This window comes from Lagopus leucura, unplaced genomic scaffold, assembly GCF_019238085.1.
Source record: "Lagopus leucura isolate 7727_CA_CO unplaced genomic scaffold, USGS_WTPT01 Super-Scaffold_100002, whole genome shotgun sequence".
NCBI lineage: Eukaryota > Metazoa > Chordata > Aves > Galliformes > Phasianidae > Lagopus > Lagopus leucura.
Window position 1 is genome coordinate 21,988,638 of NW_024962263.1, and position 144,179 is coordinate 22,132,816.

Sequence of the window (144,179 nt, forward strand, 5' to 3'; positions counted from 1 at the left end):
AATCTTGTCATTGAAAGATGACATACAATCTAATGCTGTCGTATTGTACCATTTGAACCATCATAATCTTAAAATATTAAAATTCCCCAGTGTTTATTTAAGCAGATCTTTATCTGAACTACTAGTGTCAGGATCCTTAGAGGAACATCTCACATTTTTCATTGAAAACATTGAAAATAATGTCCATACATCACAGGAATCAGATTTACCAACCTATAAGGGACAGGTCTTGCAATAATTAACAGAGAATTGTTGGGTTTATCACCAGGCAGACTCCAAACAGAAAGTTGAAGTGCATATGTGATACTACATACAATGGTAGAAAACAAAACAGTCTTGTATCACTTCATTTGTGTACTGATGATAACTTTACCAAATATGTTTATAAACATTTTTTCACTGTTTACAAAATATAGAACATGCATGCTATTAAAAGTCTCTTGTCTCTGTGGCAGAATTTTGCTTCTAGCGATACTGTACCTACATGTAATATCCTTACTTTAGTATTTTATGTTCAACACACAGCCCTTTCCAGTTGAAAAAATCTTAAGGTAGACTTCAAAGATCTTGAAAGTCCACATCTGAAATGGGCAATATAACATACATTCGTTATTGTGATCCACGTACGCTGTTGCAGTTATAATACTATGTCCTGGCATCAGACAGATTGCTATCCAGTATAAAATAGGATGGGTTTTGGCCCAGCCTCAGAATAGGCTACCACATGCAATGAGGCTCCCTTTTTTCAGGAGTCTGATAGAGATGCCATTTCATACTGTTGTCACTTAACTTACAGTGTGACACAGAGAGTCAGACCTCTGCGTACCTCTGAGGCTAAGTGTTATCCTTGGAAAACTTTGTTAAATTATATGGGAATTTCAGATAAGAGGAAGCAGAGCAACTATAGCTACATGCAATGTCTTTTGCTACCCTTATCGATAGTCACGTCAGAGGAACCAGGAAAATTTCAATAGGGTATCGTAGTCAGTTTGCAAGATTACAGTTAGCTATAGTTGACAGAGCTCAGATAGTCTATAAATGAAGGATAATACTGCATTACTGTTTTCGTGGTTAAATTACTCAAAGTCCTTGTTTGGCCTTCATTATTCTTTTATTTTAATCCTAAAAAAAATATGTTATGTTATTCATCCCCATAGCCCAGAGTAAAGGATTATTTTCCGTGCTGACGAACTGAAGCATAGAAAGGCCAAAAATCAATTTAAGCATCTAATTCTAAATGCTTAAAAGCCTCTAAAATTTTGCTCTTATACATGGACTGATTCTTTTTTAGGAATGCTCACACACTTGAATAAGATCCAGAAACATATTCAGTCACTCAACGGCTGCCTTTTTCTATTCTTACTGCCTTATAGTTACCATGCTCGGAAGCATGGATTTGCCCCATGCCCACCAGCAGTCTCTGAGACAGGTGAACCAGAGGCAATACGGACACAACCATATCAAACCCATTTGGCCAGCGCTCTCCTTCAATGATACTGCAGGCAACCATGTAATCTCAAAAGTTTTTATACGCTGTCATGCCATATCCTAATGTATGCAACATATACCTTCTATTTTGCTTTATTTCATTGCTGTATACAAGACATACAGCAATGACAGGGCTCTATTAAAGCTCTTTCATTGTTTCAGACCCAGAAACATATTTACATCTTCATGGAGGAGCAAGTTGTTATCTAGTGGGTTCACTTGAGTCTACAAAGTTCAGTGCACAGAATGCTCCTTTGTCTTGTTTAGGCTATTGGTAGAAACATAGTTATTGTGCCTGAGTAGTCAGACATTTCTCTCTGAATATAATATGGATCCTTATGGTAAGTGTACTTCAGCCAGTTATGCTAAGAGATACGGTCCAGAAGGAATGGTCTCTCCTGTTCCTTTCTATTGCGATAACCAACTGTTCAAAGTTGAGAATATTCTCCTAGAAAACCTCTTTTGTGCATTTGAATCTTCCTCAAGCACAGGAGGAAGAGGGATGTTTGATTTCCATTTCGTAGTGAGAGCTCCCAGTCATGTAACTGAGTACCTCAATCTAAATAGCTCTGACATCTAGCATTATGATGCAAACCTAATTCTCTTTGGAGAATTATTCTTAAGTGACTTGCTTAAGGCCATCTCAGATACCATACTCAGAGACGAGACTCCTATATGCATATGTCATCCACCTAGCTACTATTCCTTCTTATCAAACTTGTACTCCACTTCTATTCTGCTCTAATTCTCATTCATTAATTTCCAATAAACTATGAAGAGCATGTCTCACCAAAATTGTGTGAATACTGCTTTCACGACCTCCTCCTAAAGCCTGTCATCCTTGAAATTCTTTTTTTAATCAGTGAAAGACATACCATTTGTATCACCTAGGGATTAGTGCCATCAAAATCTGAGTAGTGCAACTGGAAGCTTCTGCTCTATTCACTACATATAAGATCCAAATACCAAGGCATATATATAGCAGGAAATGTCATGACAGAAAAAAAAAATTTGGCAAGATCTGAGGACCAAGACAGAGTATTTAGTGCAGGCTGGAATCAGGTAAGCCAATTACTATTAGGAACTTCCTGAAGTAAAATGTATTAACTAACCAACTACTTTGCTAGATAATAACTATTTAGCAAAGTAATTCAAGAGCAATAGGCCCATTTAAATTTTCACAATTTAAGTTAATTGGATACTTAATTAAGTACTGTAAGACTCAAGCTAAGTTAAAAATGCAGATGGTCAATGTTTCTTCAAATGCTCTCTGAAGATAGAGGAGTCCCTGAAGTACTGTAAATGTTAGTTACTAAGGGGTGATTAAGCAAGACAAGGAAATATTTGGGTAAAGACACCCTAAATCATGGGTGTCCAACATTTTGGCTTGCCTGGGCCACATAGAGTAAAGAGGAATTGTCTTATGCCACATTTAAAATACATAATATATATAATAATATATATAAGTAACAAGACCTACTTTTTGTCTTAGAATACTTAAAACACCTGGCAACAAAGACATAAAACTAGCTGGATATTTGAATGTTTTTTGAAACTAATGCATAAGGGAAAGTGGTTGCAACTCCTCATGAGCTCTCAAGGTGTTTGTCAGATACTGTTGATCTAATTTTACTCTTCCTGTGCTTCATCCATGAAAGTAGTGGTTCACAAATGTATGTACTGCCAAAAGCAATTACATGAACAAGGTATGACAAGTGAGAGCTAACATTCTCTGGTAAAAGAGGTCTTATAAAAGACCCACCAACTTCCATCATGACTTTGCTACCCATCCCAATTGCACTGCAGCATGTGCTCCATCCCCTCCACCTGAGCAGACAGCTGTGGGGCCGGAGATGAGGGTGAGGTTGGGCAGCCTCCTGCCACAGGAGTAGGCGGCACTGTTCAGGGAGCAGCGCAGCATCCTCAACCCCGTGCTGGTGTCCCTGCACCAGAAGCTCTCTGCCATCCACAGGATCCACAGGTGGCAGCCACCTCTCCACAGAGAACCCTCACACTCAGCTCTGTGCCGTCCAGCATCTTCACAGCTCTGAACCCCAGCACATCCAGTGTGCTCCCTCACAGGGGCACAGGTGAGCCCTGGGGAGTGGGAGCAGCCCCATAAGGAGCCGGGGTAGGAGGCAGCAGGGCCTAGTGCCCAGGGCTGCAGCCACAGCCACTCCACTCCTGGACAGGGCAGGAAGTGCTGCTCTGGGGGGCAGAGCTGGTGCTGCCATGTGCATACGGCTGCTCCCTGGAAGTACTTCAAAGATGTGTAGATGTGGCACTTCAGGACATGATTTAGTGGTACACTTGTAAGTGCTTGGATAACATTTGAACTTGGTGACCTTAGAGATCTTTTCCAACCCAAATGATCCTATGATTCTGTATACCAACAGAACACAGATATATCTGAATCTACTGTGTGCACTGGCAGAAAGCAATGACATGAATAAGGTGTGATTGTGAAGCGAGGGCTATTTTTCTTTGGTAAGCAGAGGTATTATAAAAGCCTGGTAAAGAGACATGATCAGATTTTTCTTTGAGTTGAATACCTGCTTGCAACTCTGCATTCCATTTGAAACTTGACAGATAATTTATGTCAACTGAAATATATGAAATGTATGAAAATGTCTAAAACATGAGAATAGAATCAGAAGTGTATCTAAAAACTGATGTTTTTTTTCAGCAGTTTTGAAATCTATTCTCAGTTTTTTGTATCAAGATGGAAAACATGCCTGCATATTGTTTTGTTGCTCATAGAACAGCGTTTACTCAATATATCAAATTGCACACAATTATTTGCCATCACTTGAGTCAGCGTTGCACTGCACCTCATGCCCTGGTTTCAGCTCAGAGGCAATATCACGGCAATGTGTTGTTACTGCTGAGCACTGGATGCATGCTGACAGCCAGGCCAGGCTGTTCTGCAGAGCAGAGCCACTGCCATGGAGGACATGAGGCAGAGGGCGGCAGCAGGACAGGCTGAACCAGGCCACATGCGGCCTGTGGGTTGGACATGCCTGACCTAAGTAAATGCAATGTCTGAGGCATGATGAGAGATTTTGCACAGAAAGGCAGCTATTGCCAATCATTTTCAGAGGGGCTTGTGACTCTCCTATTATATGAGCCCTCTAACTGTGGGCTTCCTCACTCAGACCTGGCCACTAGTACAGGTGCTGCAGCCTTCTCTGAGGGGAATAAGCAATCTTAGTCCAGTAAGCATCAGGTGACACTGAGCTGTGCATGGATGGGAAAAGAAAAGGGTAAATTAAGCCAGGCAAAAGAGGACAGCCAACTGTTAAACTGGACACAGCTGACCAACACAAATCCACGTTGTTTCATGGCCACAGAGACACAATAAAATTTACAGTCAACTATATGTGGTAAAGTGAAAAACTGTGAGATTCACATAGAAGCGCAAATCCTGGCAAAGATTTTAGAAAAACGGGTAGGATTGTAGTGTTAACTTGAGCAACACCTCTGTACCATGTTCTTGTTCTGCCCTCTTAGACAAAGCAGCCTCCTCTTTCCAGCCGGAGTACCAGGAAGCTCTCACTCATCTAGATGAGTCACCCCTGCAGTGATGCTGTGAGGCAGTCAGCCTGCTTCAGCTATCTCTCATCAGTCTATTGGAGGCTCTGATGGGTAATTGCTTTTCAGGTCCTTTCTTTGGAAAGCTTCCTACCAAAATCCGTGTGCACCTCTGATGCACTTATGGATTTTCTCTGACTTACAACGGAAGAGCTGCATTTAAATTTATTTAAATATTTAGCATCTGTCTTTCACAGAATGAATAGTAACATTCCCCAAGCTTGCTTAGTGATGTACCTGTAGGAGTACTTTTAGACTCTCCCCTGTTGCTGTCAGTTAAACCTGAGAAAAGTGGATTACTGGGAGCAAGCATGGGAGCTTTACCTTCTGACTTGTGAACGTCAAACATAATTCTTCAGTGCACATTGCTCTACCTGACCCCTTCCTTCTCCTAAATGATATTGAAACTATTATCACTGGCTCTGTCTCCCCTTCCCTATTGTTCCTTTCTTTCTAAGCTCTTCATTTTTCCTGACACTTCAATTTTCTGAGCTTCTGCTGTATAATTTTAATCCTCCCTGTGGTTCTTGTCTTCTAGAATTTTCTTCAAAGGTCCTAAGGTCCTTTCTTACAGACTCTTCCTGCTGTAAGAGAGAGAGTTCCCTAGGCTTATCTAATTAATTTGATTTGCATACGTTAGTAGCAATATAGACAAAATGAATGAAAATTTGTGTTAAATTACAAGAGCTCAGGGATCTTCTGACTCTTTATTAGAGAAACTGACAGTTTGAAGAAATATCAAATGCCTCAGTGTTGCTGACCGCACAGTAGAGTTTTAATCTCCAGACTTACATCTATCCATGGAATTTCTTTTGCTTCTCCATTCTGCTTTTATCCAGAGGTATTGAAGGATTTTGCAAATATTTACTAGTTTTACATCCATACGTTTCTGAGATATGAGTAAATGCAGACATGCTTTCCGTAAAGCCAATTTACCTGGGAAGCTGAGAGGGAAAGTGAAATAGCTCTGTAACAGGGCACCAACTATCACAGTTACCCTGGCCAGAAGAGCACACCACCAAGCACATCTTACCATTTTGCTAATGAGGGGGGACATGTATCCTTTAGATGCAGGTGATGACATGCCCACCATCTGGCCAATGGGCTGACCAATGCCTCTGACTGGTAAATATGAACCATGGGACATGATAGACACAAACAGGCAAGAAAATCTCAAAAATCTCTCTGGCACACATCAGCTACCTCTGCCACTCTGAGAATGAAGTAGGATTCGTGTTGTTTATGTGGCTAGAGACAGTTTCTTTGCTTTATGCTTCCCCTGTGACCAGAACAAGATTTGCTGGGACCATATACAATTTTCCAGGAATCATGAAACCAAAGCAATCCAAAGTAACAGATCTGACTCCCAGTTTCCACTATGTGTATTTTCAGTGTATGAAAGCCAGATACAAAAGACTGGTCTGGGCTTTTATTTTTCAATTTTGTTTTCTCTCTTTTATTCTGGAATGCATTTCGACCTCTGAGGAATTGTTAACTTGGATATTAGCTGTTTCCCCAGCTGTTGTGCTTAGGAAGTTTGTAAAATACAGACTGTGCCTTGTAAGGCATTTGAAAAAGCATGTGAAATTCCACAGCAGTGAAGAAAATACAAAATACCTGTTGAGCCACAGAAGCTCTGCAAGTCATCGTAGCAGGTTTTCACAAAACTAAGCTCTGCTTCAAGCAAGGAAGTGCTACGATATTTCATTCAGTGGCAGACTAAGGAAACCTACCTGGCTGGCTAACATCTGTCTCCCTCTTTCATTATTCTACTTCTCATTTTGTCAGGAAAAAAAAAAAAAAAAAAAAAAAAAAAAAAAAAAAAAAAATTGGTAAAAAGAATTGAAAGAGCTGCTAAAACAGGAAATAATATTTCAGACATATGATTCTCTCAGCTCTCCCCAGCACCAGCATCTTAGGCAATGGCTCATCACATAACATTTGCTTTATTTTCTCTTTAACAGTAGGATATTTCCAAATTTGTGCATTCCATCTGTATCCATTTTCACAATGACTGAACAAATGCAATTAGCCTGCAGTCAGCCATGTAATGGTCTCCTACTACTACCACTATGTATTTTTAGTCCATGGATTCTCTTATTTCTCAGCTATGCCTCTTTCCTCTCCTAGCTTACATTTATTATCTGAGCTGCTTCACTGCCATTCTCTGTCACGGAAGACATATATGCTTCATTCTTTCATATTTCTCTCATGATTACCACCATTAGTACATACAGACTGTTGAAAAATCAGAATATTTTTCAGGAAATTATTGCAAGATTTGCCCATTGTTTCTTCTCAAGCTCTGAACTTTTTGTTTTTCCTAATCTACCTACCCAGACTGCCTTCCATTGATTATTACACTTTTACAAAGATGTATGACTTCTGGAGAACATAAGCCTGAAGATCACCTTATTGACCAAGAAGTTGCATTTCCTTTTCCCACAACAGATTATCAATGAGTCTTTCACCTCGCAGCAGGAAGTAACATGGATTTTTCTAAATCCAGATAGCATTTCTATTACATGCTGAGCAGAGAAGGAAGGAGCATATCTCTATGTATGCTCTTCTTTGCCCATAAGATGGCAACTTAGCAGCCTTTCTTACTGCTTTAATACATCAAAAACAACAACGTCTTAATCTTTCTTCATCTTTTCCATGTTAAACATGTTCTCTGAATTGGTCATTGGCTTTCTTTATCAAGCTGTAGGTCATATATTTATGTGTATTGATGATCATCGCTTTCTTTAATGCTACTTGTTGAATGGCCCTTTCTGTCCTTCAGACTGCCTTCTATTACAGATTCATAGAATCACAGAATAGTTTAGGTTGGAAGGGACCTTTAGGATCATCTAGTTCCAACCCTCTGCTATAGGCAGAGATACCTCCCACTAGACCAGGTTGCTCAAAACCCCCATCCAGCCTGGCCTTGCGTGCTTCCAGGGAGGGGGCATCCACAATTTGTCTGATTTCATGCTGTGTATGTGGAATTTCCTGTTTGTTTGTTTTCCATCAGTCAACCTTCCTTAATTCTTGCTTCTTTTCTGAGGTACTTCTGTGAAAAATGATGATTCCCCAGTTGCAACCTCTTCACTGTGAAGTACTTTGTTGTTCTTGTATCGGATTTGTCTTTACTGTGCACAGCGCATGCGTTTATAGCCTTGTTTATAACCAAAAAAATCCCAATTTACTTTAAACCAAGTTTTAAACCAATTTCACTCAACTAATTCAATCTCTGATGATGAGTTTCTTACTTGGTATTTTGAAAATAAACTGAATTTTAAAAAAATAAATTAAAAAGGAGAGCTCAGTTGAATGCCTGAGCTATTTATTTGAAAGTGCATTCTAAATAAATTGGTGTAACTTTCTTATATAGAAAAAAACTTTGAAATACAAACAATAAGATAAAAAAAGTTCATACGATCCGCTATAGCATTTTTTCTTCTACGCTTTCAGTTCCCTGTCTTTTCCACACTTCTCTCTGATTGCTAGTACATTTTTTTCAGTTGTTCCCAAAACAGAAACATGCATAAAATTCACTGCAGCTTCTGGGGACTTTTCTAATCTCCAGAAATGTTCTTGTGCTCAAACCAGTGGCTCTTTCCCCCTTCACCCTGTTTTTTTTCCACACCATCTCTGTGGATTTCACTGGCTCTGGTGCATTTTTGAACATTTAGTTTACAGTACCTATCTTCAAAAATATAACCAACTTCCGACTGGTAAAAATGATAGGAATATCTTCCAACTATATATATAGGGAGACATATGTATGTATACTTACATGTATAAATGTACATATATATACATTCCTTTTATACATATCTTTTAGTTGAGAAAGAACCATTAAAAGAAATATACTAACGGTGAATAGAAAATGAAATGGATTTCTACCTCTGGGTTTGCCTCAGTTATACTCAGAGGCAGGATATACTGTAGAAGTTAAATAAATACAGCAAGCCTGAATCTTTCATTACCTATGTAATGAAAGATAGAGAATAGCCAAGCATAGCAGCAGTGATTTTATCTTTTAAGTCCAAAATCTTCAGCTTGGAAATACTTTCTCTGCTTTCTTTTGAACAGGCTCAGAAATCTTTTCTGCCTTCATCTCTCTTTTTTCTCAGGAAAAAAAAAAAAAAAGAAAGAAAAAAAAGAAAAAAAGAAAAAAAATTATTCTGGTTTCTCAGTCAGCCTATTTTCAATAAGTATTTCAGTTTGTACCTCAGCTCAGGTTCATATGTATGAAGCACGTATTCACACACGATTGAATGTTACCGTTGTTGGTTTTTTGTTTTTTTTTCCCCTTTTGCATAGACATATTTACTATTACATCTCTTTCCCTTTGATATCAGATTAGTGAGGCTACATTAATTATTCATTCTTCTAGGCGACAAATGCTCTGTGTTCAATAGTTGACTGGCCTGGTTCTTTAAGCTCAATAGAGATGTTAGTTTTAGCTATTTCAGGGAGGACAAAGGAAAAAAAAAAACACCTCTGCAAGAGTTCAAATATTTATAACAGATCATTTTCCCACTGCTTCTCATAGTGCTGCATGCCTTTCATTTTATGAAAGTTGACGTTTAAAAAATCCTTTTATTCAGCGTTAGGCAATATTCTCACACTCAAATTGGCAGAATTCTTAGGTTAAGCAATCTCACCCCTATTCTTCCGCTTCCCTCACTTGCACCAGAAAATTCTTCTTCCACTTATACCTCTATTGTACAGGCTCCAGGTAGCAAAAATGTGTTGGGATTTGGGTATTGCAAGAATATTCCAGGAAACTGGTTCCAAAAATAGCTGCACTTATGGAATTAAGTGTAGAATTAAGTGTGGTTATTTACCACAAAAGCATCCTTAAATCAAGCCAACAAGCAGCAAAGGAATGAAAAATGTTTGTCTGAAATTTTAAATAGGTGGTTGCAGAATTTTGTGAAGTCAAGCAAAAAAGGAAGTGGAAGATGCATGCAGAGAAGATGCATGATCTTTGGTCATTATTTATGTTGCCTTTAAAGTTTCTTCTTATACATTACAGTGCAGCTGAGAGACTGTTAAAAATTCAGACCCTCTTGGCTGAGGACCCAGACTTGAAATAGAAGAGGATTTTTACTCAGGGAAGAATGTTGCCCTTTATACTAAGTTCCATCAAAATGCATTTTAAGAATGCATTCAAAATCAAGTTTCTATTGCTACAAAATTTTGAACCTTAACCTCTTAGGTGAAAAGTGATTCTTCACTTTGGATCTTCCTTTGACTATTAATCACTCTTGCCTCTTTGAAAACCATGGCTTTTATTTGGCAAAACATAGGCAACACTTTGGCTTGAGGTTTAGCAAACTGTTATCAGCTAACTCGTATAACACTTTTCCTACCTGATCAAAACCAAAATACTTCTGAAAATCATTGTTAAGTATCTCTTTTGTCAGAAGCTTTTGTTTCCCATAAGGTTTCACCCATGATTTATACAAGCATAACAATTGACTATGCCACATCTGGCTATCAGATGCAATTACACACATGCAACTGAGCTCTACATGGGATGTCTGAAGAGTAGCCCCAGCTGACTACTACATTTGCAGCATGGTGTTTGATTCATTTTTGGTCCATGATCCAGCTAACTGGAGGGTACAGATTCTCACCCAGCACTTGTCAGGCATCACAGTAGCAGCCCAGGTGCATTGGTACAGAGATGCTCTCCAGGCACAGGCTCCATTTGCTACAGTTCCAGTGTTTAACAAGGAGATGTTTGGCATAAAGCCCCATTTATCTGAGAGGACAGCAAAGATGACCAGATGGGACAAGGGATGTGGGTAGCAGGCCACAAGAGAACACTCCATCAGATGGTGTGGAAGCACTCATGGACTATGTGAGATTTTTTTGTTTGGGATTTTTCATTTTGCTTTTTTCCCTACTGGCTGGGGTGTCATGAGGCATGAGAAGGTCCCATGAAACTAAAAAACATCTAGATTTTTTCCATATAAATTTCATTAGCTGAGGGAAGATTGATACTGCAGGACTTTCTTCCAGGGTTGTTTCTGAAGGATGAGTAGTGGATTATGTGTGCAAAAGGCAGGCAAAATGACAAGTATTCAACTGATGTATGGAACTGAGCAGAGTAAAGCAATGGCACATTTTTTCCAGAACAGTCTGTTGGTGGAGGGATTTCCATCACACATTCAGAGCTAGTAGCAATATGAAGGACTGGCTAATCTTCTAGAAAGACAACATTTGGAACAGGAACATATAGAGCTATTTTCATTGCTGCATCACGAAAAGATAGCAACAAAGCAGAGAAAGGATAAACCACAGCTAACAGAAAATGTTACATACACAAGAGGCAGGCCAGATAGTCTTCTGAAGGATGGGCTTTTAACATGTGATTGAGTTTAGACAAGAATTAACTGCTGACAAGAGGACAGAATAGTGAAGTGTGACTTGTGGCTGTTGATAATGACAACAAAAGGGACAGATCAGCAGGTTTCAGACAATAAGTCTGTATTGACAAGTAAGGAGGAAAGGTATAAAGGGAAGCTTCTTTATGCCTTTCTCTTTTGATGTAGAACACTGTCTTTTTGACAGCTTATAAACGTTTGTGCTGCCATGTGAGATGCGGGTTTGGAAACTACAGCTACATCTGTGCCAAGGAAAAGGACAAGAAGAACAATAAGGAACAGATGAAAAGGGCAAGGAAAGAACACTACTCCTTGGGCAGAAAGAGAAGGTTGTGTAGGGAGCCAGAACTTTTCCAGTTAATCTGCTCAGTTTAAGGATGACCATATGAGACAATATTTCTAGCAGAGTTGTCCTTGAGGGGGAATCAGGAATACTGCAGCAGCCAAGAATTTAAAATCAGTGAAGAAATGGCCTATCAAGAAATAATAAATGAGGTGGCTGCAAGGAGGATTATGAGTCCCTTTACTCCTCTGGGACAGGTATTGACAAAAGGATGTGATGAATTCAGAATGGTCCATTCAACCCCCCTCTCTTCTCCTTGCACAGTCCATAAATGATGGTAGTGACCCTCGATTAGTTCTTTGACATACATTTTCTTTGACCTAACAGCATCAGTCATTCTTTCCCATAGCCTTGTAACACAACTTGCAAATTGTGACACAAAATTGGTACTTCAGCTACTACCAGTTCACCATCACAGCTTCAATTTGCAGGGATTCAAGATCCAGAGACAATATTTCTTCAAGAAGGCAATGTCAATAGGCTACTCTGTGGTCAGTGCAGTTTCTCATAATTCATCAAAAAGCAGCATAAGCAGTGAAATGGGAAGCTGAATGCCTCTGGTAGCTTACTGTCCTGAGGACATTGCTGGAAAGGAAGGAAAGGACAAACAACAGTCCACAACTATATGGTGGCAGATTATGGTAGTAGGAAGGCAAGGAGTCCTATGGATATGTAAGAAGATAAAGGATTTCTGTGTAGAAGCTGCCATGAGGAGGCAAACAAGGCAGAAACCTATACAGGAGCAACTCCTCCCCAAAGAGGAGAGGATGAAAATCAGAAAGGTAAGAGTTGAGAAGGATCGAGTGTTCCTGGGAGACACTTAGATCTTGCATGCATAGTGGTGGCAATTGCACAATAGCACTGTGCACTAAACACTGCAGAACTCAATGTCTGTATATGAAAGAGATGCATCTGTTAATGAGCAACATGATTTGCCACAGCACATTAACTTGGAGGGAGTTTGTTGTGCAGTGCTGATTACATTACATTTTATTCCAAATGAAGACATTGCAGGCCTGAGTAAATGAATCTGAGACAATTAATTTCAATTTGAGGACAACAGGTTGGTTTAGGAAACCATCTCCTCAGGCAGCCAATTGCTCAGGGCAATGCTTTTTTGCTGTGGATCCTGAGTATAGTCAAGAGAAGGCAGACCAATTTTCTATCAGAGATACTGAGGGCCTATAAAAGCACACTCTGATGAGTTTTTGAGGTTCTCAGGAAAGGTAAATCTGGAGAAAAATGTCCTCTGCAATGCTTATAGTCAGCACAACATGGGTTTCCTCACTGAGTAGGACCTGGCAACATCCACTAAAGAAGTCACTTGGTAGCTGCTGCTCTGAATACAGAGTTGATGGATTTCATGTATACAGTGGGAGTCCCACCTCGGGCTGAGACTGAGGTGGTCAAACTTAGGTTTCTTGGAAACAACTGGAGAATACATGCCTAGCTATGGACGTTTATAGAGTGTCACTGATTAGGCTGCACAATTTTGTCTTCAGATATGGCTATTATGCATTATGTGATGCACACTGAAGTGTATGTATCTTATTATTATTTTGGTGTTTTGAGAAGAAACTGAAGTGATCCTGATACGACATCACAACTGGTCTATCCATACCTGCAATAAATGTAGCAAACATATATCTACAAATTCTAGTTTTTTGATATATTAAAATGTGTTTACAAGCAGTCTGATGACAGATATCATCACACTATGTGTCAGACTCTGCATTTAGCAGCTTACAGAATTTTTGTATCAACTTACTGTTAGATTAAACAGAGACTTTATGGAGAAATTCCTCTTAGTGGAAGGCATAATCCCAAACAATTCTCTTTCTTCTTTTCCTGAGCTCTTATTGCTGGTCAGAACATCATGGGACATCCTTTTATGCTGTTCAGCCCAAATGCCCTGGCTGTGTCCACTCACAACCACTTGCCTACCCCCAGCCTACTTGCTACAGGGAGTAGAGTGAAAAAAAGAGAAAGCCTCTATGCTGTGCAAGCACTGCTCAGCAACAGCTAAAATATTGGTGTGTTAATTATAATCTTTTGGTCACAAATCCAAAACAGCACCATAGGAAGAGAATTAACTCAATTCCTAACAGACCCAAGACAAGCATGAAACAATAAAATCCTTTTTATATTTTGATTAATGCTCCAGATAAGAGAACTGCTGAATGTCAAACTAGACTTCTGTGATCAGTATAAAAATTGTAATAATAGCAACAAAAATAATTTATATTATGTAGTTGGAGCAACTGGAAAAAATCGAAAATTAATAAACAAAATGAATCTTTATGCAAAGAAAAATGAAATATAAATGCATACATTAAACATTTAATCCTTCCCTTCCGCCATTGTTCAAACACTGCAGTTTCCTGCAGAGAGGTTGTAAGACTTTGCAGCCCTAAAGAAATGTGATACTTTGCATTCTTTTCATGTAAGAAGAAAAAGAACCAGAAAGATAACAGGAGAAAGAATGTGTTAGTCTCATACCCTTGAGCTGTGATGAAATACCAGTCTACTTACATTTAATTATGTTCAGGTTATAACAAAGTATTCAGCAGAAAACATCAATAAGAATGTTGACATACTCAGACTCCTTCTAATAAGAATGAAGTATAATTATGGCTGGAAATCTAGCATCTAGGATTTAACTGAAAAGGAAAATTTTGCTGTTTATCAGTTTGTTCTCTCTATAAGGTTAACTAGTGTTTCTAAAGGAAAATTATTGGCTTGTTTAACAACCAAGTTATGTGTTAAGATCTGTTTAAGGATTAAAAAAAAAAAAAAGCAGTACATTTCTCTAGAGAAAGACACGCTGGGACTAAATATATACTCCAATATATTATCTGTTGCTGTCTATTAGTTAATGTTCTCTGGAAGGAACGGAAATAAATATTGCATGGAGCGAAGACACAAACTTTGCAACTGATAAATTTGCTGCAGAGTTAACAGAAATCTTAGGTCAACTCCCAGGAGTCTGAAACTAAGGCTCTTCCAGGAGGTAAAGGGTTTTTCAGAACGGGACTATCTCTTGGATTAATGGAGTGGAGCTGGATAAAGCCAATGGCAGGTCTTGTGGGAAGAAGCCAAATTTCTCTAATACCCCTTAGGAGTGGCTGTTTATGCCAAAGCTCCAGTAGGGTCAGACACTAAAAGTCAGCACCTCTTGACCTACGATGACTTGGTGTTAATGGCACCTCTAACAGTCAAAATAGAGTTTAGAACACTGCAGTCTTAAATGGTTATTTCCTAGAAGCAAAACCTGACAGTTCATAGTTGGGTACACACAAAACTCCCTCTGACACCAAGAACAATTGCTATGAAAGAATGGAAAGAACCTGAAGATACTAAAATAAATGAAGTTTGGTGTTATTTATTGTGGATGTGGCATATGATGCTAAACATGACATATGGACATTAAGCAACTGTCACTTCTCTAGTGAGTGTTTATTTCAAGGCTTTCAGTCAGGATTCTCAGTTTTAACATAGACACAGAAAAAAAATCCGATGTTAACTTCATAGAAATCAAACATAGGAAAACAGCAACAACAAAATACCAACTCCAGTGAGCTTTGAAAAAGTAAGAATTTAAATTAATTTGACCTTTTTTTCATTTTTACTTTTGAATCAACATGAATTCTTTCCTTTATTGAAATAGCATTGCTTTCTCAGGTTGAAGATTCCAATTCCATTGCAAACTTAGAAAGACAACTCAAATGAAAACAGAAGAATACATAGATATTCACACGCAGCATTGAGTAGAAGCCTAATTCTCTTGAGTCTCGTTTGGGAACCATCCCAGTAGCTCACACTCCCCATTTCCACTGGCAGCGGTGCTTTCATGTGACTCAGAAAACCTAGAGGTTGTGCTCACTCACACTTGTTATCCACAGAGCTTGAGCAGCAAGGCCCTCTAGCTGGGTGGGTACTAATGTACCCATTACCTGTAATGACAACATATTGCAATTTCTTTAATAGGCCCAAGACCATGAGACAATGGAGAGAGAACTGTGCCCCCTGGATTCCATTTTCATCTTTGCTGCTACTCTGAAGTTTGGCTTTGGCTACTTATTTTGACCACCTTATACTTGCATTTACCCATTGTAAGGTAGGGGATAATAAAAATGATGGCCTTTTTCCAGAAGATCTTTGGATTAAGACTCCAGAGGAAAGCTTTTACTTTCTTTGTTGTATTGAACATCTTTCTTTCTCTCTCTCTTCTCCTTCCTACTCTACTTTTTTTCTCCTTGCCTTCCTTGCCTTGCCTTCTCTTCCCTCCCTTTCCTCTTTCTTCTTTCAATTTCCACTCTTCCTCTCTTTCCCCTTTCCTATCCCTACCCTTTCCCTTCTTTTTGTCTTCATTTTTCTCCCTCTCTTTCCCTTGTTCTCTCTCCTCCCTTTTTCCCTTTGTCCCTTTTCCCTCCTTCTACCATTCCTTACATTGAGTCTGTAAATTGCTGTATCAATCTTAAACATCACAACACTTTTGTAGTATTATCACTGTTAGTGTGCTATGGTAGAACTGAATTGCACTGAATTGGAGAAAGAATGAACAGTGCAATTTTACAGTGCAACATCTGTGGAAACCTACAGAGCTTTATTCTCTTTATTTTGCCTTATTTTCTCTTCAGTATGTATTGGTAGAGAAGTTTATAAAGATTTCAATGAACAGCACTATCTTTTAGCTTAATGTGAGGCTACATTGTGATAGTGGTTTCCACTTGGGTTTAAATTAAAGGCACAATTCTCCCATGAGGTCAAAACAAATTTCTACTTCAGTAAGACACAACCTGAAACTGGTCTTGAAGGAAAAGAAGCATTATTATGCCACTCTAGCATACACTGTGTCGAAAACTTAACAGAATGATATCATAAAAAACAGTGAGGAGAAGCAAATGTAAAAAGTAGCAATTACATCTAACACGTGGTTGTCCAAACCTTTAGCTTTCCTGGGCCACGTTGAGTGAAGAGGAATTGTCTTGGGCTATTCTGTCAGACAGCCCCTCTGCTGCCATCTGTCACACAGCAACAAATGTAACTGAATATTGGCAGGAAGGTTCCAACTCTACTGCCATACCACCAACAGCCACCTCTGACATCATGGGCCAACATCATGAAACAGGAGACATTTCTTTAGGAACAGCTCTCATAAAATATATAATACAGATAATGTATATACGTAACAAAACATTTTAATTTTTAATATATTTTATTAAAAGATAAGAAAAAAAAAAGCAACAAAACCATAGAAGTAGTGGGATATACGACCTTACTTTTTGAAACTAACACACCAGACTGGTTTGGTGGCAGTGGTTGCAATTCTTAGTGAGCTCTCAAGGTGTTCGTCAGAGATTAAATTTTTCTGTACTTCATTGTTGAAAAGAGTTGCTCGCAAATGTGCGTACTGCCAAAAGCGATGAGGCGAATAAGGCATGACTGTGAAGCAAGGGATATTCTCTGGTAAGAGGTCTTACAAAAATCTGGTAAAGAGACATGATGATGAGACTTTTCTTTAAGCTGAATGCCTGACTGCAACTCAGTACATTCCAGATGAAAATGTGCAGGTTGTGTATTTATGTTGACTGAAAATGGAATTGCAAATAGACGAAAAGATTATGATTTATTTTTTTCAATCTTGAAACGTGTTCTCAAATTCCTTGACCAAAACAGAAAGCATGGTTACATATTTTTTCTGTTCACAGGACTGTGTTTAGCCAACGTATCAAAATCCATAAACGTATTTGCCGTAACTTGAGTTAATATTGCACTGCAACCTGTGCCCTGGTTTCGTCTCAGATAGGGTCAACATTGCATTGGTATTTAGTCGTTGGGAAGCGATAGGTGCTCTCCCCTGGCCAGGATGCTTGGTGGGAGGAGTTGCTGTCATGATAGAACACGGCAGGGTCAGCCACAGTGCAAGCTGTGCCAGGCTGCATGCAGATTATGGGCTGCTGCTTGTACATGCATCATTCTAAGATAATTACTTACAGAAAAACAGAATGCTTATGTGAAAAATGCATACAAAACAATTTCTTCACTTGCTAGAAATCCAAATTTAACTGGCATCTCAGCAGTAATCCATCACACAGAGAAATGACTTTTTGTGCTGATTTCATGTTTGATAACAGCATAGAAGTCTGAACATTTTGACAATATAACAAAAGAGCAACTGCATTAGGCTGCAGTGTTCCTTTATGAAAACATTATTCCACATTTCTGATGAGATAGACTGCTGTACACATTTTAGCAAAAACATTTCCAAGAAAATCTAATAAAAAAAAGTAAGATAAAAGAGAGTTTGAGTTTTTCAATTACGTTATGGTTCAGTTTAGTAACTTATACTACTTACAAATGTCTATGTTTGCCCCAGTGGGGACCTATTCTAACTCTAAAGAAAAAGAAATATATAGGCTTCCTTGGAAAACTGAGTTAGTAAATCCAGCAAACAAATAAATTTGTGCTTCTTGTCACAGTAGCAGTGTAGCTGGAGTAACAACATGGAATCAATGATACCATCAAGGTAAGGAGAAAACAGTGAACAGTGGCATCACAAGGGTTTTTTTTGTTGTTTTTTTTTTGTTGTTGTTGTTGTTGTCTGTTTGTTTGTTTGTTTTTCCATTTATCAGAAATTATCATGCTATCCTGAAAGTATCATAGAAGATTAGAACTACATGGAGAACTAATATTTTGATTAACTGACTGAATGAAAGAGAAAAACCAGTAAATTTCTCAGAGGTCTTTAATCTTTAAAAAAATAGCAAATTCTTAAAACATCAAAATGAAATAGTTCAGCTTTCAAAACAGCTGCTTTCAGGTGAAACTACTTTGAATGTATATCAAATTCAGCTAGTTATTTTCACTGACCTTATACTTATCCAGGAATAGGCAAAAGCCTGTTCAATAAAGAGTCTTGCCCATCCTATAAGTGAAAGCAATTTATCATGCTCATCAGGGTTTACAGCATACAAGTGCATATGTGTGCTGGAGATGATGGTTCAGAGGGTTCTAGCAAAGTATTTAGCTACCTTTTGAGCACTGAGTGACTCTAGATTGCACTGCTGTGATTTTCCATTGACCCAAACCCAGTAAAGGCTTTTTTACATGTTTTAACATTTTCAGAAAGAACATGAAGCATTGCTGCAGGCCCAAGTGAAAGCACAACAATTTGTATCCATCTCTAAGTGCTGTGGACTAGTTTCAAAACAGACATAAATGGTGTTCTAATCACAGTTCAACAGACTGCCTATTTTTAAAATAGATTTCTGAACATACGTTGGGCTATAGGGCACACAAATAAGAACCTACTATTATTGTCAGAAGTCTTGTGAAGGGCCAAGTGGAACTGAAAATAGCATCTGTAAGCATGCCTTAACATGCTCTCCCATCCAATTTCTTCATGTGTTGTTTTTGTTTTAAACTCAGCCTTTAAAATCTGTAAAGGGCTTTTTCCTATTTTTCAATTATTTTTTTAAATGTGGGATGGAACATGGAAAGCTAGGGTTTTGCCTCTACCATCACCAGAAGAGAAATAGCTTGTTTCTGCTTATTTTAGCTAAAATTAGTAGTAGCTGAAAAATGCTCTTTCTTGGCTGCCTGAATATTGCTGCAGATGCTTGAGATTTCTTTTAGAAACTCTTATCAATGAATTGAAGAGGTGTCCTGTGGAACCTTTCACCGAAATGCTCTTATTCTAAAAGAAATGCTGGTCTTCAGAACAGCTCTTACATATTCTAAACAGTCTGATTTATATACTCTTCCGTCACAGTGCCTTTGCACTTCAGTGCCATGTCCTGTGATGCTCTCATTTACTGGTTTTCCAGTTGAGACTTGCCTTTGTTACAGTTTCTAAGATCTAGATGTCAACACCAGGTATGGTGGACTTCGTGAGGGAAGCTGCCCACATTTTGTAAATGCTTTGCCTGTTTTCCTCTGCAGTTGCCCACAGATGTCATACTGTATGCGTTCTGGTAGAAGTAACAAGGCTGTTAGGAATGACAACGACTGACCACTCCCATCTTTTTAATGTCTACTGCTAACCTCTATATATGCATGTCGGCATAATCAAGAAGGATGCTGTTGCTAATATTAGGGCAACATCTCTAGCAGAAGGAATGCCCACGACCTTAGATTTCGCAAGAAATCAATTGCTCTGCCTGGGTCCCATCCAGCCTGGCCTTGAACACCTCCAGTGACAGGGCATCCACAACTTCTCTGGGCAGCCTGTTCCAGCACCTCACCACCCTCCCAGAGAAAAATTTCCCCAACATCAAATCTAAATCTCCCTTCTTTTTGTTTAAAACTATTTCCCCTTGTCCTATCAGTACCTATCTGTATTACTGATTGTCAGAGGAAACAAACAAACAAACAAACAAAAAACACATTACTTCAAACTGCTTTTTTTTTTGTTGTTGTTATCTTGAATTCCCATTCTATAATAGCTGGTTTATATTAAACCTTCAAAAGCAAAGATTCATACTGACTGCTGTAAGCAGCAGAGGGAATTTCAAGCCAAGCATACCTGGGAAAACCAAGAATAACCAAAATGTAATCTTTTCATTCGAATCAATAGAAAAGTAGACAAGGAAACCTTATAATCTCAATTTAGGAGATAATTCTACTCTAGAAAATAAAGAAAATCTGAATAGACTTTGACAGAGACTGGAAGGTGAACTGGAGTTAACTCATATTAAGCTACACAGAAGGTGGCAGAACTGAAAACGTAATCTGAGACTTCAAAGTGCTGTACATGTAAGAAAATAAAATTACCCAGTAGCAAAATTCAACAACTTATTTACATCATTTTGACAGCATTTGTTCATTCAGACTGTTAAGGACACTGTGTTGTGATTATATTTTGATCTGTTGCCAAAAAAGCCCATGCCATTACCCATTACATATATTTTGGCAATAGTAATATTTGTTAGAAAGATTGACTGCAAGTAAGTAGAGTATGCTATGTCACATAGCTACATTAATTTCCCTGTAACATAACTGGGATGGAGTACTGCTACAGCACTCTTGGGAGGTTCAACCGCAGCCATCATAAGCTCAGTTTCTGGGAACTCACATTCAGCTCTACAGGCTTGGGGCACAGTGGCTGGCAAACTGCACAGAGGAAAAGGATCTGTGGGTGTTAGTTGATGGCCATCCGAACATGAGCCAGCAGTGTACCCACGTGGCCAAGAAGGCCAATGGCATCCTGGCTTTTATCAGAAACAGTGTAGTCAGCAGGACCAGGGAGGTTACCATCCCTCTATACTCAGCACCGGTGAGGCTGCGTGTTGAGTCCTGTGTTCAGTTTTGGGCCTCTCACTACAAGACATCAAGGCCCTGGAATGTATCCAGAGATGGGCAATGAAGCTGGTGAGGGGTCTGGAGCACAAGTCTTATATGGAGCAGCTGAGGGAGCTGGGACTGTTCAGACTGGATGGAGGGTTGGGGAGACCTGATCACTCTCTACGACTGCCTGAAGGGAAGGTTGGCCTCTTTTCCCAGGCAGCCAGTGACAGGACAAGACGGAGTGTCCTTCAGTTGTGCAAAAGGAGACTGAAGTTGGGTATTAGGAAAAAAAATCTCGGATAGCATGGTGTGGCAATGGCACAAGGAGATGGAGTCACTCCCCCTGCAGGTGTTCAAGATATGTGTAGATGTGGCTCTGAGGGACATGGTTAGGCGCATGGGCGGTGGGTTGATGGATTGCCTGGATGACCTTAGTGGTCTTCTCCAAACTTAATGATTCTATGCTTCTGTTCCTTATCTCAGATTATGAAAGAGAACCAAACCAGCACAGAGCGTTTGCACTATGCTGGTAATGCAGTTGATTACTACAATTCTTAAAGGCAGCCTGTTGCTGGCACCAGTTGCATAGAACGCCTTCATACTGCTTAGGGGAGAAGAAAAAAAACAAAACAACAACGGGCCGACTTCAGCGCGGCGGTGGTTTGGCAACAAGCTCCATGCCGAGGTGCGGAACTTAAAACCGGGCTATACGCCGTGCTGCGGGTGGAAATCCAGGCTTCGCGCCACTTCTGTTCCGGGCCGCGCCCCGCGGCCACAGCAGACGGGGCGGACCCGCAGCCGCCCCCACCCTCTCTGGGCGCGTCCTGGCGGCGGCGGGCGGCCACGTTGACAGGGAGGGCGGCAGGCGGTGCTGGCTGCGGGAGAGGGGTGTGGGCGCGCTCGTGCGGGCGCTGTCAGGGTAAACATGTCTTCGCCTCCCAAAGAGAAAGCCGAGACCCGGGCCGGACACCCTCCTGCTGGTACTGCCGCCGGGTCCCGTCTCTCAGCTCTTTTTCTTATGGCCTTCGGGGAGGGCCTCGGGGAGGGCCGGGGCGGCGGCGGTGGAAGAACGGAGAGGCCCCGAGGGGCGCGCCGCGCCCGGCAATGGGGCAACACCCGCCTGGGGCTGGGCACAGGTGGCCTCTCCAGTGCCTCGGCCCAGTGGGTTCTCCGCGGCAGGGGTGGGGGGGTGGGAGGGAGGCGGCTGCTCGGCCCGCCGCGAAGGGCTCCGGCGCCACGTAGCCGCGTAGCGAAGTCCGCAAGCAGGAGGTTCAAGGCTGAACCTGTTGGCGCTCTGTGTTTGCCTATGGAGAAGGTCGCCAGCTTGCCGGCCTCCGGCCCCTGCTGTGCCCTAGGACGTGGAAGCGTGTGTGTGCCCTATCCAGGTCTCAGACAGCAGCTTGCCATCCCTCCCCGAGCCGTTCGCTGGCTTTCTGGCAGCTTTCCTTCCTCAGCGACAGAGGCTGCTGTTCCCCTATGCCTTCCTCTTATTCATTCTTGCCCAAAAAGCTCTTCTGCTTGCACATGCTTTCAGGCCTGGTTGCTGCTGCTTTTGACACTTTTGGGTTCTGACCTGGGTGCTCATCTGTGAGTGTGTGTTGTCCTTGAAAGGTGAAGAAGATCTGAGAGCAGCCCCAGGGCTGACAGAGGTGCCCTGCCTGCACGGGGGGGGGGAACAAGCAGCCTGAGATAATAACAGCATGCCCTGCCATCTGCATGGTCCTGCATGCCAAGTGGAAACACAAACCAGGAGCTCAGTTTGCTCCTTATGTCCTTTTTTTTTTTGTGTGTGTGTACAGTGATTCTGGTACTGCGTTAGTTTGAGGGGATTGAAGCCACGCAGTAGTGAGCTTTAGTTCTAGGGATGAGTAGGGAAGGAGGCAGAACAAGACACTGGCTGAGGCTGTTCTGGCAGTTTCCACCCAGTGCTGCTTGCTCAGTGCGGAGCAGTGGTGGGGCACAGGCTGAGCTGAGTCATAGCTTTGGTGTTGCATAGATCCGTCATCAGCCATGGACGGGAGCTCCTGTGTGCAGTGGGGGCCCATTTCTCATAGTGTTGTTCTTTCACACACTGCTCATTTTTCTTCTTGATCACAATATTTTTAAAACGCGAATTTCAGTCATTGCTCCACAGGCTTTTCTTACGTCTTCCAATGTTTCCTAGTGGAATAGTTTTTCAGGTGTTTCAGTCAAAAATGCTGAAATTCATCAGAGTTCACAGAATGATAGAAAGGTGTGGGGTGGAAGGAACCTTAAAGCTCATCCTGCCCTAGCTCCCTGCTGGGGGCACAGTTTATATCCACCAGATCAGGCTGTCCAGGGTCCCATCCAACCTGGCCTTGAACACCTCCATGGCTAGTTAGATCTCATGGTGAGCTCCTTCAGGCAACAGAAGCCATTGCTCTTGAAATTTGGTCTCCTTGAGGTGATGTAAATGAATGTTTGCTTCAGGATAAAAGAAATACGGAGATGTTAGATTGGTGCAACAAGAAGACACACCTAACCAATCAGCAAAAAGGGGAGAAAGGAAGAGTGGTAGACATTTCCAGCTAGCTGCCTTGTAGTTATACTTTTTTATATTGTTGCTTATTTGATGGTTTTGTTTCAAAGCCTGTGTTCTCAACCAATGGTTTGTTATTTAAAAAATCTCCATAGGCCTGCTTAAAAATGAACGATGCACAATGCAAAACCGTAATTGGAATACAACAGGTTTTCCTTGCTGTCAGAGTGTTTCAGTATTTTCTCCCTTTGTAAGATGTGCATCCACATATGAGCTGAAGGACTTGTTCAGCTGTTTACCGTTTAAGATCTTCAGCAACCCTGAGGGTGTCCTGTGAGTGTGCACCAATTCAGCTTTGGAAGGGGAATGCCAAGTCTGTCTATGAGATGAGGGAAACGGATGTTTTACAGAATCTTCGAGTCATCCCAGGAAGGGGATGGTTCTGAACTAATTGTCAGAGGAGAGTGCTTCTGATGTGTTGTCCTTTGAATGCTTTGAAAATCCACGATGAACATGCTGACTAATGGCAGTTTATATTTACTATGAAGGCTGAAGCTAGGTTTTAATCCTCTATCCCAAGCTGTTTTAGATCCTTGAATAATAATGTGATGCCATCTGTTTGCACAGAGGTTTTAATAAGTCAGGAATTCTTCAAAAATAAAAAATAAAAATGAAAGAATAACCTGTAGGCAGTTTGAATAGTGTTCTTAAATAGGCTAGTTCTTAGCCAAGCAAAGCTGTAAATATGAGAACTTCATTGACTAACAGCTTGAAAGCTGTGGGTTTGCTGCCTATGGTTGTATCTATAATCAATACCATTGAGTATGAATCACATGGATAAAAGTTAGGAAAGATTTGGATCATGAAATTGAAGCTGAATTGACAAACTGATTATATTTCATGTGCACTGAGAGCCCTCGCTGACTGCACGCAGTCTGTTAGCTTCCTCTCTGCATTGATCTTTTCCCATAGGTAAAACAAAAAAGACAAGAAAAACACTTGAAAAAAGAAAGGATAATGAAATAGAAACCTTAAGACCTCAGGTTGGTAACAGGGTATACAAAGTGGCTTTGAACTCCTTTCTGAAACTTAATAAAGCTTAAGTTGAGGCCCTCATATATATCTGTCAGTAAGATCAATGTGTCTGTAATACAATGCTGTGTAGGTTTGTATGGCTTGCAGCAGCTGAAAAAAGGGTGTAATTACGCTTTTAGCTGTTCATTTCTTCCAGTAACTACTCTGGATGAGTAAAGCAAGGTGATTGTGGTAATAGTTTATTTATGAAGCTTTACAGTGGATTCATGAAAATAGTGATGTGCTTTAGTTCGGCAGTAGAACAAATAGCTCTAAGTCAGGATTTCTATGAAATGAGGGCATACAATAACTCTTACTTCCACTGTTTTGTCAGATGCTAATGTTTGTTCCCTTAAGCATGCAAAAGGGCTTGTTTAAGGTTTCTCTTGGTCTTGGGTTTTCATACATCTTACAGTAACAGCTTCCATTATACTTGATGTGGTTCATGAGAAACAAATTACTAGTATTTAGCGCTACACTCAAGGTGAACAGGAAGGAGCTGAAGATCTTGGCTAAGCTGTTGATTTCTAGAGGCTCTGAATGGGATTATTTCACCTGAACCAGAAGGTGTGCCCAGGGAGGGCTGCCCTAGGCCATGAAGCTACACTCTGCCTGTCTGAATGAGCTGTGGTCAGAGCAGTCATTCAGTTGCAATGTTTCTGCAGGTGCCTGGTGCTTTCTGTTCTGGTGTGATTTATTTTGGAAGTCGGGAGTGCGGCAGTGGGAGGGAAGGTTAAATAAGAATGCTTACTGATTCCAGGTCACCTTGAATATGAAGCAGGTTGCTTAGTGCATTTCTGGGAGTAGCTGTACCCATAAGAAGAACGCAGGCTTCATTCATAGGATAAACAAGGCAGTCCTGTCTGCAGCTCAGAGCAAACCAACTAATAACTAAAAACTCTCTCTTATCCAGTAACTGGACAAACAGACCTTTCTGCTGTTGTTCCCAGAGTTTGCTGGGAGGTGAGCCCCTCTTCATTTCACGCTGTGGAAGATGATGGTACCTCATCAGCTCGACAGCAGCCATTCCCTAGTCCCCTGCCCTCACAGGGCCCAATGCCAGCAGCACTGCAGACTGAGGTTTGCAGAATTACCCGTCTCAGTACGGGAAGTGTTTTGTTCCTGATCCCAGGGCAATTGCTGGTACCTTCCTGTTTGGGGCATGTATTCTTAGCAATGTTCTGGAAGGTGGTTTCTCAGTTATTTAAGTCCTTTTTCTGGTCTATGAAGAATCTGAGCTCATATTCTCTTAAGAATAGTTTTTAACTGACAAAATCATTGTAGAAAGTGTTTGACCAGCCATTGTATTAAAGTCTAGGCAAGTAGGAAATAGAATGAATCCTCTTAATCCAAGAAAATCTCCCAAATGGAGTATTTTTCCTTCAAGTTGGGGCATATAATCATTTCTTCTCTGTTCACACTGCTGTGTTGCTGGGTTGAAATCTTTTGAAAAGGGAGATGAATTGTGGTGTGAAGATATTCTTTCTCAAGTCTTTTGAAACTAGTTTAGGCATTACTGTGTTGTATCATGGCTGGCATAGATGTAGCTCAGCTGTATGTACAGGAGGCTGGGGTCAGTGTTTCACTTTTGCTTTCAGAAATTCAAATTATAACTACCTGCAGAAGGATCTGAATATGTTAGCTGTATATCCTTGCCAATGTCAGCTAAAAGAAAACAAGTGGCTGCCAGACTGATGATATATAATGGAAGAGGAGAGGTGTTTTAGACCAGCTAAATCCTTGGGTATTGTTTCACCTGGTTCTCTATTAGATGGTGAAAAGTTGCAGTGTGGGAACATTGTCCAGAAATGCTGTTTGTGACCTGGCAAATGGGTGATAGTATCCTCTACAAAAAAGAATTTGAAATGGAGTTAAGAGGGTCTGATTATGCAGTGAGACTAGGTTTAAAAGTTACTGTTAAAAAATAATGGAGATAAAGCAAAATGCTGCAAGTAAGGATTTTAGGCTTTCAGAAATGCCGTGGTGTCAGCAATTTAGCTGGTGGGTCTTGCGCTTATTCTAGCTTGTAGACTTTGATTAACTAAGTTAAATCAAGATGTTAGAGCAAGATAATGCTTGGTAACACTCAGTGTTTACTTTTATGAGTAGACTTGAGTTTGTAAGGAGATTGCATCTAGAAAAAATCCAGAGGATTTTTTATTTCTGTTCCATATTTAACACTATGTGTATTTGTTACCTAATCTTTCTGTCTCACATGTTAAAATATTTTAGTTTTATTCTGGAGACAGCACAAAAATGGTGAATATGCTGTGTATTTTGTTATTTCATTATAATGGACATAGTTTTGAAGGTTTGTAAAAAGTACTTTCTTCTTTAATTTTCTGTTGGTTGCTAGTCTTTAATATCATTTATCAAATCAAAGTCTTTCAAATATTACATGAAACTTAGAGATCTATTTAACAAATCTGAGGACCTAACATGCACATTTTCTTGGGGGTGGTTACTCTCTTTGCCTTCCCCAGAGTAGGCTGTAAAACTTAAACGCAGCAGTGTGTTTCATTGCTGCTCTGAAGATCTAAGTCAAGAGCTTGCCCTGTTCCTAGTCTTCAGAGATTTGCACTGAGCCTTAGTCTCTGTGAGGTGGGTAGCAAGGGGCTTCAGAAGTCCCAGCCTGCCCTAGCCATGGCAGCAAGCTGCTTCAGTTCCCTTCAAGTCACCCACACATGTGCCCTGGCACTGCTCGCACGGTGTGCCATCTCTGAAGCTGCCTATGGACCTTCCACTTGTGTAAACAAGGAGCACAAACTAGCCTCTCCGTAGATTTTTGTTGTTGTTGTTGTTGTTGTTGTTGTTGACTGCTGTAGTGCTTTTCTGATGTGGTTACTGATTGGAATGGAACTCTTCCAGTTTGTTGTGATGCATCCTCTTATGTCCAAGCAAAGATACAGGTTGGGCAGAGAATGGCTTGAGAGCAACCCTGTGGAGAAGGATTGGGGCTGTCAGTTGATGAAAGGTTCAGCATGAGCCAGCACTGTGCGCTTGCAGCCCAGAAGGCCAACTGTATCCTGGGTTACATCAAGGGAGGTGTGACCAGCAGGTCAGGGGAGGCGATTCTGCCCTTTTGCTCTGCTCTCATCAGACACCACCTGGAGTACTGTGTCCAGTTCTGGAGACACCAGCGCAAGAAGGACATGGAGCTGCTGGAGTAGTTCCAGAGAAGGGCCACAAAGCTGATCAGAGGTGCTGTCGCACCTCCCCTGCAGGGATGGGCTGGGAGAGCTGGGGCTCTTCAGAAGAGAAGGCCCTGAGAGACCTTACAGGGGCTTTCCAGTTCCTGAAGGGAACTATAGGAAAGCTGAGGAGAGATTTTTTGTAAGAGCACGTAGCAAAAGGATGAGGGGAAATGATTTTAAACTGGAAGAGGGTAGATTTATACTAGATATCAGGAAGAAATTCTTTACTGTGAGGGTAGTGAGTCACTGGAACAGGTTGCCCAGTGAGGTAGTGGATGCCCCCTCCCTGGAAGTACTCAAGGCCTGAATGGGGCTTTGAGCAACCTGGTCTAGAGGGAAGTGTCCCTGCCTATAGCAGGAGGTTGGGAGCTAGATGATCTCAAAGGTTCCTTCCAACCTACAGTATTAAAACAGAAAGTCCATCAGAAGAACCCAGCCTGTTGCTCTCCTTAGTTGCTGTAGTGTTACAGTCTGGATTTAGATCTTATTTCATATTTCACATGGTAGGAGAGGATGTGAATGTAACTGGATTTGCTTTCACTTCTCGATCCGTATTTCAAAAGGATGCATTTCATGATTATGTCATTTCTAAAACATGGCAAGGATTTGAAATGTGGTAATGATGGTCTTACAAAGTAAAAAGCTCTATTTTTAATGCAAATTGAGTCTTCCTAAAACTTGCTTTTTACTATACTGTTTATGATATTTTAATAAATATTACCACTATAATATTTGTGTTGTGTTTCTCACTTAAAGTGACAAATGAGGTTCTTCTGCCCATCTTGTTTTGTGGGAGCATTTAAAGTTTGTGGCCTTTTGGATACTATTATGCAAGCCATTGCCTCAATTTCTTCTGAGTACTACAAGTTAAGAGGTAGGAGAAGAGTTAAAACAGACTTGAATATTCTGAAACAGTCTTGGAAGCAGGTGGTGAAATGAAATGCGCTTCTCAGGATGAGCAAAGATGGCATGATGTGAATGAGAATGACAGATGTAGAAGTAGATGTTTCTCAGATTTGCTGCTATTAAAGAGTTTGGGCCCCTTTTTCAGACAGTGGTTGTTATGTTACTCTGCAAAATACTGTGTGTGGAGAGGTCATCAATAAAGCATTTGTACTTGTGCTGATTTAAGTGAGGTTTTGTCTTTCTCATTTCTGTTCCAGTTAAAGCGGGTGGGATGCGGATTGTGCAGAAACACCCACACAGTTCTGATACCAAAGAAGAAAAAGATAAGGATGACCAAGACTGGGAAACCAGCAGGTGAGTGTTCTGGTTTTGTGAATAAGCTGAGCTAATTTCCATTGCCTTGAACGTTATCAGCAGTTTGTTTTACTTGTAGATAGCAAAGCAATGGTACAGTTGTTTTTGTATTATAAAATTGATTTTAAGCAAGCAAGTTATGTGCTCTGTGAAGGGAATTGGAAATTCTGGCATTTTTTCCACACTGAGCCTCCATTAAATGAGCAGGTAAGAGAAGGTTAGAGGGAAATAAAACACAGCAGTTTAAGTAAGATATCATCTTTCCTAAAAGTCTCTGAACATCATTTCAGGCTGTGCAGAAACAGAAGCTGGGCACATTTGGACGCAAGCTTTAGTTGTCAGTCTCCATATGAGATTGTCTTGCTGTGTGCTAGTGGAGTCCTTTTGCTGTTCAATTTTTACTTCTTTCTCTGTAAAGCATTTGGCAATATGGTGTCAAGGCAAGTAAGAATGAAGTTATTAACATGAGCCACTTTAGGTGGGCGTTCTGCTGTTTTCGTGGTGGAGGATACCAAGACAGACAGCTGTTATGTGATAAATCTGCTTAAAATGCTAAGTGACTGCTGTGTAGAAATGAAAGCAGGAGAGGTTCAGTGAACTAAGCTGTATGTTCAGAATATTCATACAAATGCTTCCTAATTTTTTTGCTGCTTTCTTTGGCTTGCTCTTTTTTTGTTTTTTGTAGCCAGCACTGTATTTACCTAGAACTCTTACGTACTAGTTATAATTGCATTGCTTTGTCCTTACAATTTGCTCGTAGTAAAAAATAAAATGAGAGTGCTATTCTTGTACTTTAGTGAGACTGACTTAAGTAATGTTTATTTAACATCTAAAACAATGCTAAGAAAAAATAAGCCTTGCAAAAGTGTCTGAATAAAAACTGACTACTGTTGGAAAACTGTTCCGAGTCACACTTTGCATTGGAAAGAAGCAGTGCTCTTATGAGGAGAGTGATTTTAACTGATGTATTCAAATGAAAGGGTGGAAAACTAAAGTTTCTGCTATTTCTTTTCTAACCAAATTAGTCACCTTGTTCTTCTTTTTAATGGAGCATAAGTTGGAGCAGAGTCTGTATTGCAGTTAAATTTTGTCCAAAGGAAGGAATCACGTTTTGTGGCTAATTTAAACTTTGCTTGGGCTTACATGCTTTTGTTTATCCTGTGTGTTATACCTGCTGTTTCTTCTATTTCCTTGGCATGCCAGCATCACAGTGTAGAAATCTCAATAGGGTCCAAATGACACGGCTTTTATTACTTATTCACTGATCTAAACCTCTGGTATAGTTTAGTTATCTGCTTTATTTGTTTCTTTATACAGGATTGTCATTTTCCCCTGTGAGTCAAATAGTGTAGGGAGAAGTTTAAGTTTTACCTTGGTATTTGTGGCTATGTCTGCTTCAGCAAGTATCATGGCATGATAGGAGAAAATCTGTAGGTGGAAACATTGCTGAAGTCTTAATGTTCACACTGTGTGTGCGTTCTGGAGACTAGATTGTTTGGTACTTTAGACTGAATGACCAATAAAAGCTGGCATGTGTTAGGTGTGTCCTTGAAGTAAATATTCCAGTTTAGTTTTGTCTGTGAAGAGTCCAAGTTGGGCGCCCGTAGATAATCCACAATGCGAAGAAAAGTAGAATGATTAGCGGGTTGGGAGGGCAGATCACCTCCTGATCTTAGTTAAGATGCTAACGTTGATTACGTTAATATTGTAAAGCAGATGCAGGATCAATTTTTACTCTTAAAGAAGAGTAGAAAGTGTGATATCTTCTGTACCTACTTCATTAACTCGAATTTAGTTAGCCGTTGCACCTCATGAAATCCATTGCCTTAGCAACTTGATCAATTTATTGTCAAAATATGCACTTAGAGCCTGCTCTTTGCTTTGCTTTTGTTTTAGACCATCTGTTATCTGTCTTTCAGGCTCTTGTGCATACTTATTCTTGAACATGTTTTTTAATACAAATAACATTGGTTGGAATTTCTTTTAAGTCTTCCTGTGAAGGAAAGTGGCAGGATGATTATAAGGAGCATACCTAGGTGGAAACCAGCATGGATTATAGCATTTTAAGTTTCCTAGCGGAACTGGGAAACCTCTCTCTAAGAGGGTAAAGAGTTTAATGTGCCTATTTTAGGTTCCTGCAGGAATACATCTGCAGCTGATGGCTGTACATTCTGTAAATGTGAGCAAGAGGTTATTTAACTATAGACAGGATAAGCAAGTTCCACAGGTCGTAGTACATAAAGCTGTCAGAATTAAATGAACGTGCCTTGCAGCATAACTGCTTTCCTTCTGGAAGGTGCGGTCCTTAATTCTGTGCCTCTGCATCCGGTGGTCCGTTGTGACCTTCCAAAATGTTTGTATTTCTAATGCCAATGGAGAGAGGTTTATCAGCTGTGGTAGAAGAAGCCACTAATGTTCTGTTGTGGTTGCTCTGGCATCCGTATCGTTTTTGTCAAGAGACGTGAAAGTGTTTCTTCACTAAAAAGATGTTTTTAACTTTCTATTGTTAAATTTTCAGTCCTTGCCATTTTAAGACAGCCATTTTAAGGCAGTATTGTTGATATGATGCAATCTCTACTCCGTGTTGCATTCAGAGTCAAAAAAAAAAAAAAACAAAGCACAAAAAACAAACATGTTGAAGCAGTTCTTAGCAGGTGTTACCAGCAGCTCACAATGATGTAAGAGAAAATAATAAAACAAAGAATAATAGTGTGTATGCTCACAGGGAGGCTACAGTGATCTTAGCAGTTATTTTAATCTCATTGTAGGTTTACTTAGGACAGACTAGTGGAACTGGCAGTAAGTTGTGGCAGGGGATTTCAAGTTCTCTTAGAATACCCTGGGAGCTTTTGAGAATGTGCCCTTTCCAAGACTGCACATCAGCATGGAAGTCTAAATGGTTGTTTAACAAAAATAAAACCAAAAATACATTGAGCTAGAGTTTGTAGAAGTGCTTGTGGCTTTGCAGAGGTTAACATTGTTTTTGTAGTGTGCTTGAAGGATAAGGCATTAGGTTAGTATTTCTAGAGTTAGTGTAAATGAAGCTGATAGAGGTAACTGAGGTAATTAATGGTACAGTGACAAAACTACCTATAGAATGACATTCACCAGGTGTATTTTTGATATTTCTTTTACTTAGTTCAATACCTTGCATTCCAATTACTGTAATTTAGTTTCCAAAATATTTTATTCAGTCCTGCTTCCTACAGTAACAGTAGGAAGCATTCATATTTATTATTTTGGACTTAAATTCACAGTTAGGAGGACAGCTTCTTAAGTGCTACATTCTTCTCTTTTATGTAAGTGATATTTTTCTTAACACATTTTCCCACCCCATTTTTCATCTTCTGTCTTAATCTTTCGCACAGAGCATTTATGATTAACAGATGCTCAAGCCTAATAAAGTTGAGCTGCGCATAATTTAATTACATAAACAAAAGTAGTATTAGCAGTTTTCAAGCAACTGTTTCTGGAGAATAACTTTTCCTGATGACCAGTCATGCAGAGAAGTAACAAGATAACGCTGTGACCTGTGTTGAACCTTATCAAATGCATATATTGTTACAGATTTAGCTGTAACTACCTGCCAACAGTTTATGGGTGGCTTTGTGAGGGGGCCCACGAACCCATGAGCTGGGAAAAGGGAAAGGGGGAAAAGGTTAGGAAGATGGGCCTAAAAACAAAACAGTGGCAGTGATCTGAGGAGAAACAAACTCATTTACTAGAGAAGATAAAAGGAATGCAAGATAACACACTGTAACACACTATAATTGGAATTGAAGCTAATAAATAAAATGAGTGTCCAAAAACCAAAGGCTTTACTCTAGTGCTGAAGGTGAGATGTTCAGCCAGAATGAGCAGAAAGGTGAAAAAGAAGGACCTCTCATGATGTGCAAATAGTTCTGTCTTTCCATCTGAGCAGAAAATGGAAACAGAACATGTAAAGTCCACTGGAGCATGTAGTATGTAGTTCTTCTCTTCTGAGAACCGGGAACCTGGAACTATGGACAATGCACAGAACTAGAGCGTTAACTCTTTAACTCCCAGTGCACTGCATGATGTTATGATGTGAAATACCAATAACAAAAAACCATAAAACAATGACACTATCTAAAATAGTGTATGTAATACTGATTTTTAAATGCAGAACTTCTGTAAAGCAGGAAAAGTGTTTGTGAATATCTTTAAGTGAAAACATCAGTATGTGAATAGAAAGGAAGAGAAGCTAGACAAGATTATTGATGATACATTCTCATGCAGGAAGATGCTTCCAGTATTCCTCAATGCTTGAAAGTGTAAGTCGATAAAACCATCAAAGTGCTTCTTATTTTGTTGTATAGGTAACTCTTTTTGTATTCCAAGTATTCTGTGCATGTTGAAAAGAACTAAGAAAAGATCTGATATTCCACCCCTCAAAGTGAATAGTAGATATACCATCCGCCTCAGTGAGAACCTTGTTCAGTCTCAAAGAAACATATGTTGTCTTAAGAAATTCACTGGAATGCTGAGTTGATTTGTCAGCCAAGCTGGTGTAAGAAGAAGTTTGTAAAAGAATGAGTCTGTGTGATATATTCATATGTATTCTGTGTGGTGAAGGAAGTGAGAAAGCTTAGTCATATGTGAGAGTAAAATGAATGTGAAGGGAAGTAGTATCTGGAGTGACAGAGTTCATGTAGCATGACATTCTGTGTCTGTACAAAATGTAAGATCTAAGATAATAGCTTCAGCAGTTATTTTGCATTGTATTTTTCTCTTGGTATCCTAATGCAGTGCATGCGATAAAGGTCCCTGTGCTAGCTTGAAGGTAGAAAATAGCGCTGAAAGAGGGTGTTACGTGGGTGTTATAATGCATAAAAATCTCCAAATCCAAACAGTATAATCGAATGATTTTCGTTATGCCAACTAAGCCCAAATTGTTATTACTTAAGTATTCAGCAACTCTGAGATCCTTTCTAAAGCTAACAATCTGAATTCCTATTAGAAAAAGCTGCCAAAGAACCAGATGCTACTCATTTATTTAGAATCAAAAACCTGTGTTTGAAGTGAAGCCACCATGAGCTAAAAATGAGTAGGAGGTGTGTGAGATTGATACCACGTGTGCCTAGAGGGGATCTAGTTTTCTCAAGTAGCACCTTCATTTCCCTTGTTGTTGTTGTTGTTGTTGTTGTTGTTGTTGTTGTTGTTGTTGTTGTTGTTGTTGTTTTCAGCCTCAACTGTGTTAGGGTCTGAAGCAGCTTAGTATGAAACTAAACTGTAGAATTATCTTTTTTTTGAATTGTCTTTGGGACAAACAGGAAGGGATTTCATGCAGCTGGTCCCAGACCCTTGTGGTAGAAATTAGAGACACGTGAAAAACAAAGACAACACTAAAACATTTGTTACGTTATTATCAGAGTTTTATTTAGTCTGCTGTAGCGGTTGGGAGAGCTGTTCCATTGTAGCAGATTACTTGCTTAGAAAGCATTCAGTGCAGTAGATTTGCTGCCCTCTGATTTATTGTAACATTTCAGTGATTGCAGCTTGGTTGAAGGCATCCTGTTAAATAAACTGCAATTAGCAAAAAAAAAAAAAAAAAAAAAAAAAAAAACCAACTTCAGCAAGAGTTGCACAAATCTCAGTTCTGATGGGTTTGGGTTTCTCTGGGACTTCCTGGGAATTCCTTAGAATGTGTTTAACACTGTGTATGTATAGGGCTGGGGCTGCTAATGCATTCATGTAGGAGCTGCTTTTCTTGCTGCAGCATACAACGAAATGCCAGGGTTTACATGCTGGGAGTTTTCTTTAACATGAAATAGGATATAATTTTTTTTTCCTTCTTAGACTTCTTTAGCTTTAATTACCAAGGATTGCTTCCTGGAGATCAGTTTTGGCATAGCAATATTTGGTTTAGTACATTAAATCTCCTATTTAGATTTGCTTCCATTACCTTTAATCTGCAGCATAAATTTTGTAATTCAGTGTTCTTCAGGCTACAGTCACCTGCATAAGTGCAAACTGAGCTTCTGTAGCAGATAAGAGTGAAAATAGTCATTGAAGCAAAGAGAAGAAGGACTTGATTGACATGTTATTTCCTTTTTTTTTTTTTTTGTTTTAAGATATGAGTTGCACTGTTAGTTGATGATTCATGATCTGCCAAATCCAACTTGGCTTAAAAAGCAAAAAAAAAAAAATCCAATACTATGTTTTAGCTTTCAAAATATGTAAAGGGAAGGAAATGTAAGAGCGGCTGGAGCAAAAAAGGGTACCTCGAGTCTGGCATGGATTTTGTACAGATCTTTATCTTTTTCTCTCCCAGGTGAAGAGTGAGGAAAGCAACCTGGTAAATACAGATTAAAGACTTAGTTACATGTTAGTCTAACAAGCATAGTCTTTGCAAATAAATCCTGCGGTGAAACTGGTCAGTTTATTGTGAATAAAAGGATGTTTCTGATTTAGAAGCTTTATTTGCTTCTGTTTATCCTTCATGTACTTTGTCTTTCTTAATGTAAATTATTGGAATAGATGAATAGCAATGTATACAAAGAAACCTGAAAATCTTTATGAAGAAAACAGTGCTGTGATTCAGTGTCTGGTACTTGATGTTCATGACTTTTCCTACTCAGTAGTGAGCTTCTCTTTCCCCCTTACTGCACTCCTGGTGCGATAATTCCTATTTAGGATGCAAGTCTGTGGTCTATCTGCTGCTAAGCTGGGGGTTAGGGAAATGTTCTTCACCGGTGGGTGATTGGGGAAGAGATACTTGAAAGCACTTAAAAATTGATAGGTCAGGGTGCAGCAAGGTGATGGCACTTGGAACAGAAGATCAGACCAGTCACTTTCATGTTCCTTGCAATCTTAATTGTTCTGTAATACTACAAAATAAAAGTGATATCATAGAGATTATCAGTAAATCAGGTAGAGGGGAGATGTGAGATGCTTTTATTTTCTCTCTTTTGTAACGTAAGACTGGAATATCCAGTGAAAATACAAGGTAATAGAAGGAAATATTGAACATGTGGCCTTTCTTAGATGAGCCAGTGGCTCTCTGAACAATGGCTCTCTTGATTTGTGTGTGTAGAGAATTTTTTATGATCATATATCACAGCAGTGTGAAAATCTAATAAGGATTCCTTTAATTGCACTGTAGACTGTATTGCCTCACACACTGAAACGCTTCCGAGAGGCTGGCAGTCTGGCTGCTGTCTGAAATATTCATGTGGTTCTTGGCCATCTTTGCTAGATTCCTGTCTCTGGCATGATAGTAAGGTTGAGTTAGAAACTATGCTGCGAACAGAGTAAGACAACTGGTAAAATGCTTAAATCTCTCCTGTAGCAATAGCTCTGATACTGTTAGAAGCTTCGCCATGGAGCCCTGCTCATAAGCTAACACAGTTTAGTGCTAGCTGACAGATAAAATGAATCAAATGTAGGCTACAGCCAGAATGTGAATTAACCTCTTTCTCTTCCGCAAGCAAGGAAGTTGTTACCGATGTTATTGGAATAGAGTTTGAGCCCTGTGTTTACTCTCCAGGACAACAGGGGAGCTGGTCTAAGTCTTCTGAAATCACAAATTATAGAATGGTTTGGGTTAGAAGAGTCAAGGTTCAAGGATTGTCAGGTTCCAACACCCCTGCCACAGGCAAGGATGCTGGCCATTTGATCAAGTACAAAATGTAGTACAGATGATAATAGTAACCCTCCAAGTCTAGCTTATAACTTTCTTGAGGAGAAAAGCTTTGAGTCTTAGGACAGGGCAAAGCTGACTGTTTTCCTTCTCTCATGTTTCCGATGTGAATAATCCTTTTTCTCTGAGCCTGATGGTAAGTTAGAAACTGCAACAGCTGTGTTAATTTATGGTCTCATAACAGTAAACAAAAGCTGTATATATGCTTAGTTCTATCAGCAGCCTCTGAAAAACAATTGTCATGAGATACTGTTGGATTGCGTTCCCACATGTCTGGTCATTAAAGCATTACTTGCAATTGTTCTTCTGCCTCAAGGGCCATTTTATATTTTAGTCACAGGTATCTGCAGTAACTGCTGTTCTGTGTAATTTATTAACATGTTCCATGAAGGGCTAAGCCTCGTGTTAAGCACAGTAAGCTATCTTCAACTAGGCCTGGTGAAAGGAGATCCCTACCCTACAAGGCAGTCAGAATGATGTTATGGGTAGGCTGAGGTGCAGAGGTCCTAGTTCAGATTATTCTCTTCCTCTCTATATCTGGCTTTAAACTTAGGATCATTGCTCCCCAGTGCAGGGTTATCACTGCGGAGGTACAAATGTCTCTCCTTTGCTGCTGTGTGCTCCATAAGGGACCATGGGGAAGTTGAATCCAGTGCAGAGCTGTACAACTTATTTAGGAAATAAACTTCTCTATCTTCAATACAGCAGTGTTCAGTGCAGATCTCTGGTAGTTCTTCATTAAGTTCATGAACCAGATGCGGGTTTTTGGTTTTCATCGCCAAGTTGTGAATAGTTTTATTGTTAATTTAATAGTTTTATTGTATTTCTGGCACGCAGAAAGCATAGCTGCTGAACTTGAGATTCCTGTATAAAATGTCCTCTAAGAGCGCTTTGAGGAAGTTGTGACAATCTCTGATGTATGCTATGTCTGTTAAATAGAGAAAGATCAACTTTGCAAGATACTCTGAAACTTTCTGTCTAAGAGCATACGAACTGAGCTAAGGTTGATTATATCTACAAGGAGTACTTTAATTATGTTGTTTTCTAATAGGTGTGGAAAAATTTCAGGCAACTGGATAGCTTAAAATATTTTTAAATGACCAAGCAAAAAACTGTGTGATATCAGCACATTTGACTCAGAAACTTGATGTCATTGCAAGCAAGAACTTTGCAGGGTTTAAAAATCTTACAATAGCAGTACATAGATAGTATCATTTATCTGTCAGCTGACTTCTTAAAAATAAATAAATAAAAGCGCTTCCATCTGATGCAGGAAAAAGAAACTTCCTTATCAGATTCTTGTATAATTTGCTTGCTGTTGTATATCTGACACCTTTTCCTGAGGCGAGATGAGTTTGTGAATATGAGGGAATGCTGGCTGATACTGAATTAAAAAGAAGAAATCTTCAAGGCTAATTTTGTTGGCATTTCCTTTTGGGTTTTTTTTTTTTTTTTTCTTCCTTTCTCCTTTAGATATGTAAAGACTTCTGTCCTTGAATGTCCTCTGTTTCTGGTAGCTAAAGAGACCCTGCCCTCACAGTGTTACTTTGGTTATTGTTCTTTTCCATTGCAGCTCCTTTGTAGACCTCATTTGCAAAAGAGATGAGGGCATGGACAGATGAAGAATCTGAGGATAAGCAGTGAAGTATAGAGGATACTGTGTTTATTAAATATCAGTTCCTCAGAGTATACTGTCATCCTCGTTTAGCAGAAGAATGTAAGAGGGGTTCAATATTCAATATGTGTTCTTATACCTTATTAGCTGCTACATTAGTGAATGATAGAAATACTTATGTCAAGATCTTGTGTTTTCTTCTTTAGGGAAGGAGGGAAGTCTTCATTCTGTGTACTGACAGAGGATAAGGTAGAGGTTTGCTGTGTTCATAGTAAGAATGACAGGAGGAACAGAATCACCTAGCAAGCAGGAAGAGGCTATTGCAAAAACCGTGCACTGGATGAAGGAGGTGTTTTGAAAGAGATGTGTTTTAGTTAACACATGTTCTTTCATCAAGAAACTGCCTGTCAGGTTTAATTTGAAATGAATTTAATTGTTAGTCTGACAGCTTGATGTTCTGGGAAATGCAATAAGGATATTGGTACTAAAATTATTTTCAGCTCTATTCTCTAGCCATTGTTGGACTTAATGAGAAAAGAAGAGCTAAAACATGCATGTTTTTAGGAACTAGTTGTTATAAATTATGCTTGTGTAGAAGAAATGTACAATTTTGTGCTCTTTTAATCAAATACTTTAAAAGCTGTTTCATAATCTTTACTAACACAGGCATACAAAGATACTGCTAGTTCTGGTGACTTGTTAGTATGTTTATTCCTATGTTTTTGGTCCGGTTGATATTTTCTTTCCCTCTGTGGTGTATCTGGGACAGCAAGCAATCTGAATTCCCTGAACTATCAATATTTAGAACTAAAGCATTAATTTGCATTTTTGGTCATAAGAGATTTCATTTGAATCACTTGAACTTTAAAGAACTAATTGCAGTTGGATTTAAAAGGACAGCAAGGTCATTTTCTCTGATCAAAGCAAAGGCTGCAAAGAACTGTTTGGCAACTGGCACAGTTAAAATTGGAACCAATTGTCTGAATGATCAAAGTTGTATTGTTACTATTTCACACTAGCCCAGTTCAGCAGTACCTTTCAGGCAGTCACAGCACGCACTTAGTTCTGTCCAAAAAGAAAAGAAGCTTGCCAAACACTGCTATGAGACTAGCTTTGTACTTAGAAATACAGTGCTTTCTGGGAAAGGTAAGACTTCTGCATTAAGCACTGTCTTTATAGACAGCTGCTTTTACTTTTGCCACCACTTTTTCATCTTTGCTTTGTTCCAGCACGATAGATTTTCTGAAGAAGTGTTATACTCTTATCAACTGTTGCCTTGTGATAGTGGGCAAAACTGTACAACAGTACCAGAAAGATTTCTAGCAAAACTTTAAAGTTATCATATTTAAAGTAGGCATTTCTTTCTTCTTGAATAATTATTTTTTCCTCTTCACAATCTGCCAACAGAGTGGTACTAGTTATTGGCAGCAGAGAAACATGCCGTTTCCTGAAGATCCGTTTTGATTCTACAGCAAGAATTAAATAAGTAAAAGATCCTGGCTGCAGAAATACATAGCGAGTAGTGTCTCTAAGCAGTAATTTATCAGTACTGTTTAATAAGGAGAAGAATTAAAGGTCCTGAGGGGATGAGTATCTTTCTAGGACAGAAGTGAGATTCAGGGTATGTGGAAGAAGAGATTGTAATTGTCTGAAAAGATAATGGGAAGGCAGAGCTGTGCATGTATAAGAGACCTGAACTGCACTAGGTAAGACAGAGAATGAAGTAAGAGGCCTGCTGAGATTTATATGGAACTAGATAGAAAGAAGGAACTGAAGGAGGATTTAAAGCAGAGTGGCAGAAGAATTCAAACCTGAAGAACAGAAAGGAGCAGAGAAAGGCATGTTTGCTTGTGATTGTGTTGTTGCTTTGTGGCCAGGAATAAGATACAAAATACTAGCAGTGCCCTTATCTCATACACTTGCTGGCCAGAGCAAAGAATGACAGCTTATTGCTACTATCACTTTCCCTTCTGGTGAATTTAAAAATCTAAAAATGCTCATCATTGTGACGGTGTCGTGTGATCAAATCTGTTTTTACCAGTTTTCTTCTTACTTGGAGAAAACTTGGAGAAAATTCATTTCATACAAACGTACCATCTAAAGACCTGTACTCAACCTTCCAGCCCTGTGAAAGGTAAACTGTAGCAAATTACAAATACAAGCCAGAGTCTGGATCATGCAGTAATTCAGGTTCAAGAAGTCCTCAAGATCTCTAGAATAGCCTCAGAGCAGAGTCAACTGTAATGACCAGAATACTCAGGCCTTTATCTTGGTCTTGAAATCCTCCAAAGATGGAGGCCACAGAATTGGTTGTCCTCTAGGTAAGAATATTTCTCCTAATAGCTAGGGTCAACCGTCCTTGTTCCAGTTTATGCTTATTTTCTCTTATCTTGCCACCATATACCACTGTTTAGAGCCTGACTTCATCTAAGATGTCAGAAGACAGCCTCCTTTGTGGGTAGTGGCAGGCTCTTGGCCCAAAGCCGTCTTTCCTGCAGTCTGAACAAAACCAGTTAGCTCGTGCCTTTTCTCACAGGTTGAGTGGTCTGGCACCCTGATCATCTAGGTGGTTCCACTAAGTTCACTCCACTGTATTGATGTCCTGTGTGGGAGGCACAGAACTGGATGCCATATTACAGATGTGATCCAGTCAGCACTCAGCAGAGGAAGATAATTTCCCACACAGTCTGCACATCCTTGTGTACTGCTAGGGAACTCTACTGGTTCACGTTCAGTTTGCTGTTCACCAGGACTCTGGGAGGAAAAATATAGGATATTAGCTATAAAACTTTGATTTCTTCTTCATTAAGTACAACCTGCATTTCATCACTTGGTGTGCTCTGTTTTAGGTTTCTCTCCAGTTTAGCTTCAGGTGTCTTTTCCTCTCTTACAAATCCCAGACTTTTTTTTTGTTTGTGTTTTGTTTTGTTTTCATCTGTTCCTGCCTGACCTGTCAAGTTCATATTTTCTGCACTTAGACCTCTTGGGATTTGTCTCTGTAAGGGTATATAGTAGAGACATCACAGAGAAGCAGTGATAATAAAGCGTGACTGGTGTATTATGTTGTTTTGGGAGGATATTGCAGTCTGTTGAAGATGTAGGAAGTCCCATTTAGCCCATGAAGTTTTGAGGACTCCTGTACAGGGTGAACTGTATTTGCTGTGCCTTAGTGCGTGCCTAGTAGATACATGCAAGCACAGATGAAATATCTCATTGGTTGCTCACTTAGCACTGGGAAATTTAGATGAGTTTTTGAGCTCCTCACCTTTTTTGGGGCTTGAAATATTCAGACTTGTCACACGCCTGAAAATTCTTCCTAGTCTTGCTTTGTCTGTGTCCTTTGTCCATCATGGGACAGATGTTATCGGCTGTCACCTTCAGGACCCCTCACGTGTTTTTGCCTCCTCAAAACACTGAAGGGAAAATTCTTGACAAAGGAGCATTAGCTGAGGCTCTCTTCTAAGCAGGGCTACATCTTTTTTTTTTTTTTTTTTTTTTTTTTAAATCATCTTCTCCTGTGAGAAGGATTCTACCTACAAGAGGGCAGGTAGCCTTTTGCTGTGTAGGAAGTCGAGCCCTGGTGGGAACTGTCTCAGTTCTTCTGTCAGTCATGCATGAATATTTCAGGAAGCATCAGGATGAATTTTTTAAAACTAAGAGGTAATATGCTCTGACTTCTGTACAGCTAGAGGTGTTCCAGTGAGTAATTTCATGTGAATCCCACTGTGTGACTGTTGTGCACTTCAAGGTCCTTACCTTTTTATCTTTTGCTTTCCATTACTTGATGAATTCCAAGAACCATGTGTTTGCAGAAAACAATCCTCAGCTGAATTTGTACTGATTTTGAAATATTTGGAAAAAAAACAGAGGTAGTTTATAATGTGTGAGTTGTTTTGTTTTAAATTAAATTTGGAGTGTAGTTAACATTGAGAATGTAAGATTATCATCTCACTGTTGCAACTAAACAGTTGGGCGGCTTAGAGAACATTTCCTGCAATGGTTAAGGGATTCATCTCACTGACAAAGGCATCATCTTGGAAGATGTTCTCAAAGAGAAAGTTGGGTGCACTGAGTGACCTTATTGTGCTGAGCAGCAGTGTGGAAATACGTGGCCAGGGAGTCTGGGTTTTGTACGTGAAGATTGAACCAAGAGGAATGAGGCTGGTCCCTGAATAGCATTTTGATTCTTCAGAGTTGATAACTGATCTTTTAGTACTGATAAACAGCCTAGTTCTGAGAAACGAGGAAATAAATGATCTCTTAAGGCTGACCTGTGTGTGTAGTATTCTTGCCAACTTCTCCTCTGCATCCCAGTAGGAAGCAGTTTACACTTTTAAAATATTAGTGGACGGAGGGACTGTGATTTACAGGCTTCATTACTGTCACTTAAGATTGTATAATGCCTTCCAGTGACATTTGTGTAGGTGAGCTTTCCATACAGCTGTTAACATGATCAAAATGATTCTTGATTGAAACAACTAATAATTTTAGATACTATGAGGAAAATACAATAGTTGATTTTGTTGTACAGCCTGTCATTTGATCTTCTTAGGGTCTGCAGACATATCTCAAGACTGATACAGAGTTTGAATGTTGTGGTGCTGTTTTTTGTTGTGGTTTTATTTTTTTAAATTCCTTATTGGTTTAACTTTTCAATTCTTGCTACGCTCTTTCCCCACTGGGAAAGAATATCCTTCACAAGTACATACTGGCAGGACAGTCAGTCCCAGGCTGAACCTTACCTGATGATCAGGCTAGTGTTGGTCAATCTATGAAACTTAACAGAGGCAGTGGGAAACTTAACATAGGCAGTTCTGTCTAAACATTGGGAGGTATTTCTTTGTTGTTCAGGTGACATAGCAGTGGCACAGGTTTCCCAAGAGCAGCTGTGAGGTCTCCTCTTTTTAGATCTTCAAAAGCTGCCTAGATACAATCCTGGACAAGCAGCTCTGAGTTGTCCCTGCTTGAGCAGCAGTTTGGACTAGATGGCCTCTAGAGGTCCTTTCCAACTTCATTCCTTCTGCAATTCTGTAATTGATTCCTCTGTAGTTACAACTCTGTAATTTTGTTTTTATTCTTTCAGCATTGTTTGCCTCTCAGATTTGGTGGCTCTTCTAGCTCTCAAAAATAGGCAGAATCATTGAAGACAGTTTTACTTTATGAACTGTGTAAATAGTATGTATGCTTATATCATTTTAAAGGGATAATATAATCCAAGAGAGCAGTTTTAAAGCAATCCAAAGTGTGGTGAACTTTAGTAAGAGTGATCTGAGAAGAAGCACTTTCCCTCTTTTTTGTTGTCTAGGAGGAGACACCTAAGCAGCAACCTGTTGGTCAGGGTGGCCCTGCAGAGTTGCGTAGCCTTTTCAGGGTGAAACCTTGTGTACGCATCCCCAGAATGTCCTTGATTAGGCTACTGGGACCATTAGAAGCCACTTGTTGATTATCTCCACAACCATGCTGGTCTGAATTGTCTGATTTAATTTCTGATCAACAGGAGTGCTGGTGTAAATGGGTGTGTTCACAAAATAGATGTGTGTGCAGTGACGTGCTCCTAAAAGCAAGTAAAATGCAGTGATCTTCCAAGTGAAGCTGCAAATTGCCATGGGCATTTGAACCTCCAGAGATGTTCTGCCCTGAGCACTGAACCGTGCAACTCTGTAGTGATGGGTCTGTTATCTGTAACTTGCTATCTATTGGCATAGCTGGCAGAGCCACAGCTGACAGTGAGGCAAGGCACTAGGGAAGATGGGAGAAGGGGTGAGGTCGCGTGAACACTAGAGTATGAGTTGGCCTCTGCTTTTGTTGTCCATTCTGTACTTAAGGTTGTGATCTCTTGGGCTTTCAAGTCTGTATTTTGCACAGTGGTGCATTTCCTTATCGCAGCCAAATTATTCATAGAAAAGTAATGTTTAGCAGTAGCAAAACAGCTTACATGGACTAGAAACAAAACCAAGGTCAAGTACATAGTTGTGGACAATCAGCTCTTTTGCTTTGCTGTCGTTAATCTGCGCGTTCTTGCACAACTTCTGTTCATGTTGTTCTCAAGGGTTATGTGCTTCTCTGATAGTGGTTATTCAGGCTAAGTTGCACATTCTACTGAAAATTCAGAAGTGGTTTCTTGGGGGCAAGTACCCTACTTGATTGAGATCCTTCACAGTTTTCAGAGGTAGTGTTTCTATTTAAATTAAGTGAAATTGTGAATACCTAATCCATTTGGAAACTATGGCAGGTTGTAGTAATGCAGTAAACCCAGATTCCAAGTCCAAGTTTAGAAACTGCTTTTGAAACTGCCACATTGTGTGTGCACTGAGATATTGAATAGGTAAGTATTCACTAAATATTCCAGGATACTTAAATACTGCTAATTTACAGCTTTACATTGCTACATTAGTATATTGATCTTGTACAAAACCCAACCTACCTGAAATAGTTGAGTCTTGTCATCATGAAGCGAAGTCTTCCAGAAGTTCTCAGTATGCATGTTGGCTGAAAGATAAGAAATAGTCACACCTGCCAGCCTGGTGCAAGTTCTTAATTGATTTGTTCCTCAAGATTACCATACCTAAAAGAAATGGTATTAACAGGTGGTCAAATTGCTTGATATGTCAAATGTTAATGAAATAGCATTAAGTGAAATCAATATGAGAGTCTTTGAGCATTGATCAGTTGCTGAGAAGGTTATCAGAGCTGCTTGCTCTCATATATGAGATATTACCTTGCAGAAGGATCTGAACTTGTGCCCAGGTGAATTTTCCAAATGACTGAGGCTAAAGGTAGATTGAACGTCCTGCTTTCGTGTTCCTGGCAGAAATAGCATCAAATATGTATTTGTTCCCTTGTATATTGGCGAATACGGCACTGGATTTTAATGTGCTGTGTGTACCTGGCTATGAGGCACTGGTTGGCTTCCCTTCTGTCACTTGCTAACGGACAGGGTTGTTGGAATGAACTTCTTTTTTGATGTTGTCCTCTGCTATCCTTGTAAGAGATCTCTGCGACCTATCTGGAGGTAAGGCAGTTTAATTATTACCTGTGGGATGCTAGTCCTCGCTTCTTACATTTAGGATTTCCAGTCTATTGTTGCAGAGCTCACCAATCCTGTTATTTTGCTTCAGTGATCCTGTTGCAATCAGTTGTGCTCTGCAACAGCAGCCTGTTAACTGGCTTCCCAGTTGTTTCCTAACAGAGGCACATATGAGCCTGCAGGTTTCAGGTGTTGTAACAAAATCTGCTTTCTGTGAATATTTCTTCCTGCCTTGTCACTTACGTTGTAACAGGCACTTATCCTTCCACCACTTCCTAAAAAATTATTTTTGATACTTTTTCAGCACTACTCCAAAGAATATGACTTTCCCACCTGTCTCACCACTTTTTTTTTTTCCTTTTATTCCTTTCCCTTTTCCCCAGTTTGCTTCTCTCTTCTTGCCTCTACAGTTGCCTATTCTGTACTAATACCCACTGCTTTATAAATAAACAATATGAGCTATCTGGTCTTTGGGAAGAATGGGCTTGGCTCTTTTTATTTCTACCCACAAACAGTGAGCACTTTTCTGAGCTGTGGATTGTGCTTGTATCCCCTTAGTATTGCACTGTTCAATGCTGTTCTTTGCAGCTGAGTTTCATCAGTAAAGGAAGAAAAAAAAAAAAAAGCAAAACAACTTTCTTTTCTTGCTTAAAGCTCTTTTATAGTTTTTTACTTCCCTTGATGTGTTACAGTAATGAATGAGAATCACTGCTGTAAGATTTGTGGATATTTCTTTCTTTGCAACTGGGAGTATCTAGACGAGATCTCTCTGATAGACAAAAACAAAATTAAGCTTCAGTTTGCAGCTGGCCATTATGTAGCAGCAATAGCACTGCTGTCATCTAGGTGCCTAGGGTATGTCTCAATGGACTCCTTCTCTATGAAGACTTTAAATAGATACGACAGGAGCCCAATACCCTCCTGTCAATTTTAATGTCATAGCAGCAAGAATTCAGAGCAAGTATGCACAAGAGAGGTCTGTCATCTCTTTTGAATGTGTGGGTTAATAATAGGAATGCCACATTGGTTAATAGACAATTTTGCCATAAATACTGGCATTGAATATTAGAAAGTGATTTGGTCTTTTGTTAAATTAAGGATTTTCTCTTTACACCTGGTCTTTTTGCTTTTTTTTTTTTGTGACGGTAAAGTCACAATGAATGTGTGGGTATTTGACATGAAGTGTGCAAACTTGTTTGCAGGTTGAAAGCAGTTTATAAAATGTAATCTCAGGAAAGAACGCTAAAGGATTATAAGTGGATAAAAGACAAGCCATAAAGCTATCAGCTATTATTGTGGCGGCTTTTCTTCGCTCTTATTTTCAGTTCATAAACATAGCTATCATATTTTGACTAAAACCTGTAGTAATCCACGTTACTGGTTTTTTGATTTTTTGGTTTTGTTTTTTTAAGATTGACATTAGTATATGGCATTATAAATTACCAACCCAGAATTTAGAGTGTTAATGGGAGGTGAGACCTTCCTCAGGTGTATGTATTTCCCTCCATTTGATTTCTACTGTGTGTTTCTCTCTTAGTGTTCACATTCTTTCATAGTCTGCTTTCCTGATGCAGGCAAGTTAACCATTTGAATACTTTCATGGTGTTCTTTGACTTAGCCGTCTCAGGGCAGTACATCTATCATTTTGTCCCTGAGTTTTTGATTAAGAAGAAGAAAGCTAAGATCCAAAATTGTCCAGTTCCTCTAAAGTACTTTAAGACTTCTCTTTTCCAAGGTTTTCAGCTATTTCTATAATGATCCGAATTCAGAAGCGTTCAGCTGAATCGGGCAGTGCCTCATCTTACACTCCATCCTGCAGCTAAATTTGGTTGCTAGAAATTCCAAATTCCTGTATTTTTTTTCTATTTACACATGAAGTGATTATGCTGTGAGTCAGAGGTGTTTTTTTCATGATTGTACCAGGCTTGGATCAATGTTATTTAAAGTCATCACTCTTTTGAAAATAAAGAGTATTTGATAATTTACTTGCTATTGTGCATAGTTAATGTGTTAACGTTCAAAACAAGCAAAATGTACTATTTTTGGGAGCTAGCCCTTGGGATCTAGACTATCAGAGGTAGTTGGAGGTGAAGGTGATGGAGAAGACCTTCTACCAAAATACCATTAAAAATGTCCTGTGGTTCCTGCTTCTGCAGATGTTGTGCTCCTCTAAGCACTTGCTTTTGTAATGAAAACTAAATAGAGATGTTTCATATGAAATTCTTAAAATAGAGCCAGCATTACTATACAGTTGTTTTAACTGTAAATCACAATAGCCTGAAGAGTCTGAGTGGTGGAAAGGATGTAAGAAAATGTAACAGAGCTAAGAGGTAACAAGTATATTTTTGCAGTAGAAGTATGTAAATTTAGAAAATATTTCTTCAGAATGTGAAAACTGAAAAGAATAAACTGTCGGTCATGGCACATTATGAAAAGTTCTGCACTATAGTATTTACAAAGGGGCACACATGGTTGCCTGGATAGTAGAAGGTGCACTTACTCTGATAATCACTATTTTGGCTTTTTAATTATTTGGAAATCTCATTCTGGTGTCATACACTTTCATTAATTTTCACACTGATGTCCTGGGACTCCATTACTCTGTTGACCTGTACGGAGTAAAAATGGCATTCTGATTCATGAGAGACCTCTGCCTTTGGTTATTGATGGATTTCTATAAAAGCTATCTCCTGTCTCATTAGCAAGTGAAACTATAAAATGTCTACATGTCCAATTAGATACAGTATAATAGAAGTGACCCTTTGAAGTCTACAGAAATGTCAAGAGATCTTCTGAATTTTTTTTGCAAATTTAATCTATATTGATGCTTAGGTAAGTGCAGTTTATTTTTTAAATAAGTACTTAGGTCAATTGTCCCTGATTTCAAAGGTGAAGAAGCTAATAACTTATTTAGTCAGGTCCCATTATTATATTGTCACTTTTTAGACTATGCATACAGTAGCCAGAGGTACTCTTACCACTAGGCTGGTGTTTTGGATAAGCTGTGTTCTTGGCTGTGGACACCCTTCAGCTACAGTTGCAGAAACACAACTGCAGACAGTGCTCTGGCCAGAACTGTGCTGCCAGGTAGTGGATAAGGTAGGCATCATTTTTACAGTGTTTTTATTTCTCCTGTCCTCTGCGTGAAAAACTGTTTGTTCGAGCAGCATAAAATACTATTACAAACTACTAGTATGAAGTACCAACATTATTGCTGTTGTTTAATAAGTGTAAATTCACCTGAGACTGTGGATGCTTGTTTTGTTTTCTTTCCTCAAACTGATCTATTTGTTCTGTAAAAAGCAGGCTGAAGAAGCAGAGCTGTGTGTGCATCACAAACAGAAGAAGATGTGATCTAACTATGTTATAATGGCTGTTTAATAATGTATGTAGAAACCAATGGAGCCAAGTGTTTATCTGCTATCTTACAGCTTCTGTAATACTTGTTTGAAGAATTGAACTGGCTTAGCTATTTTAGTTGAAGCAATTAAATGCCATTCAAACGTGTGGAGCACCAGGGTGTGACAGACCTAAGAGACTAAACTAGAAAAAGAGCACTCATTTTTGTTAGATTAACAGAAAAATTGCTGGTAGTACTGACATTTGGGAGATTTTAGTTACTTTATGGTTTGTACATTCCATTTAAATGAATGAGTACTAGTACAGAACTATATTCAGATTAAACAGCACGTTGACCCGTTTGTACTGTCACAGATTTTATTATCATTTAAAAAGTGAAACATCTATTTTGTGCTGAGTGGAAGTTTACCATCTAAGAACTACTTTTGAAATCAGACTGCAGTGCTTTAAATCCCATTGATATTGATTTCTTCGGGGTCATTTCCTGTCTTTCCTCAGTATGAAGTTCCAGTCTTGTTGACATTAGTAGAACATTTGCAGTTTATTTTAGTAATATCGAATGTTGACCTTCTAGATTAAACCCTTAAGATAAACACAGAAGGAAGAAACAATCTGTTCTGTGTTCAGGTGACTGGATGTTTCTAGATGAGAAATGAAGATTCTGCCTTACCAACTACTGCAGCTCAGAGCAGGCATAGTAATGGTAGTAGAGGAGCAAGGCGATTGCTTCCTGGCAGGTCAGTGGAGGTCGCTTGATCTGGAGAGATTCAATTTCTCAAAGTTCACTTACACAGAGATATGCTCTTGTCTGAATCAGAGGGCTGGAGCACCTCTCCTATGAGGAAAGGTTGAGGGAACTAGGATTGTTTAGCTTGGCGAAGGCTCCAGGGAGACCTCACTGTGGCCTTTCAGTACTTGAAGGGAGTGTATAAACAGGAGGGGGAATGACTGTTTACAAGGGTAGATAGTGATAGGACAAGGGGGAATGATTTTAAACTGAGACAGGGAAGTTAAGGTTAGTTTTTAGGAAGTTTTCTGCACAGAGGGTGGTGACACACTGGAACAGGTTGCCCAAGGAGGATGTGGATGCCCCATCCCTGGAGGCATTTAAAGCCAGGCTGGATGTGGCTCTGGGCAGCCTGGTCTGGTGGTTGGCAACCCTGCACATAGCAGGGGGTTGAAACTCATGATCATTGTGGTCTTTTTCAATCCAGGCCATTCTGTGATTTCTTTCTAGAGAACTTTGTTCCTTGTCTTTTGTCATACTAAAGCTTTCACTGTGCTAAGTGAATAGGGTGTTGGGTTGGTTTTGGTTTTCGCTTGTTTTACTGTTAGATGTACGCTATTATGATGAAAGCATGTTTGAATTCAGATTTCTGATGCTCCTTTATGAGCTTTAAATGCAAGATCAGGTTTGTTTGTTTGTTTTTGCCTTCTATGGCTGAACTAAGAGAAGTTTCAGATTCTGAGATCTGCTAGTTTCTTATTCTTATGGTGAGATGTATTCCTCTAGAATTTTCACTTGCCTCTGGAGTGCAAAGAGAATTGTGTAAACAACTTCGGAAGGATTTGAACTAAAGTGAGATCCTGGCCAATACACGCAGCTCACACAGGCTTCAGCATGGAATCTAATACTGTAAGAGCGTATTTGTAACCTTGCAAAATGCCCTTGTTTATGCTGGGAGCTTTTCCAGATAAGGAAATGCACAGAAAATTTGTCATGATCTGCTGCTGCGTGGGGATTTTCATCTGTGTTTGCTTTGGAGAGCTTCATGCAACAGTGGGGTACAACTGCAGAATGTGAGGTGTAAAGCGGTGTTAAGACAGCTTCTTGTAATAGTGCCATGGATGTGGAAGAGGATGTGTTTATACAAATGGAGACACGTGCATGTATCTGTTGTGTAGTTTGGATTAATAAGAAATGGTATTGCAATTGTTGAAACAGGAAAGTGAAACATGAATGTCTACTGAAGTGGTTAATGGCCTGAGATATAGGAAGACAAGAGTCAGGTATAGATTTCAGTAGCAATAGCTGAAACATTCTAAGGCACCACTGTGTGTCTGAGACAAACAGAGATTCACCAGAGAGATTTTAGCCTTCTTATTAGCTTCTAATCTCTACATCTTCTTCATTGCACTGACATCATGTATTCCTAATACAGTGTAACAGTGTTTCTATTTCTAATTCCACTCCATCTTTCATGTGTTGGGAGGAGGAGGAGAAGCTACAGCAGTGCCACAGGTTGATAGTGTGTCCCAGAATCTGAGGCAATGCAGTGCAGGCCCATGCTCATCATATTCTTAGTGTGGAAGCATGTTACTGTCATGGGAACATACAGTGAAGCGCACTTCAGCATTTGTCTATTGCAGAAGACTTGATCCTCTCCTCTGCACTACCAGAGTAGCCTTTGGCCATTTTGCAAATGCTCACAGTCGACTCTACGTAGTTCTTTGTTTTAGAGTTTCCTTACAGTTATGCCACTATTGAAACTTGCTTTATGTCAGTTTCCACAGCTTTCATTTTTCCAGCAAAAGGGCTACAGGTACGAAGTGGGCTAATGCTGCAGTTACTGCCTGTGTGAAGTTTGTCACTGATGTTCACTAGTACATCACTTGGTACATTCACGAGGTAGTTATTGGGATGACAGGTTTGAACCCTAATAAATGAACCAACAGCTGGGGAATTGTGGTCTATTTTTAAATCCTTGGGTCTGTAGGAAAGCTGAAACGCTTAGATCTTCATTCTGTGGTCAGAAGAAGGCAAGAAAGAGAAATGTACTCTCTGTACAGCCTGTGTAACAATGCAGATTAGAGAAGGGAGATAGCTTTCTTAAATAATTTTCTTCTGTCACTAATGCATGCACTAAAAACAAAGATGAATGAGATGCTGGTGAGATTAATCAGGCCATGTGCTGCAGCGAGTTGACAGTGAATGTAAGAACAATGAAAGTCAATCAGTCTCTATTAAATGTAATGAATAGTGATTTGCTATCTCATTAAAAGATCAGGACACCCAATTTGCTTGTATATGAATGGCGAAACAAGTAGTCATTAAAATGCCCTCATAGGGTATTAAGAGCTACCTTAAAACTTGCTTTCATTTGCCTGTGTGGGAAGAGCAACCATTTAGCAGAGTGAAAGCTGTCTCACGGAATATATTGGAACACAGACTACTACATGGAGAGGAGGAAGTTATTTTTTGAAGGTAGTGTCTGTATGTATATTCTTCATTTCATCAAGAGGAAGAAGTGTTGCTTCTACTTGTTCTAGTATTTGCCACAGCACATGGATTTTTTCTTTTTTTTTTTTTGAGGTTCTGTCCTTACTGTACATACACATTAAGCAGAGGTTCAACAGTGCCATCCTGTGGGTGATCCTAAAGGTTTGAAAGTTATGGCAGATAAATAAATGACCTCAGCAGGATAAATTATCATAGAATATCAGATACTGCATGTCCCAGTGCAATCAACTAGCATATTTCCCTCTGGTAGTCAGTCAGGCTAATTATTACTTTTCTGTCCAGAAAATTAATAACCTAAATGCATAATAACCAATTGGAAAGTATCTCAGGCAAGCTGATGAGCAGTGTGCTTGTTAGTCTTTCTCTGTTGCTGAGAAATGTGTTTTTAATCATCTCAGTGTCTTTTTAATCATCTCAGACTTCATTTTCACCAACAATGCCAAAATTAAAGGCAACCATGTAAATTCAGATAAGCTCTGCTATGAAGAAGTATCTGAACATGTTTTAAAAGGAATTGAACTGAAACTAAGAACAGTTACCTTTTAATGTTTTGTATTCAGAATATATGAATCCGTAAGTAACCTTCAAGATTAAGCCGGATGGTTTGAGCAGCTCGCCAAAATTTTTTCAACTCCAGAAAAAAAAGGGTAGGATTAAAGGCAAACATTTTATTGTTTGAAAATGATTAGAATTTGGAGAAATTTCTGTTCATAGAGCAACCGCTTTGGTGGGACAAGATGTGAAAAAGCAAAATTTGTCTCTAATGAGGGAACAATTGGGGTGGATCATCCTATTTCATGTTTTTCACTTTGCTTGCCTAAACAACTTGCTAATTAGAGTGTATGATATGTTTTACTTGGAATCTTTTTTTAAACCCAGGAAAGTCATCTTAGCCTAGCAAAAGACTAGTATCTGTATGGCTCTATCCTTTTTAAGGCAGGCTGGCCTGTTCAAGTGTTTCCATATTGGGAATCTTGTTGCTGTGCTCGTACTCTGATTTATAGTTCTCAGATAAATTGCGGATGAATCAGATGTATCAGGAAAATAATTTCTTGTGCTATTTCATTGAGGGCAGGAAGGAAAATGAATTACAGAAGTTTAACCTCTGCACAGAAGAGGTTTTCTTTGCTGACCTTGTCACTGTGAGGTTAACTTCAAGCATAGAGCATCAGCATTTGTCTAACTTCTACATGTTTCTATCCTGATGTGAATGTATGTAAGTCACAGAAATACCTAATTCTGATGTTGAATCTTCCTAAATTCTTGATCTTAACACTGCTTTGTTTTCAGGAGGTTCTGTCTTTCATTCTGTGGTGTTTTAAAGGTGTCTACTGTTACAGGCTTTAAATGTAATCTATGTGTATTTTCTGTAGGCTGTAGGAGATTTTGCTATAATTCTAATGTCATTGTGTTTGTTTTTACAACATTTCTGTCAGACTTGGGCTTAGCCAATCCCTCTAAGGTGAAGACGTAAGATTCTAGTATTATTAATGCCTCATTTCATCTAGTTAATGATCTTTTCAAGTATTCCATCTTCTTTTTGTGATTTACTTGCAATGTCAAATAAAGGTCTTACTTAAGCTTAAAATGAAATAATAAAAATCTTTATTTGAATACAGTCAAGACAAATGACTCTAGTTGAGATTCTGATGTTAAACAGGTACAGTTCTTAACAGCATCGCATATAAAATCTGGATAAGTTCTTTGAACACTGAAATCTTGACAGATGTGTTCCTTTCCTCTCTGTGTTACAATAAAACAACTAACAACTCGGAAAGTATTGACAGATAATAAGCTGTGTTGGCAAGTCTACTGTTTTATTCCTTGTCCAATATCAGCTGTGGCTATTATTAAACTATAAATGAATGTGTGCATTAAATGTGTTCAAAACCTATATGTTTATAAACAAACACATTTTCTGTCCCAAAGTGATGTTTTCTTGCTTTCTTGTGTACTGATGCCTAGATAGGGCATTCCTTTATCTTCAAAACAACATCTGTCAAACTGATTTTCATCAGATTAAGTAGATCCTCAAAGCAACCACTGCAGCTTATGAAATAATAAAAATGTAGGTTGTGCTTTATTTATAACGCCAACAGAATTTGAAGTACTTAATAATATTTTACAAATGTGACAATAATAGCCTGTGCACATTCTCTATCCTCATATCTATTTTTGGTAGGCTGTTTGGAGTGATAGTGAGTGATGTTGAAATTCCACAACTGCAATAGATGTCCTGGAGTGTGATTATGAAATTATGGTCCTGGCAGCTAATCTGTGTCTGACAAAGCCAATGATTTGAGGCTCTGGCAGTAGAGATTGAATTTATTGCAAAGAAGTTCATCTGTAAAAAGATTTCCCTCATTAAAAATGAAATTGAAGCTCGAATCAGTGACTGATTATCCAGGCCGTTCTTTGATCAGTTGGATTCCTCATTAGTATAGATGTGTGATGAGATATGCTGTGGTCTGATTCTGGTTCTGTGAATCATCCAAGATAATCAATAATATTAAAATTTTAAAGATTTTTCTGAGACACTGTAATCTAATTGAAATAAGAAAATGCCAGTGGCCTTAACGTAGAACATAAATAGAGATATGCTCAATCATTGATGTTTCTGGCCTGCCTGGTGTCTTTTTAGCTGCTAGGGGATAATTAAGATATGAAAATGAATGTAATGGTCAGATGATGTTTATTCCGGAGGAGTGAAGTGTTCACCTGTTTGCCTTTGTGATCCTCTCAGAGAGGATGCCTCATTACAGTATTCATTGAGCATGGTTACTCGGGTCAACCAGAAAAGAAAAACAGAAATGCTTGAAGTGGAAGTCTAACATTCTTCAGTCTGAAAGCTGCAGACCCAGCAAGAATCTGATCAGAAAGCCAGGAAGAGGACAAACAAGGGTGGAAATTGTAGAAAGGCTTGGGTTGGAAGGGACTTCAGGGGTCATCAAATTTCACCCATCTTGCTACAGCCAGGGTTGCCAGCCACTAGGTCAAGTACTTGATCAGATTGCCCAGGGTCTCATCTAACCCAGCCTTAAACACTTCCAGGGATGGGGCATCCACAGTCTCTCTAGCAACCTGTTCCAGCATTTCAGCACTCAGTAAAAAAACTTCCCCATTGTCCTGTCACTATCTACCGTGTCAAAAGCTGATTGCCTTCTGTTCATAAACTCCCTTTAAATATTTGGAGTGAGTCTCCCTTCAGCCCTCTCTTTTTCCGTCTGAACAACTCCAGTTCCTTCAGCCTGTCTTGATACGGGAGGTGCTCCAGCCCTTGGATCATCTTCGTGGCCCTCCTCAGGACCTTCTGCAACAGCTCCACATCTTTCCTGTGTTGGAGACCCCAGAGCTGGATATACTCCAGCTAGGACCTCACGAGGGCAGAGGAGAGGGGGATAAGCACTTCCCTGACCCTGCTGACCACCCCTCTTCTGATGGAACTCAGGGCGCCACTGGCTATCCGAATTGAAGAGCACACTGCTGGCTCACGTTAAGTTCTTCATCAACCAGAATCACCTAACTCCTTTTCAGGAGTTCTTCTCCCAGTTTGTATACGTATCTGGGATTGCCTTGACCCAAGTGCAAAACCTTGCACTGTACTTTGTTGAACCTCATTAGGAAATGAAGGTCAAATTTGCTCCAGGCAAATCTGGATGTAGATACTCTGGTTTCCAAGTAGGTTGATTATACCCTTTTTGTCAGCATATTGCCCTGTGCTGTCCTGAAACGTTCTGTGTTAACTCTGGGACAAGTTTAGTGTGAGGCATTTTGGTGGATCTGCTTACTATCTTATAAGAGAATGCAATTAAAGACAGTCCTGGAATCAATTGTATACAAACATGTTTAAATAGGTTAGGGTTAAATATGGTAGAGTTCTAGTTAAATTCTTCATATCTAAGGAAAATAGTTTTTACCAGGAAAATGGCATTACTGATTTTTGTCATCTTTATAGAGATATGCCAACTACATCTGCTGTAGTACCTGAAACATAGAACTCTGACAGGCTTTTATTTGTACTTACAATGAAAATGATCCCTAAAGGGCCTTCAGCCTTGTGCCTTAGACAAAAGAATATACAAGTAAGTGAAAAATATGTGCAGAAACACACCAGGTATTCTAACTCTATCCAACTTACTGCATACCCAGGGAACTTACCACTTGTAAGCTCAGGTCCTTTGATTAATAACAACTTGGCATTTCTAAATAGGAGACCAAAGTTCCTGAGAAGACTTAATATTTGCAGTGGGAAAAGTTCCTTGAAAAACCCTTTTTGCTACAGCCGTTACACTTCTAGGTTTTATTTTTGGCCAAAAGCATGGAACATTTAATTCGTATGGAACTTAGAGCAGATAATACAGCGTGGTGGTAGACAGACAAGCCATAACACATTCCGCATACACAGGCTTCTTTGTTATTTTTAGGAAACGTTGATTTGAATTTCAGGCAGCACACAGGCATAGTGAGCGCTGCACTATTATTGTAAGAACATAGGAAAAATCCATCTGATCTGAATTTCTCACTATCCCATATTGTTAATAATGCGATGCCAAACTAATAACTATTCCTCTGAGTGTGATTAAAGCCAGATCCCACGTATAATTGAAGAACAACTTGCTACTTGTTTTTTCTCCATTTCTTGTTCATTTCCTATATTATATCATTGTGTTAGTTTATGAATGGAACCAGCAGCCACTGCAGTACATCTGTATTTTCTCAGAGTTGTTTCTTTCAGTTTATTATTTACTTTACATCCAGACTGTAATGTACTAATTGGCTCAGCAAAATCGGGATAAAATGAAAGCATTTTGCTATTGATCTTTGCTGGTTAATAGTTTATACTGGCAGAAAATGAGATCAAACAAGTGCTAATACAGCTATCAAAATACTTTTTCTCATCACAGGAAATACTACTTAAATGGAAGTATTTTAAAGCAGAAATTCCTTCCTGTTTTCTCTCCTTCTAATCACTTCTTGCTAACTTTCTAAAATTTGAAGAGGAGCAATGATTATTAAAGAAGTAGGCTGTTCAGAATCTCTGGCAGCGCCATGACTTAATCAGGAGACCTATAGGCCAGAGAATCTAATTCCATGCGTTGCCCAAGCTTCAGAATCAAATTCTACTGTTGAATATGGTTCTGTTGATGCAAATGGAGGTCTGCAAATGAAAAAGTGGGGCAGACTTTTTTCTTTTTTTTTTTTTTTTTTTAACATTTGCTTTATTACAGACATTGTTCTTCTTCTGTGTAAGAGAGTAGATAAATATCTGCATCAAAGTCTGCAATTTAAAGTACTGGGTTTTGGTTTTTTTAATAAGACTTGGAATCCTATTTCATTTTCCATGACAGCAGTAGGTTTACTCCAGCTACAGTTTTCATTGTTTCTTACAATAGAGACATACTGAGTCTAAAGTATACTGCTGGCAGCCTGTATATAGAATTTGAGGATTAATAGACCAATGCAAACAAACCAAGACTCTTAAGATTAAGAAAGTAGCACAGAGCATTTGGACTAGCCTTTTACTTCTGTCAATTAACACATAGTAATAGCAGCCCAAACCTGCAGGTCTGTATCACTGTTCTTGGCTGCAGAAAGTGGTAGTAAAACAAAAGTCATTTGAAGAGCAAATTTATCTTTTTTTTTTTTTTTAAACATTAATTCCAAGAATGCCTTTTATATATATATATATATATATATATATATATATATATATATATTATACATGTGATGTGCTTCTCATTTTTACCTTCTGAGAATTTTGTACAATTCATCCCTCTTATTTTTTTTTCAGCCCACCTAAACCAACCGTGTTCATCTCTGGTGTCATAGCAAGGGTAAGATTACCATTAAATTTCTTTTAACCATAGAAATATGATTGTTGGCTTTTCGGAATAATCACTGATCAGAGCAAAATTAATCTTTTTCCATTCCCCTCTCTCTTTTATGAGAAAAAGTCTTTATGTTTTGTGTATTTGTTTATGTCCCTTTGAGCATTCTTTTCAGCTTTTTTGTGTGTGTGAAATTGAAATTATTTATTGAAAAGGCTTCTGCCATTTTTCTTTGAATTTTAGCACTTAAAGCTTATTTGATCTTCTTTTCATATCTAAGCTAGATATTACAGCATTGATTTTCTTTGAAAGCAGTTACATTTAAATCTGCTCTATAGTGTGATCTGTAACAGCACTTCTGGCAGTGATGGTATGTGTTTGAAGGCATTATGCTGCCATGTGTGCCTTGGGGTACATAGAATTGCAACAACAAGCAAGACTTGGAAATCCGTAAGCTAAATCACTAATATTAACTGTTAATTTTCTGATCAGTAATTCCTTCCTTGTGCATTGTGACGGGCCTTCAGTCATGATGGTTATCACTGGGGTGCATAATATGGTTCACCTGTCTACTCAGAAGTTGTAGGAGTTGTTTTTACATAATCTGTCTGCAACAACAGGGTGCAAGGTGCCAGAGAAATATGTAAGAGACAAACATCAGCATCAAAGAGCAAGAAGGTAGAAAGCGTCAAGTCTGACAAGAAGAGATGTTTGAAAATTAGAAACAGCTTGAAGTAGTCTACAAACTGAAAAACGTGTTAAGTGCTAACCTGGTGATCAAGATTTTAAAAAAAATGCTGTCAGAATGGAATGGAGGAAGTTGAAGTAGGTTGAGGTGGGATCAGGTGAGAAACAAGCAGTCTGAGGCATCTGCTTTGTACAAAATCTTTGTAACATTGCCACCCTCTGAACAAGTGGAATACAGGCTGTTCTGCCTTGTGTCTGTCCCAGCTTCTTGTGGTGCTGTTCTCTGTCATCAAGGACTGGTAGTAGTTGTTTCCCACTACTACTTGAAAAATCAAAGAGTACTAACCCTAGAAAAGCTATTCTAAGTCAGTTATAGGTATTACATGTGAACTGATACTCTAGAACAGTATCAACAGATTAGCAGACCTTGTTACAAGAGGAAGTTAAAAGGTAGGCAGCTTGAAGATTTGAGTCAGAGTAGTTTTAGATAGTGCCTTTCTTCCTGCAGAACTAGTGTTACTGCAGTTGGTTTTTCTGTGCAGGTAGATTTTCAGGCTGCCTCAAATTATTTGTAAAATAGTTCCTTTGTTTTATGGCTTTGTGAAAACAAATAAATTAAGTAAACCTGACTATACAGAGCCATTGGCAGTGACTTGACACAAGGGGCTATTCAGTGGTGAAGATATAAAGTTCATTTTTTTTCCCCTTGAGTCACTCTAAGATACTGCATTCTTAGGTGCTGCGTATAACTGGAAGAAGTTAGATTTGTGCAAATGAAGTACTGAAGTTGGCCGCAAGAAGGGCAAGATAATACATGTTTGGCAGGACTTCAGAGCAATATGCAGCACTGTTTTTTCATATTCTCTTCACGCTTTAAAAACCTTATATCCACTTGAACTAGAACGTACTTAATACTTCTTAAACTTTTCCCAATGTGTTTTTCAAACAGGGTGATAAGGACTTCCCTCCAGCAGCTGCTCAGGTGGCTCATCAGAAACCACATCCTTCAGTGGAAAAGCTTCCTCACCCTCAACATGTCAAACAGCACATCCACCAACCTCGCAAGTGAGCTCACCACAAAAATCTCAGCCAAACTGCCATCAGTGAATATGTTTTTGAGAGAAGTTCTTGACCCTTCATGGTTCACACAATCAGATCAATAATATTGACTTCTAAAATCTTACCCAGTTCTGTTTTTTTACTTTAATTCCCAAGGGTTAGGAAGAACAAAAACGTTATTGAGTTGATGCACCGAATGGAAAGTTTTCCCTTTTCTATTAAGTATTTGCTGATCAGGGGTGGTTTTTTGATAAGACTGTCTGGTTGACAACATTATGATTAGTGAGCTTAAAACTTGTGCTTTTAGTTGTGGCATTGCAATAGCCAATAGTTAATGTAGCTTTTATGCTAAACCAGTAGAGAACATCGCCTTTGTACTGGTACTTTTGTTATGTGGGAGTTTGTTGTGTTGAGGCAAATTAGTGATTGTCTTGAATACAGTCTTGCAGTCTTCAGTACCCTGAGATGTTAGATCACAAGTGGGTAGAAATCCAGCTGAATCTTTTTTACACCCCTTTGCACTCCTAGTCTTGATGCAGTTCTTTTGTGCAAGCTCTGTGTGGGTGCAAAGAAGTAGTCAAGAGTTACAAGCACGCTGCTGCTGTGACCTCACAGGCCTGGTTTTTTTTTTGTTTTTTTTTTTTGTTTTTGAGGTGATGATTTCTCAAATCCAGCAACAAGTTGAAGGAATTCAGGACCTTCAAGAACTGAACTTAAACTGGAAGAAAATCTGTTTTCTTTTTTAAATTACACTATTACTGTGTTTAACTTCATGAGCTAATCTCCGTTATGCATCTTTTTAAAAAAATATTATTAATGAAAGGAATAAAAGTTACTTTTCAGACAGAGCAATCGGATTAGGTTAGGCCACATAGTTAAATATGTCAATTACACAGTTTGAAATTAAAAAAAAAAAAAAAAAAAAGCACAAGCTCTAGCCAATTCCTTCTTCATCTCTATAAAACCCAGGAAAGTCATTTTTAAACATTCCACCTACATTTTAAAAATGTACTTCTGTTTTTAACTGACTAGTACAGGTTTTAATGCCCTGTTGAGTTTATAAGACTTCCAGCAGTCTCAAAAAAGTGAGTACAGAAGCAAAACACTGATATACAGCCCATGTCACAAGTGGAATAACTTGTGTCACGTGTGTGAAAGGGACCTGGTATGGCCATCTATATTAGGCTTGAAATGCAAAGGGTGTATTGCAAAAGACAGGCACAGATGTATTTATTCTGCACCAAGGAGGGGGACCTATGATTTGTGTATGAAGTCCTTATTTTCAGTTTAATTAGATAACTGTACTTGCCTTAAGGAGCGAGTGTTGTTTATAAGAATTAGTCTGCATTAGAATATGCATTTTTTATGAAATACTCTTTTTTGTTCCTGATGTCGGTACTTCTGAGGCCTTGTTCTTAGCTGCTTATGAGCGTACATGTGATTCATACATGAGTGATTTATCCTTGAAGGTAGAACTGTTGAACCTCATGAAACATATTTATGAGCTAAATCACCAGCAGATTCAGAACAGAGAGACTACAGTCTCATGGACAGTGCAGCCAGTAGTTGTCAGTGTGCTGTGTCAGCCCATCAGCTGGTGCTCATGGTCACCTGATGCTGGTAGCTGCTGGTTTAAGAATGGTGGCATTCAGCTCTCCTGTTTTTATGTCTACATCTCAAGTAGCATGTAGACTCTAACTGTAGTCAAAACAGTTAATAGAGCACGTTTCAAGACAATCTGAATTGCTCTTGACTCCATTCATTGACTGTAGATGAAAACTAAAAATACTTCAGAATAGTTGCACACCATTTGGTGGGCTTGGACAGCTCTATTCTGTGTGTTTCTACCTTACACAAGCAACACCACGTTTCCAGCTTTTGAGTTAGAAAGAACTCTTGGCTGTTAATGCAATATATACAGCATTTATAGACAGTATCAGAAATTTGTCTTTGATTGCTTAGATGGGTATATAAGTTTGTACAATGAAATAAGATCCTCAGGATATCTTTAGTCACTTTTAGACTGCGGGATTTGCTATATGACTAGAAAATGTCTCTGTATGAAAGCATATTATGTATGGTTGGAAGATATCCATGTTCATGCATAGCTGTCCTTACCAATGCATTATCTTGCTGAAAATAAAGAATCATAATCAGTCATCTGGATTGTCTGATGATATTAATACTTTTAAGTATAATCACAGTCACATACAAGCACAGCCTATGTTCAGATGTTACATGAAACAATTGCAAAAGAATTGTCCTGAAATTGCCAATGTGGCAGTAACACAGCAATAAAGCCTGAGATTGTATGTTGGGTTAATTTTTCTGTAAGTACAAAACAAACCAGCAGGGGAGCTTCAGGGAGATTTTATTACAGAATGCCACACTTAATAGGTAGTGAAAATTACTAGGAAATTTTATGACACGGTGATAAAATTTTTGGGGTTCTGTCAATTGGAAGGTGAGTTGCTATGAAGTCAGAAAGCTCCACTAGGTCTAGGTGAAAATATAGAATCCAAAGCAGTACAGTAAGGAAAATGAGATTTTCACATTTACTGCTGGTCTTTGAGCTCTTGTCTTTCAAAAAAGAAAATTTTGTAACTGAATTAACAAGCACCTCATAGCACAACAGGTAGCACTGCGTAACGCAGAAAACTTGAAATAAATGACCACAGGGCTTTGGGAAGCTCTCTGATACTTTTAGCATTCCATGTTCAGTGTATATAATAAACATACATGATGCCTCAGTAAATACAACAGATTACTGCCCTGCAAGTGTTGCTTTGTTTCATCCTTACTCTCAGCAGTCATGTGACAATGCACTACATTATTCAAAAACTTATCTTTCATTAAAACTTTGAGAAAATGCATGAATGCTGCATGAATGCAATGTCCAGCATTGTCTGCCCATAGCTATTTCAAGCCCTGTCTTCTGCAGTGTAATGCTCTAATGATATAACATGATGAAAAGTACAGCAATAACAGCAGAGTGGCACAATCCTAGGCTACAGCAAACGTGAACAAATCCAAACACGCACAGAAACAAAAAAGAAAAACAGCTTACCTTTGGAAAGCCTCTGGTAGGCAGGGATCTCCAGTGAGAGACTTTGGCCTCAGCTGCCAACCCTTAAATGAGGTCTGGGAAGGGTTAGACCCTGGCTCCACCCTTTCTGGTCATTAAGCACATTGCATGCAGCTGAGCTCCTCTGAGCTGGCCATGCCTTCCCACCAGGTGCTCAATCACTGGTTCAGGCCATGACTTAGCATTTCTGCTGCATGCAGTTATTACTAATTAGTTTATTTACTTCTCCTTTCAATAGTATGATTTTTCTGTTTCTCACTGGATGGCCTGAAACAGAAGTCTTGTGCTTTTAGTTGTGGTACAATGCTCACCACATGCTGCTGGCTCTTCAGTGAAAATATTCAGATCAGTCTGTTTCATACAAAGGTGAAGGGGGTGGTTTGGACGTAGTGTTAGAATAACACATTCAGAATATTCACCATCTTCACAGAGGAGGAAGGTTACGGGTATTGTCAACAACTTCTTGTGTCCTCTTCAGATTTCAATCTAGCAAATTTCAAATGAGATGTAAGTCTAGGCCAATGCCCTTTAGGATTAGGATATGTTCATTGCATTTGTGAAAATGTGGGGATGTCCATAACAGCACATAACTGTTACAGCAGGAATAGATGCTCCAACTATGTAAAGAAGAGCATTTCAGTTTGAGTTAAAGTTCTGTGCACGCAAACCTCCTCCCTCATAAGAGAAAGACGCTGAAATGTGGTTTATGCACAAGGGGGTCGCAGCCAACATTGTCTGTAAAAGAGGAATCCATGTTGCGTTGCCTGGAGGAGGCTAGAAGAAAAGGGCTAGAAGAAAAGAGAATGAATCAGGTCTACAGTGATAAACCATCATCAGACCTCAACAGTGGGGGTAAAATAATACACATTGTCGCTACAGTCTTGGTGAGTGTGGGTATGTTTGTATAACATGTAATTATTACCAGTGTTTAACTTGAAATCCTAATGAATTTTTTTTTCTCTCTCGAAATTTCTTTGTCACACCTCTGGCACATACAAGTTCTGTCTTAGGAAGATGGAAGTTTGTATTTTGCTTGTTACTGTGTTCTTGGGTCTCCTTCAAGAACGTGTGTTTGTTGGTTTTCCTCATCCTGCGTCAGAAAAAAACAGTATTCACAGAATGTCTCTTTCTTTGAGTCTTTTTCATAAAATCTTAGCACGCGTATTTACACAGGAAACCTCCAGGGAGAGATGGAACGCATTGTATTTTACAAAGCACTCCATGAATGAAGACTGAGTTTTGTTACAAAGGCTGTTCCCTTTTCTTTCAGGCTGCTGATCTCAGGTGCCAACAGGAATACCAATTTCTGAGAACATACTGCTTGGAGCTGGCAGGCATGCATGGATGCTGGCAATTCTTTTTGAAAATGTGCTCCCTACCCGGCCAGGCTGGGACAACTCTCAAACACAAACAGTAAGCCCATTGCAAGCATAAATCTTGCAAGTGACCTTGAAAGGACTCTTGCAATGTAATCTCTGCTGCCCAGCTTGTGATGGAGTTATTTTTAGAAAATTCTGGTGGCCTGCATTCTATAGGTCATTCCTCAGCTTCAGGAAAGAAAAGCATTTGTAATCCACAGTGGTTTTAAGGATAGTAAAAATTGTTCAGCTGTTAATGAGCTGTGAGCTTTCTCCAGCCGGTAGTGAGGACACGTGTATTACCTTGGTTACGTTTTCAACTTGTGCCTAAAGCTAGTTCATTAAGGTGGATTTTGTCCTCCAGTCTGTCTGACACACGGCGTGTTGTGAAAGTGGGTAAAATAACATCAAACCATTTTTGGTACAGACTGTCTCAGTGTCAGCAAATGCCTGTTGCTGTGTTCAGGACAGTGAGGTCACTTTCATACAAAGGAACAAATGCTTTGGAAAGCATAACAGCTGACATGGCTTCAGGTCTAGCAGTGGATTTGGAGGTGTTCTATGAAACAGCCCTTAGAAGATCATTGGAGAAAAGAAACTGAGTATCACCTTTCAGAACCAGTACTGACCATCGTCTGTCAGAGCTCAGTGCACTCAGTTTGCACTGCTTTAATTTTAGAGGGCACAATTCGTTGATGTGTTAATCTACACGGCCTTGAATCTTTTTGCATGGGAGAACTTTGGATGAAGAAAATCTACGAATGCAAAACAAATAAATTCTCTCTGCTGCAAAAGCCAGCACTGGGTGCATTTGTATATTGGCTGTGGAATTGAGACTTACTTCAGTTGAAGGGAGATCTAGTTAATATTCTAGTATGTGTGTGTACCTACAATGAAAGACAGTAGTCAGTTTTAGAACCGAAGATCTCATGTTTTATTCATCCAAGGAGTATTAAGCAATGTGAGATCAGATTTCTTGGAACACATAGTTGGGATGAACACTTTTAACATCCTTTTTGCAGGTATCTTTTCACTGCTTTAAATGTGAATTGCTAATTAAAAAAAAAACGACATTGGAAGCTGATTCCTTACGTAATTCCTATTCTCTGCATAAAATATAAGGAAGATCCAATGCAAGAATTCTTTTCCAGGGCCTGATTTATCAACCAGAACAGAATAAACATCAGCCCACTTCTGATGTGACAGCTGTGACAGCTGGAGGTGCCGGGTACGGAAGGCTGAAACCTTAAACAAGCCTTTCAGTTCAGCTTATTATGAGGACATTTGTTAAGCACACAGCCTTGCTTTTCACTGTGCCAAATAGCTCCTAAAACGCACATGCTGGAAACTTAAGCTTTGTAGTACAAGCACTCTACTTCACATACTAATTAATAGCTGATTCACCATTAGCCAATTGTTTCCAAGATAAATATTTATGGCAAGTTTAAAGTGTGATCTGACCATTCATTGTGACTCGTAATATTCCTCTCTCCTGGATTTACACATTTAGTTGTTTGCGGAATGCAGCCCTTTCCCAGCTGCCATTCTGCACAGTGTGTTTTGTTTTGTTCTTTGGTGGTCAGCGCTTTCTGACAGGTGTGACTTTGTTCAAGGGGAGAGGAGTGAAAGGCACAATCCTCTGCCAACCTCCGGAGCTGCAAACATAAGAACAGCATCTAAGCAGATCCTTCCTGAGAGACTGATCTCACTTCTGAGCCGAACCAATCCTGGGGGCCGGGCAGGCTGCAGTGCATGACACGTGGGCCTGCCCCATCCATGGGCAGTTCTCAGGGCCAGGCCATCACTCTGGCATCTTGGGCGGGAGCTTCTGGCAAGGGCAGAAGTGGTGAAAAGGAGCCTTCAGGTGTGGGGTGTTGGTGATGGCCAGCGGCACCAGCCCTGAGCACAGAGGCTGTCCAGGCTTTGTGTGTGCAGCTGACAGGAGAGGGGGACACAAGTGCTTGGCTCCAGACCTCAGCCTGTGGGTTGCACACCTCACAGAATCATAGAATTGCTCAGGTTGGAAAAGACCTTCAAGATCATCAAGTCCAACTGCAACCCAACCATACCACCCTAACTCTAACAACTCTCTGCAAGAACATGTCCCTGAGCACCACATCCAAATGGTGACTCTGTCTTCTGGTGATGTTTGTGAATGACCATAAGTAAAAGCATGTGTGTCCCTCAAGAGGCAGCACTGGCAGCAGTGCTTAGGGCATGACATTGGGGTATGGAATGGGATTTTAAGGGATCTGAATTCCTAGCCCATTTCAGAGGAAGCTTTTGCTGTCTTTCATGAAAGCTGATTGCTTACCAGTAAAATGCGCACAGTTGTTGTAAAAATTTAATAGAATTTGCCTGTGAAAACAGATGTGGAAATGCCTTTAAATAGCTCCGTGCCCTGACAGCATCCCAGCATTCGCTGCCTAACTCAATAGGTTTTCTCAAGGGAAAAATGCCTGTATAATTAACGCTAGCAGAAACACTTTGCAAGTCATCCTAGGGAAGGTGTGAGCAGCTCCTAAGTGACTGTGCAAAGACCTTGCTCCAAAAGTGTGGGTGCAGCTCAGTGGGAAAGAAGTGCAGCTTCCCCTCCTTTCCAACATGGTGTGCTTCTTGATTTTGTTTTGCAATTGTGAGCAGTGCCACCAGCGCCTTGAGAGAAGAGTTTTGTGGGCTGCCTGAAACACCATTTCTGAAAGAAAAGAGAGACTCTTCATGCATCCCAGCGGTGTTGACTCTGAAAGCCAAAGCATCGCTAAAATTGAAGCTGAAGGGAAAGGTAAGAAATAATCAAAATCTCCAGCTCCAATTCTAACTGCAACATTTATATTTTCATTTAATTAAATAAGTCCAAATAAACCCAATGAGAAGATGCTGTGTTTTCTCTGGCTTGTGACAGATGGCTGGCCTGTCCTCAGGGCCGAGCTCACTGCCTTCTTCCTCATCCTCACTAGTGACTATCCCACACTGCACTGCCTCAGCTGTGCTTATGAAAAACCTCACAGGAGCTGAGGCAAGATGATGCTTGAATATTACCTACAAAGTGATTTTAACCAGACTAGGAGTGAAATATCAGCTCTTGTCCTAAAGCATGTATTGGTGAATGTTTAGAGCACCTTGTACTTGTTTCACAAGCCTTATCGCTGGATAGTTGGATTAGTTTTGATACCTGTGGCAAGGTAGACCTCTTGCTGCAGTGGAGGAGGGGCCTTCGGGCTGTGAGAGAAGGCAATGCTGCTTGCTTCTGCTCCGCCTTTGGCCCATAAATTTGAAGGCTGTTGGGGTGAGTGCAAATCCACAATTGCAACAGAACAGTCAAAGTTCATGTCCATACACTAATAACTCTGGTGGGAAATAATCACTGTTAAATTAGGATTTGGCTTCATCTCACGTGCTGCTGCAGCTGGATTGCTGCCTCCATCTTTCCCCTCTTGTCTCCGTGCATTCTGTCATTCTTCCCCTGATTCACTTAAATCCCTTTTAAGTGTCATCTCTGATGTGTCTTCTTGGCTGGCACGCGGCTTTCAGCAGAGTCTAGCTAACGGGAAATGGCAGCACAGGGATTTAACGGCATTTGGACTGCGGTGACCTGCCTTTTGCTTTCATGACTTCATAAATCTGGTCAATGGCCCACTGGAATCCCCAGAAGCCGGAGCTATTCAGAATGGTAGGGTGCGATGGTGGCATATGAGGCAGAAGATTTTTAGCCTTGCGTTTCTGAGCAAAGTTTTCAGTGTCTCATTTATGCAGGAAAGAAAGTGGTGGGAAGAGCAGGACAAAGATGCAATCAGCATACTGCAATTCTGAGGAAAGTACCCGTATTTTTTTTCTCATTAGTTTGAGAGGATGATAACTTCAATGTCTGTACACTGTTTATGCATTTCCACTCTTTTTTGGTTTTCAGTAGTTGTCCAGGCTTGGTCACCTCTCAGCCACGAGCAGCAGATGGCTGCCTTTCAGAATGTGTCAGGCCTCACCATCATTTGGCATCTGAGGAATACCAGTAGGATCGCCCCAGGCTCCACTGCTGCCTGAGCTTCCTCCACCATCTGCAGAGCACTTTGCACGTTTTTCTGAAGCAAATAGATTTATGTGCTGTGATGGCTTGATTGACACAGTTTCCATTATATAGCTTAATTTCTATGGGTTTTCCTATCCATCTTTTTCCCTAATTACCTGGTAAACAGGAGCTGCCCCTATGAGATAACCAGGGATTTAGGAATACATTTCTATGTGATGAGGAAACTGAGGCGCAGCTGATGGATGGCTCCGAGTAAGCTCCAAACTCAGTAGCTGAGGGTGGCTGCTTGTCTGTAGGACACATTTAAATCCCACAGCTGACTTCTCCACACACTGTTTTGTATGAGGAGGCCTTGGGAAGACCTGCAAACAGGGAATTACTATAATCTAGCTTGGATGTCACAAAAGCGTAGATTAATATTTCATCATCTGCCTCCAACTGTTGTCAGGCTCACTTTGTTCCTGAGAATGGGTTTGTGATCCTCAAAAGACAGCCCTGAATTAAAGATGAAACCAGTGTCTGACTTGATGGAAAAAGAGGAATGTTTGGATACAGCTCTTTATCCAGCACTGCATGTGCTTAAAATTATCCAAACCCAAACAGTCATGCAATGCTGTAACATGGTGGCAGAGCCTGTGGAAGGGGCAACTGCAAGCCGTGGCGATGAGGGCTGAGGATCTTGCGTACATTTAGACTTTGTGTTAAGGAACATGGTTTAGAGAGAACTGTTGGTGATAGGTGGGCAGTTGGACTGGATGACCTTGTAGGTCTTTTCCAACCTTGGTGATTCTGTGATTCTATGATTCGATGACCTCCCTCTCCTCCTAGAAAAATGGAAGCTGCAATGAAAACAGAATGGATCTGGCAGGGCTCAAGCGAGAGCCCCCACAGGAAAGAAGGGATGGTCTGCTGTGCATGGATGGGCAGCACTCCCCACTAAAAAAGTCAGCAGTTCAGTTAAATGGTTAAATTAGTTAATCCGGCCAGAAACTCTAAATTCAAAATGAATAACTTCTACCACTTTAATCTCAAAAGGGTTCTGATTAAACCAAGTGAATATTAGCCAAACCAAGTCTGCATTGCTTGTTGTACCTCTTTGCTCAGCTTAGCTCTTTACTTAAAGCGGTTCAACTGCATTTTTATTTATTAGTAAATTTGTTTGCTTATATAAATTCAGACCAGATATAACAAAGAGACCTGGCTGTGCAGACAGCCAATGTGCAGTGTAACTCCAGCACGTTGCTCTTGGCTTTCTCAGAGCACAGTAGATAGGTCAGTCACAGAAGCCTTAAGACAGCTCAATTGAAGGTTCATAAATGGATGGGTGGCTGGGGACGTGGTTACTAAAGACTGTAAAGAGCTCAATGTGAGCTCATAAACACAAGCAGTGCCTGCAGGTGGGATGGCTGCTGGCACCCTGTAGGGCTGCTGCTTATGACTCAGCAGCCACTGACAGTGAAGGGACGCTCCCCCTGTGGTGTAGAAAGCCTCACATAGGCCCAAGAAGGCTCTTGCAGAGAGTTGCTTCATGGTGGCTGGAAAACCACAGGCAAATGCTGCTCACTGTGCCCATGGACTTGAGAATAGAAGCTAATGCAACCCATCATATGAAGAATAAAACCCCATCGTTTTTACAAACCACTAGTGAAAAAATGACACGTGTCAAACACTTCCACAAAGTACTTTCTAAAATGAACACGCTGGTAGAACTTGAGTTTTCAAAACAGATTTTCAAGAGAAAACAAAGTACCCTTAATCTGGTACAATCAGTCTGTTCAGTTCTGTTGCTCAGCAAAAGTGAGTTGTTTTATTTTGCTTATAATGATGCATTTGGGGAAGCAGAGATTATATCTTATCTTTCCACGTAAGACCATGGAAACTGGGCAAATTCTGAGTGACAACTATTTCACTGCCCTTTCCTGGGAAAGCAGCCAAGCTGGCAATGTAGCAAGTCTATTTTCAATACAACTGCATTTGTATATGCTTTTGAAATGCTGGAGCAGGGCTTTTAATGGGGCTATTACTTAACTGAATCGTATATTGATTTGTGTCACATTAACATTGCCACACGATGATGTAGAACATCCCAATGCCACCAGCTCCTGCGAGAAGTTGTCTGCAACACAATGGCAACAAGCAGTAGGAAACCTTAGCTCCTTCTGCCAGATGCAGTTGGAATGTAAATATTTTATCACCTTGAATACAGATACTCAGAAAACATCTTTGATGGCTAACATTGCCCTCAGCGGATTTTAGTTACTATGGCACTGACTGTAAAAATGCCAGATGCATGCTCACGTGTGTCCGCTAGACTTCCCGCTAGAGAAGCTGGTGGCAGTTCCTGTGCCCATCTCTCGATCTGCATTTACAAGCACTCCTAGCTGATTTGGAGCCTTGTGAGATACTGGTATACTGATTATTGGTGAGGCACTAGCACAGGCTGCCCTAGGAGTTGGTAGAGTCACTATCATCCTTAGAGGTGCTCAAGAAATGTGTGGATGTGGGCTTCAGGGATGTGATTAGTGGGCACGGTGGGAACGGGCCAATGGTCTTCTCCAACACTAATGATTCTATGATTCCATGATTCTATGAGATAAGTGCACTCAGGGTGGAGCCTCCTAGCATGGGTTTTGCTCATCTGCCTCTTAATGGTTTTGTTGGTTGGTTTGGGAAGAACGGTTTTGTAAAGCAATAAATGCCATTTGTGCTGAAGCTACTGCAATGGGGAAAGGAACCACCCAAATTCATTTCCCCAGCCTCTTCTGCTTCCTCAGAGTGGACTAAAACAGAAGCATTTGGCCTGTTCAATAGTCATGGCTCTGCAGCCATGGAAGAATGGTGAGAGCATTGTGAATTGAAATGTGCAGAGAGAATGCCAGGTTTAAACCTGACTAGGCAAAATTAATATGCACAGTAACTTTAATTACCCAATGAAGTACAATTTTTCACAGAACACCCTGCCTTTTTCTGTGCAAGAGCTCCGTGGTGGTGTTCAGTGAGAAGGCAGCTGGTCTGGTTTCTCTTTGTAGCCTGTTTTATGGCCTGAATGACAGGCTATTAGAGAACAATTACTTACTGCTGGCTTTCATACAGCAGTCATCGTTAGCATATCTGAGTACCCTACATCATCACTGGGAGGTGAGAGGCCTTTCATATGTGTATATTTTATAGATGTGTAAATGCATATGAGTATATAAGTGCTAAATAATCTGCTACTAGATATGTTAATGATGTATGGCTGTGTTTCCTATAGTTAGTTTTATGGGTTATTATAATACCATGCATAATTAATATCATTACACAGGCAGGGAATTAAGTTGTTCACTGATTTGGGGCATTCAGTTTGCCATGCTCGGGATGTCCTTATTCAGAACATGGAGCATTATAAAGCATGGCTTCATCTAAACATTGATTTAATGACCGATTAAAATGAACCTTTATCTTTTTTTCTTCCCCAAATCAAGTCTTCTGCAATTCTTTATCCAAAGCCACCGATAAATAAAAAGCCTCAAAAGAGCCTCTGGGATTACTGCAGCAATGGATTTGTCCATTCAGTAAATCCTTTTCTTCGTGCTACTTGCAATCTATTTATTTTCTTATCCGCACATGGTGCTATGCAGGACATACACTGCTGTTGCATCACATCAGAGCCACTGATAACAGCAAAGAGAGGCACTGAGGTCTCAGTCATTTTGTGGGTAAAACACCAAGTTTTACCACCTAATGACTGTGATATTTCACAGTAAAACATTCTAGTATCTATACCAACACCTCTAAGAAAGTAAGTAGATATGTTTGTGTGTGACGTACAGACTAATTACCTGGTGCTCAGAAAAGTGCTGAAAACAGTGACTGAATGACCAGGAAAGCCACTTCTGAGAAACTGAGAAGGCCCTGAAGAGGCTCACACCAAATCAATTTCTTTTTAACTAATATACTCCTTGGCGGACCAGAGAAAGCCTTTGTGGCTGCTTCTAAGTCTTATCTACACAAGTCAGAAGTTGGGTCAAAAGCCAATCTTGTTTTACATCAGAGTCACAACGTGAACATCAACATGTTTTCTTCCCCCCATTGCCTCCGTTAGCCCAATTCACATTTCCCACTGCTCAGAGACGATCTCCGCTCATCATTATCTCTAATAACGTCAGCTTAGCACATTTCATTAGTGGCTGGGAATTCAGAGGTTTAATTGAATGATTTACTGTACTGAGAGGCAGTGCAGAACTGTCAATCCAGTCCTGCTTGACTCAAGAAGACCGCTGGCTGCTCATCAGCCATATCTCTGCTGAATATGCTTTCTCGGTGAGCAATTAATTAAGTAATGAAGAACCTCTTTAAATGACCCAAACGGCTGCGTTGGTTTGAAATTATGCAAGTGATGATTTAAAAGGAAGAAAAATGTAAGGGTAATCCCCATTTCTCACAAATCAGTTTGCCCTGCTGGCCTTCCCTAGCAGTTCTGCAGCTGCTGGCGCTTGTTGGGCCCACAACAGCGATCTGGGACACGGACTGGGGAGATGGGCCTTGAACCCTCACCATCCAACAGACGGCCCATGCTTCTCTCTGTGGGCTCTGAAGGGACACAGACACCTGTCAGAAAGGGCTTCAGCCCCTATCGCTAACACAATGCACATTCATCCCTGAGAGCACCTGGCAGCTGTGTGCCTCCTGCAAGTGCTACTGAGTGCACTTTCACCTGCAGCACAGGTTGCTTTTCCATGCTCAATCCAAATGCTAAATCTCCAGTACACTCGGCTGGCAGTAAGCAGAAATTAACAGTAAAGCCATTCAATATAGTGATAGAGAAATATCCAAATCTATCCTGCCATTTTTGTCACAGATGACTAAAAGGGGGTTTTCCCACTCTCTGGAGAAACAAGATCAGCCTTACATTCTGGTCACGGCAAACCCATTAAAAAAGCAGTGCCTATGAATTGCACAGGACAAATGCATTGTGCAGACCAAAGCCATCTTTACATTCATAGGGGTGGGGAGGTTTATCAGCAGGGTGCTTATTGCATCACGTCAGTACAAGGCAGGCAATCTGACATTGCAGTCCAGCCAGCACAGATCTTCCAGCAAGACATACAAACACTGGGCTCTGCCTAACATCCTTGTTGCACCAGTCAGCTGCAACCTGTGGAGACCTGACCCCAAACCTACTGACTAACAGTACCGACCTGAACGCGAGTTTATAGCCAACTGAATTTACTTTTCCCACGATGTGTATAGTTTTGTTACAAATTCAGTGAGTTTCTGGTCAGCCTCTGAGATGTTTTGGCTTCCACTCTCCGAATGTGCTCTTTTTTCAGCAAGCAGCAAGAACAGAGCCCTTCCTTATCAGAATTCTCCAGGGTCTGGCATAATTCAGACTGCTGGTAAAAGTACATACAGCCTTAATCCAGACCATGAGAACCAGCACCAACCTATGGAAAAAAGCACTTACAGAAGCACTCATGTGTACCAAAGGATGGGGCTTTTCTGTAAGCACAATGTGTTTCTCTGGCCAACAAAACAATTTAGATCTAATTTTGGGATAGAAGAATGGCTCTGAAAGTCTTCATACAGTGAGGATAGTATGGTCCCCATATATCCAGAGATTTTAGGCTCAGAGATTGGACATCTGATGTTTCAGTCTTCAACTGTGGGACAGCATGGCTCATTCCTGCTTTAACTTCAGTACTAAGAAATGTTTTCTTCTGCTTTTGAGACGGAGTGAAGCCCTATACTCTTCAGGTACCCAGAAGCATGATATCAAACCTCACAACGAATCCAACCACAGTTTCCAAGCATCAGCGGCTGATACTGCATCTCCAACCAGATTTTCATAGCTTGTGGCTGGATTTGATACCTGGGAAAATTGCTTCTGTTTCTGTAACGTGCATGTACAGTTAACAAATGTGCAGACAAGAGTGGCATGGTTAGGATTGTATTTTACAGGTTTATAGTTAGAAAGAATATCATGGTGAAAAGAGACAAACAAAAATGAAATGCTCACCTGTATCCTAAGCAAAACTCTAAAAGGAGACATCTACAGAAAGAGATCCTTCCTTAGTGGCAGCCAGCCCTTAAATGGTGTCTAGGAGAGATGCAGCCTGGCTCCACGCCTTCCAGTCACACAGCTGAATTGCCTTCACCTGTGCTCCCATGGCTGGCTCAGTGCTTGCCTCAGGTGATCAATCAGTGATTCAGCAATTCCCATACAGTGCATAATTAATATATCTTGGTGATAACCTGGAAAAGTTGCGGAGCAGACACTGACAATAAACTGGTGGTTATTTATTTATTTATTAGCAGGAATTTAAATATCAAGGGAAAAAGACAAATCTAAACCCACCTGAGATTCACCATCTCCATTGTTTCACAGTTAAATTCCAAGACAAAAAAAATCCCTGAGACTAAAGAAGAGACAACAGATAGAGAATACAGGGAAACATAATGGGGGAGGCAAATGTTAGAGGTGACTGTATCATACAAAAATTAGTTCAACTTCTCTGTTGCTCTAAAGAAACCAGTCATTATCCCTGATTTATATCTGTAGATGATGTGAGTACCTCAGCTACAGAAATATTTCATATGCAGCCCTCTTTATATTCAATACAGAACAAAAATATTAAGGAATGTATCCACACAGACCATATAGAGCTGTACAGTTCAATATCTACCTTGCACTAATCTTTGATTATTAGAATTAATATGCCATAAAGTGCTTCATACATTAAAAAAAAAAAGAGTAGACTTAGATTTTCACTGCCCATTGAGGCTGTGATGTATTTTACACTTTTCATTATTTCTATAAAACTTTGTACTATGCCTACCTATACAAGAAGAGGAAATAATATCTAGTGTCAAAAATACAACTCCTTAATCGTGCCCATTACAAAATGAACAAACAAAATATGATCCTTTCACACACATTGTTTTTCAAGGAGTTGTGCAGTCATTCTCCTGGAACTGGAAATAAGAAAAAAACCAACACTTGAACTTCATATCAACAGCATACAGGTGAACTTTTTTTTTTTTATCTTCCACCCAAAAATAACTTCACCTTCCATAATCAGACACATTGTGCTATAGCCCTTGCCATGTTTCTGCACCACAAAGGCCGCTGTACAGTATTCCAGCTCCATCAACAGCAGGCATGCATGACAGCACGCAGTCTGTTATCTTGCTCAGATAACAAGACTAATGGCTCTAAAACCTTCCAAGTAACTGCCAGTAAGTCAGGTTCTGCTTCTGGCAGGAGACACCTGCCTCTGTCTTTGAGCCTCTGCTACTCTTTTCTTCTCCTGTTCCTCTGCCTTCTTCCGCTCCTCTTTTAACTCCTTGTATCTCCACTTAGGAATCTGCAAGTAGGGATCATCTTTAGCGCTGCTCCTCCTCCTTGCCTTTTCCGGTTGAAAGGTGGGAGGAGGAGCTTTGCTGACACGGACTTTGGGGATGACAAATCCTGGCCTCACACTACTTCTTCTGAGCAGGTGGAGTGGCAGGAGGCTTGTTTTCCTGGTGGCTATGGTGCTCACTTGAGACACTGCAAGGCTGACGGGCTGCAGACTTGCTCGACGGTCCTTCTTTTTGGGGATTACTGTGACTTTGGAGTTCTGAAATAATTTCTCATAGCTGCTAACGTGGTCTTTGTCCTGAGATCGGATCTCCTCGGCTCTCTGCTTCCTAAGGATTTCTTGCACAGCCAGTCTGCGTTTTCCCACAGAAGGTGGGCTTCCTGGACACACAGTCCTACATGACAGAGCAATGAAAGGACTGCCTAAGCTTGTTGTCACCTTCACCATGTGATCAAGGACCCCATCCTCTTCTGGGCCATGGAAAGCCCGGAACGAGACAACTGACCTCACACACTCAGAAATCCTCTGCAAACAGGTTTTTGGTTCTGCAGCCTTGGCAAGGAGTTCCTTCATCTTTGGCCATTCTGGTTCATATTGATCACAAAACTGTTCAGGGCATGGTTTATCCATCAGCTTTTGCATGATGAAAGCAGATTCTGACCTTCCTGTATAACAAGCCCATTCCCATGAAGTCAGTCCACGGCTTGGGTCTGTTGTGTGAACATTTGCCCCTTGAAGAAAAGAAAAACAGTGTTAGTGAAACTGTAACTGTCCACATTTCTGAGCACTTTAATATTCACTTTTGATGCACATGTATCACTGCTCCTGTAGATAATTTCTTAGCTCCTTGAAAAAGTTTTAAGCTGAAATGTGAACAGGCTACAACTTCTGATTTCTTGACGAGCTTCTCTATCAGATGAAGTGCTACTTTCAAACAGCCAACACATTACCGACCTACAGATATCTTGTCAAAAAAGAAAAGGCGTTCTGTCACACTGCTTTGGAAGATGAACATGCACAGAGACTGAGACCTGGCGAAAAGGCCAGAGAAGAATCACGATGAATTATTTTTTCCCAGTTGGATTTATCTCAGTGACAGCATTTCAAACCAATGAGAGAGGAACTAGATATCAGGAAAGGCAACCACAAACTGGTTTCTAATGGCTCCAGTTTAATCTTCCAGTCAATGGGGTGTTCAACTGTTACAGAAAACAGGAAAAAAGAGAGCACAGGGAAAGTGATTGGAAGTTCAGTTTTTAACCCTACTAAGTATCATTTGACTCCAAATTCCCTGAGAAAACCTCTAAAAGAGAAAGTTGGAGACAGAGAAAAATAGCGAATATGAATGGAAGGAGAAAACCAAAACAAAGAAGTCAATCTCGATTTAAGAGGAGTTTAAGTGAAGTTTGCAGAATCATCCAGAGAGAAAGCACAGAAACACTTGAAAGAGTGAAGCATGGAGCCCAAACTTGAAGGAAGCAAAGAAGAGGAAGATTTGATCAAAACAAAGAGTTCATTAGCTGTTGGCTGAAGAAAGGCTCGTGAGAGCTCAAAGGCAAAGAGTTTGAAGCTGTTCATGACAACAGAAGCTACAGACAGACCAGGGAGAGGAGGCTGGAAGAAAGGCACAAAAAGACATTTCCTCCTGCTACACTAGCCTGTTTCCGAAATCCTCCTGCCCGGACTCCTACCCCTGACTCTCTTGTTCTAGACTGTTGTCTGGTCCCCTTCTGAATACTCGCCTGTGTCTGTACTCCTTCCAATTAAACCTGACTGGAAACATGGCGAACTATGTGGAAGTTGTTTGTTTGCTTTTCACATAACAGGCAAAGATTTACTAAGGGAAAAGTAGAAGCTAAGGGAATTGTGTCTAAATTTACCTTTGCTTGGAGGCTGCATTCAAGCTCAGACACTCAAGCTCCGGTCATTGCCTGAGCTGTGCTGCAGCTGTGCCTGGCCACGTGCCTTGCTGACCCTGCCCTGCACTCACTAGTTTCACCTCAGACCTCCCCTGTCCCTGTGGTCTTGCCTCATCACCATGGACTTAGCTGACTGTGGTTACTGTCACCCAACCTGCTCCATTCCTTCAAGAAGTGCCTTTATTGATGAGGCCAGTGCCTCTGTGCCTTGCTGCAGCCCCTGGATCACTCATCTCTGAGGTTAAACCATCCCTCACTGCTCCTGACAGATGCGTACCCAGGTATTTGGGAAACTTTATCTCAGGAAAGAATACTACATGGTATAGAAATCCTGATCTTTCAGAGGAAATCGATGTTGACTTTGTAACTTGTTACACTAGATCTCTTGTTAGGCATGATTTGCTATCATGGTATTGATTTTCTGTACAAATCCAGAGGCATTTTTTAAAAAAACTGTCACTTAACAAAATGTCATACCTGCATGAGACATGAATAGTCATGTCCTTTCAAAAATATTAACTAGACACAGAATTAATGAATTACAAAATCCCAAGGGTTGGAAGGGACCTCAAGAGATCAAGTCCAACCGTCCTGCTAAAGCAGGTGACACAGGTCCAGGTGAGTCTTGAATATCTCCACAGGAGGACTCCACAAGCTCTCTGGGCAACCTGTTCCAGTGCTCTGTCACTTTAAAAAGTGACACTTTAAAAATCACAGATTTATATGGAACTTCCTATGTTCAAGTTTTAGGCCATTACTCCTTGTCCTATCACACCACACCAGAAGAGCCTCATCCATTTGCCTCCCACCTCCCTTTACATGTTTATAGACATTTATCAGATCTACTCTCAGTTTTCTTTTCCCTAGACTGAACAAACCCAGGTCATTCAGCCTTTTCTCATATGGGAGATGCTCCAGGTCCTTAATTATCTTTCTGGCCTTGCGCTGGACTCCTTCTAGGAGATCTGTCTTTTTTGAACATGGGAGCCCAGTACTGGACACAACAGTCTGAATGTGGCCTCACCAGGCCAGAATAGAGGGGAAGGATCACCTCTCCTAACCTGCTGGCCACGCTCTTCATCTCTGAGGTGAAACCTCAGACTGTCCATCAAATCCTAGAGGGTTTCCTGACAGGCAACCATACCCATTTTGCTTGACCTTGCCTTGCTGAAAGGCCTTGAGAGAGAAATTCACAAAGTTCAGCTCTGTGATTCCCTTCAGACAATGCTCTGACTGAGTTTGAGTCCATATGACAGGCAGAGAATGGGGCATGGCCTTGTCAGCACAGAACCATGGAGGCTCACACACGTTACTGCAGAAGATCCACAAGAGGCAGGACTTTGGGTCTGGGAGCTCTTAGCTCAGAAATATTGCTCAGACCCATAAACTTCCAGCACAAGAATTAGTTTAGGAATAAGCATCAGACCAAAAAGAAGAAAGCAAAATCACAGGAGAGATTTCCCAGGAGGGAGCTGATGAAGGTGGCTGAGGGCAACAGAGGGAGCAGGTGAGAGCAGCACGTGCATGGCCAACACATTGGCACTGGGGTACTCTGTGTTTAACAGGAGAGCACAGAGAGACAGGCATCTATTAAGCAGCTGTTTCACACACTGTATTTAAAGCCCAGTCTCTATGACCACTTCCACACCAGTGGCTTTACTGAAGCAGCACTGAGTTTGCACTGGAGATTTCAGCAGGGCTTGAGTGGTGAGCAATGATGCATTCCTGTGTTCCTGCCCAGGCTCACTGGCTGCTGGCACCATTCGGTCCTTGCTGTGCAACTACCCATGACAAACAGCCCATGAGAGGCTCAGCTCCTCTCTTTTTAACTTTGCATTCCCAAATCACAAATCCCCACCTTCCAAAGAATCACTTTGAAAGAGGAAACATTACAGCCAAGTGTCTCAGAGCACCTTCATCTTACAGTGATTGACCTTGGCCACTCTCCAGGAACTCAAGTTTTAGGAAGAACATCCACTTAAAAAAATCCAGCTCCAACCATCTATCACACTCCGCTGATGTCCCTTTCCCATCCAGCAGCCAAATTCTACTCAGGCAGCTAGAAAAGTGAGCTTCCCTTTAGTTCCCTCCTGCATTGCCATAAGAAATTGCCAGAAAACAGAGATCTCACCCAAGTCACTAAGCAGATACTGGATTTAACTCTTTTAGCAGCACACATGCCTGTTTTGTTGCTGCAACAACAGTCAGAGGTTACGCAAAGAGACTCATGGCTGATTACGGGTTCCTCCCCCCCTGTATTTCCATGTGTTCTTACTGTTTAACATAGAATTTAGCTGGAACCTAAGGAACTGTTTTATTTATGAAACTGATTTTTTCCCCAGATCATTCAACAACAATGTATTATGCACTCTTCAGCAAAGCAGTACTTCATAGTCAGCAGCCACTCAGTATCCCTTCACCCCCAAACTATTTCCAAATCCATTCTGAACAAGCTGCTCCGTCTTTCCATTTCACCAGGCTGTGCAGTGCTATACAATAACTGGATATTGAAATGGCCCCTGTTTTTCAGCTGAAAGTGTGCAGACCTGCAAAGTGATCACTAAAACATGTAAATAAACTGCAGTTTAAAAATGTGTGATATATTTTAACTCAATGATTCTTACGGAAACCTTCCAACTCGGGATATTCCATGATTAATCCTACAAGCCTTTAGCCAACAGGTGTTCTCTGCTACCCTCGCTATCTCTAATGCACAACTAGCCCAACGTAACTTCCTGTAGGAAAACATGACAGGAGACTAACAAGGTCATTTTCTGTTTGGTGAAATGTTTGTTCTTCACACTGATCTGTCTGCTTACAGAACAGGAAGAAAAGCAGGTGACTGTTCAGATGCCAGAGGCAGCAACCATATGTTAAATTTGATGTCTATACTGAGTTACCTGCAATGATGGAAAGTTGTGAAACAGCTTGTCATGACTAAAACAGGCAGAACGAGTTTCCATCAGATCCCAAGTGATAATAATAGAAAGCCATGACACTGTCAGGTCAATCTGACAAGTTTTAAGGTATGGGAGTTGAAGTTTCATTTTAATTGATAATTTATAACAGCCACTGGAAAATTCTGTACTGGCATCTGCTTGAAATAGACATTAGTTCAGAAAGTGCACCTGTGTCTAGCAATATACCAGCTCTAACCACTGTTTCATAACTTTGTTTCATAAAAATTTAACGCCAAAATGAATGATCTGACTCCACAAAACCTTGATTCCAGTGTAACAGGCTGGAGAACCTTGCAGAAAATACTGCCAGTTGCCATATCATTCAAGCATTTCTGTGTCACATCAACATCAAGAAACTGGATATTATAAAAATGGATGAAAATAATGTCACTATGTTTGATAAATGCTTTCTACTTAAAACAGTCAAATTTAAGTTCTGCTTAGTATGAGAGTGGTGAAGTGCTGGAACAGGCTGCCCAGAGAGGTTGTGGATGCCTCGTCCCTGGAGGTGCTCAAGGCCAGGTTGGATGGGGCCCTGGGCAGCCTGCTCTAGTATTACATGTGGAGGTTGGTAGCCCTGCATGTGGCAGGGCCTTGGAGATTCATGATCCTTGAGGTCCCTTCCAACCCAGGCCATTCTAAGATTCTACAATTCTATGAAATTATGAAGGATTAAACTTCTGTGGCAGCAAAACAGCGGACATGAACTACCTATTCAACATCTCAGCCTACAGCTAAATGGACTTGTGGGATTTGGGGTCTAAATAACAACGATATTCACATGCTATCTATTATCATTTCCATAAAAACTTGTGTTCAACGTTTGCAACTGCAAAAAAATAAAGTACACTAACATACATATGTACTAATTCTTTAATTGTTAACTAATAATTTATGTATCAATTACTCAACACACTAAAGCACACAACACTATGGCTAAAAGGTGTCATATGGCCCTGCCAAGACTCAGCCTTGCTCCTCTACTAGAGGATGCTGCCCCAATGTTCTCACCATCCCTTGCTGATGTTTATGTGTGATGGACTAGTATTTGCAGTTAGATGATGAAGAAGAGCAGCAAAGCACTTTGCATACCTGCCATCATCAAAGCTTTCACGCATTCTGTTCGTCCCTGCATCGCAGATTTCATCAGTGCTGTAAATCCAAACACATTCCTCTTCTCAATGTCAAGCCCAGGGAAATAGTTCAACAAATAGTTTGTAATGGTTATGTGCCCTTAAAAAGAAGAAGAAGAAGCAGAGAAAATCCATCACAGAATTAACAGCCAGCCTCAAGGTCAAACCAAAAATTGCTCCTGCAGGTTTGATTATTGCAAAAATACGGACGATGAATGGGATCTGTTCTCAAGTAACTTTTCTGCTCATTGCAGTCATTGGCTTCAGCATTAGGTGGCACTGTCCTGTGGCAGAACGCGGGATAGTCCTGGAAAGCTGGACTCCCACCGGCCCTCGGGTTGCCTTCAGTGATGTTTTTTTCCACTCTGAAAATGAATCTAAGGTACAGGAATAATTAAAGATCAGAGGTGGTCACTCTGGGGTTGAAGGGGCCTCAGTTTCTTGCGCAGGAGGTCCTACTGACTGTCCCCTGAAGGAACTCCTAGCAAAGATTCAGCTTTTTCACCCCTCTGATAAATTTGAGCCTTACAGTCACAGTGCTCCATTAAGTAGTAATTACATGTGGTAGTTGCAGCCAATACTACAAGCAAACCATGCTAACCATGGTACTAGGCAAATAAATATTTTGCACTGGCTCCGACATTTTTACTTTACCATCTGACCATGCAAAGCCACTTGTGTCAGCAGGGGTGTGCTTAGTAGCTGAAGCTATCTCTGGCTAGCTGGTGGGAAGACTAATTAAAACATCAAGCCTTTATAATTGGACCTTCAGAACAAGGCAGATATCCAGTGCCATTATGACTCATTCAAAAAACTTTACCCTTTTTTTGCCATTCATTTTATGATGCTTTGATGCTCTATGAAATAATGCAGTCTGCCAGGCAGCTGCGACAATCACAGTTTAATTACGAGGCACTGTAAAAATATTCTCATTTCTCCCTGCAGTCCAGCTGAATATTCTGTGATGCATATCACTCAAATTCATCTAGAAATGTTACTGAAGCAGATTATAATTCACATAGGACACTTTTTAAAGCTTATGCTGTCGCATCTGGTGCAGATTTCATCAGATATGGCTTTGCACCAATGCAGTCCTGGACTCACTTTGGAAAGCAAGTTAAGAAAAGCTTTAGCACTGAACTTAAGATGTTTTCCAGCTGTTACTCTTTGCACCCCAGAATCTGGGAGCTGGACTCTGCTACCTTGCCACATAACTGGATACCCTGCTGAAACCTGAACAAGTGGGGAGAGAGCACAGATCAGCTCAATAATGCCAGAGTAAGGGAAAACCAGGGAAGATGCTCACAGTACCTTGGATGGGCTGATGGAAATGAAATGTAAAGATACAGCAAACTGCAGTAAGCTGAACAGCAAAAGTGAACCATGTTCAAGGCAGGATAGAGTGACCCAGTCCTGCTTACTCAGCACAGAGGCTTCAGCTTCACTGACTTTATGGCGTGAGACCAAATTCTGACAGGGTATCAGTTACTACCAGGAGAAGCTTCATGTCCAAGCTGTTTTGTAGGACATTTTCTGTGTCATCAATGTACAGCGTGCTTCATGATTGGTTTGCAACAGCTGAAATAATGCTTTTTGACAGAGAAATTGGAGACAGGAACCAAACCAAGGAGAAATGATAAAACGGACAATTTCTCAGCACTTATACATTACTAAAGATATTCTTCCCTTTGTCAGGACCATAGCTGCAGTAAGATGTTTTTCTGTGAATTGGAGGAAGCCTAAGAGACAACCCAAGGGACTTTGTGCAAGCAAAACTCTCTGGGGTACTACAGATGGCCCAACAGTGTGCGGGAAATAGAACACAAAATCCAGCGCCTTCATTTCACGGGGATTCCTGAAAATCACTTCAGTTTCAGTTTACAGGAGATTCTGTCCTCTCGGGTTTGTTTCAAATTTCAAGTTCAAACAGACATCAAATTCAAAGTGAAACTCAAATCTGCCAAGTTTGTGTTCAGACCGTGCCATGTGCTTTTGATTTAAGGCCACAATGTTTGCTTCAGTTCTCCTGCATCTGTAGGAACTAGTGGCGCATATCTAAGCCATAAATCAGGTGAGTGAGTCTTTCATGATTTAAAGCCCGCAATGGAGGCTGCATGAAGCTCTGCAATAAATGAGCCTAGCACCAGGCAGGGCAGCAACACAGGATCTAAATCGAGCTGCTGCCCTGCTGTCTGTAAGCCAGCTCTACCTGCTGGAGGACTGGCATGCTGAGGGCACACTCCTTCGCCCTATGAGACACATTTAGTAAACAGCACAGATGTCTGTAACAGCTTAGTTCACTTTATTGCTACCACAGAGAGAATGTGTGTAATGGTTACGATAATTCCTAATAATCTATTTAGTGCAGGCAGAAGGGAACTCTGTGTAATAAGGAGGATGCTCTGTCATATAGTGCCACTGCTTGGACATGACTTGTGTTTCCAGATAGCCTGCATTTGATTTATAGACACTGAATACTTTCTGACAGACAAGTAAAACTGAAGATGCACAGTCGTTATGATCTGTATGTCTGAGGTAGTTGCATTCTAATGTCTCCATTAATGCAAAGAAATAGGCTACTATGTGATTTGTGTTTCAAGAGCCTGCCCCGAACTGACCTGTAATGAATAATATCCATACTTCAAAAGGAAATAATTACAGCTCTAAAGCCCAGCACATGCCACCAATTATCAATTACTATACGCTGCCACTAATGTAACTATGCCGTCATCAACAGCAGACCTGAGAATCAGCAGTTTTTAATTTAATGTAGACTTTCACCCTCTTTCCTTCTTCGTAACCATTTTCATTCCTTCCTTTTTGCTGCATGTTATTTCATTCTCTCATTTGCATCGATCTTACTTTTTTTTCCTGCACTTCCCCTGTTCTGCCAATTAATGACTCTATTTCTCCTTTAGCAGCACCACTGCCTATTTCTGGGCTTCACCCCTTGCTGGCCACTACCAATTTTCAGTTCTGAAAGGGAAAAGCCTCTTGAGAAGGATGCTATGTCTGTAAGAAACGCTGAGAGAGCAAGAAAACAGACCCATTTTCAAACCTGAAATGTACATTTGACATTAAAATGCTTTGTCTGTGGTTGATTTTTCTATATGAATTATTTCTTATTGCCTATTGCTTCCCACTGATCTGATCTCCTCAGACTATTTTCTTCAGGTCAGCCCATGCAGAAAGGCTTCAGTTTAGAACGGGTTCTTTGAAAGATGTGAATCTAAAATTATCAAAATCAGAGGGGGAAAAGGAACTGAATTCAATGCTCATCTGAGACCCTAACTGGTCTGTAAAATAATTCTATTTAATTTTAGATGCTGACTACACTGAAACAATATATCTAGGCAACCATGACACTTCTTAAGCACGTACAGATGTTTATGGGACCATAACAAGAACAGAAGCACTCTCTGAAACCACCTGGATACCACCCTGCAGTTAGCTGAAATAAATAGACTTTCAGTAGGAAATATTGTTGGGTTTGTTTGTTTGGGTGGTTTTTTTTTGTTTGTTTGTTTTTGTTTTTTTTTTTTTGTTTTGTTTTGTTTTGTTTTGTTTTTGGCATAAATGTCAGAGAGCTTCTTGAATAATTTGTTTTGCAAAAATAATATTCAGTAAAACTGAATCAACCCACCACTAAAGGTGAGATAGCACAGGCTTTTCTTTCACTTCTTTGTAACACACCGCTTAGTGTTGCTACTTAAAGTTCAGCAGTAATTAAGCAGCATCTTTCACACTGTAGCTACTCTGGTTGCAGTGTTAACCACATGGTAATCTGTATTAATGCTACAGCTGTGTCTCATGATGATGAATTAAACAACTGGTGTCAGTGTCAGAGCTCAGGATTATTATAGGCAGGGGAAAACTCCCCAGTTGTTAGGGGTTTGTGTATGCTTCTGCTGACTGCAGTCATTTGCAGAGGCACTGGGGATCAATAACAAGTGCTGGCAGACAGAGTCAAGTCAATGTCAGCCCTCCAGATTAATTCTGAGCTCATTAGTGTGAGTTATAACAATCAGGAAGGAGTTGGTGTTAATGTTAAACCTTCTACTGTCCAAATCTGTGTTAGCACAGATAAATAAAAGATGAGAGCTTTGGAGACTTCTCCACTTTAAAAAGCTGCCATGCTTACAACTTAGCTATGAACATAACTGTGGTTGCTATTCCTTCTTTCAGGGTTCTCTATCAGAGCTCACTTTTACGTGCAACACAGGACAAAGTTTGGTTACTCACTAGAAACATTATATGCTTATGTATAGCTTATTCACTGTTAGTCTACAGGATAAACATTGCTTTAGATTAATTAGTTAAAAAAAATAATGACAAGCTTATTTGGGAGCTTGGCCTCTTATAAGGCCTTGAAAAAAATCCTACAAATAGCAATCACAGCATGGATCCCTCCTAAGACCCCACACAGGAGGCAGAGAAGACCCTTACCTGCCTGTGCAGCTGTGATCAGGGCCGTGTTCCCTTCATTGTCCTGCCAGTTCACATCAAGATGAGGACACTGTGATAAGGCTATGACAATATCCACATATCCTTGGTAACAGGCAACGATGAGACCATTCTGTAAGCAAAATACAAAGAGTTAGGCTTTCCAGACTCAGGATAAGTCCACTGAGGAAGCACATCTGCATGCTCTTCATTTGTTGGCTTTTTGTTGTTTTTTTTTTAAGAGTGAAGAACTAAGCAGGTATCAGCATAACTAGTGATTGGCTCCAGGCACAATGTTCAGATCCAAAACACAGCTTTCTCTCTCTCTCTGCCCTTTGGCAAGTAATGCTTCTCATTCCTCAGAAATACCTCAGGCAGTAGGCTTTATATTGTGCTACTTGGAAAGTAACTGTTTATAACCATCTTAAACTTACACAGCTATATACTCTGTATTCAAATGAGAATAAATCAAGTTTTATTGTACAATAAAAGGAACCAGACAGATAGGATGAATTGTACCTAATGTGAATATGAATTCTGTGAACAACGGGCTTGTTCTCTGAAGGGACAGCAATGGGGAAGAGCTATGCTCTTGCTGCCTGTTGCTATCTTTTAATGCTTGATCTTTGCCATTAGAATCTAGCATTTCTGATAAGCATAAATATAATCACTGTCAGAGTTCCTGTCTAATGTGCTTTATGACAGCTGGAAGCTGTACAGTTTCCAGGAGGAAACCAAACCAGGAAGTGAACCTCAAAACTTGGCTTGGCATTGAGACAGCCTATCATTCAGCAGCAACAAACTGGGAGCTTCTCTAAAATGCATCAAAATACACTTGTCATTAATTACATGGAACTACAATGCTTAACTCTGACTACTTGCTTGACCACGACAATTAATTCCATTATCTCTAGCTGTCAGGGTGTCTCAGCAGTCCTGTGTCAACATGTGCAGAGCAGACGTGTGCCAAGTGAAGTCACTTGTGGACACACCAAAGCTTCCTGCAGCTGCCCCATATGGCCAGCACCACTGCCCTGAGATCAGCATCAGCTACCAGAAGTATATGGTGAGAGACACACCTCAGCCTCCTTGGTGTCCCTGCATGCCCAGATGCACTGCCTGCTCACCACCACAAATAGCAGCAGGAAATAAAGCCTAGTTACGAAAAGAAGTAAGAGGGGAAAAAAAACACCCTATACTCCCCCCCCCCCCCCATAGACACATATGAGGCAGAGCCATTCACCAAATGACCACAGCTGTGGCTTCTGATATACTGTCATCCTAACCAGGTATACATATTTCAGTGTCCTGGCTCACTCTCATTCTGGATAGCTCCTTTGGTTTAGGCAGTAACCAGCTTTATTAAAGTGTGGAGGCAAGGGCAACTCTTTAGGATGCTCACAGGTTATCTACAATATTTTTCAAATACATCATTAGATAGTTACTCTGATTTATTTTATTCTCAGCTCACCACTGTCCTCAGTATAAAACAAAACCCAAAACTCCTTTATAAAGAGCATCTCATTTTCCCCGTGAAGAACCTTTAATAATTCAAAGCATTTTATTGAAACTGACACAGGAGTCTGTTTAAAGATATGGAGATACATATACACATAGTTATGACCTCAGATAATGGTCATTAAGAAAATACGTATTCTTCTGATGGATTGTCCAGATGCACTCAAATTTTACTAAAATATAATCAGTCTTAGCTTCAAAAAAAAAAAAAAAAAAAAAATTGATGTCCACATGGCAAGGATTTCAAACTTATTCTAGTTCTTTAAAAAACAATCTTTCATGTAACGTTTGGGATGTAGGTCTTTACCACACCAAAAGCTCTGCAGATTTAAAACATCAGCCAGCCATTCAGAAAAACATCAATTACTACGATATCAGAAAACTCAGCATAAAACAATTTGGAGACCTAAAATTCCTGACAATAAGGAGCTGGATTCAATCTCTTGAGGTCACTTCCAACCCATAAAGTTCTGCAATTCAGTAAAGAAGTGGAATCCTAATCTTCTTGAAAATACTGACAATTCTTGAGGAGAGTGGTATTTAACAAGTCGTACAAATTATTTGGACTAGTTATCTTCTCTAATGGAAGAATGTTTCGCTCAGTACTGAGACATGCTCTCACAGAAGATTTCCACAGGAGATACATTTCAGCAAGCCTGTGATTCTGAGATACCATGTCATATCTTCTAAAGAGTGAAAAGAAAAACATTTTAAAACAAAAAGACAAAAAACAACAAACATTAGCTCTTCTTTTTTGCAAGAAAGCTTTGGCATTGAAGTATATAGGGTGTACTTCCCTACGTTACATACCAACATTCTGATTTTAGCAGAAATTTTCTCCGAATAAATCAATCACTATTCTGTATTTTTAAACTGGAATCAGAGTGACGTGCTTCTTATCAGTGCCCAGGACCTCAGAGCCACCAGCAGGCCCTCCCACAGTACCCGAAGTTGGTGCTTCACAGCATTACAGAGCAGCAGTGGGAAAGGCAGCAGTCCTTGGTGCCACATTTATGGATGCTTCAGAATAAACATTATAATAAGCCCTTGGATTTGTCTGGACCAAACCTGGATCAATGACACCATAATAGTTTGTAGTTTTAGGCTGTTTTTTTTCCCCGCCTTTTTCTCCTCTTTCCATTCATTTCTGGTACTGCCTGTCCTCTGCTTGCTGAAAGTTACTATGTAAAGGTTGACCAGCAAACACCCAACCCACCACAATATGAGTTAGCAGTCAGGAATTTTTAATTTCTTGTAGCAACTATGCACAGTTATTATAGGTTTTGAGATCTTTCTAAAATCTCAATTAATAATCATAAAAAAACAACATTTCTTTCAGTAAAGTGTTTCTTGAAGCAATTGGTACAGCAATTGATACAGTATAATACAGCTGTGCATCTTATGTTTCTCAGAAGATAAAAAGAAAGCATCATATTTAATTTTACCTAGGAAATTCTGAATCCGAACAATCTGATTATCCTCACACAAGACAACATTTTATCTCATTTGTACAATTTACAAATGTACAGTTAGAAGAGTAGCATGGTTAGGATAGCATTTTACAGGTTTATAGCTAGAAAGATTATCATGGTAGAAAGAGTCAATCAATGAAATGCTCACTCATGTCCTCGGCTCACAGTAAAGAACTCCAAACGGAGGAAACTCCAGAAGAGATCCTCCCCCAGGGGCAGCCAGCCCTTAAATGGGGTCTAGGAGAGGCACAGCCCTCCAGGAGAGCCTCTAGGCCTCTAGGAGAGGCTCCATCCCTTCCAGGCACACAGCTGAATTGCCTTCACCTGTGCTTCCGTGGCTGACTCAGTGCTTGCCTCAGGTGATCAATCAGGGGTTCAGGCCGTGACTCAACAGTTCCCATACACTCATTACAATTCTACTAAGGCATCAGTTATTCTGCTTCTCATACAAATAATTTTAGGGCACTTGTGAAATGGTCAGCATGGTCAGAAATGGTCAGAAAATAACAACTTTTTTTAAAAATTGATTTTTTTTTTTTTTTGGTCAAAAAGATAAATTCCCAGACATATTCCTCCCTTTAAAACTTCAACCTTTCTCCATCTATGTTTTCCCTCCCCTCCCTTTCACATATCCCCAACCACACTTTTTTGAAATGATATAGTAATGGCTCAAACTGTTCTCAAATGCATGCCACAACAATTAGTGACCAGGAGAAATAGCTCTTGGTGTATCAACCACAGCATTCCTGATTCTGAAGGGCTGGTTTGTTAGCTGACACCCGTCCTCTCCTGCTTGGCAGCCGAGGTTCTGCCAGTCATCTACCAAGACCAACAAGATACAACAAACAAAAAACCTGCTTTGTCCTCTGCACAGAAGGATAGCTGAGGAAACCATCAACGTAAAATGGCAATGATGCTTCTGGACTATAAGAAAAGTGATTTCTTCACCATAAGAGTCTTGGCCTGTCGGCTTCCCTGAGTTGCACAAGAGATCCTTTTCATTTTTCAAAACAGTTTCTATGTGACAGACAAGAAAGTATGTCATCCATTGTTTCTACATTAAAATTTACTGCAGACTGTGTCACATAACAGGAGAGATGTTGAAACTGATCTCAGCAACAGGTTTTGTGTTTTTTTTCTTCAACTAGAAGCCACAATACTGCCAGGTGTTGAGGTAATATTTAGCATTTCACAGAGCCGCCCCGCAGTTTTTCTGGACAGTATGACATTTTTTATGTTTATGTAACTAGCATTTGTGAAAGAACCTCCTTTGTTTTAAAGTGACAAGGCGTAATTAGCTGTATTTTATTTAGATTATCTGGCAAAGCAGACAGTACCCATTTTCCATGTATTATATATAAAATATACTTGGCTGATTGTCAAATGGACAATTTCAGGCATGGGACTACCTGAGTTAACCACGCGTTGCTGCATCTTCCTCAAGCAGTGCTTAAGAACTCCAAGAGATTTACACCATTCTTCTGTGACTGGAATAACGGTATTTATTAAAAATTCCCACAGAGGCATTATTTTGAAATGTGCATGTTTGTAATATAATAAAATAGCTGGAGATTAATTGTCATTTATTTTAAACTGAAATGTCTTCATGTGCCTTTGATTCCATTTAAGACTTGAATAATGCTGCCACTACAAAAACAGACTCTGACTTGCTCAGCTCTGCTGGCTAATGACATAACAAATCTGATTAAGTGAGACAATGGATATCTCAGGAGACAATTTTATAGATCAGATTTTACAACAAAAATACAGATGTCATGCTATTTGTAAACTAGATCATTGTGGATAATAGAGATCAGAAAAATACCAGAGGATCAATAAGGAACCCAAACTGAACAGCAGAGCAAATCACGTACAGCACACAATTAGTTTAGCTTTAAAAAAAATTTCTTCAGGCAACTTATTTTCTACCAAGATGCTGAAAATAAAAACAGATTATTATAGCTTTTTGCTTATTATCCCAGAAAAAAAAAAAAAAAAAAAAGTGTTTCTAGCAGAAGGCTGAACTGACATTACCCACTTTGTTTTATAAACATCGGGATAAAGAACTGTCCAGTTTGTTTTGTGAGCAGTCTGTATAGTATTAGTGACAATTAGCAACAATTCTGCAAGGTTGGCTTAACAGATTAAACCAGCATGTAATTGAATTAAATGATAATGATTCATTACAATCCATAATCATAAGCAGAGAGAACTACAAAAATTATGCCTAAGTTAAAAGCATATTGCACAAACAATATTACGAGTAATAGAAATGGAAGAAAAATAGCATACAGAGTAACAGGAAGTTTTAAACTGTCTTCCATTCATTTACCAAAATAAAAAATAATTCAGAAAATTAATATTTTGTGTTATACATAACATGAAAATGTAGCTCCTTTTAATTACATAATGCCAAACAATCAGAGCAAGTACTGCAAAAGAAATCCCCTAGCGTTATATGAGGGAAAAGCAGTTCTCCATTACTCTGCCACTCCATGGAACTTAGGTTAATAATGAAGCTCCTCATCTGTGTCCTGGTAAAAGAGAGTAACATTTAGTGCTGAACATCCCTATCAGCTTTGTACTAATTTGTGTACAATGCATAAAATCTTCCAGTCCATATAAAGCAATCTGAGAAACTTTTGTAAGTGGCTTGAGCTTACATTGTAATTGGTTTAGTTGATGAGATCAGCGGTGACTGAGATGAGGTAATTATTTGGGTCATCAGTCCCATGAGAAGTGGTGGTTATGTGCCACAGAAATCCATCAGGCGCATAAGCTTTAACATTATCTGCAGAAAATAATTCAGGCTGACCTTTGAGAGATAGAGCTGTAACAGCTTAGCCATGTGCAAATTTATATCGGGGAAAAAAAAGGCAGGAATTTAAATGAATTTTGTTCAACCCCTGTTAGGACAAAACCCAGCACCTGGCCTGGGGAGATGCTGATTTTGCAGTGGCAAGTAACGAGACAGGTGCAGAAAGGTGTTCTGTTGAGGAGGGATGCAGCAGCATGCAATTCCCAATGATCTGCAGAGGAGCACAGCGCCTAAAGCAGAATCTGGCAACAAAAGCAAGCCTGACTGACACTACATGTTCCAGCAGCTGAACATGCAAAGCACAAAAATGCCACCTTTGCTTCTCAGCATTACAAACCAATTCATGTTACAGGGTGAATCCCACTCCAGGAGGAACAAACACGAGGCAGTCTTCAGACACACAAATGAAGAGCCACAGTTTTCCCCCTCCGTTTTGTGGGATATGCTCAACTCACACATTTCGTAATCCCCTTTCTATCAGTCAGGCTGCATGTCTTTAAGTAAAGGTATAGCTGAGCAGATGTATCATCTCTGCAAAAGCCCTTACTTAATCTAGTCTAATCTAAATCTTGGTAATCACCTCTAAAAATAGTCTCAGGAAAGTTCATTTTTGAATGAGCTCACAAAATCTTGCCTTACACAACAAATAAAACCACTGCTACTTGTGTAACAAACCAAGTAACAAGAATGAGCACTAACATCACAGTGACTTCTCTTTACCAGCATGCACAGCCTGCATTGGTTTCAGTGTTACTAGTGGTACCAACAGCTGGCAGAAGCCCTCAGAAGCTGCTGCTCAGGACTGTGAGGGAAACACAAAGGGTAAAGCAAACACACAGTGTGGTCAGAGATGTTCCAGTGGGAAGGGTGCATATGAAGATATGGTGATCACCTCTCTGCACTCAGCAGTGGTGAGGTCACACCTTGAGCACTGTGTGCAGTTTTGAGCCCCTCACTGCAAGAAAGACATTGAGGCCCTGGAGCGTGTCCAGAGAAGGGTAACAAAACTGGTGATCTGGAGCACAAGTCTTATAAGGAGAGGCTGAGAGAACTATAATTTTTTAGTTTGAAGAACAGGAGGCACAGGGGAGACACTAATTGCTCTCTATAGCTCCCTGAAAGGAGGTTGTGGAGAAGTGGAGATCAGCCTCTTCTCCTAGATCACCAGTGACAGGACAAGAAGTAACTGCCTTAAGAAGTGCCAGAGGAGGTTCAGGTTGGAAATCAGGAAAAATTTCTTCTCAGAAAGAGTACTGGAACAGACTGCCAGGAAGGTGGTGGAGTCACCGTCCCTGGAGGTCTTCTAAAAAGATGTGGCACTGAGGGGCATGGTTTAGTGGGCATGGTGGAGATGGGATGACATTTGGACTAGATGATCTTAAAGGTCTTTTCTAATCTTAATGATTCTATGATGGCGCCAAACCTGAATATCATGTTTTATCATGATTAACCCTTCCACTCCTGAGAAGTTTGATGAGAAGAGAATGGGACTGTTACACAGAAAGTAGCAGTCCTCTCTCCTTATCACTCCTGCAGGAAGTTCTCCTGGTCTTCCTATGAGGCAACCTGATACTCAAGAGCACTTCCCACAGCTCATCTTCTAAAAGAAACTCCTTTATCTGTGTTATCTTCTGCATGCACTGTCCCCAGATCACGTTGGTTGCAAAGAGCTGGGGGGCTGCTGAAGTACAAAAAACATTTTTATTTTTATTTTTTTTTAGATCTAGCAGCAGAAACAGCCATGCAAAAATAAAATGAGCTGATGGGCACTGAGTTGAGTTGCAGGAAGATAGGACTGCATTGCTAGCTGAACTCACAATGTGCGTTCAGATGTCACTTGGTGATTCTTCTTAAACCAGTAGAAATGGAATCATGTTGTCACATGAAAAAAAAATGTTATTTTGTTCTTTCATTTCTAGACACAGCTTGAAACAGAGAACTGAAGACTTGAGCACATAGAGAAGAGCAAGTTGTGGATACAGCTAATGCAGGAATACCTTAACCTGGGGGCACCTGAGTTAGGAATTTAATGTGATTCTGTTAAAATATACACATGCTTATAAATACATAGGTTTAACTAATTTATTTGATCAGTATGTTGGCAGGTATACACATTCATGCTATAGACCAATTTTATAAAAATAATATATTATTTTACAGTGACAGCTGGTGAGACTATATTAGGAATGTACTGATCAGCCTTAAGTTCCATCAGGTGGGAGAAATGCCATTGCTAGTGACAGCAGGCTTGTGCAACAAAACCAATAAACAGCATGAAGAAACGTGTATGGAGAGGGAGGGAACGGGATCATTCTTTCACAGAACAGAAGAGAGAACAGAATCAGAAAAGCTACATTTGAGATATTCCAACAGTACACAGTTAAGCATGAAGTGCATGAGACACCATAGGTCACAGCAGAAGGTAAACAAGGTACAATCTTAGGAAACGAGTATGCAAGGAAACTGTAATGAAAGAGTGTGTAATAAAAATAGCACATATTTAAAATGAACTGACAATTCATCCAGTAGAGATGCAAAAGGCTACTGTACTTTCATTAGCCACACACAAAGAGGAAATTATCACTGGATTCAGTGACATGGAAAACAGAGCAGGATTTTGTTTCTGGGGAAAAATTCTACATTCTGGCTTAGGGAGGCCTGGCTGTAAAGGACCGATGGTAGGGGAAGTAATACTATTTTTATCAGGTTACATTTCACATTTTCCATTTATTTAGACCATCGTGTCAGGTACAACTACTAAGCAGTGATGTTCTCTGACAAATAATGCAGCCTTACTAATCCTAGCTTTACTGTTTGTATAGCACATACTAATCAGTATTAATACTGTCAAATGTTAGCACAAAGTTTTGATAGTGTTGACAGTAATAATACATGATACACAGCAGCCAAATTTATACATTCCTCCTCTCTATGCCTGTCTTTCAGTACGTGTGCAACATATGGGTCACTCTTCTCTGGCTTCAAAGAGGGAAGATATTTGTGAAACAGAAGCAAGAGGTCTGGCTTCAAAAAACAGTATAAATGGCAAACTTCATTTTAATGAGGGAATGCTGATTTGGATTTTCTGAACCTATCACAGACCCCATGTCAGCAGCTCAGGGCGTACCATCCCTAGCAAACCAACCCACCAGCTGCAGAGGGCTGCAGTAGGTGGTGCAGCAGCCTCCCACTGACACCAGGATCCTGCTCCAGTAATGGTGAGCTCATCTCAATCTCAAATTTCATGTCATAGCACTGGCTTGCCATGCAACATTTATCAAGGCTTCCAAGGGCTATAAACAACCCTGTCAACAAGGATAATGTATTTCTTATTACTGAAGCAGACTGCACATTATTCAGCATTGCTATGAACAGGCATTTTCAACAAGCAGTGGATTTAAGACATTGTGGGGTGGAACACTTCCTCAGGAGCACAAGGCCACAAACTGGCTGCTCCTGCCAGTGCCAGAGCCTCAGGGAGCCAGGGGACTGCAGGAGAGAAATGAGGTTGTAATAAGGATCAAACTACACCTTCTGTGGAAATAAGTGCATGAAAATCATTTTGAAAGATCTCTCAATTTCCAGAGTACTTCAGAATCTAAGGTTATAATAATTATCTACCGATCAATTTAATTATTGAAGTATACATACATACATACTTTTTTTTTTTTTTTCTTTTTTTTTTCTTTCTTCTCAGAAAGGCAGTGATCTCCACTGGTGCAGATTTTTATGAGTACAGCATGCAGGCTCTTGTTCATTCCTGGTGAAAATGCAGAGCTAATGGTGGTGACCATGTTGAAAAATATTGCTTTATAGCTGAGAATTTGTTCCATCAAATAGTGTTATTGTGTTATTTTGCAGCAGTTGTCATTCCATGGAAATAAAAAGGAGGCATTACTTTCAGAGCAACCTACACACATCTGTTCATACACATTTAATATTAAAAAGAAGAGGCAGCACCATTTTATGAACTTATTTTGTAGCATCTTCAGAAGCAATATGAAATCCATTTTGTGCACTAACCTATCAAAAAATATATCCCTCGATTTTAAGGCCTATCATTAAACTCTTTGGCCATGTGTTTAATAGATGCATTTTCCTTGCTCTTTCCTCTGTTCTTTCAGGCACAGACTGCCTGTAGCTCAGGTCTGTTGCAAGAGGCTAAGAAACATTTGAATGCATCGTGTTGGTTTGTGTTTTTTTTTTCCCTCAGAAGACCTCTCCAAAAATATTAATTCACAAAGTCTTTGTAAACAATAAATTTAAACTTGACACTGGCTGAGAAATAAATACATAATGTTCTACCCCCTCTGTTCCTAATATCTCTCTTCCATAAACAACATTTATTTATAAAGGCCATAGTGTGGTGCATTCTCACTGTGGAACTCTTTGAAGAGACGCATCCAGAGATGAGTTTGCAAGCACCCTCTTGTGGCAGTGAGCTCCTGTAAGTGATATCAGTAAAGACAAAGCAACCCAGAAGTTCCAGTGCCTTTTTTAAAACTTCTGTAAACATATTTAGCTGGTATTTCTCTGACCCTTCTCATTGTGGAATCACATCAGACTCAAAATTTGTTAAAGAGCTCAAGAAGAGATCTGGCCACTGTGGTTAATCAGCCACTGAAAGCAAAGGTTTCAATACTACAGAGATCACCTTGATGATGAAAACTCATGTGGATGAAAACTCTTCCTTGCAGAGGCCCTATACTCAACAAAAAGAGCAACTGCATTCCCTTCCTGGGATACTGGAGGTGAAGGACTGCCTACACACAGAAGTATCACTCTACTTCTTCACCTTGTGATCTAAAGAAGCTGCAAGAGCAATAAGACCAATCTCTTAATTCACTGTTTGATATTAAGTTTAATAACATCAATGGATAAGTAACACACTCGTATCTTCATTCCCGTCCTCTGAACCTCACTGTTTCTTTTTTTCTATGACACTTCTAATAGTAACCCTCCTCACTGATGTTGGATCTTCTAATAATAAGCTGTATTGATCTTGGAACTGACTGAGTGGACTAGGAAGTTGCAGTAAACATTCCCTCCCAGTGGGAACAAAAAGAAGAGAGAAGGTCAGCTGCCCTACCACAGAACAAGGGGCAGAACAAGGTTAGTATTTAATCCTGTATGTACATAAAACTCTGGATTCACCCCATATACTTCACTATGGATGAGTTATCATATAGCAACAACCATCATCCTCTTTTCAATCAAGAGGATGACTTGGTAACAACAATCAGTAGGAGCAATTCACAAAACATAGAAGCTACTTACTGATATTCTGATGAAAAAGCGTGTTGAAATATTAGTGGTAGAGATGAAACAAGCTTTCCAGATGGAGCAGGTTTTTGGTTTTTTTTCACTACTACCAACCAAAGAACCCACTGTTGTGAAAATAATGTTCTTCCCATTAGCTTGTCTCTTCAGATTATCATCAGTTAGGGCAAGTGACAATGTTCTTCTGATCTCTTGAACAGCATTCAGGTCCTTGAAAGCCCTTATCATTATGCATTCAACAGTGAAAGAGTTTCCTTTATCTAGGATGTGCATCTAATTTCACCGATACTGGATTTTGTCTCATTTATGCCCCATCCTGCTTTCTTCCAACAAGGCAAAATGGATATATATGTACGTATATATATAATTCTCTAAGCAATAGAAGCATCCGTTGTGATTTGATGAGAAGTGTCTGTTTTTCACTCAGGGATCTACCACCTAAGGTGGATTTTGGATGTATGGATTAGTTTCAGGTCCTGTGATACGAAAGGTTTGCAATCCTGTAATCCTACAGCTCTGTGTAACAGTTACTGTGGGATATTACAGATGACCATGCAGGAGGCCAACAGCTGGATTTTTATTGATATAAAATTTATCCGATAAAACTCACAGCCTTGGATTTAAGCTTGTGAAACTTGGAGGAATGAATTACGATTCTCACATTTCTAAGAACTCTTTCACTTCTCCCCACATATTATACTGCTCCACAAATGGCACTGAGAGCTGGCTCTCCACAAGGACAGAGGCTTAAATTCAGCCTCAGGAAAGCCATGCTATCTGAATACTGGAGATTTTCCATTCTGGCTGAGAACAGTACTTTTGAACCAAGTACGCAATTTTCAAGTAATGTACAAAGAACTATCTTTGCTAATACTAAAGAGTATAAAATTTAGGCCCAGGTCTTTCCTCTTTTGTAGCTGTTAGAAACATTTCTTTACTGATCTTATTAAATCTTACAACAATACCATGTGAAGGTTTTCAAAGTTTGCCAAACATCACAGTAATTACAGGTCTAATATTTTCACATAACTGCACATTTAGCTGCAGCCATCTTGGAAAAAAAAAAAAAAAAAGAGATTAGCAAATAGGTCTGTAAATCCCTTAACTCTGTGTGTTGCTTCCCAGAATGTTTTGTTTTTCTGTTACAGGAGGACACTTCCATCAGCACAGCACTGTGTAAGGTCACAGAAGCTGTCAGGGCCGATCTGTTGCATCCAAGCAAAAAGGTTGGCAAGCTTGGGGAACTGGACAAGTTTTTCTGCTGAAGATATAACAAAGATCTACCAACAACAACAGCGATTCCTGAATGGTAAAAGAAGACTTTTGGTAGAAACTGACTTGGTTGCTTGGAGACAAGCCCATGGAGCCACCACAGAGAAGGCCTGTCAACACAATTTTCCCCTTTTTTTCATTCCCAACTCCACAGCACTGGACTTAGCTAAGAAAAGGAAACAAAGGATCAGATTACCTTGAAGAAACATCGTAAAGGTGATTCCGTGAAACTGTGGGCATTTTTTTCAATTTTATATAAATGAAGACCATAATAAAGAAACTCTCCAACAACTGGACAAGTGCAGGATGGTTAGCAGTAAACAGGAATAATGAGCATAAAAAAGAGTATTTATGCATCTAGAAGGGAGACAGCATGTGTTTGTGTAACTAAATATTCTATTATAAATTTGGCATTTAGTTATTAGTGATGTACGATATCTTAAATGAAAAATTTCAGCCATGTAGCCTAATTATATATGTTACTCTAAACGAACAAAAAAAGACATTTCCACTCTAGTAACAAGAGTCATTTTTATGAAGTTAGAGCTTGTTCCTTTAGCAATTAATTACTCAACCCTTCACACTTGTGGACAAAGCAAATTGTTTTGCAGGAGTCTGAGGCAAAAGCCAGATTGATATTTGACTGATGTTTACATATGCCACAACGAAGACATGGAAAACGTTTCATTCTGTAGATTTTTTGGCACTTGGCATCTTGTCATGGTGCCATATCTGAGCACATGGAGTATAAGCCATCCTCCTTCAGCAGCAGACTACTCTGACCAGCAGCCCTTGGAGTTGTCTAGCCTTCCTGTGCTTCCTGTGGAGCTGAGCTGGGGTGCAACAGCAAGACCCTTCACTACCACCACCTTTATACATATGCTGTTTCTTCAGCTATAATCTATGAAAGGGAAGAGGGGTCAAGTTGGATATCAAGAAAAGGCTCTTCACCAGAGGGTGGTCAGGCCTTGGAACAGATCCCAAGATGGCAGAACCCAAAAAACATCTGGACAGTGCTCTCAGATATGGAGTTTGAATTTTGGGTGGTGCTGTTTGTAGCCAAGAGTTGGACTTGGTGATCCTCAAGGGTCCATTCCAACTGTGGATAGTTTGTGATTCTACGAAAGCAAATGCATTGAAGTCTGTATTTTCTGTTTTGCTTTTAATCTTGAATAGGTGTGAAGTGATGTGCCTACTATGTAGCCTTCAAAGCCTCTGGATGCTCCATTTGATAGAACTTCATGAGTCTTGTGCCCAGCACTACAGAATGACACCCTGAGTCTCTTTCCTTGCCTCAGAAAGGACACGCAGGTCTGGTGAAGTGGTATCAAGCCACACAGTAAGAGTGATTCATACAGGAGCAATAAACAAAATGAGATGAGTGCCATAATGATTTCAAAGAAAACAGTTTTCAGGTGATGATCCTTTCTATTTCTGAGTCAGAGTTGTTGCATTTTTTCTATCAAAAATTGTGTGCTAACTCATAAAACTCAAATGGATATTAGAAAGCACACTGAGGAAATATCGAAGTCTTGTTTCTGTCAAACACCTGACAATTTGCAATTTCCTTCTCTTTTTGAAACTCGTGAACAAGGAAAATAGATTTTACAGCCAGAATTGAAAATTATTGATTTAGTAGCATCTTGCCTTCTGTGTATCTTCATTGATTCACATTAAATCATTTGTGGTGTGAAGAACTTCATCAGCATGCGGCTTTCTGCATCAGAAGTCTCTGGTCTAAACATTTTCTTAATTGTCAGTAGCCTTATGGAGATTTAAAATATTTTCAGATAATTTATAATCAAATTTTGAAGTCATTTCTACTTTCCCTATCAAGGGTAGTACAATTTTCACTACTCTTCAAAAATAGTTTGATATGGAAACAGGCTGCGAAGCTCTTTCCATTAGCTTTTATTTAAAATTCAACCAGGTGATTTAGGTCTGTGCAGCAAATGTGCACTGTAGTAAAACAAAAGGAAGGCTTGTTCAGATCTCCCTTCACTTGCACGAATGAGAAGGGCAAAATTTTAAAGAAACGAAATGGAAAACAAAAAATATGGTCAAGCATAGTCACCTAGTCACCCTTCACCTGCAATTCATCAGGCAAAACATCTTTCTCATGACTTTTACAATTACTAACCAAATTTTGCAGCTTCTTATTGCAGACCTCATTTAAGTTCAGGTACTACAATTCCAAAGAAAGGTAGCAGTATTTCTTGCTGTCACATGATAGCTAGTTAGTGGATTTGATAGCTTTAGGGACAGCAGACAGTGCTAGATCTGATGTACAAAAAGTACTGTAGAGCAGCATCACCTTGCTAGAAACCTCCAGGCCCTTTTTTTCTTTCTTATCTGAATTCACATTCCTAGAGAAAGAGCTGTTCACGGTATGCGTGTTGTCCACTAAATGATTACCCCGTGGTATCTGCTTTATTTTTAAAATTCAAAAGCAACTTTTCAGAGTCCCCAGGCAACCATACTTCTTGTAACAGGTGTGACTTGGTGAGGCAGCTCTGGTCTGCTGCATCAAATTATCTTGCTTTTGCAGCAAGTTTTCCACACTTGTGTCATGGATTCAGTGCACTCCGTGGGAAATTGTATGAAGATAGGTATTGTAAATGCACCAAGACATCTGTGTTCAGCAACCCACATATAAGCTATTTTAATTCAGGTAAGGCACTAGCAAGGTGATGATCTAGTACTGTGCTAAGGCTCCTACTTCACAAGCAATTATGTTCAGGAATACATGGACATGTTGCACTCTCACGAGGAAGAATTTTCAAGCTGGGAAATGTCCACTGCCAGTATAGCAGCAGGAACACCAGTTCCCAAAGCAGCAAAATGAAGCAAAGCAAAAATAGCGTCAGCATCCTTCCCATAGAGGACACGCAAAGGGCAAGGAAGAGTCAGCTCTCCACTCAGTCAGCAGTCAGAGGACTGTGTGTTGGTGAGGGCTGATACAGCTTGTTCTTTGCTTTTCCTTCATCCATGCCTAAAGACATTTTTATTAATACACAGCTAGTCTTCACATGTTCCCCAATCAAATGGCAGCCCAAGCTTTTTTTCATAGGAGCAAAACATAACAAGATACTAGACTTTCTAAAAAATAAATGCCAAAGACTTCTGCTTTTTGCGAATGTACTGAGTACATTCTGTTATTTGCCGCCATCCCTCTTCCAAAAGTCCATAACAGTGGCTCATGTAGCAGTCTGGCCATGCAGCAGCAACACAGACAGGACTTCCCACCAGGTACTAATCTGGGACAGCAGCAGTGGTTGGTGGGGCCTCAGCGCCAGCATACCTGACTCACAGGCTGCTTTGCATACAAAGAGCCAAAAGACAAAAACGAACAAATGCTACACAAAAATGTAACACTCGTGTGTGAGAGTTTTAACATATCACTAGATTGGCTGACTAAGTATTATAGGGTCAGGCTCAAAACATTATACATCCGAAATGTGTGAAGCAACAAAAGCCTGATCATGCGTCATTTCCATTTCGAATCAGCTTGCTTTCAAATTACTCCCTGTGGAATTTAACAGACGTGACAGAAAATAATAGAACTGAAAAAAAAGGGGAACTATTTCCACACTGTGGGTTTTTCCCACAGAGCACATGATTTGAATTGCTAATTCTCTGCCAGATGTGCAACTACAAACTCTGTGACAACTACCCCCTTCACATGGTACTTCATTATTTCTCAGTGTAACTTACTGGGCATGCTAAAAATGTATACTTAGCAAAGATGGGAGGGTTTTTGGTTCTGTTTTTAATGAAAGAACCCTCAGAGATGGGTAAATCCAAATCTATGTGATATAACATCTTAAATAACAGCATAACCTTCTGAGGGTAACTTTATTTATAAAATCATTAAAGGTGAAATCCTGTTCTCAATAAAGCCATTGGGAGTTCCTTGTGGCTGTCATACAGTCCACAGATTTCATTTTCTATTTAAAAACACTACCAGAAGTTTTTAGTGTCTTCTGTGCAATTCTACCTCAGTGACAAAAGTTAAGCCCAACTCCTCAGTGCAAGCACAGACAACACAGGAAGGACGCATGGAAAAATAATGAGCAATTTGTTGGAAAACTAGAAAAAAATGAATGGATTTTAGAGAAGCACTTGTGGTCAGAGCCAGCCCACTTGAACTTGGCTGCACAGAGCTCCAGTGTCAAAGATACTTTGCCATGCACAAGCAGCTTGGGCTTGTCCACTGTGACCCTCGGCTGATGCTTTCCAAATTGAACTGTATTTCAAAATTAGCAGTGAATTTTAGTTAGTAATCAAGTATCTCTTTTCTATAGAGGAAGAAAATTGTGTTTTAATGAAATGCAATGTAAAATAAACCTGGTGCACATTAGGTTCATCTGACACTAAGCAACTAACATCTGTAAAGTAATGTAAGAGTCTCATTATTATTCTTCTCTGTGAAGATTAAGTACTCTTCAGACATAATAATATTGTGATAAATCACCCAGTTTTTGCTGGTCTCTGTTACACAGTAATCATCACAAAAATATAGATGTAACAAGGCTTTATTTTTTTTATATTTCAGTGTACCACTTCTTGAGCAGTTGAACAGATTTTGGAATGGTTTTAAACTAAGTCAGGGGAGGTTTAGGTTAGATATTAGGAGGAAGGTTTTCACACAGAGGGTGGTGACACACTGGAACAGGTTGCCCAAGGAGGCTGTGGATGCCCCATCCCTGAAAGCATTCAGGGCCAGGCTGGATGTGGCTCTGGGCAGCCCGGTCTGGTGGTTGGTGACCCTGCACATAGCAGGGGGTTGAAACTAGATGATCATTGTGGTCTTTTTCAACCCAGGCCATTCTATGATTCTGTGATTTCAGATGTACCTGCTGAATAGCCTAGATAGATCAAATAATCTAGTTTGCTTACTTGCATTCTTTGTTCAACATGTATCAGTATTTATTTTCATAGTTTGTTATTTCCAAGCACAAACACAAAGCCATGTGACTAAAATTAATACAAGTGAATCCTGTGCCAGAAAAGCCTTTTTTAAAATGTCCTCCGAAACCAGGAAAGAGGTAAGCCACACTGAGCAGAAAACCAACAAATCTCACATCTCTGCAAACTGTAACAGCAGAAGGAAAAGTGGTAAAAGTCTCCTGCTGGGGGGGATGCCCAGCCCTCCCTTCAGTCTGGCAGTGGTGACAGAGGTCCTTCAGAAGGCAAAACTCAAATTATCGCCTCCAGCACTACTAGGAGCAAAAGACATGAAGGGACTCAAAGTTAAGCTCTTGAAAACTCTGAAAGATATGGAATGAGGAACTGTTGCTGTACCCAAACCCATCACTCGATGCTTCCATGTTCCTATCTCAGAAGTTGGACTGAGAGAATTTATTTTTCTTCTTCATACAGCCTGCCTTGAGATCAAAAGCCTTAATATGCAAAGTAACCAGACAACAATCCCCTGGTACTCATCTCAGAATGAATTTTTGGACTTTTGGACCCACGTCCTTTCCTAGCATGGTAGCTCCTACAGCCTACTGATACTCAACGGGAAAATGTTTCCAAAACTACCGAGCGCTAGTGCCATCTTGTTCAACTTCCACTTTCTTTCCAAAAAATTACATTGGCATGTGCTTTGTTTCAGGTCAGGCATGAGGCCTGAAAATTTATGTCTACACAAGATAGTATCTTAACTGAAGGAAAACACTCGTTGCTCACAGATTTGAAACACCCTTATGACTGGACATTTGGGTTATCTTTGATTCACAAAGAAGTGCTACTGGAATCTAAAATAAATTCTAATCTTCATCAGACATCTTAAACCTTGAGGAGGGGAAAGCAGAAGAACGCCAGTGCTTGGAGATGAATCACTTCCACCAGTACGCGTGTTAGTAACAGCAAAAATGCTGGGATCAAAACAATACAGGGATTCCCCATAACAGTCACACGTTCTTTGGATCTGTCAGTGCTCACTGAAAATGACTGAATAACTGAAAAATGAATGCCTTCATGCCACCACAAAGCAGCAAAGAACTCTAGCTTCATTTAATTTTGGATTATCTTGTCCTCTTTTAAAAATAAAAGACAAGATCTGTTAATGAAAATATGTATGCCATCAAATCCTTTGAGGATTCTCAGTCCAAAGGTGGGCTCCTTTTAAGGCACCTTTGACAGTACTAATGCTCTGTACAAAGTAACTTTCTATGCAGTTGAACAAGTAGAACTGAAATGCATAAATTGAAGTGAGGCAAAGCAGAATAAAGAAGAAATCATGAAAAATTGCTTATTTCCTGTTCCAAGAAGATATATGACTGCTGGGATTGATAGCAAAAAGGAAAAATAACCTTCCTTTTCATATCCCAAAGTTTTCAAAGCCTATACTAGGCTTCAGATAAAAACCTAACTCTTCTGCACGGGAGTCTTTATTTTCAACATAGGCAAGGAGAGAAATATCACAGTCTTTTTTTCATCTCTTTTATTACAGAGTTTAAAACTGAATTTCTAAAGACAACTGTTCTTCATGGATTTTTCTGAGCTTCTTTTTTCCTTTGTCTCTTTCTTTCCTCCTGTTCTTTTAGACTGCATTTCGCAGCTTCAGCATCAAAAGGAACTTCTGTCTGAAGTTACATAGAAAGCTACAGTGCCTACACTGTATTACTTCCAAATAACCCTTTTATCAAACGACAAGAACTCAAAACTTATCTAAGTCCTGATTTTGAAGAGAATTGTATACCACAACAAGACTTCAGGAAAAGGAACGTGGGAACATTTAAGTGAGAAAATTAGTGCTGGTGCTCCCTTTTGAGCAATTCCTTTACAGTTCTCCGCCAACAATATGAACATGCATTTCATAATGAGGTGAGCGAATTAGCAGTGGCACATTGTGCACTGTAAAACAAACCTGAAAGACTCCACTGGAAAAATGCAGTAAGGCATATAAGGCATACTGGGGTTACATTTCTTTTCTGTGTTACAGACACGTTTTACTGAAGACATCATTATACATCTGTCATTATAACTGACGATAAATATCTCGGGAACCACACTTGTTAGAATACCTCTTGTATGGTTTTATGATTTATCGGTATTCCACATCATGGATGCTTGAAGCAGTTGCATTTCATTACATCTGGGGGCAACCTGTACTCCATGGGTAACCAGGATCATCACCACATCACTGAGGAGCTCTGCAAGTCCAAATAGGTGACTTAAGATACTGATGTGAAACACTGCTTAAATTGGAACAGAAGATTTTTATGACCGTTACTTCTGGGCTATAGTCGGGTCAGGCTGAAAACTTCTCTTCAATACATTTTGCAAGAAGCAATTTGTCAAAATTCTTAAAAGAAATCGCTCTTCATCTGACTTCTTTAAAAGCTGCATCACTTGAAATTAGATTAAACTTGTACAACTTTCTCAGGTTGATGAGGTCTTCAAATCTGTATCTATCAATTTCAGAAAGAGCTACATCTGTTAGATAATGCAGCTTTTGACACTAAGTACAAATTATGTCTTACTGCCTGCCTATTTCTTGGAGGATGCAGCACATCTCATTATGCATTTCCAGTGGTCTGATAAAGATTTGCATTCCCATTTACTTCTAAGCACCCTTATAATCCATATTAACCATTGCCTTTACTCCAAAGAAATCATGTTCCATGCAAATATTTCTTCTAGAGATCAGTCGTTTCAAAGGATTTGCTTCTGTGCCAGACATAGGAAGGCATTCCTTCCAAAGAGAGGATGAACAAAGACAAGGACAGGCATTCACCTACTCTGCATGTACTCTTCTGACAATGCCTCCATGTGCCCATCTGTATCATAGAATCATATCATAGAATCATAGAATGGCTCGGGTTGGAAGGGTCCCCAGAGATCATCAAGTTCCAACCCCTCTGCTGCAGGCAGGGCCACCAATCTCCAGATCCAGTACGAGACCAGGCTGCCCAGGGCCCCATCCAACCTGGCCTTGAATGCCTCCAGGGACAGAGCATCCACAACCTCTCTGGGCAGCCTGTTCCAGCACCTCACCACCCTCTCTGTGAAGAACTTCGCCCTGACATCCAATCTAAACCTTCACTTCTCGAGCTTAAAACCATTCTCTCTTGTCCTATCACTATCTATCTACCCTCCGACTATTTTACCAAATTCCTCCACAGACAATTAACTTCATATTCTCCATAGTCTATCTTTTCCTTTCTTATGGCTTCCCTTGAGTTGCAATTACAGTATTTGAAAAGTTCCCAATCTGGTTTGAGCAGTGTCTGTATCTTGCCAACTATTATTCCTTGCTTTTTTTACTCACTCACTTCCTTTTTATAAATATATACTCGTAAATATATCCAGGAATTGGTTTTTTTGTGTGTGCATTTAGGGATTTTTTTTTACTATTCTGAGGGATTTAAATTAGATTACTTTTGCCTTTAGGGTCTTTTTAAAACTAATTCCACCCTAAAAAATTCCCTTTTATGATTTAGCATCATGACATGAATGCTCACATACCTTGTATGAGAGAACACTAGGGAACTGAAACAGCCTATGAATATAAGAAAAAAATTTGCCACCAGTGTAGCTGATGACATTTGTCAAGTCCTTTTTCCGACAGGGAATGATTTATACTGTGTGCCACTAAAACCAAAAAGTAATATGTGGCAAGATCTTTATGGATCTTCATCTTATCTTCCTCCACAAAATACTACAGACTCTGTTTTTCCTTTTTGCAGGTTAACATCATGCAGATAAAACAAAAACAACAATAACAACCACGCTACCCAAGCTCTGACACTTCTTGTGATGCATGATTTCTGCAGAAGTCTTATCAAACCCAGTAATTCCTTACCCAGGAAATGGGAACCACTGGCTCTGTGTCCTCCTCCGTCAGTCACAATTTTAGGAATATATGCCTTTAGCAAAGGCAAATTCAGGTGCCATCTCCACTGAGTACTCGCTGTGCATATCCATGAAGGGTGACAGTACCTAACCTGGCAGAGTTCAAGCGTAGCAGAGACCCCTGAAACACGCTCTGGAGAAACCCACTGTTCTATGCCAAGCAAAGAAGGAGAAAGTGGAAATCTTCTTCCACTTCACCCCACAGAAAATCTCTCCAGCTCCATCCTCTGCAGACTGACTTCCAGCCCTACATTCTCACCAGTTTTTCAAGTAAGTGCCTGGAAGCACACTGCTACCTGTTTTTTGCTTACTGAGTAGTAGCAACTTCAGAGTTCTCAAGCAGAGTCCTTGTCCCTCCCCAGGTATTTCTTCATTTGTTTTTCTACTGAGCATCAGCCACTAATGAGAGAAGAAATGAAAAGAAATTTAGATCGTGAAGAATAGCCCCAGATCAGTTCTCTTCCTTTAACAGAAAAAGGAGAGAAGAACAAAGACACAAATCCAGGTCTGTTTGATGAGAGAGCTGTGGATCTACCACGGCCCAAGGGAAAACCAGCTACTGAGCAGCACTGATTAACAGCATCCTGAATGAAGAATTTATGTGAAAAATCAACTGTGCTCAAATATGGATTTAGGAATATTTTCTGAAAGGAGTTCACAAGCTGAGCCACATAGATTATTTTGTCTTCACATCTTTTAAGAGGAATGAAGTAAGAACACAAATGCACAAGCTCCACTATATAATGGTATGCTTACACAATAATCTGTTTAATTCCAAGAATTCTTCTAGCAGTGGTTCCTGAGTATGCCTGAAACTGGGTGAAAGACTCACTGAATAGTGACTTAACATATGAAAAGCCAAAGACTACAACAGAATGTTTTGGTACATATATCAACCCTAAAATATATACCTTCAGCATAGTTAGTAAAACAGACTATACAAGTTATGTAGCCAACACAAAACCAATCTGAGGATAAGCTACAGTGATTATTTTAATTCTGGTGGAGGGGGGGGGGGATGTTCTTTGCCTTCTTTTCATCTTTTTCTCTCATTCCTCATTGCCTGACATGGCAAATTTCATTTTGTGGTTAGGTAACACCAAAATTTGAATCTCTGTTTTTCTGAGTATACATAATCCTGATCTTCAGACAGGATTTAATATTATGTCAAACTTATGAAATGTAAGTAACTAAAATTCTTGAAATACAGCTAGCAAGGAGGAAAGAAAAGCAGTTCCCCCATCACATGGTGAAAAGCAGTGTCTGGCACTTTGGTCCCAGTCAGGTCAGGAATTTTCACTGAAGCCAAGATTTCATCTTCTACATATTTGCAGAACCCTCTTTACTGCCAGAGTGAGGCAGGTAAATACTGCAGCATGAGACAGGTAAATATTTTAAGGTAAGAGAGGCAATCCTGCTTGATCTGCAACTATTTCATTATACGCTGTCATAGTTGTTTTCCAAATATTTTGTTATCAGATCTGCCAAGGAGAGGAAACAAGCAACATCAAGCTGGCTTTTCTGGAATCCATACTTAGCCAGTAGGGCTGCAGAGGATGCAGGGGTGAACCTTTTTGGGAATCTGCATGTACACATCGTGGCATATAAACTGCTGTTTCCTTTACGACAATGAAAATGAGACACAGGGAGACATCAGTCCTGAGGCTGTGGTGACTAGTAGGTTGGACATTGTGAAGGATGGTGAATTTAATGTTTACTGCAGGAAGGTGGGTTTAATGGAAGTTTGTGCCTGACAGGTGGCTCCTGAATGGGAGATCCTGCAGCTCATAAACAGAGCACAGGAAAAGTCAGCTCCTGCAGAAATCTTGCGAAAAGTCACCGTGGAGGCCTGGAAAACAGTCTCAAATGAGAGAAATGGTGTCTTTCTATGAAAAGGATCAAGAAAAATATGAAAACTTTTTTCTAGATTTTGGCATTTTTGGAAATAATCTCTTCCAAATCATAATTTGCTCACAGAATAGATTGCTCTAGGGCTGGGGTCAAAATATAAAAGCAGAAGAGCGCCAAAACTCCAGCTGTTCACTCCCAAATTCATTTTAAGGATTTAACCATTTGGAAGTTTCTTCCTCATGTTGTGTTTGGAGATTTGCATTTAATCACTTTGAGAATCACGATGTGATCTTATCTTTCTGCCATAACATATTGCACTTTCTAACAAAAGTACTGTTTAGGAAAACAAATTGTGGAAATGCAGGTGCATAGTACATACATAACAGAAGTTATCAGATCAGAGCTGTGAACACAGTCAGTTTATTTAATCGGATAGCCCTTCCTTCACCACTGCGCTTCTCCAAAGCAAGTGATCCTTCTCTCTACTGCCTGATAGAAAAGAAAGAAAATTTGAGAAGCAACAAAAGTTCTTCTTATCTGTTCAGTGTGAAAAAAAAAAAGAAGCATCCAACTTTTCAATAACAGCATGCAATAATGGATTGTAAACAAATAGTATCATGGACTTTGAAAGCTATTAGTACAAATTTGAGGAATTTAAAATAGCTTTCTTAGTATAAGTGGAAAATGTAACTCCTTTAGTTGTTTTTAGGCAATACAAATACATTTTGCTTATGTGCCATTTATAGTGATTTTATATAGCAGGCAAATTCAAGAGCTGAAAAAATTCCACAGGGAAAAGAAAGAGCTGAGGGATTCCTTTTTGTCAGGTAAAGTTGTCAGAAACATGGCTGTTCTATTGCAAAATAATGTGAATTTGCTGACTTTGTGAACACCAGTGTCTGGGAAAGAATAAAAGCCAACTGGGAATAGACGCACAATATTAGAAGAGGAATCAGCGATTTTTTTGGGCACTTTACTTAAAGCCAATGGAGATTGTGCTGTGGTTTAGCCAGGCTGCTCATTTGTGTACTGGTCCCATGCTGTGCCTGAACCTGCTGTGGGACACCTGGAGATGCAGCAGAAACGTTTCTCCTGTCCCATTCACATCTGTTTGAAAAAGCCAGACTGCCTTGCTCTGCATCGCTGCCATCAGGGCACTTCCGTGCAGGGTCATATCCCCTCAGGCAGAGAGAAAGACTGCATTCATTCTCCTCGCACCACCAATGAGGCTTCCAGAAGCTGCTGAATTCCAGAATTTCTTTTACTTCGTTTTCTCCCCAAAATGAACAAAACAGAATTTGGTGTCAAATCTTAATTTCACATCAAACTGCATATTTGCGTAAGTAGAGCAGAACTATCTTTATACAGTATGAACAAGTAACTTCAAAATTTGAATCCAAGCTAAAGGTCTGATTCTTTTCTGGGATAGTGGAAAGATGACAAGCAGCTAGCTTTGTGAAGCAGGACGGGGAAGGGAGGGCAGTCAGCTGTGCTCAGCCCTGAGCCCCAGCCTACAAGAGGAGGCTGCTTTGCTGCGACAGCCTCCTGTCCAGAAAGGGAGGCCTTTGTACCACATGCACCAAGGACCCAAGCTTGCCTCACAGCCAAGCACTTTGGGAGCACTGAACCTTCAACCCTTGATGGAGGCCACGGCCATGCAATGCTGCTACAGGCTGGAGCCCAAGCTCAGTCCTACCCTCAGATGCAGACAGGTGCACCAACACGCCCTGCCAGGCCTGCTCTAGTGCAGCCCTGCAACTTGTGTTACCAGCCAACACGAGTTGGCTTTGGCAGAAAGTTGATTTAAAGTATTTCTAGGCTCTATGGCTCGCTCCTACTCCCATGGCATTGCTGGCTGCCCCCTCAGCTGCATTCATACAACTTGTTGCATTCATCTCTTTCATAGAAGTTTGCTGCGAGTCAGGTCACTGAAATACACGTATTACAATAATCTTTTGTTGATGGAAGGAAATACATTTTGCAGGAAAAAATCTTGAAAGTACACATAATAAAGACAACTTTGAACAGCATCCAAACCAAATTATTGCCCAATTTTCCATGCAGAGATTTCTTATGTTTTGAGAACATGCAAGCTACTTGCCCAGATAAAATCACTCTGGCTTTATTTCAAAACATTCCTGTCATATATGTCACATGTGGTGGAAGCCCCATCCCTAGAAACACTCAAGGTCAGGCTGGGGGGGGGGGGGGGGGGGGCTCTGAGCACCTGATCGAGCTGCAGGTGCCCCTCTTTGTTTCAGGGGATGTGGGCTAGATGACATTTTAGAGTCCCTTGCAACTCAAACCATTCTATGATTCCATTCTATGAACATAACAGCCAGAAAAACTTGGAGTTTTTTTTTTGGAAACTCCATGTAAAAATTATAATTTTTTTTATATGAATTGTAGAAATAGAAGTGAGTGGAGTTGCTACTGCTAAACTTAGATGTTACTCAAACACCTCAGTAACCCCTAGGAAAAGATTTCTCCTTCTGCTTTAGTGAAATGCACATCTTGCCCTGCAGTTAGCCAAGTGACAGTCAAAAACCAAATCACAAACACTGTACTGACACAGAATCCCAACAACACAAATACAGTGAAAATTCAGAACAGCCTGATTTCAGCACAGGAATTCTGCAAGTTCTGCCTGGCAACGTAGGGGCTGAGAGCAAGCTGAAAGTTTTTAGAGAGCAAAAGACGGAAAGATAGAAAGGCAGAAAGAAGGGGAGGGGAGGGACAGTAGCACTGCCTAAAGAGAAGCTCTCTGAAACTCGCAGCTGATGGCCGGAAAGTGAGACTGCAGCCCCCTGCTCCCCAAGGAGCACATTCACATCGCCGCCCGGCGGAGCCCCGTCCCGTCCCGCCTGGTCCCAGCGCCTTTGGGGCCGAAACCCACGGCGCAACCCGCGCGTCCCCCCGTGCCGCTCACCCTGCGGTTGCGGTCGGTCTCCCGCACCTCCTCCTCCTCGGGGCCCTGCCGGATGAGCGCCCGCAGCACCACGGCGTTGTTGGTGCAGCACGCTCGGAAGAGGCTCAGCCCCTCGGGGCTGTCGCGGTCCTCCTGCTCCAGGGACCAGCTGTCCTCCGTCTCGTCCCCCAGCCCCCCCGGCGGGTAGAAGGAGTCGTCCGAGGCGATGCTGCAGGTGTCGGGCAGCTCGGAGAAGTCTTCATACTCCTCGCAGTCTTCCTCCTCCTCCTCCTGCTCCTCATCGCCGTGCCCCTCGGCGGCAGACCCGTCCGCCCCCTGTTCGGAGCCGCTCTCCGCCTCGGGCAGTTCCTTGCCGGCTCCCGGCGCGGGGCAGACCCGCTCCCCGGCCAGCTGCTCCCCGGCCCCCGACAGCAGCACCATGCCGCCTGCCGCCGCCGCTCTCTAGGCGTCCCGACGGCCGAGCGAGGACGTCCCGCCGCCTGCCCCCCGGCCGTCCCCGGGCCGGGACATGCCGCTGCCGGCACCCCGCTCGCTGGCCCGGCGAGGAGAGGCCGGTCTGGGGCGCGGGCAGGGCGGCGGGCAAACTCCTGGCCCGTAAGCCGATCAGCATCCCCGGGAGCAGATTGGGGCTCGAGCTTAGCGCGCTGACATCAGGGCGCATCTGACAATGCGATTTGCTCGGGCGGCGCGGCGCACAGCCGGGCTGCGGGCGGCGGTGCGGAGAGGGGCTGCCGGCACGGAGCGGGGACACTCCGCATCTGGGAGGTGCAGCGGGCACGGGGCCCGCGAGTGGAGCAACTGCGGCTTGACAGAGACCTGCCAAGCACGTATCTCTCATGGAAGACATCTAGACATTAGGCTAGGAGGAGTGACACGTGCACACTGAGTTTCTGCGTTGCCATAGTTGTTCTGCAACTCTTTTGCAAATGCTATGGATTAGCACAGAGATCCAGGGAGGGAAGACCTACCAGTCAGCCCAGTGGTATACTCCATTTCTGCACTTAGCACTTGTAAGGCCACAACTAGAGCACTGTGCACAGTACTCTATTTGGGCCCATCACAACAACAAAGACACTGAGGCTCTGGAGTGTGTCTAGAGAAGGGCAGTAAAACTGGTGAGAGGGGTCTGGGGCACGAGGAGTGGCTGAGAGGGCTGGGATTGTTTAGTCTGGAGGAGGGTCAGGGGAGACCTCATCACTCTCTACAACTCCCTGAAGGAAGGTTGTGGCCAAGTGGGGGTCAGCTTTTTCTTAAGGTAACAAGTGATAGGATGAGAGGGAATGGCTTTAAGTCACATCAGTTCAGGTTAGATATGAGGAAAAATTTCTTCTCCAAAAGAGTGGTGAGATGTTGGAACAGGCTGCCCAGGGAGGTGGTGGAGTCACTGTTCCTGGAGTTTTGCAAGATGTAGATGTCACACTGAGGGACGTGAGTTAGTGGGCATGGTGGTGGTGAGCAGACAATTGGTCAGCATGGTCTTAGTGGTCTTTTCCAACCTTCTGTGATTCCATGACTCAATGTTTCAACAGCATCTTGAAGTGAACCTGATGTACATGAGGAGCTTCAGCAGTTGTCTAGGGTCCATGTCTGCAGAGAAGGAAACGAGCATTCTGCAGTGAGTCGAGGCAGTGTGTGAGGCATTTTTTTAATTAGAAGAAAGTGTCAATTTAGAGTCACGCAGAAGTATGAGTAACAGGGTCTGTGTAGTGGATGCTCACAGCCTTGCAAGCGTACACCATACAAACCAGACCTCAGCATTGCCACCAATGCAGAGCTGCAGGGGGGGAGTGCGGTGTCTAGCAGACAGATATCTGTAACCAGAATTAGCAACAGATTGCGCCCTGATTGGCTGCCTCTGCAAAGAGGCTAACCCGGGAAGGAATGGGATTAAACTGCTCCCTCACCTCCAGGCATCCTGGGGATCGTTGCTTCGTGTTCATAGCAGTGCTTGGACTGATGCTGTCCATCTCCAGTCAAGTCTTCATGTAAAGAAAGGCTCCCTGCCGCTGTCGCTCCTATCTGTCTGCTTCCAAATCACACGCTTCAGACTTGGTGTAAATTACAGCACTGTTAAATTTCAGGGCTCCATTCAGAGAACTTTCCATTTCCCACTCAGCTGGTGTGGCCGTCTGTCCAGCCGACACAATGCTATCTCCTAGCACTTGTATTTTGGAAGAACTTCAGTTTTCCTGATACTGACAGGGAGCATTTGCACTGCTGTCAGGCAGAACTTACCATACGAGCTCGATGCCCAGAAGGGCTCTTGCATGTGGTAACTCTGAGCAGGAGTAAAAGTAAAAGAGTGCATTCTAACAAAATAGGATCAAGTGTTTTCTTGTTGAAAATTCAGCTCACCTATAGGAACCAACTCATCAAATATATTTGCTTTGTGTCTTATAAAATGATTGCATGAGAATAAAGGTTTATTTCATTTACTACATTGTTTTTAAAAATTTATATTAAATATGTTAACAAAGATGCAGGCAGTGGTAGCTTTGAATAGTGATAAACAAATTTCAGAGCACCCTAATTCTAATCAGAGAGATATAGAATTTATTTCAATTTAGGAAAAAAAAAAAAAGTTTGGTTAGGGAAATTTGTGAATTTTTTCCTATGTTCAGTACATAGGTTACCAGCTTATTGCTGGAGGAGAGACAGATCAGCCCACTCCCATTGGTGGTGGTGATTCTTCAGGACCTCACAGATGGTAGAAACTTTTCTCTCATTGGAGCTCAACGCTTCCATCTTTTCTTCTCCAGGAACAGTACTGCATTCCTCGATCTCTCAAAGCAAAGCGTCAGACTGGTACAGAGCATGCACTGTGTTTTCCATTTCATTTTTCACTTTCACAACTGCTGCTGAGGCTGTTGGTTAGTCTCTGTGCAATGTGAAAATGAGCAGCAAGACACCACTGAAGGGTGCAGCCTGTTGCACACAGACCCTTCCTTGGCCACCCGAGACGATGCTGCAGATCTTGGTCCTGCCGGCATGATGCTGATCTGCTGTAGTACAGCCATATAGGTAAACCAGATTATGCTCAGTTCTAAAAGCCTTCACTGGCATGGCAAACAGGGTTTCTTGTCATTTGTGCTTCAGTGTGCAATTTGAGAGAAAGCAATGTGAAGAAATTGAACAGAAAGAAACTGTTTCCATGGCTTCTGTAAGAGGACAGCCTCAAACCTTTCTTCTAGAATAGATACCAGTTAATGTCACTGGAGTTAAGTGTTAGTATTTAGAAATTTTGCAATAAAAACAAAGAAATCAAGATTGCCATCTGAAGGCAAATAGCCTAGTATTATAACTATTTATCACCATCTCATCAAAATTTATTTCTGGAAATTAACAAGGCAGGAAATTCTGATATCCAGAGCAGATCCTACCTGTCCTCATGCAGACAAAACTTCCTTTGAAAAAGAAATATTTTTTTGGAATGACGATAGCATTGGGCCCCCATCATTTGCCTCATTAAGGTTTACAAGCCATTTCCTTTATAAACAGCTCTGAGGCTGAGATTTAATGAGGTTCACGTCTAATAGTAAAATTAGAAGGAAGATTCAGTGAGCATTGAGTGTCCCTCCCACATTCAATGATTTACCCTAAGGAAAAAAATCATGTACTGAAAGAGTTTGTTACAAATAAAATCTAGTCAGGACAAAAGAGTAGGTTTCTAGAAGAAAAAGTAAATAAACCCATTTAGTTGCTTGGATTTTTTTAGGTATTTGGAATTCCTGATCACCAGGAATGTTGATGATGTCTCATTTTTACTTGCAGGATGCCTATGTACCTTTTTTGAAATTTGAGGGCATTTCCCTCCTCCTCAGATGAGCTGTTTGCAAAAATCCTCCAAACAAGAGAAGTCGAGGCTGGTGAGATACAGGTGGAGAAGATATTTCAAGGTAAAGATGAAGAATTAATTTGAAGAGATCACTGAGGAATTATTTCCTGCTGATAAAAAGAGCCAAAGAGAGAACATTCGTTTCTGTACTTACCTGACTGGAGGAAGAGCATGGGGAAGAGCATTTGCAAACATGAACCTGGCAGCATTTGCTAAGCCACCCAGTCCACTTACAAAGTCCACTCCATTTAGGCGTAGTTTTGGAGCCTCAGTTTTCCTAAGCTCTAGCTAATATTTGATGTGAAATCCTGCTTGATCTGAGAAGTAATGTCTGCTACAGCTGGAAATTACATGATGTTTCCTAGAAACCAAAGACTTGGGCTCAGTGGTGACAGCGGAGGCAGAGAATAAGGAATATTAGCAATCATCTTGCTAAATGTGTTTTCTCAGTTGCTGTTAGTTTGGGGAGTCCCACGTGAAAAGGACATAAAACTCTTAAAGAGTGTCCAAAGGAAGCTATGAAGGCTGTGGAGGGCAAGACTCATGAGAAGCGCTGAGACCCCTGTGTTTGCTCATTGCAGGGCAGAGGAGCTGAGGGGAGGCCCGATGGCGGCTGCAGCTCCTCACAGGGAGCGCAGGGGCAGCGCTGAGCTCTGCTGTGTGTGACAGCGACAGGAACGGCATGGAGCTGCGTCAGGGGAGGGGTAGCTGGGGGTGAGGGACAGGGTCTGCACCAGAGGGCGGTGGGCATGGAACGGGCTGCGCAGGGCAGTGGGCACCGCACCCATGTTTTGGACAGCACTTTCAGTCATATGGTCTGATTTTTGGGTGGTCCTGTGTGGATCCAGGAGTAGTACTCAGTCCCTTCCAACTTGGAACTGCCCCACTGCAGGAAGCCACATGTTTAAGTCTTTTTGGACAATTTTCTCAGAACTGGGAAAAACTACTGTTGCAGCATGCTCCTGGTAAGGCACTGAATGTGTTATGTGCTGTTTTGATGCTTTGGGAGGTGGTAAATAGAAGGCTGACAGTGAAGGAGCAAACAAAGTGAAAGGGGAAGCGAGATGGATGGAGTTCCCCATAGCTGCTCTTTTCAAGTTTACTGTAGACTATGTAAATGATGAAGGTCCTTGAGGCTTCCAGTAATTCCCTGGTGTGGAACTTCTGTGTTTGCATTTCTCTTGATTTCTATCTGAGGGAATTCCTTGGGAGAAAACTGATGAAAACTTATTTTTAGTGTTCATATGTTGTTTCATTAAAATACTGAGGAAAACAGAAGTTTGCACAACATCTCTGGCCAGGCCTCAGACTCGTCTGAAGAGTGGATTCAAAAAATCCCCGCTTCATTTTTTTTTATTTTTTCAGTTTGCATATTCTTTCTTAAAATACTTCACACGTGCACTTGATACTGAAATATTCTTTGTTTGAAATGCCAGTTTCTGTCTTTTTTGTTGGGTGAAAGCTAAGGAACATAGAGAGAGGGAGAGCAAAATATTTCTCCCATTAAAAGTTTAATTTTCTTTTCCTGGTTTTAATATCTTTGATAATATAATACTTTGCTAGAAGTGAATAAATTACAAAAATGACTAGGGAAATATCCCCTAGATTTACTTTCTAAACTATAAATACTGAATCATCTGCTTTTCTCAGCTGTATTAGCATGCATGGGAAGCTATTTGCAAACTGTTGTTTTGCTTCTAGCGTAGCAGAACACTTACCTGTGAAAAGATGTCACTCAAGTGGGTATCTAAAAGAAAAAAAGCAATGTAATCTTTACACTAAAATCTTTCATTTCTCCCTCACAGAATTTCTTTCTACATGCAAAGGGTAAGCCATGTATTTGCTTCACATTTTCTTAAAATAGTTCCTTTATTGTCAGGTGAAGCAACCAATAACAGGTTGCCTTGATGCTAGTACGAATAAGCCTGATGATGCTGTTTCATACGTCTGTGTAATGTGTAGCACATCTACTCTTGCACTTCTGAAATTTAAGATCCATTCACTCCTCTTCTGCAGATTTTCCATGTATCTGTGGGTGCTTTCAGCCTTTCCAGCCCTAAATGTTGGCTCTGGGATGTTCAGGACATAGCATTGCAGTTTGGAAGAGGTTCAGGTGGTATTTAACATCAAGCCATGGGTATATCAAGTGCTAGCCAAGTACCACAGATATGTGCCAGGTACGTACCCTGCTGTAGTCCTGCATCAGTAAACTGTAAGGAAGTCAGTACTGAATTCATTCTAATTCAGTATTTTCTGGTAAACCCTGAGAAAGCCTTAATATGTGACCCACTTTCTATTTCTGAAATACAATGTTTTTAATCCTCTTTCTATTTCAGCTCTGTCTAATACAAACTGGGAGTTGGTCCCTGCTATCTAATGCGATCCACCAGTGGAAAAACATCATCATAAAGAACAGAAACAGAAAGTAGTTAAAATTTTTTCAAAGTAAAGAAGTTAAGGACAAAGTTTAAAAGTTCTGCTGCCAAATGTATTCATTTCAAATGTGTTCATCTCATGAACGCTCCCGTTAGAATGTGGAGCACTTTAGAATAGAACTTGAACCATGGCATGCTGCAGCACAGTATCTGAGTTCCTGTTGTAAAGGTGAATGTCTTTCTCATTTTATAGCTGCTGAAATTGAATTAGAGGGTGCTTAGACGCAGCAGAGCAATGCATAATGTAACTTTAAGCATACAAATGTTTTATTTTGGCACTACTCAAATGCTTTGAACAAGTAATGGTTTAAATGGCTCATCCAAAACTATATAGGCAGGAAGATGGGAGAGAGGGTCTGACTCCTTGCTGAGATCTTTAAAGAAAGTATCCTATATACAAATAGTGCATCTCCATTGAGGCTACAAGTGTTCATGTTGAAGCTATTTCTCTTTTTGGAATGTAATGAATGCTGGCCAGCAAATATTGTAAAAGGCACTTTGTGACATCTAAGTCAACACTGTAATTATATTCAATATCCTGCAGGCTGTTTCTTCTAGACAATTGAATATAAAGTAGAGCACTGATAAACAAAGTATACTCCAGCAAGGATACAAGACTATTTTATTGCTTCAGATAATTTTTTTTTTTCAGTTTGCACTTACGTGGTATCAAAATAATATCACATTGTATTTGGAAACGTGACTGTATCTGCAAGGAGTCATGCCTCAGAGGAGGATTTCTCTTCTCTGCCTCTTCCAGATAGCTGGTCTTTCCGGCATTAACTGGTGTTTCACCAGAGCATACAGTATTGTGATTAATAAGGGGCTTCAACTGAAAGACAAATGCACTTCAATATTCTGGAAAAGCTTGATGCATGTATTTTAACAATTTAATGAATTAGAGCCCTGATAAGGATATGTGTGCTTTGAAAATGTGTTAGAAACTTGTAGAATGACTGTGGGGCTATTGTTATTTTCATATTGTGCCCTGCTAGCTTTCACTGCCTCTAACAGGATCATACTGTTTCTCATCTTTGCAAAAATGTGATGTTCTTCAAGGAAATCTCCTTAACTTTTTTTCTGGAAAAGTTAAATACTGTTTTTAAAGTTAAATACTGTATTTAAGTTGCCAGGTTAAAATAAAGAGACTCTTGTCTCATCAAAAAGTTTCCTTGCTTATTGGTGCTTCTGTAATGCAATTTCCAAAGTTGCACACATCATGGGACTTGTTCCAAGAGATGCTCAAGCAAAAACTGAATGTTATACGTGTAGCATACCCCCTTACAAACCATATCTCCAATTTGATTATCATTTGTGCAGTTCAAAATGTTTTGCACTGTTATACCTCCTTTCTCAGCACCTTTTGGCAAGAGAATACCTTTCCTTTTATTTTCTATGGAAGAAATCATAGAATCAAGGAATCATGGAATGGCCCGGGTTGAAAAGGACCACAATGATCATCTAGTTTCAACCCCCCTGCAGACCAGGCTGCCCAGGGCCCCATCCAGCCTGGCCTTGAATGCCTCCAGGGATGGGGCATCCACAGCCTCCTTGGGCAACCTGTTCCAGTGCATCACCACCCTCTGTGTGAAAAGCTTCCTCCTAATATCTAACCTAAACCTCTCTGTGGTAAACTGCATGGTTTTACTGATTTACTCTCTGTTGCCGTGTAGAGCTGTCTTCTGTATGGGTATAGTCTATGAAAATGAGGAGCTGTCACTGTTCAGAAACATATTATGTATCTTTTTTGCCCTCTGCACTGAGCTAGTTGACAAGTAATACCAAGCTGAGAGTACAATATCTTCTTTCTGTGTTCTTCTCATAAAATGTATTTTCTTTACAGATCCAAAAAGGTCTGCTACTGATTCAGTAAAGGATGTATAAGAATCGTGTGGTTCTCTTTTCTCTTGATGCATTCTGTGAATCTAGTGTGACTTCTGTTTATTGCATCTTGCGTATCAAGCGACAAGAAAGTCTTTAGCTTTCTGTGTAAGAAGGCAGCATTGAGGGATGAAATTTTCACAGTTGAACTACTTCACAAACAGCAATTAATAATCAGAAGACACTCATAGGTAAATATTGTTATCTCTGCTTTTCAGTTGGTGAAGCTGAAATAAAGAGGCCAAGGTCAACGTCTTCTAATTTAAAACCTATGGTTGTACTTCAACAACTAAATGAGTAAAATGAGCTGCAAATTTTTAAAACCTCTGAAGTCAAAAGGACTGCACATTCTTGGGAATCCTGAAAATCCGAACACTTATTTATATGCCAGACATGGTGTAACTAAGTTAAACATTCTTGTTTTAATGATTAGGGCAGTGTTAGGTCACGGTCAAAGATATTCTGAGTCTCTCCAGTTTTTGGAGTTCAGCAGTAGATATTCCAGTTTAAATTACTTCCTTTATTCATTTTTACTTGTGTAATATTAAGATAGAATCATAGAATCATTTGAATTTGAAGGACCTTTAAAGGTCATCTGGTCCAACTTCTCTCCAATGAACAGGGTACCCACAGCTAGATGAGGGTGCTCAGAGCCCCATCCAGCCTGGTCTTTGATCTCTCCAAGGATGGGGCTTCCACCACTTCTCTGCTGCCAGTGCTTCACTGCCCTTACTGTAAGAAACTTTTTTCTTATATCCGGTCTAAGTCTTCCCTCTTAGTTTGAAACCACTTCCCCTTGTCCTGTCACAGCAGACCCTGCTAAAGAGTCTGTCCCCTTCATTCTTACAGTCCAACTTTAGATACTGAAAGGCCGTTCTGAGGTCTCCCAGCAGGCTTTTCTTCTCCAAATTGAACAGCCTCAACTTTCTCAGCCTGTCCTCATAAGAGAGATGTTCCATCCCTTGGATCATTTTTATGGCCCTCTTTTGGGCATGCTCCAACAGGTCCATGTCTCTCCTGTACTGAGGACTCCACATCTGCATGCAGTACTCCAGGTGTGGTCTCACCAGCGCAGAGCAGAGGGGCAGGATCACCTCCCTCACCCTGCTGGCCATCTTTTAATGCAGCCCAAGATACGGCTGGCTTTCTGGGCTGTGAGGGCACACTGCTGACTCATATCCAGTTTCCCATCCACCAATGCCCCCAGTCCTTTTTGGCAAGGCTGTGTTCCATCTTTACATTCCCCAGCTTGTACTGATAGCAGGGTCACCACAACCCAGGTGCAAGACAGTTCACTTGGCTGTGTTGAACCTCACGAGGTTCACCTGAGCCCACTGCTTGAGCTTGTCTAGGTCTCTTTGAATGGCATCCCATCTCTCAGGTGGGGTGTGTTGGCTGCACTACACAACTTGGTATCTTAGACAAACTTGCTGAGGGTGCACTTGATCCCACAGTCAGTGTAATTGATGGAGGTGTTAAATAGTGTTGACCCAGCACTGACCCCTGAGGAACACCACTTGTCACCAATCTCCATCTGGACATTTGAGCCAGTGACCACCACTGGGGACAGTCTTGCAACCAGTTCCTCATCCATTGAACAGTCTACCTGTCAAGTTCATATCTTTCCAATTTGGGGAGAAAGATGTTGTGACAAAGGGTTACAAACCTGATCTTTGCTTACAGCAAGAGGGACTTTGCTTACCCAGTTTTCACCTTCCAATCCATCCACTCAAGATTGTAGGAAGAAATCTTATTTGCTTTTGAAGTTAAGTTTCACTTAGCTTTCCCATGGCTTCCTTTATTATAGCCAGTCTTATGCTGGTGAAGGAGCTTGTATACTTGAAGGGAAAAGGCGTTGTCCGCCCTATGGGTATTTGTGCAGAAGATTAAAAATATGCACTTCCCTTATGACAAGAGGGAAGAGGGAGTATGGCAGTCAAGGCATCTCTTCAGGACAAGCTGGCAGTTGATTCCCAAACAGTTCTGTTTGAAAGGGTGCCCAGAGTGGTGAGCAGAGGTGCAGGCCTGCAGCAATACGGCTGGTGTGTTCAGTCACTTATGAGCAATTTGTTAATAAAGTGGCACTCAAAATGCATGTCAAGAATGTGTGGATTTTGTAGGACTCTTGAAGATGTGATTTTTTTAACTGTGAAACTCAAATGTTTTGAACCCATTGACCCTTTTAGCCCACCATTAAGGCATGGGGAGAAAGCAGGTTTTCCCATTTTCAGCAGACATGACAGAAAAATATTAGTACAGAAGGTACAGTTTTGCTGCCTAACTTTGTAATCAGTGGTGGAAGAAGAGATGCCTTTGCTCTTCATTTACATGTGCTCCATCATTCTTGTGATGTGCTTTTCTGTCTCCCTAGAGGAGAGGTCACATCAGCTCTCCCTTTTCTCCCTATTGCCCAGAGGTGGCATGTCCTGCCTGCAGAAAGTGTCCTGAGCACACTCTGCCCCACGAGTGGGCAGGCAATAAAGGGGACACAAGCCAGAGGCTCTTGCAGAGATGTATGATAATTCTTGCAGCAGAAACCTGGAGACAGTATTTAGGCATTCCTTGGAAAGGTACAGGTTTTGTCTTAACTGTGCACACTGTTGCATAAATCACATGAGCTTCATTACACCAGTAAGTTTATTAGTGTTACAGAAGCATAATGAAGCATAATTGGTAGTAGGGCTCAGTGTGAACTAATTGACCTGCAGAAAAATGCCATTTCAGAATGCAGACAGGACACATAAATCTTGACATTTCCTAGAAATTTCCAGTAGGGAATTTATTAACAAAATAATGAGAATTTAGAACTTGCTAGCAAGCTGATTAGGTTATTTTTTGTTGTTGATTGGTTTATAAAAAATGGTACCTTGTTTATCACAAAGCAATGTGGTGTACCAACAGGGACTTCTATACTGAGCTGTGTTTGATTGCAAACACTGCTGAAGATGTTGTTTTGGGAGCAATGGGTTACAGCATAATTAAGAAAAGAAAGACTGTTGCTTTTGTTACGAAGGCAAAAATCTAATAATATTACTGAGATAGGGAGACACAATCTCACTGTAACAAACCTGTCAGTACCATTACAAGATTTTGCATTGTGATATGCTGCATTGCATACTTTGAAGTTAAGCCACAAGCGATAAGTTTTTAACAGGTTACTGTGGGATTTTGAGACATTTAATCAGATCAGCTGACAGGGACAGGTTGCCAATTAAAAACGGTGTAGTGGCCTTTAATTTAAAAAATCCATAAACAAAAACTTTGCCTCCTGCTGTACCTGTCTTTTGTTCTTGATTAAATTAGAAATACATTATTCAATTATTAAAAAAAGCAAAACACAAAAGCAACAACAACAGAGATCTAACATTTTATTTTACAAGTTTGCCTTCCATTTATCCATATTAAACCTATCTGGAATTGTGCTGCTGGGATTTAGGGTTCATTCTAGTGGCATCTGCCACGCTTTTCACTGAGCTTTTATTTACCTCCGAGTAACAAATCCCTTGGCAGCTAAGAAAAATGCATTAGTAACACTCTAAAACACTACAGAATTGCAAGAGATGCGGATCTGAGTGCTGTGAGAGACAGGTTCAATTTACTCCCGATTTCCCTACTTTAATGTTTTGGAGTGAGTCATTTTGCAGTGTGTGTGCCAAGGCAGCAGCCCAAGCACTGCAGTAGGTGGAGTTCCTCCCTTTGCTCAGCACAGGTAGTGCCACCCCTGGCATTAACTTTCTCACCTTTGTGCCACAGGTGGGCTCCCATCTTCTAGCTGTGGAAGAAGAGTGGGTGGCATGGGCTGGGTGAATAGAACCTCCCCCAGTCCAGCACCATGGTTTCAGCTGGGTAATACCTGACCTGTCAGCAGAAATCTGAGAAAAAATGAACTATTTTAACCTTTTTTTTTGAAGATAATGTGGCTATTTATGCTGCTAAGTACAGGATCTTTGAAAGATTCTAAGTGGCAGTCCTTGAAATCTGTTACTTACTCTGATACATATACTACAAAACAGTGCACAAGTCATGAGCAGCCCCCAAATCTGTGGTTTCTCTCAGCTCATTCTGCTGCAATCTGAGATGGAGTTTCCACCCTCTGAATACTTGCTGATATGAGGCACGACTACACAAGTTAGTTATTAATTAGTAAAAACTGCATAACTTAAAATTCAGTTGTTAGGAATCAGTGATTTAGAAGGATACCTTGCTGAGCCAAGTTCCCAAGTTCTTGGCTACTTCTTTGTGTCTGCCCTCAACCTTTATTCCTGCACTTCAGACTTTTCACGTGGGGCCCAAGGACATCGCAGTGATTTCATGTGACCAACCTTCATGCGTGGGGAGCAAGTTAGTTTATTAACTAAAGTTCTGTGCTGGACCTTTGAAGAAAAGTCTATGAAGCTCCTGATTGATATCAAGGATTCCACAACAGAGATTTTGCCTCTTGGTCCTTCTGTGATTAAGGCAGCTTAACATTTTCCCATTGCAAAGAACCCTTAAAACTTCACCAAGTTTCCAAATCTCCAGCAACGCTCAAGCAATAAATCCTTATTTTTTAGGAGGGTTGTTTTTATGACTTTATTCTTTTACTTTAATTTTCTTTGCTGCTTTCAAGCTATATGTATGTGTGTGTGTGTGTGTTGTTCTGGCATGATAAAAAAAGCAAGCAACCAGCCAAAACAAAAGAGAACACACTCTGATGTCTTCTTTGAATACTGACTTTCCATAAATATTCTGATGAATTCTTTTCCCCAGAGATGCCTTCCTGCAGCCCTTTGAGCCTTGCTGGCTACTGGTCACCGGATGTATGGTCCTTGTTCCCCAAGGGTCTCTATTCCTTCTTTTCAAAGTCCTTGATTTATTTTTCAAAAGTTTTATTCTGTCACTGAACTGCAGTGCAGCTGCAACTGAAACGTATCCATGTCATTGGGGAAAAAAGACATAGAAGCTGTAAAAATAGTAAGGGAAAGGTAAAGGCACGTGTGTCAGGTAGCTAAATATGTTTGCTTACTGTAGATACACTGACCAAATCCATGTCCTTAGCACCTCCAGCAGCGTGCTGTAAATTAGTGCATGCTTATGAACACTGTGTATTCTTAAAACTCCTTTGAAAAAGCTTTTTCTGTGTGTGCCAAATTTTGTTTCACGGCAAACTGTTCTCTTCTGAAATTATCTTTGCTTTGCTTCTACCATTCCTTTCTCTTTCTCCTTTTTCTTTTTTAACCAGGAGGTATAAAAGATAAGGAGATCCCCTACATTGCCATGACCCTGGGGCCGGCAGGACGCACTGCCAAGCCCTTATATTGCCAAGCAGACCCCACAGTCCTCGCCCTGCTGCTGTTACACAAGCCTGGGGCAGACGCCTGTGGATTAGTGTGTGTGGATGCTGGGTTTGTGTAACAGCACCCAGCAGCTCTCATTGGAAGGATGTGCAAGCAGAAGGAGATTGGCACAGCCATCCTCAACGTGCCTGTGCTTCTCCTGGCTGTTAGAAAAGAGCCTTTCTCCTAGTTAGAGCAGTGGTGTGCTGCCAGCACAAAGGTTTGCAACGGTTCAGTGTGCCTGAGTGAATGAGACTTTTCTGTTTAGTACTCAAGGTCTGTGTCCTAACCTGAAACAAGCTTGAGATTCCTTCTTCGGCAGCCTTTCCAGCATAAAATTAAATGCTATCAAATACCTGCCTGTCTAACCTCTTCTATTTTAGACTGCAGAGATGCCCTGCCTGCAACTTCCTTTGTTAAAGACTCTCCATAGCACGATCTTCCCTTTAGTTGCCTGCAGTTTGTGTGGGTGCACACAAGTGCAGGCCAGAGGGTCAGTGACATTAACAGCCTGTTAGAAAAGGTGCTCCTGAAAAAAAAAAAAAAAAGAAAAGACAAAAATTCTGGTTAGGGGAAAATATGCATATCACAGTGGAGGGGCTTCAGCCTCACCCTGTCACCCTCACCCTGCTGGGTGCAGGCTGTGAGGCACATCACATCTCTACACACACCTAGGGCCCACTTCCCACCAGGCCTCTGCTTTTATAATATAACGATGCTTTGTTTTTATAAGTCTTCCTCTGCTTTGTCTTTTTGCCTGTAAGCTCTTTAGACCAGGGTCTCTGTCATATATGAGCTGTCTGGACCCCAGTGTTACTCTAGAATCTGCTGCACCTTTACTGCCAAACGTGAATAACACGGCATTACAATCATCTCCTTGATCAGCATTTCCCCATAGAGCAGCATGTGGAGAGAAAAACACATTTAGGAAGAGGAGCATATCTCCTAGGAATGATCATTTATTTGACCTTAATCTGTTACTGGCAGAGCTTCCAGGCTGCACTGTATTAGCAGATGGATAATCGGCTCCAGCTGAAATTACTTGCACAGTTAAGTAGTTTATTTTCTCATTTTCCTACAGCGAGAGTCTCCAAGAACAGGGCTGGTGTATCAACACCTACCTGTGTTTCTGTATAAAAGCAGTGGGCCTGTGTGGTTATGGAGCTGAGGTGTTACCTGCTAATTTCTGCCACTGTGCAAGAAACAAACTGTGTGAGGGGGAAGTCTGCTCTGCCTTCTGGATCCCCTTCCAGAGGATGTGGGGAGGGAGAATTTTCACAGCCCTCCTTCCCTAGAAGACTATCTTCTGTTCTTTTCTTTGTTGGAATAGCTCACAAGGCTTCCTTGTGCTGGGATTCTCTAAAACGTCTTTGTGCTGTGTGGTGAGGAAGTAATAAAAAGAATAATATTACCATAGAAGTAAAGTGATTAGAAAATCATAAGATTCAGAGCAAATAAGACTCAGCTGACAAAATCACAGATTTTGAATACATAAAAACATATTGTCTATTGCTTGTGCTAGTGGGTTAAGGACAGATCTTAATAGGAGTTAACAGAAGTGTAAGTAACCTCCTCCCCTCCCCCCCCCCCCAAAAAAAAAAACCCACAAAAAATTAACAGTGGTGCTAATTGCACCTGAACAACTCAAATACTGTTAGAGCAGAATGAAGTGCTGTGCAGTTGCTGTGCTCCCAGTGTCTCACTTGAATACAAAGATGCAGAGGGATATTTACTATAAATTAAAGCAACGTCAGTCAGTTGTGCATAGGCTTAGTGGCACACCCAAGAGCTGCATAAGGAAAGAACTCACTCAGGAGTTACACACAGAAATTTGCATTTGAGGAATAGCAGCATGGATGCTCAATAATGTAGTTACAGAACTATCATGGTTTTGGTTTGGTGGAAAATTGTCATTTGAAGCTGAGTTCGCTCCTTGACTCGTAAACCTGACATAACTGTTACCAATGACATGGGGTAATTTTAATGAAACATAATTGAAAGAAATTGGAAGGCAGGTTGGGTTTGAAACTCCCATCTCAATTGCATTAATTCTGCTTTTATTAACTGCAGACAAAAGAAATTCATTTAGCTGTGCTTTATTCCTAACAGAATCATGGGTAAATGACATTCAAAGGAAATTGAAAAAGGAAAGATGTCCCTCTGCTGATAGTTTCAGGAGCTGAATTAAGGGCAGTATGGTCAAATATCCAGGAGTCCATTTAGAGGTAAGTAAAGAAATCTGACGAGAATTGAATCATCTGGATATACAGTAGAAAGGAGTAAGCTGTGACACGAAGCCGCAGGAAAATTCCACAAACATTCAGTATTTGTTAATGCTAAGGCATTGCACTGTGAAAGCAGCAGGTCCGTAATCTAAGTGCTGTTGAGGGCCCTGCACCTGTGCCACGTGAAGGCTGAGTCTCTTACATCAGCTGGTTCCATCCCCTGATCCAAGTGCCCTCACCACACACGTGCCCCAGAGCTCCACCAAGAACCGGTGCACAGTGGCACAGCAGATACCTACAGCCTTCCACTGACAGCATGGAGTGGGTCCTGCCCGTGGCTCAGGTACAGCTACTGACTGTGGCCACTCAAATTTAAGGAATAAAAATCGTACCAAGCAGTTAGCTTGAGTTAGCCAGTGCTGCAGACCCAAGCACAATAATAAGAGAGGGAGAACTGCAGACTTCCTGTACGGATTGTTTGGAGATCACTGTTGGCCTGCAGTGTTCAGGATTTATCTAAGGGCAGAGTGATACAGTGTGTGCACATGAACTGCGAGTGAATGCAGTAAGATTGGTGTAATCAGATATCCTCCATAGAGGTACAAGGAATTAGTAAAATAAATAACATTTTAATCTTCTAGCAACCTTGTAGTGCAAAGTCCATTATTCCAGTGTAAGTAATTACATTTTTAGTTCAGTGTCTGAATCAAGTAAGAAGTTGTGATCTTTTATTGCTGTTTTTTTAGGGTAAAAAGTGGGAATGACAAAAATACTTGCAACAGCCATATGAAACGGCATCTTTGCTGGACTTAAAATTCACAGGCAGCATTCTCCCTAGTTCTGAAGAGTCCCTGGACTTTGCATAAATCAGCAAGCAGTGGCATTTTCCTAATGTCACTAACGACATTTTGGCCAATAGGACCTCAGCTGACTTTGTTCACTGCAGAATTGTGCATGGCATGTCCTGAAGGGAATTACTGCATCTCTGTGTTTGCTTGCGTTATTCTTCAGCTGCCATGCCTAACAAGTGCAATTAGCTGTCCAGTGAAACAAGATCTTTCATTACCATCTTGTCTAATGCTTAATCAAGGAATAATTCTCTGGGATATTTGTTACATGTGGTGTAAATAAATAGTTTCCTTCTCAGTGTAGTGAATCAAGTTACTGTTGTCAAATGGCGAATAATGTAAGACACAGTCTACCCAGAGGCACCGTTTTGTGGGGATAAATCAGGGAAACTGGACACTGATCTGATGCAATGCTGTAGAGGTTATTATACGACGAACACAAGAAGGTATTATTCCAGGCTCATACAGATTTATATCAGCTGAGGAGCCAGGAAAGGTTGCAAAAATCTCTTACCAGGAAGCAGAAGAACACACCAAATGTTTGGTAATTGCTGTGCTGCTGTTACTTGAGTGTCAGTGATGGATCAAGGCAATGTTGATGTAACTTGTAGGAACTTACCAATGCCAAGTTACACAGAGGGGAGGCCTGCTGTGTTGCTGTCCATCCTCTGCATTCCAGGATTACACACTATGTGGTGTTTTTCAGTGTACCATACCTCTAGGGTCCTGCCATCTCATTTCTTTACTGTGCTAGGGCAAGACTGTGTTAGTGCTGATATCCCATTGGTCACAGAACAGGCCTAGCTGAGAGTTCAGCACATAAAGTGCTCTAAGAGATGTGAAAAAAAAAAAGCATCTTACATCTGAGAAAGGATTCAGTGACCAGGGCCCATGATGTTCAGATGTATAATGTCTCTGAGTGGCATGCTCCTCGGGAGGTTGCAATGTGCTCCCATTTAGTTGGGTTACTGATTCCCTTACTATTGAGATATACTGCACTCCTTTTAGTTGGAAAAAAAGGCAGTAAAAGAGGTGCTGGAACTGCTCATTAGTTTGGGGATTGTGACCCACAGCTCGCCTTCCCTGGGCACAGGAGGTAGAGATGGAAGATGGGGCGGGAGGAATGGGAAGGCCTTGCTGGCACTTCTTTCCAGATTAAGGCAGCAAACCAAGTCGTCTTCTATACTAGTTTGATTCGTGAAAGACACATCCTTGCTGATATTTTGAGGCAAACAAACAAGTTTTTTGTTTGATCAAAAAGAATGCTATCCAAGACCAAATGAGCAAAGTGTGAACTTCAACAAGCTGACGGCAATGCAATGAGAGGGTAAGTTTGTATTAGATGCTGTTGTGAGCTGTTGGACCAGTGAGGGAGGCAGATACAGCCCTCATGGCACCTGCAAACTGCTGTTCTCTTCCTGTTTAAGCCTAGCTGCCTGGTTTTCTGTTGAATTACAATGTCAAACAGCTCTGCTGCTGACTTGTATGGTCGAAAAATCGAAGTATATGGTTTTTATTTATTATGAATTAAGTTGTACAATAATAATTCAGAGATGAAAATGTTCCTGTTGCAGAACAGGAATCTGTTTCTCAAGCTTAGTAACAGGTCATTGTAGTCTGTGAAGATCATGGCTTGGGCTTTCACCTGCAGGTGGAAGGTGTCTGGGCTGGCCAGGAATGAGTGGGAATGCTCCAGAGTCTGATTAATATCTCAGCTTGGGATGTAGGAGATGATGACTGCCATGATGGGCAGAATTCCTGTGTGACTGTGGAGGAGTTGCTTACTCTCTCTGGGCCTCATTTCTCTAGCCATAGACATTAGAAAAATACAATTCACAGCCATATTAAGGGAGAAATGCATTGATGACGTTGAAGCATTATTCCATGTACACATTGATTGGGTGGAAAGGAAGAACTTGTGGACAAATGACTGAATTGCAAGACAAGTGGAACACCAATAATGGCACTTCTACCAACATCAGTTTAGAATGTGAGCATTTCTTAAAAATTAAATTATTATCATTATTTTTAAGACCACATTGGATTCCTGTCCTTTACTATTTCTTTATTATGTAAACAGGAGACCTGAAAAGTTTTCTAGCTGTTATTTAAAAGCAGTCATGTTTACTTTTTTTTAGATTCAAAAAATATCTGGAAACTTCAGTCTGCAGCATTTTTCTTTTTTCTACAGACTTCAAAACAAGAGAAACTTAAGAGATTTTCACCATGTTTTCCATTCACACGTGTTTATTGAAAGGGCAGAGATACTAAATCCTAACAATGATGGACTTTCTCCATGTGGTTTGTTATATGTTTAAGTAGGTAAGCATAGCAAAAATCAAATAAATTCTGATGTGTATAAACAGCTGAGTGAGGTTTTTTGGACTGTTTTCAAGAAAGTAATTGAGAACTCAGCATTAACGTCGACATCACAGCCTTCCATGATAAACAAGAGTTTAATGTCAACTTTAATGGAGAACCAAAAAGTGTCATTTGTCAAACACTTGTCAAATCATTTGAAATACTCTAAAGATGAAACAAAAAGCCACATACCCAGCTATGGTCCTTCCTTTCTTGCCAGAATACCTGGAATGTGAATGGAAATTACTTTTATAATAGAAGAACGTGCCATGGGATAAGTCTTTCCCAAGTAATTACCTTCTTTCACAGTAATGCTTTCATGAGAAATAATCTGATGAAATTATTTTGGTCAGGAGCCTATTTTTAATTAAATACCCTAAGGACAGCTCTGCAAGATAAAACATTTAGCTCACTTGCTTTTAATGGTTGTCAGTAAGCTCTGAATGATTCATGTGGTCGAAGAAGCTGAAGCTGTGCATGCATCCTAACTCATCGCAGCCTGAATCTGAAACACCTACACCTGCCCCTAAGCTCCCCCGTTGGCTTTTGGTGTTTGGCACTTTCAGGTGGAACACAGATGGATGAAGTGCAGTTAATCTTACTTTGCCTTTTTGGAACTCCCTGGAACTTGATCTTTCCAATACTTCTGCGGCTAAAGTAGTCTCCTGTGTCCCAAACATGAGAGTTCAAGCATACTCTCAGAAGTGCTTGCTCTGGCCATTAGCAGTTGGCCTAATAATGGAGAGACCAACTAACAATTGAGGCCGCTGATGTCTCAGATAGAAAGAGGGCCTGAGAATTTGTGCTACATATATATTACTTAGACACAGATGTAATTCCTCTTACATGTATTTATGTATGAAGGTTACTCACACAGGCTGAATGCACACTTGAGATTTAAGACACACAGAGCACACTGAGGACTCTAGAAATAAGTGTCTGGGGATTTTTACAAGATATTCTTCCTATTACTGCCAGGCAGGAACAGAAATGTATGAAATCAGACTGTGCTATTTTACATTTTGATTTCATTTCAAATTTTTGGCCGCATCAGAAACATAAATTTGCCAAGTGTTCCTCACCTTGAAACAAAACTCTAATGAGAATACGCTAATTACAGATGGAAGTGTTTGAGCCCATTAGTTGTACAGGGAGGAGAGCATCTAAAAACAGTCAGAGCATTTGAAAGCCTTTATATGATTATGACTCTGGCTGATAGGCTCACACAGAGGTGTAACCTGCTACGTGTTGTGCCACGTTCAGACAAACAGCTTCCAACACACAGCCAACTTGGCAGCCTTACTGGCTTGGCCACTTGATGGGCTCCATCTTACAGTGTTACACATGAATTTTAAGGAGCTGTGCAGCTGAAAGAGGGGTTTACATGATGTTGGCTAACTTAGCTTGCTGGCTGCGTGCACTGATACTAAACACGGAGATGGCTGTATTGCTGGTGGTGCAGTGAATTTACTTCAATTTGGGGCTGACACATGGGCTCAGGATCAGCAAACAGAGACAAGTCAGGAAAATGTACTTCATCTAGAAGCAATGTTACAGCATTTATTTTGTTTCAAATTTAATCTCATAACATCATGCTCCAAAGCGTTTCAAAAGAGAAAACAAATTGTACATGTATCTTACCTCACACTGACAACCTCTGTAGCTTACAAATACTGATGGAATAATTCTCGTAGTGCATAGGAGTAAAGTAAGTGTTGAGTTTCTTTGGGGAAAGTAAAGGAACCAAGAGAATAATTGAGCTCCCCCAGGTCACACAGCACGCTTACGTTCCATTTAGAAATACAGATCAGACCTTTCCACCAGCTGCAAATCCCCTTTTCCTGAAAAAGAATAATATCTGGATTAGGAGCACAGAAATTCTGTGCTGTACAGTAGCGCAGTGTGCAGGGCAGAAGAGGACAAACTGTGATGCTAATAAGCAATCAGCGAATCTCCATCTCTCCTGATCTTTGATATATTAAAACAATTGATATGAAGTTTCTGATTAGATTGAGCATTCCAGCAAGGTACTTATTAATCAAGCCATTTGTCTCGTCTTTTACTAAGCTGGAGCAAACGCCTTGATCATTTGCAGTTAGCATGCTTTTATTTAAAATTGCACACAAGCCTTAACTCAAGCTTCAAATGAAAATATAAATTCAAATAAGTGTCTGTCTTAAAAACCTCATGAGGAGCTTATTTTGTTATTCAGGTATGATATTTCTTTACTGGTCACAGATATTTGGAGTGATCGGGACATGCCCTACACGTTATCACAGCCAGCGGTGTGCTGGAAGCAGTCAGTGCCAGGAGGACAGCCATCAGTGCGGCTGTGCCGGGCTGAGCACACAGCCATGTTGCTAATGACCGATTGTCACAGCAGTCAGCGCTCTGCTGGTGCTGCTAATTTTTCCCCTGCTTCTTTCATGGGACTCTGGTTGTCTGTTAGGCGTAATATCGTCGTGCTAAAGTATGCTTAACAGAGTGTAATTGCCACTTAAAGCATTCTTTTTTCCTCTCCATAATTTTTACAATGTGTATAGCAGTAGAATACAGAGCATAGGCTTAGAAAATATGTTTGTGTCCCACTTAGAAATTAATTGCTCCTGGAGGTCTTGGCACCGGCCTGTTTCAGACCACAGGTTTCCTCTGAAAGGGAGAGGCAGTGCCTTGTCCCATCAGCCCCATCACCACTCTCTATGGGACAGGAGCAGCAGCTCATAGTGCAGGCTCTTCTCTGCAGGACTTCTGCCCTACATAAGGGTCTTTTCCAGCAAAATCTCACAATGGGGATCTGTTGAGGCTGACCAGGGAAGGCCTATGAAAGCAGTGTCTGTGAAAGTCAAAGATGCGGCTGGATGATCTTCAAGCATTTTAAAATGAGAGCAGGTGCCAGAGGGTTGGGATGGGGCAGAGCTGAGCACATGGGATGCAGAGCTGCACTTCCACAGAAGCACACCCTACAGACATGTGCGGGCTATTGCTGCTTGCTGCTCTCTATTTAGCTGGTTCTGCCACCTGTGTGGATGTGGCACACCACTGCTCCAGGGGCAGCCCAGGCTTAGGTACTCGCTGAAAGGTTTCTGGTAAACACAACTGTATTTTCTTGAGTTATTTTGGAAAGTCAGAATGTATGCAGCCCCAAATTATCTGTATGGGAGTCTCTGCATCTTTTTGTGACTGCAAGATCATATTAGCCATCCTAGAAGGTGTAGCTTTCATCCTCTTAACAAACCCATTCCTGTTAAGGGCCCTGCAGCCGTTCTGCATGCAAGTCTTGGCTGCGTGCCCTTGCAGCAGGAGCTGCTGCAGTAGGGCAGGGGCAGAGATTTGCAGCTGCCCCAGCCTCCATCCCCCCATGTTGTAGAGAGGAGCTCGCCTCAGCAGTCCTGGGCAGGTGCTTGAGCATCCCTCTTGCCTTTGGGGACAGCACAGCATCCTCACAGCACAGGGAGCACCAGGACAGCCAAGCTAAGTGAGCTAAGGAGGTGAATCAGATAGCTCGTTAAATAATTAACCTCCTCCTAAGAAAATGCCTTTTAATGAGAGAAGGAAGGATGTCTCGGTTTTGTCTTTTTACAGGGATTTAGCATCCCCTATTCATGCCACCAGGTAGGTTAGCAGAGGGAAACTTTTTAGTGCCTTCTGCCATCCAGCTGCTTTCTGGAGAAGCAAACTGTTGGTAATACTGCAACATGATCATCAGTGCTAATGAGTAGACGTGGTAGGCCATCATTATGCTAGACACAGGGCTATTATTATGCACTGTATATAACCCCAGCTAAAAGAGGTTTCCATCCTAAAGGATCTGAAGTCCCAGGTTCCAGCCCTGCAATTTGCAGTAAATGAGTGCGCTTCGTGACGTGTGTGCCATGCCAGCGCAGTCAGTCACAGGGGAGCAGTCGCTCACAGCACTGTGGCCTTCCTGGAGCTGAACTGGAAATTGCCTTGGAGAACCCAGTGCTCGTGTGTGGGATTTAGCTAATATGTTTGATCTTTTCCTGGAACCGAGGCAGCTTTTGCTTGAGGAATGGCGTGGGACAATTCCAATAGCTCACTGTGAATACTGTTGCGGTCAATCTCTGTTGGTCCCAGAGGGTCTCCTGGGAATTCTGTGCCCTTCCCATACGTTGGAGGCAGTTATGTGCAGCCAGCAGCAGCTCTCCGACCACAGAAAAAGGAACAATTCACCTCAAGTGCTGTCATTGCTGCCCTCCAACTGGATGGACAGAAGCCCCTAACTCAGCTGCTGGTACAAACATTGTCATTTGCAAATAATTACCATAACTTGGTTGTGCCATCTTTACCATGGGGGAAGTGTCTTGGAAAAGTCATGTATTTTGTTCTTTGCAGCACACTGTGCAAATGAAGGCACGTTAATTTGCATTTGTTTATGCTAACAGGTACATGGCACAGGAAGGGGAATTTTGCAGTGCCACTTTGGCCACAACTCCCCGGATTGTCACCATGGTTTGATAGCAGTCAAACAAGGGCTCACTTAGAGGGGATGAGAGGAGTCCCAGTGAGGGACTAAAGCCCTGGTGCAGCAGCAGTGTGTTTACGGCCCGGCAGCCCGTTCCCATGCTTTGCTGCCTGCAAAACGATCGCACAGCCAAGTCCCATATGCACCATAAGCATTTTGTTATGTATTTTGGGATACAGAGCACATGTTGAAGAAACTCATCTGCTTTCCCAGATGTACAGTCAAACTGTGAGAGACCAGAACCAATGCTATTCATTGCCATTGCTGTAGTGAAGATAGCCCCCAGGGACCCCCGTGTTCTGAACTCAGAACTTTTCTTTTCTCAGACATCTAAATAAGTGTGCTTGGATGGACTTCCTTTCTTCATCCCTCAAAACACTAGACTGGAGTAATTGGCATTGCCTCTCTATCTGGGAGCTGATGAATTCATCAGTCCAAAACCAAAGGGAAAATCAGTGGTGTGAGTTTTCCAATTAGTTCTGTTCATAGCTTAAGACATAGGAAGAAATGGAAGCGTGAGGAGGGAATAAAGTCTTCATTTGCAATAGATTTTTCTTTTGTGTATCATGTATTGAGAGGGGGCTATTGCTGTACAGAGGGGTGAGATGTAGAAATACATCTCAGAACTCTTTGCTGCATTTCTTCTAGCATTGGGTATCATGAGACTCCTTCAGAAATGAATAGCTGCCAACTAACCTGAATTGGGGCTGTGCTGTGAGGAAAGCAATTCCCCAGCAAGTGTGGGTGAGGCCTGCTGGGGATGGCAGCTCTTCCTCCCTGTCCATCTGCCAGCTGCCTCGGTCCACAGTCTGCTCTATTCCCAGCTGGGAAATAATGAGCTGCAGAACAAGATAGCAAAACAGTCAAATATATTTAGGAATAGCAAAACTATTAAAACTGCATTTTAGAAAAAGTCATCATGTTGGCTATCACAGCTTAACAAGAGAACGCTTTGCGTCAGTCTTTGTGCTGCTTACAGGTGAGGCAATTCGTTTTTGTAAGGCAGTGCAAACAGTGTGCATACAGCAGTGCATACTGCATTTTCAAACCACTCCTTAAAAGAAAAGGAATGAAATAATTAAGAGGAGTATGATAAGCAGTTGAAAAGCTTGCCCTCCACAGTCTTTTCAATACAAGTGTAGGTATCCTAAAACTAATCCCTGTTTCCTCTAGAAATACACACATCAACAGTAATTTACTTTGTACCACATGGCGATACACTGTTTTTCAAATTCTTTCTATGCATGTCTATCTATGTATATAGACACAGGTGAGAGAATGTTTCCTCACGCCAGCCCTTAGCAGCTCTTGACACCGCTACGGGTACAGGAGATCTCAGAGTGCTGCTCACACTGAGCAATATCACACTTTCCCCTCTGCCCACCTATCTCTGTGCCCCCAGCTCAGCCAGGTGAGCACAATGGCACCAGAGTCTCATTTTTCCAGTAAAATATTTCCTTTTCAGTGGGAGACAGCTGGAGAGCTGCTCAGTGCGTGGCTCTCACAGCAGTGTAACACAATAAATGATGTTGAATCTGACTCATCCGTGACAGTGGTAAGAATATTTATTGACTGTGCTGGTAAAGATAAAGTAGAGGAAGAATTGAGAACACAAAAAGCCACCAGCATGCTGACTTTAAGGGCAGTTGGGGTGTTCTGTTCCCAGCTGCAAGGGGAGGTAGTCTGTGCACCTGAGGCAATGCCTGGCAGGGTTGGGCTGAGCTCGTGACCTGGCTCTGCTGCTCCACCACATCGCTGCCTTCAGCGAGCCCTTCTGCCTTTCTGGCTCACTTCTCTATTTGTCAAGTAAGATTAATTGCAATCAGATTTTCCTTCCTGCTAGCAAGATTAGAAGAGTAAAGCCAGGCATGTCTGTAAGGGACTTGAGTATCATGCTGTTAAGAAATTGGTTAGTTGGTTTTTTGGACGTCTCTTTAGCGATGTGAAGTTTGGGACTTCTCCAGTCTCCCTGAGCACAGTCAGCCAGGATCTCTGTTAGGGAAGCCAAGAGCAAAATCTCATTAGGTGATCTGTGCTGCTCACCTCTGCATTTTTTTCTGCATTATATTTTTTGGAGGAACACTGAAACCTTTGTAAGACAAAATACCACTGCCATCAATGCCTTTGTAGAGCAGCACAGTTATCTTCCTTGTCATCTGCAAATGATGAAGTATGAAAGAGAGAAAGGAGAACTGACAGGAGCTGGCCAAAGTTGCCTTTTTCTGTTTGAAGTCTCTCAGTGTATTAAAACTGAAAACAAAACAAACACAGCACACGTCTACGTTATTCCAGTAATTGCTTTCTTTTTCCACATGACTCTTGCATGACTCTGCTCTCATATTTCTATAGGAAGACAGGAAATCTTTGGTGGCTATGCCTTTTTCTCTCTCTCTCAGCGTTATTCTCTGCTCCCTCTAAAACAGGCACAGTGATGCAAACTACATAGATAGTCTTGCCTGTATAGTCTGCACACAGACTACACAGATAGCCCTGCCTTCTGAAGGTCTAACACATGGGTACTTGCTGAAAGCAAGGGCTTCCATGCACAGCTGGAGTGTGTGAAGCCTTTTTATTCCATCAGCATGTTTTATGTCACCACACGATGACCTGAACCCCAGGAGATATCTTCCCAAGCATAGGAGTAAACGTTACTGATCTGTCAGTTTAGCATCTCACCATTGCACACTTACAAGCTTCCAACACTGGACCTTCCACAGCCCCTCTGACATCAGTTATTCCAAATCTTGCATTTATGAATGACAATGCAGGTAACTCCAGCAGAAGCCTTACCATTGGCTAACATACAGGAGAAACACCTGCAGGACAGCTTATAGGTCTTGCTGGCCATCCTGATGCTTACACAGCCCTGCACAGTGTTCATTTACTTCACACCAGTCTGTCACAGGTTTGTTCCGTCTATGACCCACCGCAATCTCCAGAACCAATTCTCCTCTACTTCCTAGCTAGTTGGTCCCAATTTGTATTCATGAAATTGATTACTCTTAAACAAGTTGAGCGCTTCGCACTTGTCTTTACAGATTTTCATCCTAATATTTTGCAGTCTGCTTCTCCAAGTTGTCAACTTCACATTTAAATCCTGCTTCTGGCATTCTTGGAGGAGGAAGGTACAGCAGCAATGTGCAGAATATGGTCACATTAACCTTACATCCTTAGGAAATTGGTTTTAAAAAAAAAAAAAAAAAGCAACAAGAGAATTCAAGACTCCACCATGTTGTGCTGACAATGTTCTGCGTTTGCAGTGGGAAGGAAAAGCAGTCACTATGAACTTCATTCCAAACCTGGAAGCTGAGCCTCCTGAACCAAGTCCTGCTCCTACCCCAATGCTCTCCAGAGGGAGACCAACACAGAGGCCAGAAAGCAGAGAACTGTGCAGGCTGTACCCAGAAGCACTCAAGCCAAGCACCACATTGGCAGCATATGCCTGTTCCCATTGATGTGGAATCACTGGAACTACAAAACAAGGCCGCTTGAAGCTAAGCATGTGTTTGAGTGTTCTGCTTGATCAGGGCCTTTATCAGTCTTCTGAAGAGGTGTGAATATAGAAACACACGTAAGATCAACTGCAGTCAGATTTTCCTACCTCCCAGTAAGACTGGCAGGATGAAATCACACGTGTATTGCATTCACACCTGTATTGGACTGACAAGAGAGAGAGAAGCATCTGGTGAAAGCTCATTATTGGCACTTGAACAGCAACACACACCTTTAATAAAGTCACTTCTGGTAAATATGCAGAATAAGGAGGCTGTACTTTTTACAGTCTTCCTTTCAGTACAAACACTGTCTTGTTTGCAGACAGATCTGTGTATTTGATAATGACTCCAGTATTTAGCAGGGGCTATTTTGGCCTATTTGTTGGGAGCCTCTCACAGCTTAGTCTGGTTGAGCTCATTTTAGAGAGCTTTCCTCAGTTCTAGGACCATCTGTTACCCACCTTTTTTTTTTTTTTTTTCCTTATTGCTTTCACACAGGCCCTTTAGTTCATTTTAAATTAGGATTGTTTGGGGAAAATTGTACTGCAATCTTCAGTTGCCTTCTCCCTCCAGTAATTAGATGGAAAGTACCCCATGATAAAGAGTGCTGTTGAATTTAGCAGGCTGAGAGAGAAAAGGTTGCATTGGGGATTTTCTCTGAAGGTAAGCCTATAAAACCTGCAGAACATGGTGATGACTACCAGCCTTTATGGCCATCCTAGGTGACCTACAGTGTTTTAAAATAAAATAGAACAGCTAGAAATACTGAGACTCGCTTTCCTTACCACACTATTGACCTTTTACATATAAATGTGTATGCATTCATACATGCATATATATATATATATAAATAGACATACATACCATTAACCTTTTAAATATGCACATAAAATACATGTACATAAATAAACATACATTTTATACATGTATATAATATGAAAAACATCTGCTTTATTTCCTTGGGGATTTTCTCCTTCATCTAAAAATCTCCAGCTTCCAAGTTATAGAGGTCACGAATGGGCCTGAGAAGTACAGGGGAAGCAAAGCAATATTAGAAAATTTCTAGGAGCCTCTTGAGAAACACCTCCAGACAGATGACAAGTCTGTTTTGTTTCTGGAAACTGTTTTTGTTGTTTTTAATTTTGCACTCTGAGCAAGAACCACAGAATGCTGGAATGAAGAACTGCTACTGTGGGGAAGATGCAGAAGTGGTGGTGCAGGAACAGATGAGCAGTGTTGGGCTGCAGGAACCTTGCCTCAATTCCATCGTGCTCTTGTCATAACACAGCTCTCTGTAATCCTCAAAGCTTAAGCCACTGGCATATTACACTGAAGAAAAAAATAAAGATGAAGAAATAGACAACACCAGGGCAGCCTGATGTAGTGGGTGGCAACCCTGCTGTGGCAAGGGATTTGGAACTCAATTTTTGAGGTTCCTTTCAACCTAAGTCATTGTATGATTCTGTGATTGACAAGCACAGAAGTGCTCTTCCTTTGAGCTGTTCATTTTCGGAGCAAAAAAAGCTCCCTCCCTGGCTGCAGGGAACGGGGAGCACAGCAACCCTGTGAATTCCAAGGTGGCTGTGGCCTGAGTCTGCCCACATGCTCATGGCTTACCCTGGGAGTGAGATGCAAGGCTGTCCTGGTGATGCGAAGATGGCAGTGCTCCATAAACGGAGAAGAGAGTTAGAGTGTAACTGCTTCGTGACTACATGCGTGCAGCTATGCACCGGGAGCCAGGCGTAAGCTCTTCTACCACGACCTGCAAGAGAGAGGAACGTGAAGAAATAAAGCTAGACAAGGCAGGGGACATTTTGTCTGAGGAAAGGGAGCGTCGCACTGAGAGCGCTGGGGCCTGTCGTTCGTTTTGTGCAGCTCCATCTGGCGTCAGCCCGCACAACGAGCACGTCTGCCTGCCACTGCGCGCCGCAGAGCCGCCCGTTTCTTCCTAAGCTTCATCTCCTCGGCTGGGCCTGAGGAGACACGCGTCCTGCTGCCCTGCACAGCCCGGCGGCGAAGGGACCTCTTGCCCCTGGCCAGGGTGGCACGCTGTGTCGCTGTGCAGCTGACACAAAGCTGCTGCGTGCAGCTGGCTTCTTCTAAGAGGGGACGCATTGGCGTTGACTGTCACACCAACTATCGCTTCTGGAACTCCCTGATTGCATCCCCGCCCACACAAGAGATGAGAATATCACCTTCTGCAGCGGGAGGGGTCCATGCCATGTGTGGGGAGGGACGCCGGGCTGCGGGAGCAGCTCCACCTCCCCCACAGGCAGCCACAGGCACGTTCGGAGAGAGGCTTTCCAGCCACTGGCCCTGCTTATCCTGTCTGTAATCACGGCCAGATCCATGAATACTCTGTTGCCAGCACCAGGAATAGAGCAGAGTAATACCGGCGCTTAGCAACCCTATGGGAGGTTTGGCAACTTGCAGCCGTTCCCGCAGGAGATGCCGCCCGCCTGCCCGGACAGCGGTGTCGTACAGACACGAGGGGCTGCGTTGGTCACAGGCACAAGTGAGGCTTTTTCTGTTAAGTCTCCAGCTCAAATAAGATGGTTGTGAGGCAGCTTACAAGTGTGGACCCCGGATTACTTACTGACACACTCGTGCCTTGCTAACAGCTTCTGCTGATGTGAATGGAGATGTTCTCTTAGGATAGATTAGTGCTTCTGTATTGTGTCTGCTTTGGTGGGTGGCAGATAGAACCAAAGTGAGACACTTGGCTGCACAGAGCATTGACAGACACAAAGAGCAATACACGGGGGGTTCTGCCAGAATGTCAGGGAAGAGGAATAAACAAGCACTGAAAGCAAACAGCCTCATTCTTCATGCACATTTGAGGGGCAGAGCATGCCGGCTGCCAGAGCAGAAGCTGCATCAGTGCAACAGGTGAGCATGGCTGCTCTCCTTTTTTGCTACAGCCAGGTCACAGCTTGCTTGGCAAAGGTAGGAGACACAAGGTGTCTGCCAGGGGACACGCAGCACGGTGTCAGGAGGGTTGAGAACTGCAAAAATAATGATATGCTGAGCAGAATGGGGGTTTTGCTTGGCTGGGGTACATCACTTGCATGGAAGTGGCATTGTAACACCACAGTGGAACAGTTCTGGCTTTACAGTGAAGGTTTGAATATTTGAACAGAACTGGAAAGAGCTGGGAGCTCACAGATCCTCGTATGTTGGGTGGCACAAAGAAGAGGTGGGAATGATCACAAAACCATAGCCTTGAGTGGGGAGGAGACGGGAGAGTGTACAAAGCAGTAACAGAGGTAGGAGAAACTGGGCATGGAGCTTGATGCTGCAGTCCAGGCACTGCCCAAGGATTGTGTTGGATCACGGCCAAGCCATTGTGCTTTCTGTCTCGGCTGAGAAGTCGCTCTTCCAAACATGATGCCACCAGTGGCCTCCAGTGCAACTTTGTGCTGAGCTCAATGAAATGTCGTCATGGATGAACTCAGTGGATACAGTGATCTTGAATTGTGAGCCTCTGCGAGAGCTAAAGCCTTACTGGTAATTCTTTGAAAGGCTCTCAGCTCTGCTGCTGTGCTCACTGTTTCCTTCTTCAGCCCTCACGTGCTCAGGAAACCTGTCATGGTGCGACTATCTGAGTGTACATCAGCCTCTTTGGAGGGCATCTGTAATCCACCAAGTTAATCCTCCTGCAAAAAGGGGACTGGTAGGCAGCGCTTGCAAATCCACACCCCAAATACAAAGCTCATTATAAAACTGCCCTGCCGTTGTGCCTGCTGGCTCCTGTTCCCAAGGAACTCCTGTGGATGAGTAAGTTTCTCCTTCCTGAGCACTTCCTTGGAAATATTGCTTCAGCTTCAAATAATATTGCTTGTTCTGCACACCCTTATGAAAAGAAATAGCAACACCTAGGGACAGCTATCATTGTTCACTGTACCAACAATGCTGAACAAGAGAAACCACATTTTCAGGGCAACCCTTAAGGCCGCACAAGCCAGCAGCTGCGGCAGAAGCGTGCAGCTCTACCTGCAGGTGCCCAGCCACTGCCTGCCGGCCCTGCACAGCTTGCAGGAGGGTGGCAGGGCTCCAGCTGGCTGTGGGCTCCAGCTGGCTCAGCCCATGGCACGAGGTGCTGTGCAGGTCATGGGTGGTGCAAAGGGAGGGCAGTGTTACTGCACAGCATGCAGTGACCGGGGCACAAAGGGCTGGCATAAAGCTGTGACAGCAACGCATAGAGCAGCAGCTATCTGTTGCTGTAGGCTTAGATACATGCACAGAGGGAGGGAAATGGACTGCACTCTTCATTTGGGTAAAACCTTTCAGCCAAATAACAAATTAACAAATACGTTATCCATTAGCCTTTGTTGCTGTTACTGTGGAAAATGAAGCAGGGCGGCAGTAAGGCACGTATTTTCAGAGGTGGCTGCATATTACTGGTACTTCTGCTGTTCCCTGCCCATCTGGACTGCTGCTCAGAGGCAGTGCAGGACCTCACGCTCGTGCTCACTTGTGGGGAGATGCCTCCAGGAAGAACACTGTTGCAGAGCCTCCCCTCCAGCTCTGAGCTGGAAGGCTTCCCCAGGAGCACTGACACAGACCTAGCGAGTGGTTGAGCAAATTGCTGGCTCCCCATTTCCATGGGAGCAGACATAGCTGGATCTGTTGCACAGTCTTTCCCACCCTGCCCAGCACAGAGGACAAGTAGCTCCATGCCACAAGGGCCTTCACATCAAAAGTGCTCAGGGCAAGATGCTTAATCACCATGGGCAGTAAAGAAAGGTGTGTACTGCAGGCAGATGCCAGGCTCTGCTGGCCAGGCCATGAGGAGAAGGCAGGTGAGCAATCTCAGCACTGAGCAGCCAGCAGGCATTGCCTGACACAGAGCTCATCGGAAAGGGAGGACAGCAGGAGCAGGCAAAGGATCATAGATTGCAGTGCAGCAACTGCCAGGGTGCAAGGGCTTAAATGGCAAAATCCATGTGAGCTCAAAATCACCGATATTAAAAGTTCAGCACACAAGAGGACATTGGATTTGCTTCCAACTGTGTAACGGTGAATTTCCAAGCTTATAACAGGATGCTTTCTGTCTGACATGGGGGGGCAACAACAAGTTTTTGATTTATCTTTAAAGATCAGGATCATAACAATCTGATACACTGACTTAAATCTGATGCCTCCACAACAGATCACAAGGTGGTACAGAAGAAGGAATTGATAAGGCATTAACAGATGCTAGAGTTGCCACCTGTAAATCTGTTCAGAAGTGTTCAGTGTAGTGCAGTTTATAAAATATACCTTAGGCTTTAATTTTCAACCAGACTAAGCTAGAAAAATGGTAAGTCAAGGAGCTGTAGCAGGCTCTGACCAATACACAGCTGAATGAATAAGCCATCGGCATTTCCTTGGCAGAGGAACTAATGAGGCCTGAGAGCAATCTCTGACTAATTTGGCTCCCGTTAGCACC

The 144,179-nt window shown here is 41.1% G+C and overlaps 2 protein-coding genes across 2 annotated transcripts; one reads left to right on the forward strand and one right to left on the reverse strand.

Moving 5' to 3' along the window:
- Nucleotides 1–21,936: 21,936 nt before the first annotated feature.
- Nucleotides 21,937–61,764, forward strand: LOC122179361 (death associated protein). The gene is made up of 4 exons (XM_042870179.1): nucleotides 21,937–22,076; nucleotides 29,028–29,124; nucleotides 57,822–57,864; nucleotides 59,495–61,764. Exons 1-4 carry the CDS (start codon nucleotides 22,022–22,024, stop codon nucleotides 59,612–59,614), a joined length of 315 nt encoding a protein of 104 aa, XP_042726113.1. The 5' UTR covers nucleotides 21,937–22,021; the 3' UTR covers nucleotides 59,615–61,764.
- Nucleotides 61,765–74,889: 13,125 nt separating this feature from the next.
- ANKRD33B (ankyrin repeat domain 33B) lies at nucleotides 74,890–112,291 on the reverse strand. Its single transcript, XM_042869588.1, has 4 exons — nucleotides 111,872–112,291; nucleotides 85,873–86,002; nucleotides 81,386–81,526; nucleotides 74,890–76,145 (listed from the first exon to the last, which is right to left on the reverse strand). Exons 1-4 carry the CDS (start codon nucleotides 112,289–112,291, stop codon nucleotides 75,295–75,297), a joined length of 1,542 nt encoding a protein of 513 aa, XP_042725522.1. The 3' UTR covers nucleotides 74,890–75,294.
- Nucleotides 112,292–144,179: the final 31,888 nt, after the last annotated feature.

What these genes read in the sequence shown, in the direction of transcription:
- ANKRD33B (XM_042869588.1), bottom strand. Translation starts at nt 112,291, where the DNA reads ATGGTGCTGCTGTCGGGGGCCGGGGAGCAGCTGGCCGGGGAGCGGGTC. An exon ending in GATCACAGCTGCACAGGCAG is followed by an intron (nt 81,527 to 85,872) that starts GTAAGGGTCTTC and finishes CTTCTTTTTAAG; the next exon opens with GGCACATAACCATTACAAAC. An exon ending in GAAAGCTTTGATGATGGCAG is followed by an intron (nt 76,146 to 81,385) that starts GTATGCAAAGTG and finishes CTTTTCTTCAAG; the next exon opens with GGGCAAATGTTCACACAACA.
- LOC122179361 (XM_042870179.1), top strand. Translation starts at nt 22,022, where the DNA reads ATGTCTTCGCCTCCCAAAGAGAAAGCCGAGACCCGGGCCGGACACCCT. An exon ending in GGCCGGACACCCTCCTGCTG is followed by an intron (nt 22,077 to 29,027) that starts GTACTGCCGCCG and finishes TTTCTGTTCCAG; the next exon opens with TTAAAGCGGGTGGGATGCGG. An exon ending in CAAGACTGGGAAACCAGCAG is followed by an intron (nt 29,125 to 57,821) that starts GTGAGTGTTCTG and finishes TTTTTTTTTCAG; the next exon opens with CCCACCTAAACCAACCGTGT.